A 132534-nucleotide genomic window follows, 5' to 3' on the forward strand; every position below is an offset into this window, starting at 1 on the left:
TAATGTAAAGTTTATGATGAGTTCTTTGGTCAGATTAGGTGAGTGTCCAAAATATCTCCGGACATTCTGGGGAATTGGTGCTACGTATTCACAATGTATAACCACGATTTGCAGCTCTAAATATGCACATTTCCGAACAAAACATAAATGTTTTGTATAACATGATGTTATAAGACTGTCATCTGATGAAGTTGTCCAAAGGTTAGTGATACATTTTATATCTATTGCTGGTTTTTGCGAAAGCTACCTTTGCGGTGAATAAATGCCTTTGTGTTTTTGGCTATTGTGGTAAGCTAATATAATTCTATATTGTGTTTTCGCTGTAAAACACTTAAAAAATCTGAAATATTGGCTGGATTCACAAGATGTTTATCTTTCATTTGCTGTACACCATGTATTTTTCATAAATGTGTTATGATGAGTATTTATGTATTTCACGTTGCTCTCTGTAATTATTCTGGCTGCTTTGGTGCTATTTTTGATGGTGGCTGCAATGTAAAACTATGATTTATACCTCAAATATGCACATTTTCGAACAAAACATAAATGTATTGTATAACATGTTATAAGACTGTCATCTGATGAAGTTGTTCAAGGTTAGTGATTAATTTTATCTCTATTTTGTCGGTTTTGTGAACGCTACCTATGCGGTGGAAACATGGTGAAAATATGCGGTTGTGTGTTTGGCTATTGTGGTTAGCTAATAGAAATACATATTGTGTTTTCGCTGTAAAACATTTAAAAAATCGGAAATGATGGCTGGATTCACAAGATGTTTATCTTTCATTTGCTGTATTGGACTTGTGATTTCATGAAAATTATATTATATGATATCCCTGTCCCGTTAGGCTAGGCTATGCTAGTCAGCTTTTCTGATGAGGAGGATCCCGGATGCGGGAGGGTGATGAAGTAGAGTTAATGTTATGCACATAGTTTTTAATGCACTACTGCTGAGCAATTAGTGCTTTTTGAGGTCGGTTTGGTTTCGGTTCGATTATATATATTTTTCCATACATTAAATGCGCTATGCATTATGTGGGTTGAATGCTGTAACAACACAGAACAAAACAATGAATACAAGAGCCATGATGGTGGTGACTGCCCATTACTGCTTATGACTTTTTAACTATAATTTATTCACATTACTTTCATAAAATATTTCAGCTGTTGTGTTTATTTGTTTTATTTGTTGACTTTATTATTTCATTCCAAGTCATCATCTCATCCATATAGAGCTGATGCCTATGCTGTCTGACAAAATCACTATTGTATTAGTTCTTCAAAGTAAGGCATACTTTTATGACTGCTGAATACCAAATGTCCATCACTTAGATAATGTATTTTTAGGTAGAGGTACTTCGAGAAGCAACTGCTCTCCATGTCCGTGTCTGCGTCAAACAGAAAGATAAAGCGCGCAATGGATTATGGTCATTGTAGTCAATTTCCATGTTTTCTGCACTGAATTATGTAGAATTATTGACCTTTTGGAAACTGCAACTCCATCGCATAGTTCGGGTTTGTTCTAATTGATCTCTAGAGAAACTGGCATCGAGCTCACAGAAGAAGAAAAAATTAACAAAATGGGATTCAAATAATTGAACCAATGTCAGTCATAAATATCCACAATTTCAGTTAATCGCTCAGCAGTACAATGCTCGAGTCACAAGTATTACACAAGTATATATAGTTTGGAGGTCCTCAGCAATTAATTGTGCTTAGTATGACCAGGAATCTGTAGTTTGGTGTAGTTTTCTTACTATAAGCTTACAAAAGTGACTACTTAAGTGTTCAAAGTACCCCACAAAGAACGCCTAATAGGTGTAAAACAAAGTGAACATGACATAAAGTACCTATGCGACCATTGAGTAGAGTAGAGTGTATTGTATAGTCCAAATGACACTGATTGCAACACACCTTTCCTGTTGTAAAGCGTGAGTACTGGACCGGCCAGCCAGCGCAGTGGAGGTTTGTCTGGATGGACTCCAGAGCGTTTGTTTGAGAGGAGCAACTGCACTGCACTCTGTGGTAAAGCTGTTTCTCTGTTCCTAGTTTTGGCAGGGCCTTCATATCTCTCTCTCTCTCCCAAGTGCAGTTTGTATCAGCAGCGAGTAGGCGTATTGGCATTAGGGCCCATCGTATTGGCATTAGGGCCCATCCAGCAGCATGCTACACCATGAGTGCCATTCTGTTTGAGGGAAGCCCTGTTTATAGCACTCCACAAGAGGAGCAATCACAGCCCATTGTTGACTTCAAGTTGGATTTCACCTGCTGTCCATAGAATTGACTTAATTGATTTTGCTTATTCTTAACCAAGTGACATTTGCTGCATAAAACATGCTTCAGAAATTCGTAATTGGTGAAGTATTTATTGATTGGGCTCCCGAGTGGCGCAGCGGTCTAAGGCACAGCATCTCAGTGTTAGAGCCATCACTACAGACACCCTGGTTCAAATCCAGGCTGTATCTTCAACTGGCTGTGATTGGGGGTCCCATAGGCCGTCACACAGTTGGCCCAGCATTGTCCAGGTTTGGCCGGTGTAGGCCGTCATTGCAAATAAGAATTTGTTCTTAACTGACTTGCTTAGTTAAATAAAGGTTTAAAAAGAAATTAATTAGTCAACATCGAGTTGGTCACTCTAGATTCCAAGATGGCGTAGCAGTAGGACGTCTGTTTGTCTTGTCCCATCCCGTCCCATGTATATATATTTTTCTTCGTATATATTTTGTATATATTTTGTATATATTTTGTATATATTTTTAAATCTCAATTTCCATCTACGGACTGAACATACTCTCCTGCAACCCGCCTCACCCAATGTGGTACGGATCTGCTATGTTTTACACTTTAGAACTGGAACCCCCATCAGAGGCTAGCCAGCTAACTAGTTACTAGCTAGTACTCAGTTAGCCACTGCTAGCGGTCATCACCGTTAACTCGGACATCAGCCAGCCTCAGCCCGGTCAATTTTTGCCAGTTTGCACAGCGCGATATCAACCCAGAGCATATTGGACTGGATTTTCTCTACCACATCTCCGGATTCCACCGCAAGCTCTGAACCTTTACACTGGATCATTGCAGCAAGCCTGCTGCTATCCGAGTGGCTACTCCTGGCTAACGTTTCTGTCCCGAAGCAAGCACCAGTTAGCCTGGAGCTATCCTCAAGCTATTCTCATCTCCAGGCTAGCTGAAGAGGTCCATCAGCCAATTTTTGAGCTACAATATCTATTTTGCCAATTAGCCTGGACCCTATCACTGCTGACACGGAGCCCCGCCGATCCATCACGACTGGTCTGCCGACGTAACCCTCCGAGGGGGTTTCAACTGGCTCTTCCGTTGCGACGTCCCCCGAAGGCCCATCTGCTAGCCCCGGCCCGCTAGCTGTCTGAATGGCCGTGTCTCCAGCTCGCCTAGCTACTCACTGGACCCTATGATCACTCGGTTACACATGCCTCTCCCTAATGTCAATATGCCTTGTCTATTGCTGTTTTGGTTAGTGATTATTGTCTTATTTCACTGTAGAGCATCCAGGCCTATTACTGGCCTATTCAACCTCTTTCGAATCTTCTGAGATCCCCAAAGATTGGAAAGCTGCCGCGGTCATCCCCCTCTTCAAAGGGGGAGACACTCTAGACCCACACTGTTATAGACCTATATCCATCCTGCCCTGCCTTTCTAAAATCTTCGAAAGCCAAGTTAACAAACCGACCATTTCAAATCCCACTGTACCTGCATTCTGGTTTCAGAGCTGGTCATGGGTGCACGTCAGCCACGCTCAAGGTCCTAAACGATATCATAACCGCCATCGATAAAAGACAGTACTGTGCAGCCGTCTTCAACGACCTGGCCAAGTCTTTCGACTCTGTCAATCACTGCATTCTTATCGGCAGACTCAATAGCCTTGGCTTCTCAAATGACTGCCTCGCCTGGTTCACCAACTACTTCTCAGATAAAGTTCAGTGTGTCAAATCGGAGGGCCTGTTGTCCGGACCTCTGGCAGTCTCTATGGGGGTGCCACAGGGTTCAATTCTCGGGACGACTCTTTTCTCTGTATATATCAATGATGTCGCTCTTGCTGCTGGTGATTCTCTGATCCACCTCTATGCAGACGACACCATTCTGAATACATCTGGCCCTTCTTTGGACAATGTGCTAACAAACCTTCAAACGAGCTTCAACGCCATACAACACTCCTTCCGTGGTCTCCAACTGCTTTTAAATGCTAGTAAAACTAAGTGCATGCTCTTCAACCGATTGCTGCCCGCACCCTCCTGCCTGTCTAGCATCACTACTCAGGACGGTTCTGACCTAGAATATGTGGACAACTACAAATACCTAGGTGTCTGGTTAGACTGTAAACTGTAAAGTGATTGTGTAACTTCAAACTGAAGCTGGAAAGACTGCAAACTAGCTGCACTTCGTTTTCGTTATACTTTTTTTCAACTGACATTTCTTTGTATATATCCATATATACCAGCTGATATACCAACTGATTCATGATTTCAAATGGCTGAGAAACGCTGCCTGCCTGTGTCACGTTCCTGACCTATTTTTATGTTATTTTGATTATTGTTTAGTTGGTCAGGGCGTGAGTTGGGGTGGGCATTGTATGTTGTGTGTGTTTTGGTTAGTCTATGGGTGTTGTATGTGTATAGGATAGAGTTTGTTAGGTTGTCTAGTTATGTCTATGGCTGCCTAGATTGGGTCTCAATCAGAGACAGCTGTCATTCATTTGTCTCTGATTGGGAGCCATATTTAAGGTAGCCATAGGCAGTAGGCTTTTGTGGGTAGTTGTCTTGTTTAACGTTTGTTGCTTGTCTGTGCACTTGCGTTATTTAGCTTCACGATCATTTGTTGTTTTTTGTTTGTTTGTATAGTGTTTTCGTTTCATGTTCATCTTCGTTCATTTATTAAAAGAAGATGGCTTATTTTCCTCATGCTGCGTTTTGGTCCGAATCTCTTCCACACGATCGTGACAGCCTGTCTGTTTAGTCCCAACTCCCAACACGTTCATTAGATCATAGATCGAATTTGAATATTGAAAAAAAATCTCCGCTGTTGAAAACAAAATCTTAGTCTAAAATGCATGTGAGATAATGTCTAGATGCTTATTAAAGTGGAGATCAAGTTTATAAATTGCCTGACTGGGCTGATTGTGGATTGCGCAGTCAGATGGAACAGAGTAAATTGGCATTTTAACGTCATAGATTTAGCCAGTTGTAACTTGTGGAATAGACACCGGCTGGAATACGGTTTTAACCAATCAGAATTTAGGATTTGACCCACCCGTTGTATAATTCCCTATAACGCACAGTATATCGGCACGGTAGAATTCAATGGCTATAGTTCATTCTTACATGCTTTGTTTGAGCTGCTTTTTAAAGCAAAAAGAAAACATTATTATTCGTATTGTTGATTTTGATTTTCATAATAACAAGCTTGGACGGATGATTTGGTTAGCTAAACTAGCTAGTCTGTTTGTTTGCTTACCACAACAACTACTGTAGCTAGTAAACTTGCTAGCTACTTCAGTGGATAATGAACACATTTCTACCGGCAAGTGTTAAATGTGTTAAATTATATCAATGGTATTAAAGGGATAATCAGCTTGGGGCTCTATGCATTCCCTGGAAAATAATGCAACTCCATGGAGTTGGCCAAAGATTTACCAATACTGTTTGCCAGAAGCCTGATTTTCGGCAAGGGCGTTCACAATGAACTGGCAGAGAAGTTTGAATGGCAAGGGCTTCTCTGGTGTGATGTGATCACAATTGGCTGGTGGTAACAATGCAATAAAAGGGAATACTCTGTTCTCCCCACGTCCATTGTTTATATATATTATATTAAAATGTATTACATCAGAATTCCCAATGTTAGAATGCTTCCAATCAAATTCATGAATTAACTCAAATGTTTTCCTATCAGTCTAATTTGCATAAACTTTGTGATTGGATGATAGATGTGAGGGTTATCAAATCAGGATAACATCCTTTGATCTCCTCGAGCTTATTAATGATAGAATGTTTATGAGATTGCCGAATGGCCAGCCTCGCACACTAAGAAACAAGAACGCTTCAAAATAACGCATTTTTGATTGGTTGTCAGTGTTTAATTGTCGGAGGGACAGGGAAAAAAACACTCTGAAAGTGATCCAAATGATAACTCTCGTTATCATTCTCCAATCATTTTGTAGTTATTGTTCAGTGAGTTCACTTGAACAGTTATAGTTATTGCCCTTGGTGTGGACAGTCCTTAAGACTGTGGTGTGTTTTCACAAAATCTCACTGGAAAACTGTCTCCCAGAGAACTGAAAGGAAAATATATTTGTCCTGTCATTAACCTATCCTTCAATTAATTAGATTTAGTTTTAATTATTGATAATGTGAGCCAAAGAAAGGGATGATACTGTAGGCCAACTAATGGGTTCGAACTTACAATGAGTTACACTAGCTGTTCTCCATGGGACTCATCTTTCCATTTGAATTATACTTTTGAGGTTATTATCAATATAACACCAGTTTCACATTCAAGACACCATCTCCAGGTCAAAACTATACGACACACCAACCAAGGCTTGAAGCAGGTGGTCTTTCTATTTTTTATGTATATGAGTTTTCATGATTTTACAGTTACAAGTGTACACATGAAAACCACTGACCCGTTAGAGGAGCTAGCTTTGGTCCTCTGGGTCGTGTCCAGATGCCAACCTGCCCAGGCTGCTCCTCCTGTGGGCCGACAACATGCACCACAGACCCAGCTAATGTACCCCTCATAAACCATAAGCTATATAGAGCTATAAGTGCAAGCGTGGAGAGTGATTTCATCCCATGAGCCATTCGCACGATGACCAGTGTGTCAATCAAGATGGTCTCTTAGCTGCTCCTTGACAGTGTTTTCCACTATGGCGGAAGGCAACTAGTGTGTCAGGTCAATCATCTTGGGCAATCCACTGAGCAATGCTTCTTTCCTCCCCTTCATCCCCTTACTTCAGTGAGTCACACAACTGGAATGAGAATATGTCATTAAGAAATCTAAGAAAGTTGGATAAAAGAACCTATGAATGAGTAACACATTTTCCTCATCTAACGTACTAGTGTGATCTTTCCAATAAAATACAGCTAGATACTTGACATTAAATACCTACAGTTAGGTAATATCAATGTATAAATGCTGGACATGAGGCAGATGATTGAAAAATCAACAGTGTGGAATAGTATTTGACTACATATTTTTCCAGTCGTAAAACCCATTTACAGCAGATTACTATATTTTATTCAGTGCACGATGGAAATTAATATATTTTTGATTAAAAATCTTTTCCATGCACTTAAATAAAGATTATTCTGTAAAAGCTTGAAGAAAAGGAATGCAACATTCAGAAGCAACTGTGGTGTGTGTGACCCAGTGGTGTAAAGTACTTAGGTAAAAAAAACTTGAAGGTACAACTTGAGTTGTTTTTTGGGGTATCTGTACTTTACTTTACTATTTATATTTTTGACAACTTTTACTTTTACTTCACTACATTTCTAAAAACAAATTATGTACTTTTTACTCCATACATTTTCCATACAAAAGTACTCGTTACATTTCTAATTCTTAGCAGGACAGGAACATTTCCTAATTCACGCACTTATCAAGAGAACATCCCTGGTCATCCCTACTGCCCCTGATCTGGCAGACTCACTAAGCACATGCTTTGTTTGTAAATTATTTCTGAGTGTTGGAGCATGTCCCTGGCTATCTGTAGATGAAATAAAATACAAATAAAATTATGGCATCTTGTTTGCTTTATATAAGGAATTTGAAATTATTTATTATTTTACTTTTATACATAACCTCTAACGAGTCACAAACCCGGATCCGGGATCCCCCCCATCAAAGAAGCTGACTAGCATAGCCTAGCCTAACGCCACAGGGATATCATATAACATAATTTTCATGAAATCACAAGCCCAATACAACAAATGAAAGATAAACATCTTGTGAATCCAGTCATCATTTCCGATTTTTAAAATGTTTTACAGCGAAAACACTATGTATTTTTATTAGCTAACCACAATAGCAAAAGACTCAACCGCATATTTTCACAATTTTTTTACCGCATAGGTAGCTATCACAAAACCGACCAAATAGAGATATAATTAGTCACTAACCAAGAAACAACTTCATCAGATGACAGTCTTATAACATGTTATACAATAAATCTATGTTTTGTTCGAAAATGTGCATATTTGAGGTATAAATCATAGTTTTACATTGTGAATACGTAGCCAAAATGCATAAAATTCTCCGGAGATATTTTGGACAGTCACCTAATCTAATCAAAGAACTCATCATAAACTTTACTAAAAAATACATGTTGGACAGCAAATGAAAGATACACTAGTTCTAAATGCAATCGCCGTGTTAGATTTTTTAAAATAACTTTACCATAACAAACAGCTTACGTTATAGCGAGACAGCGCCCGCAAAAAGGAAGGAAAATAGGACTAAACATTTTCCACAGAAATACGAAATAACATCATAAATGGTTCTTACTTTTGCTGAGCTCCCATCAGAATCTTGTACAAGGAGTCCTTTGTCCAGAATAAATCGTTGTTTGGTTTTAGAATGTCCTCTTCTCCTGTCGAATTAGCAACATTAGCTAGCCATGTGGTGCGAACATGCCCAAATTCTCCTGACGCAAAGAAAGGAAAATTCCAAAACTCACAATAAACGTTCAATAAACTGATACAACTCGGTTGAAAAAAACTACTTTATGATGTTTTTATCACATCTATCAAATAAAATCAGAGCCGGAGACATCCACCGTCTATACCGAACGCTTTTCAGAAGCCAATGCTGATGTCCTTCCCGCGCCTTGGTAGACAAAGGAAATTGTGGTCACGTCATTCCAAGAGCTCTTGTTCGACCTCAGATCAAGCTAGACACCCCATTCCACCTCCCACTGCCTGTTGACATCTAGTGGAAGGCGTATGAAGTGCATGTATATCCATAGATTTCATGCAATTGAATAGGAAGGCCCTGGAACAGAGCCTCGATTTCAGATTTTTCACTTCCTGTCAGGAAGTTTGCTGCAAAATGAGTTCTGTTCTACTCACAGATATAATTCAAACGGTTTTAGAAACTTGAGAGTGTTTTCTATCCAATAGTAATAATAATATGCATATTGTACGATCTAGAATAGAGTACGAGGCCGTTTAAATTGGGCACGATTTTTTCCAAAGTGGAAATAGCGCCCCCCTATTGACAAGAAGTATATTTTAGCAATTATATTTACATTTGATACTTAAGTATATTTATAACCAAACACTTTTAGACTTTTACTCAAGTAGTATTTTACTGGGTGACTTTCACTTTTACTTGAGTAATTTTCTATTAAGGTATCTTTACTTTTACTCAAGTATGACAATTGGGTACTTTTTCCACCACTGGTGTGACCCTACATCCCTACAGTTTGTGTGTGTATGTGCGCGTGTGTGTGTGTATGCTTGCATTTCTGTGTGTGTGAGAGAGAGGGGGGGTTGTTGTTGCAGGGTCTGTGTCTATCTATCAGAGCTTGCCTAGCACATTTTGTCATGAAAATAAGACAACTCAGCATACAGTACATTATGTTTTATTTTCCCAATATTTCAAATTGACAAACTGTATTGAGTAATAAGGAAGACACAATCTCCTACATCAAAATCAGGTAATTCAACAAATGTCTGATAACACAGTGACTAGAGTGCAGTGATCATTGCTAACTCTATATGACATGTTTTCACCCACCTCTTCACACTGTGAAGCAGACAATCAGCTATGGTACATGCATCATACGAAACACAAATTGTTTCAAAGCTGTTGAACAATGTAAAGCCCATGAAGCTATTAATTCATTTTCAACTCTTGCCTTTACAAAAGTCTGTTTGATTTATTTGTTTATATTCCTTATCGTTTGTTACGACTGTTTCTCATTATACAAGCAGAACAGTTGATTCATACATAGATTTATTTTGTGTGTCTATTCTTTCCAGACTGGTCTGAAAGGGAAACTGCAGACCTTTCCTGGAAAAATGGTAAACACTGCCATCTGTGATGAAGAAAGAGGAATTCAAGACAAGGAAGGTACAGAGGAGTCCATTCTGGCCATGCTTGGGATCATCGGCACCATTCTCAACATGGTAGTCATCATCTTTGTCTACATCTACACCACTCTGTGACTGTGATAAAAATCAACTATTTTGCATTGAACAGGCCTATTGGGCCTACTGGATGCAGCCATGTTGTTTGGCTGGGAGTTGAGACTGTGCCAAGATGGCACTGTGTCGTCGATCGACTTTCCCAACTATCAAAGGGATCTAAGGCTGTGTGATTACCGCATTAAATGTAACCTACAGCAGCGTCATAGAGCGGCGCTGAAACTATGTCTATGGGAGACTGGCCCGTTCTTATGGGGCCTTTGTCCGGTGGTGTCAGTATCATACCTACTCTCTGATGCTACTTTGACCTTTTAACCTGTAAATATGCATGAGGCTAGCACGAGCTACGCTCTCAAGATCCAGCTTTCTTTCACGGGTGCCAAGCCGAAGAGAAAGTAAAGAGACTGCAATCTGGTGTAAAAGGAGCTTAAAGCACTGCAGCAGTCTTTTGAAAAAGCCTGATAAACATTGTGATATTAAAAGGGATGATACAGCATACCCAGAGAATGGACAGATGACATTCTGGAGAAAAGGCATTGTTAGTGCGATCCGGAATTCTTTGTACGTCCATACCTTAAACCCTAACCCTAACCTTAACCCCTACCCTTACACTTACCTTAATCATAACCCTTACCTAACCCTAACCTTAACACTTGACCATTTTACATTTCAACTTCAACGAGGTAGGGACGTCCCAAGGATCTCAGATTGCAATGACCGAAAAGGTATTTACAGTATGACTAAACGGATCATTTAGCCAAAACTGTTTTTACACGAGTACTATCATATTGTAAAAAAAAAAGTTTTTACAGAAAAATACTTTGAACTGAGTGTGTTTAGTGGGTAGGCAGTAGCAATGTGTAAGTCAATCTGAGTTTATGCTATTTATTGTGGTGTTCTGATTTCTATTTTCAGGAAAAAATATTTTGAACCATGTTACTTTACATAATTTGTTTACTGTAAGTACAGTGATAGAAAAGGAGACAACCAGTTTTGGAAATATCTCTATTTTGGCAGTAGCAAAATGAGGAGGAAATGTTCCATTTGTAAGAGTTCTTGTTAGTGTTGTTGAGATGCATTTTTTCATGAGTATCAAGAAACCAAGTGAATTAAATTATGTTAAGTTTTGCTTTCTGGAGGTAGGTAGGTATTTGGTGAAGTACGGCATAGCATCAAATATCATCACAAACAGGTGATCTTCATAAGACATGAGAGAGTGTCAAAATTTGCATTTCAAATGGTGATATGGGAAATAATATTATTACAGTGTAATCAATCACTTTATCTAAATGTATAAAGCTTTTACTGAGCTTCTGCGCTTCGATTGAATAGACTACGTTTTGTGTTGTCCCCTCCTTCAGGACTGTGTCAAGTAAGTAATCAAAGGTAAACTTCTGCATATTGATTGTGTTTTCTTGAGATTATATGTACAGTGAATTTAAAAGCACAATTTAGAAATGACTATTCACAGTATGTATGAATGTATGGGCAAATGTGTGTAAAGTGTGTATGCTGCAGCCTACAACCTCTTGTGAATTTAAGAAAGTGCCTAAATTCAAGTTCAGTATCTCAATCCCATCGTTCAGATCTCAAAGCAGAAGAGGACAACATACAAGGGGATCTATCGGCAAGACACTACACAGAGCAAAGTCTGTGAAAGTGCTTCATGGCTGTTTAACCTGCCCTAATGGCTATCTACAGTACAACATCTCTAGAACGCTGGTAACTAATTACAGATAGTCCTTGCTCAATGTATTATGATACCCTCCATCATCTTTATATCTACTCTTGATTTCCATTAGGAGCAATTATTAAATGTTCAGAATTAGTCCCAAAGGTGACGTGTTCCTATTCCATTTACTCCAGAATTGGCAGACTTGAATGGGAACAGTGGTGGAGTAAGTACATGGACAGTGTTGAGAATGTACACCACCATTCAAAAGTTTGGGGTCAATTAGAAATGTCCTTATTTTTTAAAGAAAGGCAACTTTTTTGTACATTAAAATAACATAAAATTGATCAGAAATACGGTGTAGACATTGTTAATGTTATAAATTACTATTGAAGCTGGAAACCCCTGATTTTTAATGGAATATCTACATAGGCGTACAGAGGCCCATTATCAGCAACCATCACTCCTGTGTTCCAATGGCACGTTGTGTTAGCTAATCCAAGTTTATCATTTTAAAAGGCTAATTGATCTTTACAAAAGCTTTTTGCAATTATGTCAGCACAGTGGAAAACTGTTGTGCTGATTTAAAGAAGCAATTAAACTGGCCTTCTTTAGACTAGTTGAGTATCTGGAGCATCAGCATTTGTGAGTTCGATTACAGGCTCAAAATGGCCAGAAACAAAGAACTTTCCTCCGAAACTCGTCATTCTATTCTTGTTCTGAGAAATGATGGCTATTCCATGTGAGAAATTGCCAAAACACTGAAGATCTTGTACAACACTGTGTACTACTCCCTTCACAGAATAGCGCAAACTGTCTCTAATCAGAATAAAAAGAGGAGTGGGAGGCCCCGGTGAACAACTGAGCAAAAAGACATGTACATTAGAGTGTCTAGTTTGAGAAACGGAAGCCTCACAAGTCCTCAACTGGCAGCTTGATTAAATAGCACCCGCAAAACACCAGTCCCAACGTCAACAGTGAAGAGGTGACTCCGGGATGCTGGCCTTCTAGGCAGAGTTGCAAAGAAAAAGCCATATCTCAGACTGGCCAATAAAAATAAAAGATTAAGACGGGCAAAAGAACACAGACACTGGAGAGAGGAACTCTGCCTAGAAGGCCCGCATCCCGGAGTGGCTTCTTCATTGTTGACATTGAGACTGGTGTTTTGCGGGTACTATTTATTGAAGCTGCTCAATGTACACAGTAACGTGCGTGTTAGTCCAGGATGAGTCTCAATCTGCGTCTGGGAAACTGTCCTGCAAAGCCCATTACACATAGTTTAATGGGTAATATTGGAAGAAGTACTTTCAATACTGGAAAATTCCCAAACATTCTCAGATCTTATCTTCCTTTTTTTTCATGTCTAAGATGCAGAGTTTTTTTGCGTGCCGTTTTGTTAAACATAATTAAATAAATGACACACAGTGTTTCCTTTGATTATCTTCAAGGATCATGGCCTAAGGTATAAAAATATATTCAGTCAGACTTACATTTGGAATCTTTCATAAGTGGTACTGTATGTCTTTTTTAAAAGACTCATCTTTCTAAAGAATATCTGGAGTTTCTGACATTGTTTGAAGTTGAGAGATCGTTTAGTGATGTTTGGGAAATGATTTACAACTGAAAGTGAAAGGCACTCACAATCACTCTCAACAGAGAGCTCTGAAGAAATAACTTATTCCCTACTGACAGTCAGGCAGAGATAAATACGCTTATTTCAAGTGAGAGAGAAAATTGAATTTAGAGCTGACAGCGTTTCACACAACGAGACAGACTTCTCTGTCCAAATTCCAAATCAAACTGAAAGACAGAAAAAAAGAAAAGAACACAAAGCATGGTGGACAAAGAGACCAAAACAAATTTATTTTTTATTTTGTCTACTCATTGTATGAATCATTTAGGTCATATATGTGCCAAAATAATTTCTCCCTCTATTGGGAATACACTGGAATTCGATACAGACTGGGATAATCCTGTTCTGGAAAAAAGAAAGAAAAGAAAAACAGTTTAACACATTATTTGAATATATTGGATTTGGCAGCAAACCAAGTAAACAATGTTGTTTGAAGATGCACAGCTGCTTAAATTCAACCAAGCTTTCAGCTATGGTTTCACCTGGATACAGCAGCCAACAGCCGCAGTTCATTTCCCTTTGAAGCTGGGAGATGCTTCCTGAACAATGGGTGGAAGACTGCAACGTACAAAAGAGAGATGATTCAGATTCAGTCAAACTCATTGTCCAAGTACTGAGCATTTTTATGTTTTACTATGGATGTTTAAAGCGGCAGTGCAGCTAAAACGTGATTATGTTGTTTTTTTCACACTATGAGGTCGAAATAACACTCTGATATTGTGAAAATTATGATCATGCCCTTTTGTGTAAAAGCTGTTGACCCACATCATGATGTCACAATGTGATCTGATTATAATAGACCAATGACTGTTGATCTGGGTCAGTAAGGGTGTGGGCTCTAGACCACCTTATCAGACAATCAGGGCTGTGTATGTAAATATTTTCAGAGTTGTCTTCATAACACCCACACAACAAGACTGAGAATTTCAAGGACCAACGGAGGCTCAGGGAAATAAATGATAAAATATATATTTTGTTATTTTTCTAAAAAAACAGACAGTGATTTATTAGACATACAGTGGAGATCAATTTTTTACAAAGACTGCATAGGGGCTTTAAATGTTAGGTTGGATAATGTATTCAACAAATAAACATCACAACAAGATACAGTATGCACAACAGTTATATTTATCAAATTCTATTGCCATCTTATATTCACTAAAAGTTCAACCCAAATTTTAGAGCTGCTTCAAAAAATGGATTCTTCCAACAGTGAAAAGAGGACAAAATGTTAACACATTTGAGTTATTCTTTCCAAAATATTCCAGGAATATTGCATAGTATACACATTTGCCTTTGCCAAATTGTAAACACTACATAACACTGCAGGCATATACAAATTCAGGATCCATACTTCAACAAGAAATATTACACTATGGACAGCATCAGCGTGTACTCTGTCCCTCAAATGAAATATGGAATCATGTCGTAACCAAAAAAGTTTTCAACAAATCAAAATATATTTTATGTTTTAGATTCTTCAAAGTAGCCACCCTTTGCCTTGATGACAGCTTTGCACACTCTTGGCATTCTCTCAACCAGCTTCATGAGATAGTCAGCTGGAATGCTTTTCCAACAGTCTTGAAGGAGTTCCCAGATATGCTGAGCACTTGTTGGCTGCTTTTCCTTCACTCTGCGGTCCAACTCATCCCAAACCATCTCAATTGGGTTGAGGTCGGGTGGTTGTGGAGGTCAGGTCATCTGATGCAGCACTCCATCACTCTTCTTCTTGGTCAAATAGCCCTTACACAGCCTGGAGGTGTGTTTTGGGTCATTGTCCTGTTGAAAACGTAATGATAGTCCACTAAGCGCAAACCAGATGGGATGGCGTATCGCTGCAGAATGCTATGGTAGCCATGCTGTTTAAGTGTGCCTTGAATAAAAAATAAATCAAAGTGTCACCAGCAAAGCACCCATCACACCTCCTCCTCCATGCTTCACGGTGGGAACCACAAATGTGGAGATCATACGTTCACCAACTCTGTGTCTCACAAAGACACAGCATTTGGAACCAAAAATCTCAAAATTGGACTCATCAGACCAAAGGATTTCCACCAGTCTAATGTCCATTGCTAGTGTTTCTTAGCCAAAGCAAGTCTCTTCTTCTTATTGGTGTCCTTTAGTAGTGTTTTTTTTGCAGCAATTCGACCATGAAGGCCTGATTCACGCAGTCTCCTCTGTAGTGACTTTATTTTCATTAATCTGATGACTGTTATTTATTTAATCCACTAACTATGTTTAATTGTTACCCAAGTTAATCATGTAACAATGAACTAATTAGGATTTGGGGCACTACAGAATAAGTTATTTAGAGAGTTACCATCTCCTAAATTAAACTCTATAAGGTCTTTACCTATTTAGGTATCAGGAGCGGACCGATCACCTCTTCTTAAGGTGCAGGAAGCTGTCAATTCGGCTGAGGCGCGGGAGCATGATGACCTAGAGCGCCGGAAAGAGAGCATACGTGACAGTACACCCTCCCGGGCGCGTTCAGCTCCAGCCACAGGAGCCTACCAACGGGATGATCCCGGGGATCCGGAGCGGACTGGTCGCCTCTGCTGAGGCACAGAAACCTGACAAACCACCTGAGGCGTGAGAGCCTGATGAGCCGGCTGAGACCTCCCCGGTTACCTCGGTCGAGGCACGGGAACCTGTTCACCAGCTGAGGCATGGAAGCCTATTGAGCCAGCTGAGACATGGGAGCCTATCGATCCCGCTGAGGTATGGAAACCCGTCGATCCAGCTGAGGCAGGGGAACCCGACAAACCGGCTGAGGCCTCCCAGGTAGCTACGGTTCGGACACCCAGACCCAACATCACCTCCAACACAAAAAAAAAACAAAAAACATTTAAACACTCCCTGACTTCCCTTTGTTGAGTTGTCATTCTGTAACGATGTACGCTGAGAGTTGGAAAGCAAGTTCAGGGAGTGAATACGTTTAATAAATAAATGAACAAACCAAGAAACACGAACAGCACATCTACATGAAACAGCAACAATGACGACTGGGGAAGAAACCAAAGGGAATGACATATAAAAGGCAGGTAATCAAGGAGGTGATGGAGTCCAGGTGAGTGTCAATATGCTCCATAACGAGCAGCCTGGTGACCTAGAGGCCGGCGAGGGAGCACACGTGACAGTTACTACATGATTCCATATGTGTTATTTCATAGTTTTGATGTCTTCACTATTATTCTACAATGTAGAAAATAGTAAAAAATAAAGAAAAACCCCTGAATTGTCACGTTCCTGACCTGTTTTCTGTTAGTTTTTGTATGTGTTAGCTGGTCAGGACGTGAGTTTGGGTGGGCAGTCTATGTTTTCTGTTTCTATGTTGGTTTGGGTACCTGATATGGTTCTCAATTAGAGGCAGGTGGTTTTCATCTCCTCTGATTGAGAATCATATTAAGGTAGGTGGGGTCACATTGTTTGTTCGTGGGTGGTTGTCTCCTGTGTCTGTGTTTGTTTGCACCATACGGGACTGTTTCGTTCGTTCGTCGTTTTGTGTAGTCATTTTCCTGTTCGTGAGTTCATCGTGTTATGTAAGTTCTTATGTTCAGGTTCGTCTACTCCGTTTGTTGTTTTGTTTAGTTTCAAGTGAAGTTCGTGTTTTCGTCTTTACTTAAAATAAATCATGTCATATCAAGAGGAAGAGGAACACCGTTACATGAATGAGTAGGTGTGTCCAAACTTTTGACTGGTACTCAGGATTTTACTTTATTTTTTCTGTATATTGAAAAGTAGCCAGGGTGAATCAGTTATGATGTGACAAGGCAGGGGTGGCATACAGAAGACGGCCCTATTTGGTAAAAGAACAAGTCCATATTATGGCAAGAGCAGCTAAAATAAGCAAAGAGAAATGACAGTCCATTAGTTTAAGACAGGAAGGTTAGTCAATACGGAAAATTTCAAGAACTTTTAAAGTTTCTTCAAGTGAAGTCGCAAAAACCATCAAGCAACACCATGGGCCAGAAAAGGTTGAATACATTGGCCATGCTGTCAATCCAGCATGACTTCTGCTGCATTTAAAAAACAACTGGAAATTCGGGAAACCTCAGACTTCAGTGAGTTCAAGACAATTGGGAACTTGAAAAAAAAAAGCGCCGACTGGGAAAATACTTTCCAAGTCGGGAATTCGGGCCTCTTTCTAGAGCTCCGACCTGAAGATCACAGACGTCATGATTCAACCTTGTTTTTTCAGAGTTGCCAGTTGTCTTGAAAGAAACATAAATCCAGAGAATGCCAGACCTTTGATGACAATTTGCCCACAAGTAAGACCGCCACGCCACATCCTGTTCAAGTGAGCACAGCACAACAAGGTGAGTTCAAAAATGTCTTGTATGCTGCTGCATAAATTATGTAATATGCCAGGGAGATATGTATACCGTAGCTAAGAAAGTAATAGTACGTGTATGTTGTGTAGTAAGCTGTTAGTAGCCCATGTGCCTCACCCTAATAACTTAGTCCCTTTCCCCCTCATAATTTAGGCTACTGTTCTGACTTGGTGGTGCACATGTAGCCTATAGTCTGTTTCCGACAAATGTCATCATTGAATATTGTAAGAGCTTTAATTGTCTGCTTATATTCCCCCTTTATTTATCCTATGGCTCTGACTTGGTGTACAGGGAGAATACTGTAAGAACGCTCCATGTTCTGAATTTTGTCGCTGTAAATTTCAAACGTGCTGAACAAATAGTTATATTGACTACGTTCGTCTTAGTTCGCTCATTAATTTCTTAATCGAAATTACAGATTTCCTCTTATCTGTTCATCATTCTCTTCTGCCTTAGTTTGTACATCTCAATTGTCAGTAGAAACCACACCAGTTTAAGAAAGTCAGCCATATCAGCTATGTTAGGCAATATAAGTCTCCAGCTTCAGCAATTTTTGCAATTCGTTCCAATCATTGGCAGCAGAGAACTGGAAGGAAAGGCGGCCAAAGTATGTGTTGGCTTTGGGGATGACCAGTGAGATATACCTGCTGGAGCGTGTGCTACGGGTGGGTGTTGTTATTGTGACCAGTGAGCTGAGATTAGGCGGAGCTTTACCTAGCATAGACTTATAGATGACCTGGAGCCAGTGGGTCTGGTGATGCATATGTAGTGAGGGCCAGCCAACGAGAGCATACAGGTCGCAGTGGTGGGTGGTATAAGGGGCTTTGGTGACCAAACGGATGGCACTGTGATAGACTGCATCCAGTTTGCTGAGTAGAGTATTGGAAGCTATTTTGTGAATGACATTGCCATAGTCAAGGATCGGTAGGACAGTCAGTTTTACGAGGGTATGTTTGGCGGTGTGAGTGAAGGAGGCTTTGTTGCAAAATAGGAAGCCGATTCTAGATTTAATTTTGGATTGTAGGTGTTTAATATGAGTCTGGAAGGAGAGTTTACAGTCTAGCCAGACACCTAGCTATTTGTAGTTGTCCACATATTCTAAGTCAGAACTGTCCAGAGAAGTGATGCTAGTCAGGCGGGCAGCGAACGGTTGAAAAGCATGCATTTGGTTTTACTAGTGTTTAAGAGCAGTTGGAGGCCATGGAAGGAGTGTTGTATGGCATTGAAGCTCGTTTGGAGGTTAGTTAACACAGTGTCCAAAGAAGGGCCAGATGTATACAGAATGGTGTTGTCTGCGTAGAGGTGGATCAGGGAATCACCCGCAGCAAGAGCGACATCGTTGATATATACAGAGAAAAGAGTCGGCCCGAGAATTTAACCCTGCGGTACCCCGATAGAGACTGCCAGATGTCCGGACAACACGCCCTCTGATTTGACACACTGAACTCTGTCTGAGAAGTAGTTGGTGAACCAGGCGAGGCAGTCATTTGAGAGTCTGCCGATAAGAATACGGTTGACAGAGTCGAAAGCCTTGGCCAGGTCGATGAAGACGGCTGCACAGTACTGTCTTTTATCATGGCGGTTATGATATCGTTTAGTACCTTGAGCATGGCTGAGGTGCACCTGTGACCAGCTCGGAAACCGGATTGCACAGCGGAGAAGGTACGGTGGGATTCGAAATGGTCAGTGGTCTGATTATTAGCTTGGCTTTTGAAAACTTTCGAAAGGCAGGGCAGGATGGATATAGGTCTATAACAGTTTGGGTCTTAGAGTGTCACCCCCTTTGAAGAGGGGGATGACTGCGGCAGCTTTCCAATCTTTAGGGATCTCATACGATAAGAAAGAGAGGTTGAACAGACTGGTAATAGGGGTTGCAACAATGGCGGCGGATAATTTTAGAAAGAGAGGATCCAGATTGTCTAGCCCATCTGATTTGTAAGGGTACAGGTTTTGCAGCTCTTTCAGAACATCTGCTATCTGGATTTGTGTGAAGGAGAAGCTGGGGAGGCTTGGGCAAGTAGCTGCGGGGGGTGCGGAGCTGTTGGCCGGAGTTGGGGTAGCCAGGAGGAAAGCATGGCCAGCCGTAGAGAAATGCTTATTGAAATTCACGATTATCGTGGATTTATCGGTGGTGACAGTGTTACCTAGCCTCAGTGCAGTGGGCAGCTGGGAGAAGGTGCTCTTATTTTCCATGGACTTTACAGTGTCCCAAAACTTTTTGGAGTTAGAGCTACAGGATGCACATTTTTATAGAAGTGCTACTTGTGTATTTTGCTCTAAAATCATTACACTAATTGTAAATTGTAGAAATAGTCATTCAAATCCCTATTTTGGTATTTCAGAAGTTTAGAAGTTAAACGTATTGCTTTTCTGCATAAAAACCCGTCAGGCAAATAAAAAGCTGCCAGAAAAGGTATTTAAAAAAACATACATGCAGGTGTAAATAAAATAGGTCAGTGTTATTCCCGGATCCTTAGGACGTCCCTACCCTAAACCCTAACCCTAACTTTACCCCCTACCCTAACCATAACCACAACCATAACCCTTACCTAACCTTTACCTTAACCATTTAAAATGTAAACTTCAATGGAGCAGGGACCTCCCAAGAATTCCGGATAGCATAGACCAAATAAAATATGACTTAGAAAATTCAGATTATGACATTCAACTAAGAATACTTAACTGGCAAGATACTGTACATCAAAGTGGTGCCTACTTTTCCATTGCAGGAAGGATATGCTAAAACGAGGAGGAATGACCTTTATTAAATTACATTCTGGCTCTGCAACAAGGTTGATAGAGGGTGTTGAAAGCACTGTATGAAAACTGTTTGGATAATTTCAGGACGGCTCTTTTAACATGAGTGAGTCCTGACTGATTAATTATGCTAATATTTACTTAGGGCCTGGTGTTACAGAAGAGCATGATTAAATAGCCTTTTTGTCATCCGTCAGCCTAGTTTTGCCTTTAATCCTAGATCTTCCCAAATGCTGTGTTAGCCAACTGGAACGCTTTAAGATGGATGATTTTCACTTGGACTACATGTCGGCATGGAATCCCTCAGCTATAGCTGCTTTGGGGTGTTACAGAATTGTCCTCCATCTACATATGCTTGCAGTACACTCAGGTTTGCTTGCATCATTGTGTCCCGCCACCCGCCACCCCCCACCCGCCAACCCCTCTTTAACGCTGCTGCTACTTTCTGTTTATCATCTATGGATAGTCACTTTAACTATACCTACATGTACATATTACCTCAATTAGCCTGACAAACTGGTGCCCCCGCACATTGACTCTGTACCAGTACTGTATATAGCCTCGCTACTGTTATTTCCACTGTCATTTTACTGTTGTTTACCTAATACCTATTTTTAAATCAAAATTGCACTGTTGGTTAGGGCTTGTAAGTAAGAATTTCACTGTAAGGTCTACGCCGGTTGTATTCGACGCACGTGACAAATAAACCTTGATTTGATGTCTGCATTGCTGTATTTCAGCATATCTCTACTGTGAGTTTTTTTCTTGGATGGATCATAGTCATGTGTCTCTGGTGCATTCTTTTATTGATTTACCTGCAATTTACCTGTGAAAGATATTTTTTTAGCTTATATTCATATTCATATTCATCCTTTTTGTATTGTTTTGGAGAAGATTGGAGCCAGAAATGAAAAGGACAGATCTCAGCAACTTGTTTCTTTAATGAGGAGAGACATCTGTGCTGTGCTGTCTCAGACTGTGCCTTGATACTGCTCTGACTCTATCTGTCACTGTTGCATCTCCCTGAAGTTGTGCACACAAAACAAACACACACCAATAAATGAGGCAACTGCATTTCTGACCCAGGAACATGTTGTTAGATGTTGTTTGGCAAATGCAGTTTTGGGTTTATAAATGCATAGAGAGCCTCATCTTTCTGGTCAGGGAAAATAAGGGCTTAATTGTTAAGATACTGTATTTTACATTCAGCAAGAGTAAGCTCGAGTTGATTCCAAGACAAATCAGTGGTGGTTAACTGCATGCACAGGGCTGCAGGTTTTAAGTTTATCGTTCAATTAGCGTTTTACACTGGGAAAGGAGAGGATGATGTGACTTTCTGGCCAAATCTTTTGGAGTAGTAGACCTGAGGTAGTGTGAAAAAGGTGCAGACACTGTGGTCCTCAAAGGCTGAAACACTCCAATTAACTTAATAAATCTGCCTCTATGTTACTGAGTGCTGAGATAGCATCTTAGCCTTTGAGCTGCTGAACGTACAGTAGACAGACAGTAGAACCTTTTATTTCACTCAGTGAAGCATGTTATGGACACAGACACAACGGCTGTCTGAAGCAAAATTGTAGGGCAGTGCTGTTGTTAAAACAGGTCTAGCCATTAACAAGGTCTACTTTAGCATGCCCAGTGTCTTGTTTACAGATACGACGTCTTATCTGTATGTACAGTGAGAAGAACATAATCTCATACGAAGTATCCATTTATAAGAATATCAAAATAATAGGAGCATCATTTTTGTTAAACTACACAAAACCATGAAATCATTCTGTGTAGTCATTTTGGGTCACTCAGGGTTTGTGTGAGAGAGTAAAGGTCATTCCCCTCAGCTAGGAGGACCACTGGTCAACAGTTCACTGTCATTGGAGAGAGCAGAATTCATGCTCGGTCAGTGAGCAACATCAGTCACAAAGCTCAGAGTAAACCACAAGTCTCAATGAACCTCGTTAAGATGTTGCCACAGCGACTCCGTCTGGGCGTTTGGCTGAGGCCCATGTCATAATGGGGTTGCTGTCAACACAGTTGGATTCTGTCACGGTAGGGCTATACAATATGTACAGCTGTCAGGCCCTGTAGGCGAGAAGCATTCTGTTTGGACTGTAGCCACTCGTTTAGGGGGCTATGTGGGATGGAGTTGGAGACACTAACAGAACAGACATTGCGAGAGGAGGATGAGTGCCAAGGAACAGCGGGGATGTCTCTCTTTGAGCCGCCAGAATGATTTCACAGCCCCACAGACAAGTCTGTTTTCAAAGGGAGGATGAGCAGAACGGTCCAACTAAACACACGGATGGATAATACTTTAGAGTATGATGATCTGGTTAGCATGCTGTGTTGTGTTGCACACTGCCCTCTGCTGATGGCCGTTTGGTTTTGGAATGTGAATGTGATTGTTTTAATTTACTTAATGTATCCACATAACTTTTAAATTCTTCCTAATTCATGTGAGATTTAGAATAAAATTCAAACTTCAGAATGGTATTAGTGTACTGTAATGAGTGTGTTCACAATGGGCATTTTGTGACCTTTCACCCTGTGTGCTGTATAGGTTAAGTCTCTTCATGGCTGTAAAGCAACACACACACACACACACACACACACACACAAGAATGAGTCATTCATCTTATAGTGTTTTCAACATCATATAAAACACTACTGAATCATTGAATATTCTATTTTGTCAGTTTTTAAGCAGCTTTAACTTTCAGGTTTTGAAGTTTGCAAACATATCACATCACAGATAAATAAAGGTTAAATAAATAAAGACATTTAAAAAACACATGTGAGATCAAGCGTACCCAACCAAGCCATAACAAATTAGGGTAAGAGTGTAACTAATGAATCATTGTTACTGTATATTCACCAGTGGAGGATGCTGAGGGGAGGACGGCTCATCAACCGCAAGGCTCTCCAGAGGGTGGTGTGGTCTGTACAACGCATCACCGGGGGCAAACTACCTGCCCTCCAGGACACATACACTACCCGATGTCACAGGAAGGCCAAAAAGATCCTCAAGTACAACAACCACCCGAGTCACTGCCTCTTCACCCCGCTAACATCTAGAAGGTGAGGTCAGTACAGGTGCATCAAAGCTGGGACCGAGAGACTGAAATAGCTTCTATCTCAAGGCCATCAGACTGTTGAACAGTCATGTCTAACACAGAGAGGCTACTGCCTACATACAGACTTGATATCATTGGCCACTTTAATAAATGGATCACTAGTCACTTTAATAATGCCACTTTAATAATGTTTACATATTTTGCATTACTCATCCCATATGTATATGCCATCTATTGCATCTTGCCTATGCCGCTCGGTCATTGCTCATCCATAAATGTATATGTACAGTATATATTCTTATTGCATCCCTACTTAGATTTGTGTGTATTAGGTAGTTGTTGTGGAATTGTTAGATTACTTGTTAGATTTTGCTGCACTGTCAGAACTAGAAGCACAAGCATTTCGCTACACTCGAAAAACAACATCTGCCAACCATGTGTATGTGAGCAATACAATTTGATTTGATCATAATGGACGGAACGGAGCAAATGGAAACTATATGTTTGATGTATTTGATACCATTCCACCAATTCCGCTCCAGCCATTACCACAAGCCCGTCCTCCCCAATTAAGTTGCCACCAACCTCCTGTGATATTCACCCAACCCTATTCCTTCTCAATGAAAACCAGTCAAAAACCTGCTGTGGAAGCTCAACAAAATGTGAGATTTGCTGACCTCTAGTGAGAGACAAGGTAATAGCAGAACTTTGTAACAAAATAGAATGGATAGACCGTTATGATGACCAGTAAAAGTGAGGGAAGATTGTGCTCCTGAATTCTAATCTTGGGAGTTCTTCAGGTCATATGTATGCTCATGCCAAAGGGAAATATGGTAATACATGTCAGCCAATAAAATACCAAAATAAAAATATGAATAATATGAATAGCAATACAAAATAGATGTCAGCCTGTACACAAGGTCAGTGTACACTATCCAGTTTTGTAGATGTATCTATGTTATTTCAAATGGTGAGACTGATATTCCTCTCAGCCAAACGCTGCACACTATGTTCACTAGCAACACTATTTCACATTTCTTTCAAGTTCAGTATTGAGACTAACTATTGTGTGAGGATACATATTATATATCAATGTGGAGAAAACCCATGTTTTCCGTACCTCTTATTGTGTGCTAAGGTACTTCCATCTCTGAGACTCTCCCTGCAAGGAATTGCATCCCCAAACTAACAAGCCTGTCTGTCTGGAGTGGTTTGATTGTACTGTCAGTGTCTAGCGAGAAAATGGGTCAAAATGAGCACTTATCTCAGAGACATAGGCCGTGTACAAGATGATCAAAACCGAAATGGAACATGGGTAAATTGTGACTGACTGATCTACAAATAATAATGAGTAGTTATTTATCATGCAAGGTTCTTTGTATATGAGTCAGTCAGAAGTCGCCTGCACTACTGACTAGTTGTAGTAGCCTCACATACTGAATCCAAGATGGTGTAGCAGTCAGGTGTCTTTGTCGTCGTCTTGTCATGTCCCGTGTATATATCTTTTTATATATTTTTGATTCACATACATTTTTTATATTTGTCTTTGCCTCAACTTCAACATACTCTCCTGCAACCCGGCTCACCCAATGTGGTATGGATCTGCTAGAATGTGGTATGGATCTGCTAGAAGTCAGCTAGCCACTGCTAGCGGTCATCAGCTAATCTTTAGCCCGTACAACTCCTGCCAGTCTGCTCAGCACGATCCAACCCAGAGCATATCGGACTTCTTTTTCTCCATATCTCCGTATTTCTACCGCAAGCTCTGAACCTTTTCACCTGGATCATCGCAGCTAGCTAGCTGCTATCCGAGAGGCTACTCCTGGCTAACGTCTCCGTCCCGAAGCAAGCACCAATTAGCCTGGAGCTAGCCTATGCTAGGCCCATCTCCCGGCAAGCTGAAGAGGTCCATCAGCCACTCCTTGGGCTACAATACCTATTTTGCCAATTGGCCTGGACCCTTTTACTTCCGATACGGAGCCCCGCTGATTCATCATGACTGGACTACCGACGTAATATGCCCGAGGGTTTTTTCAACATATTCCTCGCGACGTCCCCTGAATGCCCATCTGCTAGCCTGCTAGCCGCGGCGCGGTAGCTGTCTAGAACATATCGGACTGTTAGCTGAAGAGGTCCATCAGCCAATTTCTTGGAATACTATACCTATTTTGCCAATTGGCCTGGACCCTTTAACTACACGGAACCCTGCTGATCCATCACGACTGGTCTGCTGACGTAACTGCACGAGGGGACTACAACAGACTTCTTCCATTGCAACGTCCCTCTAAGGCCCTTATGCTAGCCTGCTAGCCCCGGCCCGCTAGCTGTCTGAATCGCCGTGTCTACTCACTGGACCCTATGATCACTTGGCTACGCATGCCTTTCTCTAATGTCAATATGCATTGTCCATTGCTGTTTTGGTTAGTGATTATTGTCTTATTTCACTGTAGAGCCTCTAGCCCTGCTCAAAATGCCTTAACTAAACCTTTTGTTCCACCTCCCACACATGCGGTGACCTCACCTGGTTTAAATGATGTCTCAAGAGACAATACCTCTCTCATCGTCACTCAACGCCTAGGTTTGCCTCCACTGTATTCACTTCCTACCATACCGTTGTCTGTACAGTATGCCTTGAATCTATTCTACCGCGCCCAGAAACCTGCTCTTTTTTCTCTCTGTTCCGAACGTACTAGACAAACAGTTCTTATAGCCTTTAACTGTACCCTTATCCTACTCCTCCTCTGTTCCTCGGGTGATGTAGAGGTTAATCCAGGCCCTGCAGTGCCTAGCTCCACTCCCATTCCCCAGGAGCTCTCATTTGTTGACTTCTGTAACTGTAAAAGCCTTGGTTTCATGCATGTTAACATTAGAAGCCTCCTCCCTAAGTTTGTTTTATTCACTGCTCTAGCACACTCTGCCAACCCAGATGTCCTAGCCGTGTCTGAATCCTGGCTTAAGGCCACCAAAAACCTTGAAATTTCCATCCCTACCTATAACATTTTCCGACAAGATAGAACTGCCAAAGGGGGCGGAGTTGCAATCTACTGCAGAGATAGCCTACAGCGTTCTGTCTTACTATCCAGGTCTGTGCCCAAACAGTTTGAGCTTCTACTTTTAAAAATCCACCTTTCCAGAAACAAGTCGCTCTCCGTTGCCGCTTGCTATAGACCACCTTCTGCCCCCCCGGACACCATATGTGAATTGATTGCCCCCCATCTATTTTCAGAGCTCGTGCTGTTAGGTGACCTAAACTGGGACATGCTTAACATGGATGCAGTCTATCACAGTGCTATCTATTTTGTCACCAAAGCCCCATACACTACCCACCACTCCGACCTGTATGCTCTCGTTGGCTGGCCCTCGCTTCATATTCGTCGCCAAACCCACTGGCTCCAGGTCATCTACAAGTCTTTGCTAGGTAAAGCCCCGCCTTATCTCAGCTCACTGGTCACCATAGCAGCACCCACCCGCAGCACGTGCTCCAGCAGGTATATTTCACTGATCACCCACAAAGTCAACACCTCCTTTGGCTGCCTTTCCTTCCAGTTCTCTGCTGCCAATGACTGGAACGAATTGTAAAAATCACTGAAGCTGGAGAGTCATATCTCCCTCACTAACTTTAAGCACCAGCTGTCAGAGCAGCTCACAGATCACTGCACCTGTACATAGCCCATCTGTAAATAGCCCAACCAACTACCTCATCCCCATGCTGTTATTTTATTTTTTTGCTCCTTTGCACCCCAGTATCTCTACTTGCACATTCATCTTTTGCACATCTATCACTCCAGTGTTAAACTGCTAAATTGTAATTATTTTGATTCTATTTATTGCCTTACCTCTCTTATCTTACCTCATTTGCACACAATGTATATAGACTATTTCTATTGTGTTATTGACTGTATGTTTGTTTATTCCATGTGTAACTCTGTGTTGTTGTTTGTGTCGCACTGCTTTGCTTTATCTTGGCCAGGTCCCAGTTGTAAATGAGAACTTGTTCTCAACTAGCCTACCTGGTTGAAGGTGAAATAAAAAGACAAAAAAACTGTCGGCTGCAATGTTGAACAAGCCATAACCTTACCCACATGTCACAGCCCACAGAGAATCAGAATGTTTCACAGGAAATGAGCCATGAGATTTATATAGAGCCGTGTCTTCATGTTAATTAGGCAGTGCAGTATTATATACTACCACACAGATGTTTCCCAGTAGTTTGAGGAGCTCTGCCTCTTTTGAGGCAATTAAAGACTCCTCAATTCTAGAGATGTAGAAAATAGTATAGTGTAGCAATCAGCCAGGGGGCCCTGGACCCCTACGGTGCATCAGTAAGTTTTCAGGGATATCCACCCGAGTGGAGCAGCGGTCTAAGGAACTGCATCTCAGAGCTAGAGGCGTCACTACAAACACCCTGGTTTGAATCCAGGCTGTATCCCATAGGGCGGCGCACAATTGGCCCTGCGTCATCTGGGTTTGACCGGTTTTGGCCGTCATTGTAAATAAGAATTTGTTCTTAACTGACTTGCCTAGTTAAATAAAGTTAAAAAATACAACATTTCACCTGGAAGATCAAAATTATTGGTCACATTTAGGGCAACTACTGGGTATTTTGACCAAACAGTTAAAAATACATGAAAGTTATCTGATTTCGAGGCCTTGGATTTTTTATAGACTTTATTTTTATAGATTGGGTCTCAAAGGTCAATCTTGAGAACACCTAGAATTGTGACCGGAAGTACAGTATTTCTGCATCTCTTTAGCTCAAAAGTGATGCTCAGCAACTCAAATAATTTGCCCTGTGTCTCTTTTTAGTCCAGCAATCCACAGGCTTGAAAGCCAATGTATACACAACGGATACTTTGCTATGGTAATAAGAAGTTTGCCTTGAAGCTACGGGGTTGAAAAACATTTTAAAAAAGGAAAAACAATTTCCACAATTCATGAGCTTCAAGGTCTAATATTGTTCAGACAATAACCATGTCATCAATATTGCTTGTGTCCGCCTGACCAATTATGTAATGAGTTTGTGACTGTGCTTGCATGACTCTGTGCTATGGCTCCTCTGCATGACTCTGACTGCTGGTGCAAGACTTTAGCACCATGAAATAAGGACTCACTATAAAGAGCCTGTTGACTCTCCTGACAAAATAGAGCAGACAATATATTCCATTAGCTGGGTCTTAGACTTTGTCCCATTCCTAGGATTAAATCCTTATGTATTGTGTCTCTTTGTACACATGGATAATTCATTGTCTTTAATCACACTCATTGCATGAACTCGATACAAGGTCTCTTACCTTCCTGATTCTCTGACTCTAGCTCTGGCTTTGGTTTATTGCACAACCATCTGGGATTTGGAGAGAAAAGTAAGCGTACCTGAAAACGAAAGTTCTTAGAGGAATGACTCACTCTGAATAGAATGTGACCAGAAAAGACAAACATGATTAGTGTTGACAGGTTATATAGTCCTCCGAAATCATCACATTGCTAAATGGACCTTAGGAAGTTAACACACACCGGAAAAGCAAAGTTCCCTCTTAAGTTGCCCTTAATTAAATTCAATAGAATGCAATATACTGTATACCTGTATATCTATCGCCCACCAGGTGCCCTTGGGGAGTTCCTCAATGAGCTTGACACCTTGATATGCTAATTTCTCGACGATGGCTCACCACTCATTGTACTGGGCAACTTCAACCCCCCCCGACAAATGACTTGGACAAATTTCTTTCCACCTCTTTTTTTCCCCTCTCTTTGACTCTTTTGACCTCACCCTTTCCCAGTCCCTTCCCACTCACAAGGCAGGCAATACACTCATCTTTACTAGAGGCTGTTCACCTACTAATCTCCCTGCAACCCCCCCTACAGGTCTCTGTTCACTACTTTATTTATTTTTCTCTCCCTCTCTCATCCAACCCTTCCCAGATGGTCACAGAATCTTCACTCTCTCTCCCACTATTCTCCCCTCTTTTATCCTATCATCTCTTCTTTCTGCTAAATCATTCGCCCTCCTGTCTTCTGACTCTTCGACCCTACTCTTCTCGCTTTCCGCCTCCTTTGACTTCCACTGTCCCCTTTCCTCCTGGCTGGCTCGACCCTCCCTCCTGCTCTGTGGCTATGTGACTCACTGCATGCTCACAGAACAGGGTTGTGGGCAGCTAAGCAGAAATGGAGGAAAACTAAACTTCCAGGGGACACAGTATCATCCTTCCACTCCCTCCTCTTCTTCTGTATCTGCTGCTAAAGCCACTTTCTATCACTCTAAATTCAAAGCCTCTGCCTCCAACCCTGGGAAACTCTTTGCCAACTTCTCCTCTCTCCTTAATCCTCCACCTCCTCCCTCCTCTCACTCTGCAGACAACTTTGAAAAAGAAGTTGATGACATCCACTCCTTATTCACTCAGCCTACTGGTCCCACTCACACAGAACTACCCTATGCCTTGACCTCTTTCTCCCCTCTCTCTCCAGACGAAATCATGTGAAGTGATGTCCAGCCACCCGACAACCTGCCCCCTTCTTCCCTTCTCCAAACTATTTCTGGGGACCTTCTCCCATTCCTGACTTCCCACATCAACTCATCCTGACCACTTTAAATAAAAAGTGGTCAGGGGAGCAACTCAAAATCTCCAGAGTTGCTCCCCTCCTCAAGAAACCAACACTCAACCCCTCTGATGTCAAAAACTACAGACTGGTATCCCTTATTTATTTTCTTTCTAAAACACTTGAGCGTGCTGTCTCTGGCCAACTCTCTCGTTATCTCTCTCAGAACAATCTTCTTGACCTTAACCAGTCAGGCTTCAAGCCGGGTCACTCAACTGAGACGGCTCTCCTCTGTCACAGAGGCTCTCTGCTCTGCCAAAGCTGACTCTCTCTCTTTTGTTCTCATTCTCCTAGATCTATCCGCTGCTTTTGATACTGTGAACCATCAGATCCTCATCTGCACCCTCTCAGGGCTGGGAGTCTTAACCTAGGATTGCATCCTACCTGGCAAGTCGCTCTTACCAGGTTGCATGGAGAGAATCTGTCTGCACCACATGCTCTCACTACTGGTGTACCCCAGCGCTCGGTTCTAAGCCCTCTCCTCTTTCCTCTATACACCAAGTCACTTGTCTCCATCAAAGCCTCTCATGGGCTCTCCTATAATTGAGATTCAGATGACACTCAACTTCTTTTCTGACTACCACTTCTGACACCCAGGTGGCGACATGCATCTCTGCATGCCTGCCAGATATCTCAGCTTGGATGTTGGCCCACCACCTCGAGCTCAACCTTGACAAGACAGAGCAGCGAAGGCCTGCCCGCTTTTTGACCTCCATCACGGTTGACAACTCCACGGTGTCCCCCTCCCAGAGCACAAACAACCTTGGCGTGACCCTGGACAACACCCTGTTGTTCTCTGCAAACATCAAAGCAGTGACTTGTTCCTGCAGGTTCATGCTCTATAACATCCTTAGAGTACGACCTTTCCTCACATAGGAAGCAGCGCAGGTCCTAATACAGGCACTCCTCATATCCCGTCTGGACGACTGCAACTCTCTGTTGGCTGAGCTCCCCGCTTGTGTCATCAAACCCCAACAACTATCCAGAATGCCGATGCATGTCTGGTGTTCAACCTTCCCAAGTTCTCTCATGTCACCCCGCTCCTCCATTGCGACCCCCCCCCCCCCCCCCCCGCCCCTTCATGACAGGTCAGCTCCCACTCAGCCCAATCAAAGCTATTCTCTGTCCTGGCACCCCAATGATAGAATCAGCTTCCCCCTGATGCTAGGACAGCAGATTCCCTGGCCATCTTCCAAAAACATCTGAAACCCTACCTCTTCAAAGAGTATATTAAATAAGACATCTACAGACGGGACATTATTTGAAATGTCCGTGAATGCTTAGTAGGTTAACTGCAGTGGATGTAATTGGCCCCCATGTTTTCTCTCTCCATTACTGCGTCTCTGTGTGCATACCTTATCGGTCCTGGTCAAAAGTAGTATACTATATAGTGAATAGGGTGCCATCTGGAAGGCAGCCCCTGTCCTCATGCGTTGCTGAAGGCCTGGAGGGGCTGGTGGCCCTGACAGCCTTTTAGAGACTGCTTACCATTCATTTGGCCAACCAAATTAGGATACCCAACAATCTACACCACAAACACTAATCGAATGACTGGCTCCATCCAGCATTGGAACGATAAGCACAACACAAAATCAATATTCAACTTTTAAGAATTATACATTTCATTTTAACTAGGCAAGTCAGCTAAGAACAAATTCTTATTTACAATGACTGCCTACCCCGGACGACGCTGCGCGAATTGTGTGCCGCCCAATTACAGCCGGATGTGATTCAGTCTGGATTTGAATCAGGGACTTTAGTGTCACCTCCTCCACTGAGATGCAGTGCCTTAGACCGCTGCGCCACTCGGGAGCACTGAATCGTAGCAACAACATACCAAAGACACCAAATACTGTATATTTTTGCCGATTTCAAAGTTATAACACTTCCGCTACTTCAAATGACATTGACAGTACCTTTGGCCAGTGGACAACATGTAGCAGGGCTCTTACATGAGTTGATTTCTCCCCCTGGCGACCACAAATGTGACAGGGATTGTTTCCGAGGTGTTGTATTAGTAAATTTGCTGAGAGTGCTTGGCCACACTCAGTTGGTGACAAGTTTTATGCACCAGTGAAGCAAACACGAGAAGTGCATACCGGAAACAGCCCAATGAAGATAAAAGCAGGAGTACTAGGCAGCACGGGGCACGCAACCGCTCCTCCACTCGTCTGTGGCAAGCTCTCACCAACCTTGCCTCATGTTCATCATATTAAATATGAAGCAATTACACAGCCCTATACTCAACCACGTTGCTACTTATCCTCACATTTGAGCTAAAAAAGATCCCCATGTTGTTTCCTTGTTTTCCTCAGCTGGGAGAGAACTTCAGCACAAACTTGTCATCTTGGTGGTGAGGTGTACATTCCTGTGTGTTTCTCCAATCTCGTCTGAGAATTATGTTGATAGGAAAAGATGAGGGATAAATTCTTGAAGTTGCATTTGGATGAATAAATTAGAAGCTAAACTGGAATACATTTGCATGCAGATGAGATTAAGATCCTGACACAAGCTTATTATTGGTCTCTCTCTCCTCCCATTCCTCAGAACATCATCAGCAGGGTTTTCCCATAATTCATTCAAGGGTTGGTGTTGATGCTAAAAACAACGCTCACTGCCATGCTTATGTGATGAATCACATTAACACCCAGATGAGACTGGAATAGATGATTAGGTGGTGATTAGGTTATGCTTTAGTTGTCAAAACATTATGCTTCTGTTGTCTTGATAAACTGTTCATGTGTCCCCTGGACTCTAAAGCGGTCTTATTCACGGGCTAAACACTGTTCTCTGCCCCATTTTACCACTGGGAAATATTACTACAATTTACACATTATATAGAAAACACTATCCACATATCTTAGCGTGGATGACTCGCCTTTGGGAAGTCATTAATGTCCAGTGATAAATAAAACTGCAGTTTAGTAGCTTTCAGAGGTCGTACTGTACTTTATTTTATGCCTCTTTTTTTTAGGGGTGTCTGCCTGGTGAACATGTGGTCTACGTTCCTGCTTTTCCCATTGGGACACCATCCTCATAAGTTACAGTGAAGCTGCTAAAAACTTTACCACCAGCTCTAGCTAAGCAGGTGGGTGTCTAACCTGGATTATCTGCACTGGTTCATTGGAGGGCATGTTTTGTCTGTGGCACACAATCTAGTCTCTCCACGAATCCAATTAATTAGCTCTGCTGCAACGTAAATCTTCGTGCAGCAAAATGTAAATTAAGTCAATGTGCGTCCTGCAGCTTCCGATTTCCAACTGTCCTTTCGCTGCCGTGGAAACGAACACAGCAAGCATACAAGTGCTTCTAAAGAAGGGGAGGTAACGGACTGTCATAAGCTGCTGCCTGAACATAAATGGAATGAAAAACCAGGTGGGGGTGGGAATGAGGGGTAGGACGGGGTGTCTGTGAGAATCTAGTGAAAAATGTAGAGCGAGGCTCAGTCCCTCCATCCCCTTACCATCAGTTACCTGAGTATATCCTCCTCTCCCCCCCCAGACACACCCATGTAATCTCTGCTGTTTGAGCCAGAGGCTACATGATTGAAACCCTGATGTCCTACTGTGTGTGTGGGATTAACAGAGGCCAGAAGCTGATAACCAACTCTCACTGACAAACATGCTCTAGGTAAGACCTCCTTTTAGGATATCATCATTGCATTTTGACATCAGTTACTGCAAGCAGTAACATTTGACATTAACTTCAAAAAGTTGTGATCACACTCAAATTTACAAGCATTAGATAAAGGTTACGAGATGATTGCATCATTGTATGGGCATCTATGATTTGGCTGATCCAGGGGTATTGACAAAACACTGAAAACCTCAACAGAAGAACTACTTTCCTTTAGAAGGGAGCTTAACCTGTCATATCCACCTTCAGGATGCTCGACAGATGTCTTTTGGCATTCTGCTTTACATCTACCTCTCCATGCAAATTAATAATACAGTGAGTGTACAAAACATTAGGAACCACTTCCTAATATTGAGCTGCACCCCCTTTTGCCTTTCGAACAGCCTCAATTCTTCAGGGCATGGACTCCACAAGATGTCGAAAGCGTCCCACAGGGATGCTGGCCCATGTTGATTTCAGTGCTTCCCACAGTTGTGTCAAATTGGCTGGTAGTGGACTACTCCGAATAGCTCGTTTCATCTCATCCCACAGATGCTCAGTTGGACTGAGTTCTGGTGACTGGGCAGGCCACTGCAGTAAGCTGAATTCACTGTCATGTTCATGGAACCATTCCTGGACAATCCTAGCCTTGCGGCATGGGGCATTATCCTGCTGAAATATTCCACTGCTGCCATGAAGGGATGTACCTGATTGGCAATTATGTTCAGATATCCTTATAAGGGCACAGGGCGAGACCCAGATGCAGACACGGGAGGCAGATGGTTAGAGTCTCTGATATTTATTATAATCCAAGGGGCAGGCAAGAGAATGGTCATCGACAGGCAAAAGATCATAAACAAGGTCAGAGTCCAGGAGGTACAGAGTGGCAGGCAGGCTCGAGGTCAAGGCAGGCAAGGGTCAAAACCGGGAGGACTAGCAAAAGAGAGATAAGAAAAAGCAGGAGCAAGGAAAAACACGCTGGTTGACTTGACAAGACGAATTGTCAACAGACAAACAGGGAACATCGGAATAAATACCCAGGGACTAATGGGGAAAATGGGTGACACCTGGAGGTGGGTGGAGACAATCACAAAGACAGGTGAAACAGATCAGGGCGTGACAATCCTGTGGTATCCAAACGTTCCTCCACTTTTATCAAGGGGCCCAATGTGTGCCATGAAAACACACCCCACACCATCGCCTGCAATGTTGACACGCGGCATGATGGACGCATGTACTCATGTGGTTTTCTCCATACCCTAGTCCTTGCATCAGTGTGAAACAGCAGGAACCTGGGATTCATCAGACAAGGCAATGGCTTTCCAGTGTCCAGTGTTTTCCTTCCTTAGCCCACTACAACCACAGTTTCTTGTTTTTTGCTGAAAGAAAAGAAACTGTAAGTCGTTGTCTGCAATACCCCATTCGTGTCAAGGTCAAGGTACAACGAGTTGTGTATTCTTTTATGGGTCTTTGGGCACCAATGTTGTACTGGACTGTCAGTTGACTAACTCTGTGTGATATGCCTTTTTGCTTACAGGATAGGGCCTGTAAATAGATGACAATAAATATTTTTTAAATTGTAAAGTATATTTATACCAGCCCAAAGGCACTCAGAGGCTGTTGTCTGAGGCTGACACATTGATGATGACACAAGATGCAATATAAGTCCTGAACAAGATTAGCTATTCACTCCTAGTCCCCAACAGCGGCCTGCCTTCTGTGTCTGAAAGGTTTGGTCCCTATGACATTGGAGGACTGAGAGTAATACAAATGCTCACTCAGATGATTTCATTTTATAAAATGATCCTAAAGCTATTCAATAATTATTACAACAAACACCTATTCAACAAGTTGTACATTCAAAACTATTCTATTTGACATGCATTATTCCTTTACATCGAGGAGGAAATCAATCTTAAAAGAGGTTTCCATAAAATATTTATCCAATAAGGCAACTCAATGAACTCATTATGTTTGTGGGGTGAGAGGGGTTGGATGAGCTGACTCCATAATGTAAGTGTCAGAAACGTACTATACTTTACTTGTTCTTCAGAGTGCAAAGACAGTTAGATTTTTTTTTACATGGAAAATACACTTTCTTGTCCTGGTAGCTTACTTTGGTAAGCGTATTGTTAAACTGATTAAGAGAGTGGAAATAATCCCTTCAAGTAATTTGAGATAATAATCAACAGAGAGAGGTTAGCCCTGACCTGATAATAATTCATATTTAAATGTCTCCATATCCACACAGGGAAGAGTAAACACAATGGTAAAACATGTATATTTCAGCTAGGTCGCCAGAGTGTTATTTTCAAGGGCCAATACATGTTCTATAATACAGTACCGAGAAAACATTAGCTATTACTCACACAGATGTACACACATCCGCTATACAGAACAAACACAAACACAGTCATTATTTCTACTTTAATGTGTGTCTTAATGTAAGTGACTCAATATGTTTCCTGACAGAGTATGCTAGTGTGCTCACTGTTTAACATTCTTAAGCTGTCCTTGGACTGTACAGTAGGTGTTAAATAAATAATTCAAATAAAAGTTCCAAAGGAGTTGAGGAACACCTTGAAGAAAATGCTTGCAGTGTTTTATTCAAATGCATACATATCAATTACTGCAAAACATTTTCAGAAGATTGACTTTTCATTCCACCTAAGATGATGTACAGTGTGGTGTGCTTTCATATCCACTAAGCTTTGTTCCAGAGACAACATCAGACCTTGGAACAGGCAATATATAGCTTACAGGAATACATAACATGAGTCAAGAGAGTTTAGATATTAGGCTTCAATATCATTTCATACAGTAGACATTATGTACAGCTTTTACAACTGAAGCCAAACTGGGTTTCTGTAATGTTTTCTAGATCTGTCGACAAAACAAACAGCCAATGACTCCGTATTGCTGACTGTGGATGGTTGGAGGTGACCCTTGACCTTGGGGTGGTGTGGAGATCATTGCTCCTAGCTGTCCTGAAACTACGGAAGTCATGGTAACAAACCAAGCAGAGTGTAAAGTCAGAGCCATGCATTAGCATCATATCAATTCAAATCAACGTTTATTTATCACGTGCGCTGAATACAATAGACCTTAGACCTTACAGTGAAATGCTTACTTACAACCAACCAATAGTGCAAAAAAGGTATTAGGTGAACAATATGTAAGTAAAGAAATTAAACAACAGTAAAAAGAAAGGCTATATACAATAGCAAGGCTATAAAAGTAGCGAGGCTACATACAGACACCGGTTAGTCAGGCTGATTGAGGTAGTATGTACATGTAGATATGGTTAAAGTGACTATGCATATATGATGAACAGAGAGTAGCAGTAGCGTAAAAGAGGGGTTGGCGGGTGGTGGGACACAATGCAGATAGCCCGGTTAGCCAATGTGCGGGAGCACTGGTTGGTCGGCTCAATTGAGGTAGTATGTACATGAATGTATAGTTAAAGTGACTATGCATATATGATAAACAGAGAGCAGCAGCGTAAAAAGAGGGGTTGGGGGGGCAAACAATGCAAATAGTCCGGGTAGCCATTTGATTACCTGTTCAGGAGTCTTATGGCTTGGGGGTAAAAACTGTTGAGAAGCCTTTTTGTCCTAGACATGGCACTCCGGTACCGCTTGCCATGCAGTAGTAGAGAGAACAGTCTATGACTGGGGTGGCTGGGGTCTTTGACAATTTTTAGGGCCTTCCTCTGACACCGCCTGGTGTAGAGGTCCTGGATGGCAGGCAGCTTAGCCCCAGTGATGTACTGGGCCATACGCACTACCCTCTGTAGTGCCTTGCGGTCAGAGGCAGAGCAATTGCCGTACCAGGCAGTGATGCAACCAGTCAGGATGCTCTCGATGTTGCAGCGGTAGAACCTTTTGAGGATCTCAGGACCAATGCCAAATCTTTTTAGTAAACTGAACTGACGTGTGATGTCAGCAACGGTAAGTTGTGGGTCATCAACCACTGAGGACAGAGAGATGTAAATGGAATAAGTACATTAAGACCTTGGTCAGATTTCTCTAAGGATGAGGCTGAACGCCACTAAGTGATGGAGATGGACAAAGCGATGGAGAAATGCTTGCATGCTAGGCAATCGGCATGAGCGTCACATGTGATGTGCACTCTGGGTGAGAGAAAGGACATGGACCAACCAAGTGGTCACCAGGGACTCCATTTGCTGAAAGTCAACCGCCTGCCCGGCTTCTTTCGCACATTGACAAACGGCAACAAATGGAGTGTCCATGTGCTGTGACTTTCAGGGGAGCAAGAGAGAGATTCAGCCTCCAGGCATGATGGCTGCCACACGGAGTAGTATACTGCTGTGTTTGCCTTTTTTTCTCTCTGGTGGAGGAGGGGGAGGAAGTAGAATACAAGGGTACATGTGGCACATGTGTGTTCCAGCTTGGAACTGCAAAGCCAGCTCCCTAACAGGCACACATGAATCACTCTGATGCTTGCCATTGGCTGACGGAGGGTCTGGTAAATAAGAGCTGAAGGTTGGATGACAGGGCATAATCCTGACATCCCAACGCCCATTTTCCCTCTCCAGCTGCTCACAGATGGGTACTCCATACCAACTCCCCACCCTATCCCCATTACCCAACCCCACTACCACCACTCACCCTGGGCACTGTGTGGAGCATGGAGCCAGTGAGCCAGCTATTGCCTGTCTGGGAATAGCTATAGAGTGAACCACAATTGCATCAGTGACTGGTGCCATATTGCCTTATCCCATCTGACTAGGCAGTAACAGCTGTGCTACGGGCTCTGAGAAACACAATGTAACAACAGCCGACTACAATTTGGATTGTAATAGTGAAGAAATGCTTTAATTTAGCCGGCCCAGATGTGGTGTGCAGGTGCTGTGGGGAACCTATCACATAACCTACCGTCTTCATTTGCTGTTGCCATAGCTGCCTGATTCTGGAGCTCTGGATTCTAGTGAAACTGAAAAATGTCACTAGATTAAGATTTCACTGTGTGGTAATAAAGAGATTGAGAGCATCACAAGCTACAACAATGTAGAAATCATTCTTCTTCACATTGGAATTCTTCTGATAAATCTAAAGAGAAGAGCTACAGGCTTTCTGTGCATGATTTCCAAACCGTTTGATGTTGTCATACATTCCTGTCAGGACCAATACTTGAGCTAGCTAGCAATTTCAAGTGCACAGACAGATAAGAGGCATATGATGCTATGTGTATATTATAGCTACTCTAGTGCAATTCCTCTGCAGGATTATTAGCGTGGAAAATAGCAAAACATGCATCAACAGCTGCTAGCTATAAGGAGATGGTTAGCAATGTTTTCTGACAGAAGGTTAGGTATATGAGCACTTGAAAGAGTTCTTTTGAATACAAAATGTTATGGATGTTGTGTAGAGCTCAATCCCGCTGGGTTGCTCATGGTAAAACACATACATGAGCAACATGATGAATTGCAATATATTCAGCTAAGCATTAATAATGAATAATGTACCTCTTTGGGTATGCATCAATTGACATGAAGCAAGCAAAGACAGAGGAAGCAGATACACAGGGGCCATGTTGATGCATGTTTTTGTGCACCGCTACGTGTGTCTATGTCTGTGTCTAGGTATGTGTGTCTAGGTTTGTGTGGGTGTTGCGAGAGGACCATCAATTTTCCAATCCCTCCATCTGCTTTGACAAATACTAAGCCAAGGTGGCTGATTGTTCCCATAAAACCTAATTTCCCTCATGGTTTTGGTCCAAAAGCCCTGTCTGGTAGCTTCATATTACATTTTGATTTATTGGTCTTCAATTCCGATACTCGTAATGCTATTCATAAGGTTCCTACCCACACAGCTGCCTCAGTCAAATTAAGGAAACAACAAAAGTCCCAAAAGATTAAGGATGTTTAGGAGTGCTCAGAGAGTGTGACTGTCCACTGAGCAAGAGAGACACACATACATAACACCAATGGCTGTGCACTGGACTTCTTATCACTGCTCTGTGACAGCAACAACAGGTAGCATCCCAGCTCATTACAATGTGCAGACTGATACAACCTAGGCTGACGTATTTTGTTTGTTTGCTAAGTAGTCTAGTCTGGCATACATTGTTTTGTCATGATTTTCTTTTTTCAAAAAGGGCAAATTAACCCCCATTGTTTTCAATATTCTAGAAGATGCTGACAATAATAACTTCCAGCTTATCTATATTAACCACAGCTATAACCTTCTGTACGTCAGATACATGAACATCTTGAGTGCAGTACCGCCAGCACAAGAGTGGATTAACAAAAGTATTTATCCTCCCTACAAAAGGATGTCTGTGGCACACGGTACACCTGAAACTCCTGGTATGGTAACTTTCTAACCAAACCATACATCCAAACCAACACCTGGGACCAGAACGTATGAGTAAAAAGTCTCAAAACGTAGACATTCAACAGCTGGATCTGAGTTCTCCTGTGAGAACTGAACTGAAGCTAAATCCCTCTCACTCACTGAGGGATTGGATGTGTGCTCAGCAAAAAGTGTAGCACAGGAGTCTGAGAAACCAAACTGCTGATCCGGTATGTCTGCCTCATCTCCTCCATAGCAAAACACATTTTAAGATGAAATCAAGGCCATAAACATTCCCACACAAGTCGGTTCCCTCGCTTTCATCTCTGTCCTTTAACATCCTTTATTCTCCTCCGTTTAATTTGCTCTTTTCAAAATGTATCCCTTCCCGCCACTGAAAGTACAGTAATAGGCCAAAGAATGCTTGAGGTTTACTAAACATTTTGTATTTGTCACGCCCTGGCCTTAGTTATCTTTGTTTTCTGTAATATTTTGGTTAGGTCAGGGTGTGACAGGGGGGATGTTTGTGTATAGTTGTCTCGTCTGGGGTGGTTGTATGGTATAGGGGGTTTTGGTAGAGTGTATGGGTTTGTGTTGAGTGTAGGTGTCTAGGTAAGTCTATGGTTGCCTGAATGGTTCTCAATCAGAGACAGCTGTCATTCATTGTCTCTGATTGGGAGCCATATTTAAGGCAGCCATAGGCAGTAGGCTTTTGTGGGTAATTGTCTATGTTTAACGTTTGTAGCTTGTGTATGCACTTACGTTTGTAGCTTCACGGTTGTTTTGTTTTGTAAAAGTGTTCGTTTTTTTGTGTTTCATCTTCAAAAAATAAAATAAGATGTATTTCTCTCACGCTGCGCCTTGGTGCACTCTTCCTCAAAGTTACAACGATCGTGACAGTATTCCATCATCCATTTGCATCAAACTTACAGCGCTAAAGAGCTATATGTTTTTTAAAATGTCTCTTTCTTTCATTTTTTCTTCTCTTTCTCTACAGTCAACAACGGGGGAGAGTGGTTGGGTCATAGCTACTAGAGTAACCCTTTGGGGTCATGGCTACAGTAGGTATTACTGTTCTTTTCTGATTGTTGTTGGGCCAGCTCAAACCTGTATTTAGTGACCCCCCATACTGGAAGAAGTCATGTGAAACGTGCCTTATCAAAGCCAGTGGCGATGAGCTCAGTAATGTGTGAAAGACACTGCCGTAACGGACACCCCCGCAGCCCCCACGAGCGCTGGGGGCCCATGTGCCTGTCATCGATGTTTATTTTTTCATATAAATAATTTTGCAGGCCTCCAGTCTGGCATAGCAGTCTAAGGCACTGCATCGCAGTGGTAGAGGCTACACTACAGATCAGGGTTCAATTATGGGCTGTGACGCAGCCGTCCGCGACTGGGAGACCCATGAGGCGTGCACAATTGGCCCAGCGTCGTCCGAGTTAGGAAAGGGTTTGTCCTTGTTCCATTGTGCTCTAGCGACTCCTGTGGCAGGCCGTGCGCATGCACACTGACACGGTCACCAGTTGGACAGTGTTTCCTCTGACACATTGGTGCGGCTGGCTTCCGGGTTTAGCGAGCAGTGTGTCAAGAAAAAGTGTGGCTTGGCAGGGTCGTGTTTCGGAGGACGCATGGCTCTCGATCTTCGCCAGCACATATCAGACTGAGAGCCTAATGATTCTTAGGTAGCCTAGTTCTTTATGAGTTTTCGTTTAGAAAACAATCTCTCAGCAGAAGCAACATTTATAGGGATGGTAAAAACAGCTTGATTGCCGTAGTAACATCAGGGAAACTTCAAATACAGTAGTTCTGCAACATCTTTAATTGAGCCTCTCATTAAAGAAAGGAGAACTTCAGTAGACCAGGGGAGTCTTTCAAGTTGAATTTAATTTAATTGACCTTGAATATTGCAGCCCATTTGTGTAGACTATTAGCCAGACAAAACCCATGGACTTCAACAATAAATAGTGGCTGAATTTATCCTCAAGCAGACTTATTTTTTCCTCAATGTTAGGTTATTTGAAGTGTAATTTAATAAAAAAGTTAATAAATAGCAGCTAAATCAATTGGTAGCTGATTAGTATGCTGTTGTATCAAATTTTTTATACAATCTGTAATCTGAATTTCCAACTTTACTGAACAAGTAATGACATTATTGTCGCTAGCCCCGACCTTGCAGTGGGTCCAGAGAAACTGCATTACGCCAGTGGTGAAAGAGGAAATCTTGTGCACAAATTGTGCACACATTTGATTTGATTTGAGTATGCCTCCCAGTCAAAGGTAGTTCCATTGCTTATTTTACTCCTTGATTACCAGAGCCATGGATTTTCTGCAGGTTATCATAGGTGTCTCATTCAACCTTTCTTTAACTAGGCAAGTCAGTTAAGAACAAATTCTTATTTACAATGACGGCCTACCCCAGCCAATTGTGCACCGCACTATGGGACTCCCTATCATGGCCGGATGTGATTCAGCCTGCATTTGAACCAGGGACTGTAGTGATACCTCTTGCACTGAGATGCAGTGACTTAGACCACAGCACCACTCAGGGTGCCCATAAAAAAAAAAGAAATCTAGAATTCTGATGGATGACACTTGAAATCCATAGCAAATTATTATCCAAAACTAAGGTTTCTAGTTAATGAGTATTTGCAGATACCCATCACATTATAAATATCAACAGTGACAGTGAGTAGGCTACTGTCCAAACGTGTATTGTCTACATTTCAACGTGGTCTCAGAGCAAAATGCATTATATTTTACTAAAATCTGCACCACTCCATTCAGTATAATATGTTACTTTACATTAGTTTATATTCGGGCTCCCGAGTGGCGCAGTGGTCTAAAGCACTGCATCTCAGTGCAAGAGGCATCACCACAGTCCCTGGTTCAATTCAAAGTTGTATCACATCCAGCAGTGATTGGGTGGCACACAATTGGCCCACAATTGGCCCAATGGCTCTTAACTGAGTTGCCTAGCTAAATAAAGATTATATATAAAATATATAAACTCAGCATAAAAAGAAACATCCCTTTTTCAGGACCCTGTCATTCAACGATAATTCGTAAAAATCCAAATAACTTCACAGATCTTCATTGTAAAGGGTTAAAACATTGTTGCCCATGCTTGTTCAATGAACCATAAACATGCAACTGCAGATGTGGCCAGGGCAATAAATTGCAATATCCGTACTGTGAGACGCCTAAGACAGCGCTACAGTGAGACAGGACGGACAGCTGATCGTCCTCGCAGTGGCAGACCACGTGTAACAACACCTGCACAGGATCGGTACATCCGAACATCACACCTGCGGGACAGGTACAGGATGGCAACAACAACTGCCCGAGTTACACCAGGAACGCACAATTCCTCCATCAGTGCTCAGACTGTCCGCAAGAGGCTGGACTGAGGGCTTGTAGGCCTGTTGTAAGGCAGGTCGCCACCAGACATCACCGGCAACAACGTCGCCTATGGGCACAAACCCACCGTCCCTAGACAGGACTGGCCAAAAATGCTCTTCACTGACGAGTCGCGATTTTGTCTCACCAGGGGTGATGGTCGGATTTGCATTTATCGTCGAAGAAATTAGCGTTACACCGAGGCCTGTACTCTGGAGCGGGAATCGATTTGGAGGTGGAGGGTCTGTCATGGTCTGGGGCGGTGTGTCACAGCATCATCGGACTGAGCTTGTTGTCATTGCAGGCAATCTCAACGCTGTGCGTTACAGGGAAGACATCCTCCTCCCTCATGTGGTACCCTTCCTGCAGGCACCCTCCTGCATGACAATGCCACCAGCCATACTGCTCGTTCTGTGCGTGATTTCCTGCAAGACAGCAATGTCAGTGTTCTGCCATGGCCAGTGAAGAGTCCGGATCTCAATCCCATTGAGCACGTCTGGGCCCTGTTGGATCAGAGGGTGAGGGCTAGGGCCATTCCCCAGAAATGTCCGGGAACTTGCAGGTGCCTTGGTGGAAGAGTGGGGTAACATCTCACAGCAAGAACGGGCAAATCTGGCACAGTCCATGAGGAGGAGATGCACTGCAGTACTTAATGCATTGTAACTGACTGTTACTTTTGAATTTGACCCCCCACCCCCTTTGTTCAGGGTCACAAATTCCATTTCTGTTAGTCACATGTCTGTGGACCTTGTTCAGTTTATGTGTCAGTTGTTGAATCTTGTTATGTTCATACAAATATCTACACATGTTAAATTTGATGAAAATAAACGCAGTTGACAGTGAGAGGACGTTTCTTTTTTTGCTGAGTTTATATTACATTGGCCTACTAATGAAATAGCAGTTCTACAATATACTATGAATTGTAGGACGTATAGTATTCTACATCTTGATTGTTTAGTATGATATAATTACTTTTGGCTGCTTTTGTATGATATATTACATTAGACTGCTTTAGTATATTACATTCCATTGCTTTATGATATGATATGCTACACCAATCGTAACATATCATATTAATTTGAGTGTCCCGGATTTACGTAGGCCAATGTAAAATCAATTAACACAAAGTAACATGCCGTACTAAAAAGAATTGCACAGATTTAAGTAAAATATTATACGGTTTGCTCTGAGACCAGGCTGTACATCTGACTCAAGCAGGTAGGCAGATTATATAGACTAGGTCTTCTCTGAATCAATGAACTTCATGGGAATATTGGAGAAAAAAATCGAATTTACCTGTCGTTTTCTTTTGTAGCCTAGTCTGTGTCACTGTAAAATATCGGTCAGGACAACGACATGATGGGGCACGTGAGTTTGTGCGGTGACAGCTAACGCGAGAGGTAATCGATTCTAGCTGCGTAAAACTGTGTAAAAGTAGGAATCTAATTGAGAGAGAGAGAGCAAAAGAGACAGAGACAGAAGAGCAGTCTATAGCCGTTGATCACCCGCCTCCATCCATATAGGCTTCGAGAACTCAGTGAACAACAGCATCATTCAATGTTCTCTTCTCGTGCTGTCTCTCAAGCTCACATCCACTCTCCCGCTCTTTGCTCGCGCAGATGTCGACCTAAAGACCAGTCAACTCCATCTCTCGTCGCACAATTGCCCTTTCTATGTAATTGCTCGACGTGTATTTCACATGAAATTAGAAAGATCCTGAAAACCGCTGGGCGCAAAAAGACCAATGATCTTTTTGGGAATAAGATGAACTAGTCAACCATTTTTCCATCTCTTTTTGGGTGCGTAGTTGGTTTGACTAGAGCAACAGTATGGATCTCTCATTTATGGCTGCACAGGTAAGAATATGCGCTGTGTTTATGTGTCAGAAAGGGGTTTAGGCTGTTTGGAAACAAGTGGATGAAAAGCGAACGCCTGTCTTAACTTTTGTATTATCAAAATTGAGGGCGTGGTATATTTAATTGTTGTAATAGGTTCAAGGACATAAATCTAGTGAAATAGAAGCAATTATTGGTATAATGATGTTGCTCGATATATTTTTTTTTTATGTCCACGAATATTGACCATGAAGATCGCCATTTCCACATTCACTATAATGGGGGATCCTGTTTTCTGGAAACAATGCCTAGAGTACCGCAGTCGGCCTTCAACTTGAAATTTTAAATGCAAGGGGAGAGTAGTTCTGCCCTGATTTACACCGATCCAATGCTTTTTAACTTGTAAGAAAAATCAAGTTAGCTACCAAGCCTCGCAACTCAACTCCAATGAGATGTATATAGTGCCTTGCAAAAGTATTCAGACCCCTTGGATTTCTTCACATGTTATTGTGTTACAAAGTGATATAAAAATGTATAAAAATTTTTTTTTTAAATTGTCAACAACATGTATTTCACGTGCAATTATACAGATCCTGAAGACCGCTGTGTGCAAAAAGACCAATGATCTTTTTGGGAATAAGATAAACTATTCACCCATTTTCCATTTCTTTTTGGGTGCGTAGTTGGTTTGACTAGACTAGAGCAACAGTATGGATCTCTCATTTATGGCTGCACAGGTAAGAATATGCACTGTGTTTATGTGTCAGAAAGGGGTTTAGGCTGTTTGGGGAAAACGTGGATGAAAAGCGAACGCCTGTCTTAACTTTTGTTTTATAAAATATGAGGGCGTGGGATATACAATTTTTGTTTTTAGTGTTAGAAATTGATGACACATTTAGTTTATGTTAAGATAGGTAAAGATATACTGAACAAAATATATACACAACATGCAACAATTTCAAAGATTTTACCGGGTTACAGTTCATAGAAGGAAATCAGTCAATTGAAATAAATTAATTAGGCCCTAATCTATGGATTTCACATGAAACTCAAAATGAGTTTTTTTCCCCCACAAAAGGACTTTATTACAGACCTCAGCCCCCCCCCCCCCCCCCGGAGGTGAAGAAGCTGGATGTGTAGGTCCTGGGCTGGCGTGGTCTGCAGTTGTGAGGCCGGTTGGACGTACTACCAAATTCTCTAAAACGACGTTGGTGGCGGTTTATGAACAGAGTTCTCTAGCCACAGGCCTTTCATTGTCCCCAGCACAAGGTGCACCTGTGTAATGATCATGCTGTTTAATCAGCTTCTGCTTCTTGACATACCACACCTGTCAGGTGGATGGATTATCTTGGCAAAGGGGAAATGCTCACTAACAGGGGTGTAAACAAATTTGTGCACACATTTTGAGAGAAAGAAGCATTTTGTTGCATATACAGTGGGGCAAAAAAGTATTTAGTCAGCCACCAATTGTGCAAGTTCTCCCACTTAAAAAGATGAGAGAGGCCTGTAATTTTCATCATAGGTACACTTCAACTATGACAGACAAAATGAGGAAAAAAAATCCAGAAAATCACATTGTAGGATTTTTAATGAATTTATTTGCAAATTATGGTGGAAAATAAGTATTTGGTCACCTACAAACAAGCAAGATTTCTGGCTCTCACAGACCTGTAACTTCTTCTTTAAGAGGCTCCTCTGTCCTCCACTCATTACCTGTATTAATGGCACCTGTTTGAACTTGTTATCAGTATAAAAGACACATGTCCACAACCTCAAACAGTCACACTCCAAACTCCACTATGGCCAAGACCAAAGAGCTGTCAAAGGACACCAGAAACAAAATTGTAGACCTGCACCAGGCTGGGAAGACTGAATCTGCAATAGGTAAGCAGCTTGGTTTGAAGAAATCAACTGTGGGAGCAATTATTAGGAAATGGAAGACATACAAGACCACTGATAATCTCCCTCGATCTGGGGCTCCACGCAAGATCTCACCCCGTGGGGTCAAAATGATCACAAGAACGGTGAGCAAAAATCCCGGAACCACACGGGGGGACCTAGTGAATGACCTGCAGAGAGCTGGGACCAAAGTAACAAAGCCTACCATCAGTAACACACTACGCTGCCAGGGACTCAAATCCTGCAGTGCCAGACGTGTCCCCCTGCTTAAGCCAGTACATGTCCAGGCCCGTCTGAAGTTTGCTAGAAAGCATTTGGATGATCCAGAAGAAGATTGGGAGAATGTCATATGGTCAGATGAAACCAAAATATAACTTTTTTGGTAAAAACTCAACTCGTCGTGTTTGGAAGACAAAGAATGCTGAGTTGCATCCAAAGAACACCATACCTACTGTGAAGCATGGGGGTGGAAACATCATGCTTCGGGGCTGTTTTTCTGCAAAGGGACCAGGACGACTGATCCGTGTAAAGGAAAGAATGAATGGGGCCATGTATCGTGAGATTTTGAGTGAAAACCTCCTTCCATCAGCAAGGGCATTGAATATGAAACGTGGCTGAGTCTTTCAGCATGACAATGATCCCAAACACATCACCCGGGCAACGGAGTGGCTTCGTAAGAAGCATTTCAAGGTCCTGGAGTGGCCTAGCCAGTCTCCAGATCTCAACCCCATAGAAAATCTTTGAAGGGAGTTGAAAGTCCGTGTTGCCCAGCAACAGCCCCAAAACATCACTGCTCTAGAGGAGATCTGCATGGAGGAATGGGCCAAAATACCAGCAACAGTGTGTGAAAACCTTGTGAAGACTTACAGAAAACGTTTGACCTTTGTCATTGCCAACAAAGGGTATATAACAAAGTATTGAGAAACTTTTGTTATTGACCAAATACTTATTTTCCACCATAATTTGCAAATAAATTCATAAAAAATCCTACAATGTGATTTTCTGGATTTTTTTTCCTCATTTTGTCTGTCATAGTTGAAGTGTACCTATGATGAAAATTACAGGCCTCTCTCATCTTTTTAAGTGGGAGAACTTGCACAATTGGTGGCTGACTAAATACTTTTTTGCCCCACTGTACAACATTTCTGGGATCTTTTATTTCAGCTCATGAAACATGCGTCCAACACTTTACATGTTGCGGCCTATTTGTCACTCATTTTTAGCAATCTATACAGTATGTCCAAAATACAGATGTTTTGGGAGATTAGGCTAGTTCTTTTGACAGATAGACCCTAGAATACATGTTGGAAATCCTTGTTATTGTGTGGGGTGCCGTCTTTCGGATGGGACGTTAAACGGGTGTCCTGACTCTCTGAGGTCATTAAAGATCCCATGGCACTTATCGTAAGAGTAGGGGTGTTAACCCTGGTGTCCTGGCTAAATTCCCAATCTGGCCCTCAAACCATCATGGTCACCTAATAATCCCCAGTTTACAATTGGCTCATTTTTATTTAGTTATAGTTATATATATTTCGTTTTTATATTATTTAGTTTCAGATTTAGCTTTAGGGTTAGGTATAGAAAGCATGCCTACTGTGTTGTAAGCCTATAGTGTTTTTTGGGATGTCACTTCTTACAACTGGGGGGCAGTAATACATACGGTGATGGGTCAGCTTAGGTTTAAGTCATGAAGTCAATCTCAATGTGACTTGGATTTTAAAAGCGCAGAGACTGGTGCAAAAAATATGGTGGAAGGAAACTATCTTGCACATTTACATCACTGAAGTAGGCTATAGGAGACTACACCATAGACCAGGGATCATCAACTAGATTCAGCCGCGGGCCGGTTTGTTCTTGAGTGGATGGTCAGGGTGCCGGGAACATAATAAAAACATATTTTTAGATTTCAAATTGACCGCAAGAAGCCCAAACAAATATATTATTTGACTAAAACATAATTACTTCAAACCTTGCATACATTTGTATATGATCACATACAGTGCCTTCTGAAAATATTCATACCCCTTGACTTATTCCACATTTTGTTCTGTTGCAGCCGGAATTCAAAGTTGATCAAAATTGTATTTTTTTCCCTCACACATCTACACACAATACACCATATTAACTGAAAACATGTTTTTAGAAAATGTATTGAAAATTCAATACAGAAATATCTAATTTACATAAGTATTCACACCCCTGAGTCGATACTTTCCAAGGTATTTGTAAATGGAAATAATATTACATGACATTACATTTCCTTCAGGCCACTACTTTACTATCACTTATCTACAATACAAAATCCATGTGTACGTCTGTGTAGAGTGCGTGTCTTATCATGTGTATGTGTGGCTGTGTCTGTGTCTCTTCACAATCCCCGCTGTTCCTTTAGGTGTATTTTTATCTTATTTTTTTATATGATTCTACTGCTTGCATCAGTTACCTGATGTGGAATAGAGTTCCATGTAGCCATGGCTTTATGTAGTACTGTGCACCTCCCATAGTTTGTTCTTGACTTGGGGACTGTGAAGAGACCTTTGGTAACATGCCTTGTGGGGTATGCATGGGTGTCCGAGCTGTGTGCTAGTAGTTTAAACAGACACCTCAGTGTATTCAGCATGTCAACACTTCTTACAAAAACAAGTAATGATGAAGTTAATCTCTCTTCTACTTTGAGCCATGAGAGATTGACATGCATATTATTAATATTAGCTCTCTGTGTACATTTAAGGGCCAGCCGTGCTGCCCTGTTCTAAGCCAATTGTAATTTTCTGAGGTCCCTCTTTGTGGCACCTGACCACACAACTGAACAATAGTCCAGGTGCAACAAAATTAGGGCCTGTAGGACCTGCCTTGTTTATAGTGTTGTTAAAAATGCAGAGCAGACTTTATTATGGACAGACTTTCCCCCATCTTAGTTGCTGTTGTATCAACATGTTTTGACCGTGACAGTTTACAATCCAGGGTTACTCCAAGCATTTTAGTCATCTCAACTTGCTCGATTTCCACATTATTTATTTAGTTTAGTTGAGGTTTAGTGAATGATTTGTCCCAAATACAATGCTTTTAGTTTTTTTAATATTTAGGACTAACTTATTCCTTGCCACCCATTCTGAAACTAACTGCAGCTCTTTACTCAAAGCCAGTGGAATGTCGTTAGTAAAGATTGAAAAAAGTAAGGGGCTTAAACAGCTGCCATGGGGGAATTCCTGATTTTACCTGGATTATGTTGGAGAGGCTTTCATTAAAGAACACCCTCTGTCTTCTGTTAGACAGGTATTTCTTTATCCACAATATAGCAGGGGGTGTAAAGCCATAACACATATGTTTTTCTACCAGCAGACTATGATCGATAATGTCAAAAGCTGCACTGAAGTCTTAGGTAGCGGAATTACTTTTGCTTCCCTCCAGGCCTGAGGGAACAAAACGGCTCCCTCAGTCTTTTATCATCAATTTCTCTCAGCTAATCATCAGTAATTTGTGTAAGTGCCATGCTTGTTCAATGTCCTTCCCTATACGCGTGCTGAAAGTCTGTTGTCGATTTGTTTACAGTAAAATAGCATTGTATCTGGTCAACAACAAAAAAATTCAAAAAGTTGACTACGGGTTGGCAACAGGCTGATTGGTCGGCTATTTGAGCCAGTAAAGGGGGCTTTACTATTCTTAGGTAGCGGAATTACTTTTGCTTCCCTCCAGGCCTGAGGGCACACACTTTCTAGTAGGCTTAGATTGAAGATAGTGGCAATATCGTCTGCTATTAACCTCAGTAATTTTCCATCCAAGTTGTCAGATCCCGGTGGCTTGTCATTGTTGATAGACAACAATAATTTTTTCACCTCTTCCACACTCACTTTACAGAATCCAAAATTACAATGCTTGTCTTTCATAATTTAATCAGTTATACTTAGATGTGTAGTGGCAGCATTTGTTGCTGGTAAGTCATGCCTAAGTTTGTAGAAGCACCATTGTCAGAGATTCTAGCTGTGAGTCTTTCTGCGTGAATCTCTAAGAGCTTTTCACACCTGGATTGTGCAACATTTCCCCATTATTGTTTTCAAAATTCTTGATCATTGTTAGACAACCATTTTCAGGTCTTGCCATAGATTTTCAAACAGATTTAAGTCTAAACTGTAACTTGGCAATATTTAGTGTCTTCTTGGTAAGCAACTCCAGTGTAGATTTGACCTTGTGTATTAGGTTATTGTTCTGCTGAAAGACAAATTAATCTCCCAGTGTCTGGTGGAAAGCAGACAGAACCAGGTTTTCCTCTAGGATTTGGACTGTGCTTATGTTTACGGCTCTCGTTGGGAGAAGGAGACCAAGGCGCAGCGTGGTAGGCGTACATCGTATATTTATTGATGACACCAACAAACAGCAAAATCAAAAACGAAAGCGCACAGTACTGTCAGGAAAAAACACTTAACAGAAAACAAGATCCCACAAAACCCAAAAGGAAAATGACAACTTATATATGATCCCCAATCAGAGACAACGATAGACAGCTGCCTCTGATTGGGAACCATCAAAAACACAAAGAAATAGAAAACATAGATTTTCCCACCCGAGTCACACCCTGACATAACCAAACATAGAGAATAATAAGGATCTCTAAGGTCAGGGCGTGACAGCTTAGCTCCATTCCGTTTCTTTTTTATCCTGAAAAACTCCCCAGTAATGTGGTACTCAGTGGTGACACATTTTTTTAAGTATTACTTTAATGCCTTGTTGCAAACAGAATGGATGTTTTGGAATATTTGCATTCTGTACAGGCTTCCTTCTTTTCACCCTGTCATTTAGTAACTACAATGTTGTTAATCCATCCTCAGTTTTCTCCTATCACAGCCATTAAACTCTGTAACTATTTAAGTCACCATTGGCCTCATGGTGAAATCCCTGAGCGGTTTCCTTCCTCTCAAGCAATGGAGTTAGGAAGGACTCCTGTATCTTTGTAGTGACTGGGTGTATTGATACACCATCCAAAGTGTAATTAATAACTTCACCATGCTCATAGGAATATTTTGTTTTGACCCATCTACAGTTGAAGTCGGATGTTTACATACACTTAGATTGGAGTCATTAAAACTAGTTTTCCAACAACTCCACAAATTTCTTGTTTACAAACTATAGTTTTGGCAAGTTGGTTAGGACATCTACTTTGTGCATGACATAAGTAATTTTTCCCAACAATTGTTTACAGACAGATTATTTCACTTATATTTCACTGTATCACATTTCCAGTGGGTCAGAAGTTTACATGCACTAAGTTGACTGTGCCTTTAAACAGCTTGGAAAATTCCAGAAAATTATGTCATGGCTTTAGAAGCTTTTGATAGGCTAATTGACATCATTTGAGTCAATTGGAGGTGTACCTGTGGATGTATTTCAAGGTCTACCTTCAAACTCAGTGCCTCTTTGCTTGACATCATGGGAAAATCTAAAGAAATCAGCCAAGACATCAGAAACCTCCACAAGTCTGGTTCATCCCTGGGAGCAATTTCCAAACGCCTGAAGGTACCATGTTCATCTGTACAAACAATAGTATGCAAGTATAAACACCATGGGACCATGCAGCCGTCATACTGCTCAGGAAGGAGATGCGTTCTGTCTCCTAGAGATGAACGTACTTTGGTGCGAGAAGTGCAAATCAATCCCAGAACAACAGCAAAGGACCTTGTGAAGATGCTGGAGGAAACGGGTACAAAAGTATCTATATCCACAGTAAATCGAGTCCTAATGACAAAGCACAAAATACTAATTTACATTAGTATTCAGACCCTTCACTCTGTACTTTGTTGAAGCACCTTTGGCAGTGATTACAGCCTCAAGTCTTCTTGGGTATGACGTTAGAGGCTTGGCACACCTGTATTTGGGGAGTTTCTCCCATTCCTCTCTGCCGATACTCTCAAGCTCTGTCAGTTTAGATGGGGAGCGTCGCTGCACAGCTATTTTCAGGTCTCTCCAGAGATGTTCGATTGGGTTCAAGTCCGGGCTCTGACTGGGCCACTCAAGGACATTCAGAGACTTGTCCCGAAGCCACTCATGTGTTGTCTTGGCTGTGTGCTTAGGGTCATTGTCCTGTTGGAAGGTGAACCTTTGCCCCAATCTGAGGTCCTGAGCACTCTGGAGCAGGTTTTCATCAAGGATCTCTCTGTACTTTGCGCCGTTCATCTTTCCCTCGATCCTGATTCGTCTCCCCGACCCTGCTGCTCCAAAACATCCCCACAGCATGATGTTGCCACCACCATGCTTCAACGTAGAGATGGTGCCAGGTTTCCTCCAGACGTGACGCTTGGCATTCAGACCAAAGAGTTCAATCTTGGTTTCATCAGACGAGAGAATCTTGTTTTTTATGGTTTGAAAGTCATTAGGTGCCGTTTGACAAACTCCAAGCGAGCTGTCATGTGCCTTTTACTGAGGAGTGGCTTCTGTCTGGCCACTCCACCATAAAAGCCTGCTTGGTGGAGTGCTGCAGAGATGGTTGTCCTTCTGTAAGGTTCTCCCATCTCCACAGAGGAACTCTGGAGGCTGTCATTGTGACCATTGGGTTCTTGGTCACCCCTCTGACCAAGGCCTTTCTCCCCCGATTGCTCAGTTTGGTCGGGAAGCCAATTGGTGGTTCCAAACTTCTTCCATTTAAGAATGATGGAGGTCCCTGTGTTCTTGGGGAACTTCAATGCTGCAGAAATGTTTTGGTACTCTTCCCCAGATATGTGCCTCGACACAATCCTGTCTCGGAGCTCTACAGACAGTTCCTTAGACCTCATGGCTTGGTTTTTGCTCTGACATGCACTGTCACCTGTGGGACCTTATATTGACAGGAGTGTGCCTTACCAAATCATGTCCAATCAATTGAATTTACCACAGGTGGACTCCAATCAAGTTGTAGAAATATCTCAAGGATGGTCAATGGAAACAGGATGCACCTGAGCTCAATTTCGAGTCTCATAGCAAAGGGTCTGAATACTTATGTATACAAGGTATTTCTGTTTTAAATTTTTAATACATTTGCAAAAACATCTGAAAACCTTTTGTCACTTTTTCATTGTGGGTATTGTGTGTACAGTCATGGCCAAAAGTTTTGAGAATGACATAAATATTCATTTCCACAAAGTTTACTGCTTCAGTGTCTTTATATATATATTTTGTCAGATTTTACTATGGAATACTGAAGTATAATTACAAGCATTTCACAAGTGTCAAAGGCTTTTATTGACAATTACATGAAGTTGATGCAAAGAGTCAATATTTGCAGTGTTGACCCTTCTTTTTCAAGACCTCTAAAATTCTCCCTGGCATGCTGTCAATTAACTTCTGGGCCACATCCTGACTGATGGCAGCACATTCTTTCATAATCAATACTTGGAGTTTGTCAGAATTTGTGGGTTTTTGTTTGTCCACCCGCCTCGAGGATTGACCACAAGTTCTCAATGGGATTAAGGTCTGGGGAGTTTCCTGGCCATGGACCCAAAATATTGATGTTTTGTTCCCCGAGCCACTTAGTTATCACTTTTGCCTTATGGCAAGGTGCTCCATCATGCTGGAAAGGCATTGTTCGTCACCAAACTGTTCCTGGATGGTTGGGAGAAGTTGCTCTAGGAGGATGTGTTGGTACCATTCTTTATTCATGGCTGTGTTCTTAGGCAAAATTGTGAGTGAGCCCACTCCATTGGCTGAGAAGCAACCCCACACATGAATGGTCTCAGGATGCTTTACTGTTGGCATGACACAAGACTAATGGTAGTGCTCACCTTGTCTTTTTTCCGGATTCACCAGACAATCGGAAAGGGGATTCATCAGAGAAAATGACTTTACCCCAGTCCTCAGCAGTCCAATCCCTGTACCTTTTGCAGAATATCAGTCTGGCCCTTCTTGACACCAGGCCATCCTCCTCACTGTGCGTGCAGATGCACTCACACCTGCCTGCTGCCATTCCTGAGCAAGCTCTGTACTGGTGGTGCCCCGATCCCGCAGCTGAATCAACTTTAGGAGACGGTCCTGGCGCTTGCTGGACTTTCTTGGGCGCCCTGAAGCCTTCTTCACAACAATTGAACCGCTCTCCTTGAAGTTCTTGATGATCCGATAAATGGTTGATTTAGGTGCAGTCTTACTGGCCGCAATATCCTTGCCCTTTTTGTGCAAAGCAATGATGACGGCACGTGTTTCCTTGCAGGTAACCATGTTAGACAGAGGAAGAACAATGATTCCAAGCACCACACTCCTTTTGAAGCTTCCAGTCTGTTATTCGAACTCAATCAGCATTACAGAGTGATCTCCAGCCTTGTCCTCATCAACACTCACACCTGTGTTAAATAGAGAATCACTGACATGATGTCAGCTGGTCCTTTTGTGGCAGGGCTGAAATGCAGTGGAAATGTTTTTTGGGATTCAGTTCATTTGCATGGCAAATAGGGACTTTGCAATTAATTGCAATCCATCTGATCACTCTTCATAACATTCTGGAGTATATGCAAATTGCCATCATACAAACTGAGGCAGCAGACTTAATTAATATTTGTGTCATTCTCAAAACCTTTGGCCACGACTGTAGATTGATGAGGATTTCAAGTTATTTAATCCATTTTAGAATAAGGCTGTAACGTAACAAAATGTGGAAAAAGTAAAAGGGTCTGAATACTTTCCAAATGCACTGTATATGGGGGATTGGAACTGATGCAAACAATTACATTGATAGAGGCCACAATCTATCTGCATATATTAAAAACAACAACAAAAAAACATAATCAGAAATCGAAAGCCTCATAAAGCAGGGGAGTGATTGGTAGATGGGTAACAAAAACATATCAGACATTTAATATCTCTTTAAGCATGGTCAAGTTAATAATTATGCTGTGGATTATGTATCAAACCACCCAAACACATCAAAGATACAGTCGTCCTTCTGAACTGAGCTGCATAACAGGAATGAAACTTCTCAGGGATATTACTATTAGGCCTTTGGGGATTTTATAACAGCTACAGTTAGAGGTCGACCGATTAATCGGAAAGGCCGATTAATTAGGGCCGATTTCAAGTTTTCATAACAATCGGAAATCGGTAATTTTGGACGCCGATTTTTTTAAATATATTTTTTTATTAATTTATTTTTTACACCTTTATTTAACTAGGCAAGTCAGTTTAAGAACACATTCTTATTTTCAATGACGGCCTAGGAACGGTGGGTTAACTGCCTGGTTCAGGGGCAGAACGACAGATTTTTACCTTGTCAGCTCAGGGATTCAATCTTGCAACCTTGCGGTTAACTAGTCCAACGCTCTAACCACCTGCCTCACGAGGAGCCCGCCTGTTACGCGAATGCAGTAAGAACCAAAGGTAAGTTGCTAGCTAGCATTAAACTTATCTTATAAAAAACAATCAATCATAATCACTAGTTATAACTACACATGGTTGATGATATTACTAGTTTATCTAGCGTGTCCTGCGTTGCATATAATCGATGCAGTGCGCATTCGCGAAAAAGGACTGTCGTTGCTCCAACGTGTACCTAACCATAAACATCAATGCCTTTCTTAAAATCAAAACACAGAAATATATATTTTTAAGCCTGCATATTTAGCTAAAAGAAATCCAGGTCAGCATGCAATATTAACCAGGTGAAATTGTGTCACTTCTCTTGCGTTCATTGCACGCAGAGTCAGGGTACATGCAACAGTTTGGGCCGCCTGGCTCATTGTGAACTAATTTGCCAGAATTTTACGTAATTATGACATAACATTGAAGGTTGTGCAATGTAACAGGAATATTTAGACTGATGGATGCCACCCGTTAGATAAAATACGGAACGGTTCGGTATTTCACTGAAAGAATAAATGTTTTGTTTTCGAGATGATAGTTTCCGGATTCGACCATATTAATGACCTAAGGCTCGTATTTCTGTGTGTTATGATGTTATAATTAAGTCTATGATTTGATAGAGCAGTCTGACTGAGCGATGGTGCGCACCAGCATGCTCGTAAGCATTCATTCAAACAGCACTTTCGTGCGTTTTGCCAGCAGCTCTGCTGTTTATGACTTCAAGCCTATCAACTCCCGAGATTAGGCTGGTGTAACCGATGTGAAATGGCTAGCTAGTTAGCGGGGTGCGCGCTAATAGCGTTTCAAACGTCACTCGCTCTGAGACTTGGAGTAGTTGTTCCCCTTGCTCTGCATGGGTAACGCTGCTTTGAGGGTGGCTGTTGTCGATGTGTTCCTGGTTCGAGCCCAGGTAGCGGCGAGGAGAGGGATGGAAGCTATACTGTTACACTGGCAATACTAAAGTGCCTATAAGAACATCCAATAGTCAAAGGTATATGAAATACAAATCGTATAGAGAGAAATAGTCCTATAATTCCTATAATAACTACAACCTAAAACTTCCTACCTGGGAATATTGAAGACTCATGTTAAAAGGAACCACCAGCTTTCATATGTTCTCATGTTCTGAGCAAGGAACTTAAACGTTAGCTTTCTTACATGGCACATATTGCACTTTTACTTTCTTCTCCAACACCTTGTTTTTGCATTATTTAAACCAAATTGAACATGTTTCATTATTTTTTTGAGGTTAAATTGACTTTATTGATGTATTATATTAAGTTAAAATAAGTGTTCATTCAGTATTGTTGTAATTGTCATTATTACAAATACATTTTAAAAAACGGCCGATTAATCGGTATCGGCTTTTTGTGGTCCTCCAATAATCGGTATCGGCGTTGAAAAATCATAATCGGTCGACCTCTAGCTACAGTGTTCATTGGCTGTGATGAGAGAAAACTGAGGATGGATCAAAAACATTGTAGTCACTCTACAATAGTGACCTAAATGACAAGAGTGAAAAGAAGAATACAAAAATACAGAATAAAAATATTCAAAAACCTGCATCTTGTATGCCACAAGCCATTAAAGTAATACTGCAAAAAAACACAGCAAAGAAAACACTTTTTGGCCTAAATGCAAAGCCTTATGTTTGGGGCAGATCCAACACAACCCATCCACTTGAGTAACTGCCTCCTTATTTTCAAGCATGGAGGTGGCTGCATAACGGTATGGGTATTATCAAAGCTCAGGATAAGACCCAGATGCAGAAAACAGGAGACAAAGGGCTGCGAGACATAGGTTTAATCCTAGACACATGAAAAGTGTGATGAATACGGAGGGTACGGGGCAACAGAAGATGAACAGCAGAAGGGCTAATGATCTTGGAGATAGGGAAAGGGCCGATAAAGTGGGGGGAAAGTTTGCAGAACTCCACCCGGAGGGGCAGGTCATCAGTGGACTGCCATACCCTCTGCCCGAGACAATACCGGGGAGCCGGGTTCTGGTGGCGGTCCGCTTGTCATCGATACCTGGAGGTGGTTTTGAGAAGAGCCGACCGGGCTCTTTTCCAGGTACAACGACAGCGGCGAACAAACATCTGGGCCGAGGGTATGCCGACCTCTTCCTCTTACTCCGGGAAGAGCAGGGGGATATTCCAGGGAACACTCGAAAGGCGAGAGCCCAGAGTCAGAGCAGGGCAGGGTGTTGCGAGCGTATTCAACCCACACGAGTTGCTAGCTCCAGGTGGTGAGACAAGGCAGGGAAGAGTCGTCTCCAGGTCTCGGTTGGCTCGCTCCGACGGGCCCACTCCAGGACCGAGGAGCTGACAGCATCAGGCACAAACATCCAGTTATCTTTCCCCCCCCCCCCCCCTCCAGGGTTCGGCTGGGAATGCAGCGCCTCACGAACGTGCTTCCCTATTCCCCAGCTGAGTGCCGTCGCTAGCCACGAGGTGGGAAAATGGTCTCGGGGTCCGAGGGTGCAGTTCCTCTCCTATCCTGGTCGTTAAACCGGGTGAAAAGCAGGGCCCACCTAGCTTGCCTGGAATTGAGATGCTTGGCGGTGCTGAGATATTCCAGGGTCTTGTGGTCCTTCCACACAATGAATGGATGTTCCGCCCCCTCCAACAATTATCTCCACTCCTCCAATGCCATCTTCATTGCGAGATGCTCACGATTCCCCACATCGTAGTTCTTCTCTGTGGTATTGAGGCGATGGGAGAAGAAGGCACATGGATGTAACTTGAGGTGCAGGGCAGAGCGCTGGGATAGGACAGCGCCCCACTCCAACATCTGAAGCATCGGGCTCCATCACGAACTGGATGAACCAATATGGGAGCAGTGGTGGAGCAGTGCTTGATGTCCCGGAACACCCGGTCAGCAGCTGGGGACCATGTGAACCTTGGGTGAGGTGAGTGCAGACAGGGGGGAAGCCAGGGTGCTGTAACCCCGGGATAAAGCGGCAATAGAAGTTGGCAAATCCCAGGAAACGTTGCAGCTGCCCTCTGGACGTAGGCTGGGGGCAATCAACCACTGCTCTCACCTTCCCAGAATCCATCTGTACATTCCCTGCAGCGATGATGTAACCAAGTAAGGGGATGGTGGAGTGATGGAATTCCGCATTTCTCTGCATTTCACAAAAAGCTGGTTCTCCAGGATACGCTGGAGGAACTGTCGGATGTGGAGCACGTGTTCTTGGGCTGAGTGGGAGAAAACAAAGATGTCATTGAGGTAGACGAAAATGAACTGGTTCAACATGTCGCAGATAACGTATTTAACCAGGGCCTGGAACACAGCAGGGGGGTGTTGGTAAGTCCAAATAGCATGACCAGGTATTCGTAGTGGCCGCTGGCCATGTTGAAGGTAGTCTTCCTCTCATCCCCTTCCCGTATCCGCACCAGATGGTAGGCGTTCCGCAGGTCCAATTTGGAGAAAACGGTGGCCCCCTGGAGCGGCTCGAAGGCCGAGGCGATGAGTGGAAGCGGGTAGCAGTTCTTCACCGTGATTTCATTGAGTCAGTCCCCGGTAGTCGATGCACGGGTGCAGGGTTTTGTCCAACTTCTCCACAAAGAAGAAACCTGCACCGGCGGGGGAGGCTGAAGGACAGATACACCCTGTAGCTAGAGAGTCCTCGATATAGGTCTGCATAGCCTTGGTCTCCAGACCCGACAGAGAGTACAGTCGTCCCCAGGGCGGTGGGGTGCCAGGGAGAAGGTCGATCCCGCAGTCATAGGGTCGGTGTGGAGGAAGTGAAGTGGCCCGGGCATTACAGAAAACCTCCTGGTACTCTGCGGGAATGGCGGAGAGGTCCAGGGCAACTTCCAAGCCCACAGGAAGACGTCCCAGGGCAGACTGTGCTTACTTCAGACAATGGGCGTGGCAGAACGGGCTCCAGCCCATAAAGGCACCAGCAGTCCAGTTTATGAGGGGATTGTGTCGCTGGAGCCAAGATAATCCCAATACCACAGGAACCTGAGGACACTTAATCAGCATGAATTGGATTGCCTCGCTGTGGTTCCCTGACACTCGTAGGTTGATGGGAGTAGTATTGTGAGTGACCTGGCCTATAGAGGTTCCATCCAGCACTCTAATGTCCATGGGAATGGAGGGGGGCTGAGTGGGGAAGCTCTGCTCGTACGCCAGAGTAGCGTCCAAAAAACTCATCGGCCCAAGAGTCGATGAGTACCCGAAGGGATTTCGACTGGTTCCCCCACAGCAGGATAGCATGGAAAGGATAGCGAGTAAGGGGAGAGGAAAGGTTCACCGTATGGCTCACCAGAGTACCTGCCCCTTCTTGATGAGCCTGGGTTTTTAATGGGCAGGTAGCTACAAATGGCCCGTAGCTCCATAATAAAGACAGCTCTGGGTGTGGAGTCGGCGTAAGCGCTCAGCCGGAGTCAATCTAGCCATGCCCAGTGCATGGACTCCGAAGGAGGCGAGTCGGCAGCCCTTGGTGATTCCCGAGAGAACTCGGGTGACGTCGGGTTCACTCGGACATGTAGACTTCAGGGGTCTCTGGGATTCTTCAGAGGCGAGGTGGGAATCGAGGGCGGACGAAGGCGACAGAGCACAGATTCCCTTTCCCTCCTACGTTCTCGAAGCCGCTAATCGATCCGGATAGTCAAGGCTATGAGAGACTCAAGGTCCATGGGCAGCTCCCGGGCTGCGAGCTCATCTTTGATCACCTCCGATAATCCGTGAAGGAACATGTCGAACAATGCTTCCGGGTTCCAGGCACTCTCAGCCGCCAATGTGTGAAAATCCACTGCGTAGTTTGCCACACTACGGGAGTCTTGACGTAGCTGGAGGAGCTTACAAGCAGCCTCTCTCCCGGAAAATTAAGAATCAAACATTTTCCGAACTTCCGCCACAAACTCCTCCAGATTGAGGCAGAGAGCGAACTGTTGCTCCCACACCGCCGTATCCCAGGCAAGTGCCCTTCCGGACAACAGCGTTATGATGTATCCTATCCTCGAGCAGTCTGAGGGGAACGAAGAAGGCTGCAGCTCGAAAATGAGGGAGCACTGAGAGAGAAAAGCCAGGCAGGTTCCAGAATCTCCAGCGTAACGCTCAGGAGGAGGTGAGCTTGGTTCTCAGGACACAGGGTTAGGCTGGGAGATTACTGGTGTGAACCGTTGCCCAGTAGGGAATGTATTTAACGCCAGGTCATAGCGTTCTGCCAGGGTATGGAGTCCCTCCATAAGACATTGCAGTAAGTTCTCGTGTCTTCCAATGGTGACTCCTTGCAGGGAGACAGCATTGTGGAGCTGGTCTGAATCTGCTGGGTCGGTCATGGCAAGTTCCTACTATCAGAGCTCAGGATAAGACCCAGATGCAGACAGCTAGAGTCACAGATGTTTATTGACCCAAACAGGGGGCAGGCAAAAGACAGGTCAAAGGCAGGCAGAGGTCTGTAATCCACGGAGTCTTTAAGGTACAGAACAGCAGGCAGGCTCGGGGTCAGGACAGGCAGAGGTTCATAAACGGGGCAGAGTCAGGCTCGTACAGAACGGCAGGCAGGCTCGGGGTTAGGGCAGGCAGAATGTTGACAAAGAATGACAATTAAATACATTTTATCCCACTTTGTAACACAATAAAATGTGAAGAAATCCAAGGGGTCTGAATACTTTTGCAAGGCACTGTATACATCTCATTGGAGTTGAGTGGCGATGAGTGTTTGGCTGGGCTGGAGCTCTGACTACATCGAGTCGCTGTCAGTCGATACTTATAAAAATGTCAATTTTGTTATGCTTTCCTTGTACCTTCAGTGGGGTCCAAAATATGATGGTCAGATGACATGAAAATAGAGGTCTTTGGCCAATCACACAAATGGTTGAATGGCCTTTGAAAGAACAATGCATATGCAGAAAATACTTAATCCCTACTGTAAAATATGGTGGTGGATATTTTATGTTATGGGGCTATTTTGCATCCACTGGTCCTGGAGCCCTTGTTAACCTCTCTTGGGTACGTGAGACGTTAGCGTCCCACTTCTTCAACAGCCAGTGAAACTGCTGGGTGCCAATTTCAAATACAGAAATACTCATTATAAAAATTCAGAAAACAAAACATATTTTACATAGGTTTAAAGATTAACTTCTTGTGAATCCAACCACGGTGTCGGATTTTAAAATGCTTTACGGCGAAAGCATACCTTACGATTATTTGAGAACATTGCCCAGCAGACAAATCATTAAAAACAGTAACCAGCCAAGTAGAACAGTTACACAAGTCAGAAATAGAGATAAAATTAATCACTTACCTTTGATGATCTTCATATGGTTGCACTCAGCAGACATTAATTTACTCAATAAATGTTCCTTTTGTTCGATAAAGTCTCTTTATAGCCAAAAACCTCAGTTTTGTTCACGCGTTTTCTTCAGTAATCCACAGGCTCAAACGCAGTCAAAACAGGCAGAAAAAAATCCAAATTGTATCTGTAAAGTTCATAGAAACATGTCAAACGATGTTTATATTCAAACCTCAGGTTGTTTTTAGCCTAAATAATCAATATTATTTCAACCGGACAATAACGTCGTCAATTTAAAAGGTAAACAAGAAAGGCACTCTCTCGGACTCGCGCATGAAAAAGCTCTGACACTTTAGGGTCCACTCATTCAGACTGCTCTTACTTCCTCATTTTTCAGAATACAAGCCTGAAACAATTTCTAAAGACTGTTGACATCTAGTGGAAGGCATAGAAACTACAATTTGAGTCCTAAGTCAATGGATACTGTAATGGCATTGAATAGAAAACTACAAAACCCCCCAAAAAGCGACTTCCCAAATTGATTTTTCTCAGATTTTCGCCTGCCAAATCAGTTCTGTTATACTCACAGACACAATTTTAACAGTTTTGGAAGCTTTAGAGTGTTTTCTATCCAAATCTACCAGTTATATGCATATCATATCTTCTGGGCCCGACAAGCAGGCAGTTTAATTTGGGCATGCATTTCATCCAAAATTCCGAATGCTGCCCCTACCCTAGAGAAGTTAAGGTCAACGGCATCATGCACTTTAGCCAGTACCAGGACATTTTAGCCAAAAACCTGGTGCCCTCTGCCAAGAGGCTGAAACTTGGCCACAAGTGGATCTTCCAGCAAGACAATAACCCCAATCCACAAAGCAATGGTTAATTTACCACTAAATCAACATTTTCCGGACTAGAGCGCCATTGAAGGGCAGTCCATAAGCGCAGATTTGAAAGAAATTCTTAAACAAAATCTCTTTCTCTTTCATCATCTAATCATGGCATGGGGTTGTTCAATGACAGACTTTTATTTGTTTAAAATCTATCTATTGATGGTTTCATTTCAGAGAGACAAATAATGTTTTGTAGCAAAACGCTATATAGCCACCTCTCTCTCAGAGAAATAAGTTGTACTGCTAGGTTTTCATAGTCAAATGTGACAAATAACTGCTTAACTTTTTTTGCATACAATTAAGCTCAGTATTTGTATTGTTTATTTCATACAGTCTTTTGTGCTCAGCTTTATCAAGGGATCCAATAATGTTGGACCCCACTGTATGTTTGTCCTGTGTAAATGCAAGCTTTTATTTTGGAGCATCCCAGAGTTGCCTCCTCACTGTTGACGTTGAAACTGGTGTTTTGCGGGTACTATTTAATGAAGCTGCCAGTTGAGGACTTGTGAGGCGTCTGTTTCTCAAACTAGACACTCTAATGTACTTGTCCTCTTGCCCAGTTGTGCACCGGGGCCTCCCACTCCTCTTTCTATTCTGGTTAGAGCCAGTTTGCGCTATTCTGTGAAGGGAATAGTACACAGCGTTGTACGAGATCTTCAGTTTCTTGGCAGTTTCTCGCAAGGAATAGTCTTCATTTCTCGGAACATTTCTAAGTGAGCCCAAACTTTTGAACGGTAGTGTACATCTGTTAAAAAATGTAAGCTATAATTAGTCATGTCTCAATAGTATCATTATTACTCATTTGTCAATTAGACATAAAGGTAACTGCCAAAATAATGGAAACACTTGAGTAATATACAAAGTATATTGAAAGCAGGTGCTTCCACACAGGTGTGGTTCCTGAGTTAATTGAGCAATTAACGACCCATCTTGCTGGGAAGGCCATTATTTTGGCCCTTACTTTGGCTACCATGTACATGCCCCCATAGGATGACAATGCTGCCATCCACAGGGTTTGATGAGCATGAGAACGATGTAAACCATATGCCATATCAGTCACCAGATCTCAACCCAGTTGGTGCCTGAGGAAGCATTTTCCACCACCATCAACAAAACACCAAATAATGAAATTTCTCGTGGAAGAATGGTGTCGCATCCCTCAAATAGAGTTCCAGACACTTGTACAATCTATGCCAATGTGCATTGAAGCTGTTCTGGGTCGTAGTGGCCCAATACCCTATTAAGACACTTTATATGTGACTTGTTTCAGGAAACTTGGCGTATGTCACGGCACTACTTTACAGGAGAGCCATTTAAACGTAAACCTTTTTATCGAAATGTGTTTTTGGCGGAAATGCCTTCTGGAACATGTGAACTTTCATGTGCCTTAATAACAAACGTGTGTGCCATCTGTAAATATGAATAAAATTGTTAAATTACGAGCCTAGTTGGTTTAGCCACAGAAAAAGCCAGCAACCTTCCTAGCCATGATTGGCTGACATAATGAGTGGGTTGGACATGCCGAGAGATTAATTTAGATTTGTCTGCCATATAGCCCGCTTCTGTCTATTTGAGCCGGTCAGTATGTGTAGGTCATCCTGTCTAACGTGGCTTATTTTTAAATATATTGCATAGTAGAACTGCATAAGTGTTGCTCTCCACTTTCTGGAGGACCAAGTTTTGAAGTCAGTGGAATTACAGTATGATAGCTAAGGAGACTTGTCTCCGGGTTACATCTTCAAACTAAGGGCAACTATGGCATCCGTGACAGGGATAAGCGTCCATCCATGATGCATACGGGAAAAATAATCTAGCTAGCTACATTTTCAGATAATACATGTTTCTAATTTTAACAGAAAGTAATTTTAATTTCACGTTAAACTGTACTTTTAGCTGTCTGGCTTGCTAAAGTTACATGTATGATCTGTATCTCAGAGCCATTTGCTTTGCTAGTTATAGCCTAATTTTAGGTAGCTAACATTGAACCTGGTTTGTTAGCTATGTGCAGATTCATGCAGGGTAGTAAAGTCATGAGTTGGGATTATGGTTCATTATTTACCTAGCTAGCGACATGTCTTAAGAAAAGACTCCACCATGCAAGTAACCATTTCAATAGAATGTCACTGCGACAACTGTTGATAGACATAGCTGGTAAATTGGCTGTGGCTATCCACTCCGAAATCAGAGCACTCTCGTCTGAGTGTGCCAGAGTGCAGAATAACTGACTCATTTATAAACGTTCAACACCATTGAATAAGGCCGGTGTCAGTAAACTTTGGAAAAATAGCTTAAGTTGTTGCCAGCAACACAGTTGTAGTCACCAACCCTCTGGATAACATAAAAGCAGCCTAACCAGCTCTGCTAGGGCGAGTAAAATGGTCAGTGAGCTGTTCTCTCATTTGTGTCTGGAAGTAGCTAGTAGCCAGTTAGCTTGGGTGCTTGACTGCTGTTGTTAGGACAGAATGCTCGGATCAACGCTTAAAGATATGGGTGGTGCTAAAGCTTAAAAGGGTGTGAACAATGCTGAATGGGTGTAGACAAAGAAGAGCTCTCCAGTAAGTCCAAAAAATTCTATGGCCATTTTCTCAAAAGTGAGGTTACAAGTTTATCAACTTTCAAAGCAGAATTACTTTCCCATTGTTCCTCAAATGCAGTGTATGATATACCATTTTGTAGTTCTGTGTTTCTGCTTTTATCCAATGTAAAAAACTGAATCAAGGCGGTCGGTCACATATTGGTGTTTCCTTTATTTTGGCAGTTACCTGTAGCTAGTTGTATTCCATTTTAATTCAGCCAATTCAGAAGATAACACACAGAATTAAATTAATGAATGAAAAAGTTCCCATTGTTCTCTTAAGGGCCATTCAGTTCATAGATTGAACTGACTGAATTAAAATGCTTTCAATGGAAAGTACAGACATTGTTCTACTGTATGCATCAAATGTGAGTTAGTTAAAGCCTCATACAGTAGTGCTCTGACTCTGGAAGGTTACTGTCATTTTCACACAATTCATGCACTCTGTCCCTCAAACAGTCTGTTTTAATCCCACTAAAGCAGACTCAGCATGCTGGACTTTTATGAACGTGCTTTTCTCAGAATGGACAGGCTAATTTAATGGAGGTGAAGCTAATTCCAAGCTTTGACTGGCCCCGTAATGGCGTGCCAGAACAAATGCGAGCAGAAGTCCTTGGAGTCTTGAAGATTGACTTTGCAATGAGAACATGGGTGCTTTTTTGTCCATCCATCTCAGTATACCGGCACTGCCTGAAAACCGAGGGACCTTCTACATCCACTTCATCTCCAAAATATAATTGATGCCGTCATAAGTCTCTTTCCTACAGAGAATAGAAGTTCTAGAAAAGCTGAACTTTTCTAATGCTGGCTGCAGATTTTGCTGGGGATTTTGTCCAGCAGTAGATAGTGGCTGATGGTGGGTGGTGGGGGGAGGGGCTGGGGTCATGTTCCACAGAGATTAAATTACTCTAGTACATAATTCTATGGTGTAGTCTATCACAGGGAGTAAATAACAGAATAGCCTAAGCATGGGACATGTGAACAGAGATGACATTGTACACAATTATTTATTCATAATTGAGGAGAATCAAATCAAAGTTTATTTGTCACGTGTGCTGAATACAACAGGTATATAGACCCTACAGTGAAATGCTTACCTACAGGCTCTAACCAACAGTGCAAAAAAGGTATTATGTGAACAATAGGTAAGTAAAGAAATAAAAACAACAGTAAAAAGACAGTGAAAAATAGCAGTAGCGAGGATATATACAGTAGCGAGGCTTTAACAGTAGCGAGGCTGCATACAGGCATCGGTTAGTCGGGCTGATTGAGGTAGTATGTACATGTAGATATGGTTAAAGTGACTATTCATATATGATGAACAGAGAGTAGCAGTAGCGTAAAAGAGGGGTTGTCGGGTGGTGGGTGGCAGGACACAATGCAGATAGCCCGGTTAGCCAATGTGCGGGGGCACTGGTTGGTCGGGCCAATTGAGGTAGTTGTAACGCTCGTCCTCCTCCTCATCTGAGGATGAGCATGGATCGGACCAAAACGCAGCGTGGGTTGAATACATATTTGTTTATTTAAGAAAGACGAAGACGGAAAAACTCTTAAACAAACTACAAAACAATAAACGACGTGAACAGACCTGAACTTGTGAACATAATACATGAACGCACGAACAGGAAGGAACACACTAATTAAATAAACGAAACGAACGAAAACAGTCCCGTGTGGCACAAACACTGACACAGGAACAATCACCCACAAACAAACAGTGAGAACAGCCTACCTTAATATGGTTCTCAATCAGAGGAAACGTAAAACACCTGCCCCTGATTGAGAACCATATCAGGCTAATTGAACATGGACCCAACATAGAAACACATAACATAGAATGCCCACCCAGCTCACGTCCTGACCAACTAAACAAAGACAAAAACAAAGGAAATAAGGTCAGGAACATGACAGTAGTATGTACATGAATGTATAGTTAAAGTGACTATGCATATATGATAAACAGAGAGTAGCAGCAGCGTAAAAGAGGGGTTCGCAAATAGTCCGGGTAGCCATTTGATTACCTGTTCTGGAGTCTTATGGCTTGGGGGTAAAAACTGGTACCGCTTACCATGCGGTAGTAGGGAGAACAGTCTATGACTGGGGTGGCTGGGGTCTTTGACAATACTTTTCAGTAAAGCTTCAAGCAAATAATTAATTGTTGATTGTTCTTGGAACATGTGCTATGCATTATGCATTGCAGGGAGAGCACTTTTGATGCCCACCACACAACAAGACCTCCTCAGCCTGAAGGTCGCAGGCATAAATCAAAGGTTGTCTTCTTCCCTGTACTGTATATTTCAGTGCTCAAGTTCAGTGAGTTTAGGTAACCCAAAGTTGCCACTGTTCATTCTATTTGATGAAAGGGGTGAGCAGAATCTCATAGTAAAAATGTAAAATGTCCTTCAATAGAAGTGCTCAAACAATGCATTCTTTTGTGTTTCATAAACTATTTGCATATGGTGGCTCCACCTCAGTAATTTTAAATTAAAAGGGAATACATTAAATCAAAAGTATAGGCATCCTCAAGCATTACAGGACATGGATTAATTGGCAGCAATCATAACACCATGACTCTTGAATGCTAAGTTGAGAGCGATAACGCTGCCTGCTGTCTACAACAGACAATTATGAAATGATACATCCCATAACCTACAAACACTGCTTAAGATTATTAACACAATATAATTGAAGGAATATGCCATATAATTTTCATAATAAATATACTCTATAAGATCACTATAAATAGCCATATTGTTTGGCCATATTACAGCAGAACTTGAGCCAAAGAGATAGCATTTCATCATCGTTATTTAAGAGTAAGCTGAGGTGTCAATCACTCAGTGATGCAGGGCTAATGTTTTAAGCGTGGTTCCATGTTGGGGTGTAAGTGCTGAAGAGACCATGCTGGTCCTGTAGAGTCAGCCGGATCCATGGCCCCAGTGACTGATCTGTCACACAGAGCCATACAGACTCCATCAAGCCATAACCCTATGACTCCAGGCAGCACTCTTCAGCCCTTTGGGCATCTCCTCAGGCTCGTCTGTGCTGACAAACTGGGGAGAGACATTCTCCCCATCCCCATAGCTTTAAAAAGTTTCTACAGTCAGCATTTGGTATTAGTTTTGGGGATAGGGGTATGTTCACTTCCTTTTTCGACAAGTTTAAGTTCCTAAACCTCTTTTCATCACTTGAATGAGTCATATTTTGGATTAAATGAAGGAAAGGATATGGTAAATATACAGTTCACACAGACTCATTTGATATTGTTACCGATCATGGCTGAGGTTGGTCATGCCTTGGCAAATGCATTGGGCTGAAAGATTTTACAGAGTTTCAATTCATATAAGGAAATCAGTCAATTTAAATGAATTCATTAGGCCCTAATCTATGGATTTCACATTACTGGGAATACAGATATGCATCTGTTGGTCACAGCTACCTCACAAAAAAAAGTCAGTATCTGGTGTGACCCCAATTTGCCTCATGGAATGCACACATCTCCTTCACATAAAGTTCATCAGGATGTTGATTGTGGCCTGTAGAATGTTGTCCCACTCTCAATGGCTGTGTGGAATTGCTGGATATTGGCGGGAACTGGAAAACGATGTCGTACACGTCGATCCAGAGCATCTCAAACAAGCACAATGGGTGACATGTCTGGGGACAGACCATGGAAGAACTGGGACATTTTCCGCTTTCAGGAATTGTGTACAGATCATTGCGACATGGGGCCATGCATTATCATGCTGAAACATGAGGTGATGGGAGCGGATGAATGGCACGACAATAGGCCTCAGGATCTCGTCATGATATGCATGATATGCAAATTGCAATCAATAAAATGCAATTGTGTTCGTTGTCCGTAGCTTATGCCTGCCCATACTGTACCATCACAACGTTGATATCAGCAAACCGCTCGCCCACACGATGCCATACACGCTGTCTACCATCTGCCCGGTACAGTTGAAACCAGGATTAATCCGTGAAAAGCACACATCTCATCTCCAGAGTTCCAGTGGCCATCAAAGTTGAGGATTTGCCCACTGAAGTCAGTTACTGAAGACAGTTTGTGTAGAAATTCACAGTTTCATCAACTCTCCGGGTGGCTTGTCTCAGACGTCAGGTGAAGAAGCCGGATGTGGCAGTCCTGGGCTGGCATGGTTACACGTCGTCTGCGTTTGTGAGGCTGGATGGATGTACTGCCAAATTCTCTAAAATGACGTCGGAGGTGGCTAATGGTGACATTTTCTGGCAACAGCTCTGGTTGACAATCCTGCAGTCAGTGTGCCAATTACATCCTCCCTCAAAACTTGAGATATCTGATGCATTGTATGACAAAATTGCACATTTTACAGTGGCCTTTTATTGTTCCCAGCACATTTTTTTTTATTTAACAAGGTATGTTGACTGAGAACACATTCTCATTCACAGCAATGACCTGGGAATAGTTACAGGGGAGGGGGGATGAATGAGCCCATTGTAAAATGGGGAGGATTAGGTGACCATGATGGTATGAGAGCCAGATTAGGAATTTAGCAGTTAACAACCCTACTTTTACAATAAGAGCCAGGGGATATTTTAGTGACCACAGTGAGTCAGGACACCCGTTTAACTTACCACCCAAAAGACAGCACCCTGCCCTGTGATATTTTTTTAGACCAGAAGTAAGAGTGGCTCCTACTTGTCTTCCAACACCACTTCCAGCAGCATCTGGACTCCCATCCAGGGACTGACCAGGACCAACCCTGCATAGCTTCAGAAGCAAGCCAGCAGTGGGATGCAGGGTGGTATGCCACTGGCAATGATCATGCTGTTTAATCAGGTTATTGATATGCCACACCCGTCAGGTGAATGGATTATCTTGGCAAAGGAGAAATGCTTACTAACAGAGATGTAAACACATTTGTACACACAATTTGAGAGAAAACATTTGTTGCGTATGGAACATTTATTTCAGCTCATGAAACATGGGACCAACACTTTATATTTTGTGTTTATATTTTTGTTCAGTCATACATAATGGTAATAATTTATTTGAATGGTAAATCTTTATTGATAAACTGGGTAAGTCAAGATGTAGCCTAGGCCTATCCACAATACAGGTGAATGCATATTCAATTTTATAATTTTTTTATTTAACCTTTATTTAACCAGGTAGGCTAGTTGAGAACAAGTTCTCATTTCCAACTGCAACCTGGCCAAGATAAAGCACAGCAGTTCGACATATACAACACAGAGTTACACATGGAATAAACAAACATACAGTCAATAATACAGTAGAAAAAAATAAAAGTCTATATACAGTGAGTGCAAATGAGGTAAGATAAGGGAGGTAAGGCAATAAATAGGCCATGGTGGCGAAGTAGTTACAATATAGCAATTAAACACTGGAATGGTAGATGTGCAGAAGATGAATGTGCAAGTAGAGATACTGGGGTGCAAAGGAGCAAGATAAATAAATAAATACAGTATGGGGATGAGGTAGTTGGATGGGCTGTTTACAGATGGGCTATGTACAGGTGCAGTGATCTGTGAGCTGCTCTGACAGCTGGTGCTTAAAGCTAGTGAGGGGGATAAAGGAGGGAGAGATAAGATAGGGAGTCTCCAGCTTCAGTGATTTTTGCAGTTCGTTCCAGTCATTGGCAGCAGAGAACTGGAAGGAAAGGCGGCCAAAGGAGGAATTGGCTTTTGGGGTGACCAGTGAGATATACCTACTAGAGCGCGTGCTACGGGTGGGTGCTGCTATGGTGACCAGTGAGCTGAGATAAGGCGGGGCTTTACCTAGCAACGACTTATAGATGACCTGGAGCCAGTGGGTTTAGCGACGAATATGAAGCGAGGGCCAGCCAACGAGAGCATACAGGTCGCAGTGGTGGGTAATATATGGGGCTTTGGTGACAAAACGGATGGCACTGTGATAGACTGCATCCAATTAGTTGAGTAGAGTGTTGGAGGCTATTTTATAAATGACATCGATCAATAGGAGTGTGTGCATGCATTGAGTTATTGAGTTTGTTTTGGCTGATTTAATGGGGCTACAGATGACAAAAAAATTAGTTTCCCTTCCATTTAGGACCTATTTTATTGTACTGATCAACATTTGTGTGGAAGTAGCTTATTTCATAAAAATAATGACATAATTCATGAGGCAGTCAGTTCGCTGAGGCAATATATATCTTTGGGGGAGAGGTGTGAGAGACCTAATAAGTGAATTAATAAAGTTTTTGGTGGCAATCAGATTTGAAATCAGCATATTTTGCATTATGGTTTGCATATTATGACAAAGTACTAGGGTAGTGAATTGATGTCAGTTAAGTTGTCATCTAGCAAGGAAAGTTAGCCTACAAAGCTGGAAGATACTGGTAACTTTGTCACGTGGAGCGGAACAGGTGAACACAAGAGCAGACTCAGACGAGGAGACTGGGATGAGGTAACCAAGGTATTTATTGAAACACAGGGGGGAAGATGGGATGCAGGCCAGGGGAAGCTTGGGCGGGTTGCAGGAAACCGTGCGGAGGCTGAGGCTGGAGCGAGGGGAGTTGGGACTGGGTAAGCAGGTCCAGAGAGGAATCCAAGGACGCAGAGAAGTGGGGGGGTCCAGGACAGAGTAGCAGGACTGACGAGACGCGGGACTGGAGACGGGCCAAAGTCAGAGTGGGCAGAACTGTAGCGGAGAGGAAAACAGCGTCAAGCAAGGGAAAACAGGCATAACACGACAACAGGAACAAATGGCTAAAACCGCAGACTGACTGAGCAGAGGTTACGATCTGGCAGCGTGGAAGTGGCAGGGCTGAGTATTTTTAGAGGTCTTGATTATGGAACAGGTTGCAGCTGGTGGGGATCTGCTCTGCCTCCAGCACACCTGTCTCACCCACACAGAGAGGAAGAGGGAGAAAGACTGGGGGAGTGGCTGCAGGTTAGGGAGACACAGGATGAGAAGTAGAGGGCGTGGCAGGAGCAGATGTAACAATCTCCTTCCATTGTAAAGTGTTCTAGCCTGTATGGACATTGTTTTGTGAACAGTAATTACAATTTTCAACATTTATACATGCCGTGGTGCTTATTAAAGTGTTAACTTCTTTGCATCATGAGTGGGGAGCTAACATGATGCAGCCCAGACTCCCAGTGCAGGCTAGCAATGAGTCAGTGGAGCAGACAGGGTGCTCTATAATAAGAGGTTGGCTGTGCTGATAGACAGGCTTGATCTGTGAGACACATTTGACAGAAGTACCGAAAGTAACACAAATTCCAGTACCAAACTGTTTCTCATATTCTAGTATCGAAAAAGTACAGAAGTTTCAGTATACTGTGCAACACTAACTTCATGTGAGTGAAAATAGCTGTAGAATATCATAACTCATTGTAATATTTCTACTACTGTACATTGCATTTTAGTTACACAGTTTATGCACACCGAATATTTAAAGTGCCTTCAGAAAGTATTCATACCCCTTGACTTATTCCACATTTTGTTGTGTTACAACCAGAATTCAAAATGTATTAAATATGTTTTTTTATCACCCATCTACACACAATACCACATTATGACGAAGTGAAAACATGCTTTTGGAAATGTTTGCAAATGTATTGAAAATCAAATACAGAAATATTCTATTTACGTAAGTATTCACACCCCTGAGTCAATACTTTGTAGAAGCACCTTTGGTAGCAATTACAGCTTTGAGTCATCTTGGGTATGTCTGTATCAGCTTCCACATCTGGATTTGTGGATTTTCTCAAATTCTTCATTTTCTCAAGCGCTGTTAAGTTAGATTAGGTGCAGCGGTGAACTGCAATTTTGAAGTCTTTCCACAGATTTTCAATGGGATGTAAGTCTGGGCTTTGGCTAGGCCACTCTTTTACATTCCAGCATTGCTTTGGTTGTATGCTTGGGGTCATAGTCCTTTTGGAACGGAAATCTTCTTCCCAGTTTAAGGTTGTTTGCACTCATTTACCGGACTCATATGCATTGGTTGCGTAATCTGATTAGGGCGCCGACCCACAATTCTCAGAATGACAGAACTTTAGTTTATGGTAATTCATCTTAACAGAACATGCAACTCGGATGCAACGGCATGCGTCATTCTTACCGAATTCCGATGAGCAATTTGAAGATGTTGGAATACATAGGCGCCACATCCATAAGGCTAGGGGAAGCTAAGCTTTTCCTAAAGTAAATTGAATTAAATTGCCAAAATTATATAGCCTAATTAGCTTACTCCTGTCTATACATACATGAATAAAATCATAAAAACTAAGCTACTACACCAGAAAGCATGATTTGGCCACAGAGGATCTAAAAACTAAAACAACACATTGTTTTAAATCGCATATCCTACAGTCAGAAGGGCCCACAAAATAACAAATATTGTTAGTGAAAAGCAGAGAGACCCAGCCAGGCATATCGCAATATTTAAAACAGTTTGGAAAACAAATGGCTATTGCTGTAAAGAGAAGGCAATGAAAAGACTCCAATCTGCCTTTTAGTTATCAAAATACTCAACTTAATTGAGTGAATCAAATGGCTACCCAGACTATTTGCATTGCCCCCCCCCTGTCACGTTCCTGACCTTATTTTCCTTTGTTTTGTCTTTGTTTAGTTGGTCAGGACGTGAGCTGGGTGGGCATTCTATGTTATGTGTTTCTATGTTGGGTTCATTGTTAATTAGCCTGATATGGTTCTCAATCAGGGGCAGGTGTTTTAGGTTTCCTCTGATTGAGAACCATATTAAGGTAGGCTGTTCTCACTGTTTGTTTGTGGGTGATTGTTCCTGTGTGAGTGTTTGTGCCACACGGGGACTGTTTCGTCCGTTCGTTCGTTCGTACGTTCCTGTTCGTGCGTTCTTGTTTTATGTTCTCAAGTACAGGTCTGTTCACGTCGTTTTGTTATTTTGTCAAGTGTTCGTCTTTCTTTAAATAAATCATTATGTATTCAACCCACGCTGCATATTGGTCCGATCCTTGCTCATCCTCAGACGAGGAGGAGGACGAGCGTTACACCCCCCCCCCCCCCCCCCCTTCTACACCGCTGCTACTCTGTTATTATCTATGCATAGTCACTTTAATAACTCTACCTACATGTACATATTAGCTCAATTACCTCGACACTGGTGCCCCCACACATTGACACTGTACCGGTACCCCCTGTATATAGCCCGTCTAATGTTATTTACTGCTGCTCTTTAATTGTTTGTTATTCTTATCTCTTACTTTATTTTAGGTATTTTCTTAACTGCATTGTTGGTTAAGAGCTTGTGAGTAAGCATTTCACTGTAAGCTCTACCTGTTGTATTCGGCGCATGTGACAAATAAAATTTGATTTGAAAAGTATCTTATTGGCACCAGCAGAGAACATCGGCCATATCCCCGGTGAGTGTATATATTCACTGTCTTTATCATTGGGTCAGTGCCACATTTGTTTGTTTTTGGACAAAAATTTACTCCAGGTTAGATGGACATCATATTGTACTTGTGTCTCCCGTTTTCGTAGGCCTAATATATGTAGTCGGAAGTTTACATATGCCTTAGCCAAATACATTTCAACTCAGTTTTTCACAATTCCTGACATTTAATCCTAGTAAAAATTCCATGTCTTAGGTCAGCTAGGATCACCACTTTATTTTAAGAATGTGAAATGTCAGAATAAGAGTATAGAGAATTATTTATTTCAGCTTTTATTTCTTTCATCACATTCCCAGTGGGTCAGAAGTTTACATACACTCAATTAGTATTCGGTAGCATTGCCTTTAAATTGTTTAACTTGGGTCAAACGTTTCGGGTAGCCTTCCACAAGCTTCCCACAATAAGTTGGGTGAATTTTGGCCCATTCCTCCTGACAGAGCTGGTGTAACAGAGTCAGGTTTGTAGGCCTCCTTGCTCGCACACGCTTTTTCAGTTCTGCCCACAATTTTCTATAGGATTGAGGTCAGCGCTTTGTGATGGCCACCCCAATACCTTGACTTTGTTGTCCTTAATCCATTTTGCCACAACTTTGGAAGCATGCTTGGGGTCATTGTCCATTTGGAAGACCCATTTGCGACCAAGCTTTAACTTCCTGACTGATGTCTTGAGATGTTTCTTCAATATATCCACATAATTGTCTTGCCTCATGATGCCATCTATTTTGTGAAGTGCACCAGTCCCTCCTGCAGCAAAGCACCCCCACAACATCCTGCAGCCCCCGTTCTTCACGGTTGGGATGGTGTTCTTTGGCTTGCAAGCGTCCCCCTTTTTCCTCCAAACATAATGATGGTCATTATGGCCAAACAGTTATATTTTTGTTTCATCAGACCAGAGGACATTTTTCCAAAAAGTACGATCTTTGTCTCCATGTGCAGTTGCAAACCGTAGTCTGGCTTTTTTTATGGCGGTTTTGGAGCTGTGGCTTCTTCCTTGCTGAGCGGCCTTTCAGGTTATGTCGATATAGGACTTGTTTTACTGTGGATATAGATACTTTTGTACCTGTTTCCTCCAGCATCTTCACAAGGTCCTTTGCTGTTGTTCTGGGATTGATTTGCACTTCTCGCACCAAAATACGTTCATATCTAGGAGACAGTACGCGTCTCCTTCCTGAGCGGTATGACAGCTGCATGGTCCCATGGTGTTTATACTTGCGTACTATTGTTTGTACAGATGAACGTGGTACCTTCATGCGTTTGGAAAATGCTCCCAAGGATGAACCAGACTTGTGGAGGTCTACAATTTTTTTTCTGAGGTCTTGGCTGATTTCTTTTTATTTTCCTATGATGTCAAGCAAAGAGGCACTGAGTTTGAAGGTAGGCCTTGAAATACATCCACAGGTACACCTCCAATTGACTCAAATTATGTATATTAGCCTATCAGAAGCTTCTAAAGCCATGACATCATTTTCTGGAATTTTCCAAGCTGTTTAACTTCTCTAGGGTAGGTGAGACGCTAACGTCCCACCAGGCCAACATCCAGTGAAAGTGCAGAGAGCTAACATTTTAAATACACCATTCGTTGTATTAAACATTCTTGTAAATACATGTATCTTACATCATTTAAAAGATGAACGTCTTATTAATCCAGCCGCTGTGTCAGATTTCAAAAAGGTTTACTGCAAAAGCAAACATGCGATTTTCTGAGGACGGCGCCCCACACACACAAGTATTACTAGCATTTTCCAACCAAGCATTAGCGTCACGAAAGTCAGAAATAACAATAAAATAAATCGCTTACCATTGAAGATCTTCCTCTGGTGGCAATGCCAAGTGTCCTAACTACACAGTGAATGTTTGTTTTGTTTGATAAAATCAATTTTTACAGCCTAACACGAAACATTTGTAAACCGGTTGCCTCGGGATTTCCCTCTCATTCAACTTTGGACGAAGCGTTCGTGGTAGTTACACACACTAAACAATTCATTGCAATCCTCTGGTTGTTACTAACACAACCATACATGATGGCTCTTTTCCCGGGACGTATTGACCGAAACAAACCGATTTGAAGACACCAATCAATGACCTCATTGCGCACCAATGGTAGGACCGGTCTATCGTTGATTGACTGTATTTTGGCCCAATGACCACTGATCATCTTGAAATCTAGCTTTGAGGATAGCCAATGAGCTGAGGTAAATGGCAATATGTAATGGTTATACGTTTGAAGACCAGCCTTTGTCGGAAACTCTGGCGTAAAAGAGGTTCATTCGCCATTGCAAATCCTACTTGACGGAGCCACGAGTGTTACACATAGCAGTACATATTCAATAGCATTTTCAACAAGTTTATATATTTAAATTATGGCGAATAATTCTCGAAAAGCTAAAACAAAGTCTAGGAATACAGATTTAACCCAAATTATAGAGGAAATTGATAGAGACAGCCCCCCCATCTCACAGCTAGCCTTCAGGGAGCTACTCATCCAGGAGCTTGCTAGCTACAGCAAGTCCACTGCAGCACCTTCTGCTCCGTCAACCAGTGGTGTTCACCTGCCCAGATTCATCTCTGCAGGCATGAATGTGCCTCAGGGCAAAAAGGGCACAGTGGGGAGGAGACGTTGTGCCCTTTGTCACAGGAAATGCCCCATCACCTGCACCACCTGTTCAGTAAGCCTCTGCTTTACAGCAGAAAGAGACTGCTATGGGCCATGGCACCAGCAGCACAATATTGTGTAGAGGACTGAGGGTCTTCACAATATTTATCTATTTATTTATAAAATATACAATATTGTAAATAGAAAATGTGTAAATAGTTATTTTATTATTATTTTCATATATATATATTAATTTTTTTGGTGTGTGTTAGAATAGCATTTATGTATTTTGTATAAAGTTCTTTCCTTCAAAATGTATCACTGTACCAATTCGGCCACTTGGTGTCACACCCTGACCTTAGTTATCTTTGTTTTCTTTATTATTTTGGTTAGGTCAGGGTGTGATATGGGGGATGTATGTGTTTTGTCTTGTCTAGGGGTTTTGTATGTTTATGGGGTGTTTTCTAGTCTGGGTGTTTGTATGTCTATGGTTGCCTAGATTGGTTCTCAATTAGAGGCAGCTGTTTATCGTTGTCTCTGATTGGGAACCATATTTAGGCAGCCATATTCCGTTGGGTATTTCGTGGGTTATTGTCTATATGTAAGTTGCCTGTGTATGCACTTGTTTAATATATATCTTCACGTTCGTTTGTTGTTTTGCATAGTTTGTTTAAGTGTTCTTCGTTTCGTTAAATAAATAGAAGAATGTATTCTTATCACGCTGCGCCTTGGTCCTCCTCTCTTCATCCAAACGACGAACGTGACACTTGGGTACATTTGTGTGGGACACCTGGGTGACTTCATGTTCAATGTCATGTAGCTCGCTAATTTTTGAAGTTATCTGTCTAAAACTTTGCTCAGCTATTGTTGCCATCTTATGTTCTTCATTCAAATCATCCACAGCATCCTATCTGTATGTTTGGCTGTTCTTGGTCATTTGAAAGATGATGCAGCAACAATAAAAAACAGAAAACGTATGTTTATTTCCTTGTATTTTCTTCTACCAGATCTATTGTGTTATATTCTCCTACATTCAATTCACATTTCCACAAAATGCAGAGTGTTTCCTTTCAAATGATACCAAGAATATGCATATCCTTGCTCCTGGGCCTGAGCTACAGGCAGGTAGATTAGGGTATGTCTTTAGGCGGAAATTGAGAAGAAGCGGGGGGTACCCCAAAGAAGTTAAAGGCACAGTCAACTTAGTGTATGTAAACTTCTGACCCACTGGAATTGTAATACAGTGAATTATAAGTGAAATAATCCATCTGTAAACAATTGTTGGGAAAAATTACTTGTGTCATGCACAAAGTAGATCTCCTAACCGACTTGCCAAAACTATAGTTTGTTAACAAGAAATGTGTGGAGTGGTTGAAAAACAAGTTTTAATGACTCCAACCTAAGTGTATGTAAACTTCCGACTTCAACTGTATGTAGTAAAACGTTCAGGTTTCAAACAATTAAGTATATGTTTTCAAAAAACATACTGCCTCCAGCTCATTGCAGTGTTGTGTTACCCACTGAAGCCTGCGTAGTTGCCTATGCACTTGAATGGCAAATGCGAAGGTCGGCAGGTAGGTTAGTGGTTAGATCGTTGGGCCAGTAACCGAAAGGTTGCTGGATAGAATCCCCGAGCTGACAAGGTAAAAATATGTTGTTCTACCCCTGAGCAAGGCAGTTAACCCACTGTTTCCTGGACACTGTGGATGTTGATTCATGCAGGAAGACACATTTCAGTTGAATGCATTCAGTTGTACAACTGACTGGGTATCACCCCTTTCCCCTTCAATTACCAGTCGATTGCCTTTTTTTTACAGAAATTGCCTTTAGAATAGTTGTGCAATGATCGGGCTCATTAAATCACATATTTCACTCCATTTCATTTATAGATGTTTTGGCCAAAAGCCGTCTATTTCCGGCTAATGGAAACCCTACCATAATAGCATGATGCTGCCACCGCCATGCTTCATGATAGGGATGTGATAGCGCTTTGCATTCAGACCAAAGAGTTAAAATGTTGTCTCATCAAACCACAGAATCGTTTGCCTTATGCTCTGAGTCTTTCGCATTCATTTTTGCAAACTCCATCCATGCTGTCATGTGCCTTTTTCTCTGGAGTGACTTCCGTTTAGCCGCTCTCCCATAAAGCCCAGATTGGTGAAGTGCTGTAGAGACTCGTCCTTCTGGCAGTTCTTCCATCTCAGCCAAGGAACTCTGTAGTTCAGTCAGAGTGGCCATTCATTTCTTGGTCACTCTGACCAAGATCCTCCTCCCCCGGTTGCTCACTTTGGTAGGACGGCCATTTCAGACTGCCATCATTTCCCAATGATGGAGACCACTGTGCTCTTGGAAACTTTCCACACTCCAGAAATTGTTTTATAACCTTCCTCAGATATATGCCTCGTCACAATTCGGAGATCTACGGACAGTTCCTTGGACTTCATGGTATAGTTTCTGATCTGACATGCACTGTCAACTGTGGGATCTTATATAGACAGGTGTGTTTCTTTCTAAATCATGTCCAAATAATTGAATTGGCCACAGGTGGAATCCAATCAACATATCAATGATGATCAAAGGAAATGCACCTGAGCTCAATTTGGAGTCTCATAGCAAAGGGGTGTGAATACTTCTGTACGTGAGATATTTCTGTATTTAATCTTCCATAAATGTGCAAAAATGTCTAAAAATATGTTTTCACTCTGTCATTATGGGGTATTGTGTGTATATGGGTGGAAAATAATAAATTTCAGCAATTTAGAATTCAGGCTATAACATAACAAAATGTGGACTAAGTCAAGGGGTATGAATACTTTCTGAAGGCACTGTAGCTGCTGTACATACTATATAATTCCTAGTATATCTTGTGTAAATTAATCTGGTGTAGATACGCATAGATTGCATTTGGATTACTGTTACAGTGCTATTTGGGTTGATAATTGGATTCGTTCCAACATTTTTATTTGTTTATTGATTATTTGTGTACTGTTTGACATTATACTGCATTGTTAGGAGCTAGTAACATAAGCATTTTATTGTACCCGCTATAACATCTGCCAAACTGTGTACGCGATAGGCTTTGGCGCTATACCGTCTACCGGGTATTTGGAAAAAGCCACGGGATGGTTTTTCAATACCGTCAATACTGTAAAAACATTTTTTTTAGCGTTTTTCAATATTTGTAGCTACTTTTTAAGTCAATAGCCTGCAGTCAACTTGTGCAATGCGTTAGGAGATAAAGCATTTCACCTGTCACAGTATTTTAAATTATGAAGCTTACCTTAGTTCCCCAGAACAGTTGAGCCAGTCCCGTGTTTGTTTGTAAATAGCACAATGGGAGAAAGCAGGAGCTGGTGAGTCTATAGCGTTCTATATCTATTGGCGAGTCTTTGTTGTGCAGCGCACATGAGGTGATGAAGTTACACTTGTATGCAATTCACTACTAAATGTTTGCCATCAGATATCTTATAATGGCTTTCTGACAGAAGTCAAAAGAATTCTGGATGAGTTATCTGTACAGTTGCCATTTTGCTCTGTGTACACATGATGCTCTTCATTCAGAAAAGCATGCATCACAACTTTGTTAATTTGCACAATTTCTCTCATTCACTTTCACTAGTAAATGTCCACACTCACCGACAATGAAATTCGGTAGCTACTAGCTATGCTTGTATAACTTAGGAGCTGGATTTGCCAGTCTTTGTAACTAGTTTGTTAGTTTTCGCCCGTTAGCATTTAGCTAACAGCGTCTATGTGTTTGTGCTAATTTTGTTATCATTCTGGTAATAGAGGCCCATGTGTTTTTAGCACCCCCTTATGTGTGTGTTATGCCGGTAATACCGTAAATCTCGGGATGAGAGAAGGACGGTATGACGATATGAAAGTCTGGATACCGCTCAAGCCTAGTACGTGACCAATAAACTTGGATTTGATTTAGAAGTATTGTTGTCCGTTAGTTTACTCCAATCATGGAGGGGTGGTAGGCTCTGCAAAATGATGTTATAATAAAGAAAATGTATTTTAAATGATGCAAACAATTAAATTGATAGAACTCACAATCTGCAATATTATAACTGATACCTTCCCCCATCACAAAATAGAGAGATATTAAAAAGGGGTGTATCAAACACTTAGAAAACTCCCTCATATCTTGGTTTGCAGAACAAATCTGATAACCTGGCCAAATGTGATCAGTCTGTTGAGCAGGGTGAAGGATTTATCCTGTATTCTTCTGTACTGCCTTTGTTTGTTGTGGAGGGCAATCTGCAGTTCAGAGTGACAGTACAACTCACACCGCTCAGTGTTCTCACTTCACTATTTCATAAAGCCCTCCTCATATAGGCTACAGCAGCTCACTCAGACTTTTATGAGAGTGGAGGAGGTGGCAGCTGATGCCAGGTTATTGTTATTGAAGAAGAAGACAAAGAGAGAGCTTTGTAAGTGACAACGAGGTAGCCTAATTTGACATGTCTCCATAAATAGATGATGCTCTTTACAGCATGGCTTCCTCAGCATTTACTGGTGCTTCATGGTTCCACCTTTAGAGCTGAGTACACAGAACACATCAAAGTGGAAGCTGGGCACTGACTGAGACCCCGCCGCAACATATCCTGGGGGATCGTATCTATGTTTGGTAGTCATCGGGCCGTAGCCATTGGCAACCGCTGCAGGTTGTAAAATGTGGGAGTATCGAGCAGCCTTAGGCTTAGCCCATTTCCTGTCAAACTGAGAAATCTTTATCGTCCCCCCACGGTCTCTATCGCCCAACACAAAAGAAATTGTGTGCATCAAGCCATGGGTGATTCTTGAGGCAGGTGTCAAGAAAGCTGTCCAATTATAGTCTGAGTTGGCCGCGTTTCTTTGACTTACTTGATAACTGATACTAATAATGTTGCTCAGCTGCCATATCATATTTAGCAATAAGGCACGAGGGGGTGTGGTATATGGCAAATATACCACGGTTAAGGGCTGTTATTAAGCAATAAGTTATTTAGTCATATCTGACAGAGGAGTATGAAGTAATAATAATCCTGGTGAATTTCCAAACCACTCAGTGCATGACACATCCTGTATGACCTCCTATGTATTCTGATGCTCATTGCCATGGATGAATAATGCATTCATATGGATATTCTACTTGGCCCATTCAACTCATTAATACTTTTGGGTAATATTTTCCTGTGTAATTGAGCTTACAGAAGGTCATCCACAGCAGGCTCTGTGTTTTCTTCTTTAAAGGATATTTTTGCTTCCTTCATCTCAGCCCCCACTGACCTTCTTCAGCTGTGCCTGCTTTTCCCTGTGTGTAACGTGAGTGCACAATAAGTACTGTATATGTTATACAGTACTTTGATTTGGAGTAACAAGATGGCGCCGATAGAGATGGCAGCTTCGCTTCTAGTCCAGTATTTTGTTTTTTATGTATTATTTCTTACATTGTTAGCCCAGAAAACCTTAAGTGTTATTACATACAACCGGGAAGACTATTGGATATAAGAGAGACGTCAAGTTACCAGCACAACCACCCCACAACCAGGAATACGACTTTCCCAAAGTGGATCCTTTGTCTGCACCTCCCAGGGCATTTGAACTGATTACAGATGCCGACCCAAAACAACTCCGCTGGAGGAGAGGGTGCCGGAGCGGTCATCTAATGAGGCTTTCGGATGCGCGCAGACAACCCACCGCTTCCGAGTATATTACTCGCTAATGTCCAGTCCCTAGTTATTAACAAAGTCGACGAAATCAGGGCAAGAGTTGCTTTCCAAAGAGATATTGTCAGCGATTGTGTGCAGATATGTAGCGGAGTCAGGCGCAGGACACATGATGGCTCATACGGTATACGCCGGGACCCCCTCGATGTCAAGAGGGGGCGGAGGAACCTCCCGCACCTCAGACTGCTGGAGCGGACCAGCCACCACCGGCCTGAGGAGAGACACATGGAACGAGGGGTTAATGTGATAATCAGGGGGGAGTTGTAACCTATAACAAACCTCGTTCAGTCTCCTCAGGACTTTAAATGGCCCCACAAACCGCGGACCCAGCTTCCGGCAGGGCAGGTGAAGGGGCAGGTTTCGGGTCGAGAGCCAGACCCAATCCCCCGGTGCACCGGGGCCTCACTGCGGTGGCGGTCGTCACTCTCCTTTTGCCTCCTGATGGCCCGTTGTAGCCGCACATGGGCAGCGTTCCATGTCTCTTCTGAGTGCCGAAACCATTCATCCACCGCAGGAGCCTCAATCTTGCTCTGATGCCATGGTGCCAGGACCGGCTGATAACCCAGCACACACTGAAAAGATGATAGGTTGGTAGAGGAGTGGCGGAGGGAGTTTTGGGCCATCTCCGCCCAGGGGATGTAAACCGCCCACTCCCCCGGCCGGTCCTGGCAATAGGACCTCAGAAACCTACCCACATCCTGGTTGACTCTTTCCACCTGCCCGTTACTCTCGGGGTGGAAACCTGAGGTAAGGCTGACCGAGATCCCCAGGCGTTCCATAAACGCCCTCCAGACTCTAGACGTAAATTGGGGACCCCGATCAGAAACTATATCCTCAGGCACCCCGTAGTGCCGGAATACGTGGGTGAACAGGGCCTCCGCAGTTTGTAGAGCCGTAGGGAGACCGGGCAAAGGAAGGAGACGGCAGGACAAAGAAAACCGATCCACAACGACCAGGATCGTGGTGTTACCCCGCGACGGGGGAAGATCCGTCACGAAATCCACCGATAGGTGTGACCACGGTCGCTGTGGAACGGGAAGGGGTTGTAACTTCCCTCTAGGCAGATGTCTAGGTGCCTTGCACTGTGCGCATACCGAACAGGAGGAAACATAAACCCTCACGTCCTTAGCTAAAGTGGGCCACCAGTACTTCCCAGCAAGGCAGCGCACCGTCCGACCGATGCCAGGATGACCAGAGGAGGGTGACGTGTGAGCCCAACAGATCAAACGATCGCGGACATCAAACGGAACGTACAGACGCCCAGCTGGACAGTCAGGTGGAGTGGGCTCTGCACGTGACGCCCGTTCGATGTCCGCGTCCACCTCCCACATCACCGGTGCCACCAGGCGAGAGGCTGGAATTATGGGAGTGGGATCTGTGGACCGCTCCTCTGTATCATACAGCCGGGACAGTGCATCTGCCTTAACGTTCTGGGAACCTGGTTTGTAGGAAAGGGTGAAAACAAAACGAGTGAAAAACATGGCCCACCTTGCCTGACGAGGGTTCATTCTCCTCGCCGCCCGGATGTACTCCAGTGTGGTCGGTGGTCAGTCCAAATGAGAAAAGGGTGTCTAGCCGCCTCAAGCCAATGTCTCCACGCTTTCAGAGCCATGACAACAGCCAACAACTCCCGGTCCCCCACATCATAGTTTCGCTCCGACGGGCTGAGCTTCTTCTAAAAGAATGCACAGGGGCGGAGCTTTAGTGGCGTACCCGAGCGCTGAGACAGCACAGGCCCTATCCCTGCCTCGGACGCGTCCACCTCAACTAGGAATGCTAAGGAGGGATCAGGATGAGCCAGCACGGGAGCCGAGGTAAACAGAGCCTTCAGGTGATCAAAAGCCCTGTCCGCCCCAGCTGTCCACTGCAGTCGCACCGGTCCCCCCTTCAGCAGTGAGGTAATGGGAGCCGCTACTTGACCAAAACCCCGGATAAATCTCCGGTAGTAGTTGGCAAACCCTAAAAACCGCTGCACCTCCTTTACCGTGGTTGGAGTCGGCCAATTACGCACGGCTGAAATGCGGTCATTCTCCATCTCTACCCCTGACGCTGAAAAGCGGTACCCTAGGAAGGAGATGGTCTGTTGGAAGAACAGACATTTCTCAGCCTTGACGTACAGGTCATGCTCCAACAGTCGACCAAGCACCCTGCGCACTAGGGACACATGCTCGGCGCGTGTAGCGGAGTATATTAGAATATCATCTATATAAACCACTACACCCTGCCCGTGCAGGTCCCTGAAAATCTCATCTACAAAGGATTGGAAGAATGATGGAGCATTCATTAACCCGTACGGCATGACGAGGTACTCATAATGCCCAGAAGTGGTGCTAAATGCTGTCTTCCACTCATCTCCCGCCTTGATACGCACCAGGTTGTAAGCGCTCCTGAGGTCCAATTTTGTGAAGAAGCGCGCCCCGTGTAATGACTCGGTCATACTGGCTATGAGTGGTAGCGGGTAACTGTATTTTACCGTGATCTTATTTAAACCTCGATAATCAATACACGGGCGCAAACCTCCATCCTTCTTCTTCACAAAAAAAAAACTTGAGGAGACAGGTGAGATGGAAGGCTGAATGTATCCCTGTCCCAGAGATTCGGTGACATATGTCTCCATAGCCACCGTCTCCTCCTGTGACAGAGGATACACGTGACTCCTGGGAAGTGCAGCGTCTACCAAGAGATCTATCGCACAATCCCCCGGTTGATGGGGTGGTAATTGAGTCACCGAGTGCCAAATCGGCATATTCGGGGGGAATGTGCATGGTGGAAACCTGGTTTGGACTTTCCACCGTAGTGGCACCTAAGGAAACACCTACACACCTCCCTGAACACTGACAGGACCATCCCTTGAGCGCCCTCTGTTGCCACGAAATAATCGGATCATGAGAGGCCAACCAGGGAAGATCCAACACAACAGGAAACGCAGGAGAGTCGATCAGGAAGAGACTAATTCTCTCCTCGTGATCCCCCTGCGTTCTCATAGCAATCAGCCCCGACCCCAAAGGACGACTATCTAAGGCATGTACAGGGAAGGGAACATCAACAGGAACAATAGGGATCCCTAATCTATGTGCCAAGGAGCGGTCAATAAAGTTCCCAGCTGCGCCTGAATCTACTAGCGCCTTATGCTGGGGATGCGGGGAAAACTCAGGAAATTCTATAGGTAACCACATGTGTGCAACAGGGGGCTCTGGGTGAGTTGTGTGCCTACTCACCTGGGATGACCCACCAGTGCTCCGCCTGCTACCTCGACTTCCAGGAGAAACACCCCAGCACCGACCAGCAGTGTGCCCTCTGCGGCCACAGTTGGTGCAGGGAATGGTCCCCCCTCCGGTCCCCCTCATAGCAGCCCCTCCCAACTCCATCGGTGTTGGATCCAAGGTGCTGGGTAATGGAACGGGCGGAGGTGATGGGGTAGGATTGACCGGAAGACCTCCTCTCTCCCATCTGTCCATTGTTTGCAGCACGCGATCCATGGCTGTCCCTAGACTCTGTAACATGGTCGCGTGCTGTTGGACGCGCTCCTCTACTGGGAGAGAAGGGCTGGCTGCACCTGCTGACTCCATTTGACAGGTCCGTGATTCTGTCAGCGATTGTGTGCAGATATGTAGCGGAGTCAGGCGCAGGACAAAGGTGTTGAGCAAAACAACGGAGTTTACTCAAAATACAAGCAAAATTCCACATAGGAATAAAAACAAACACACATGCACCTACAACAACCACTAACGACACAAACAATCACAGACAGAACAGAAATGTATGCCAGAGGGTTAAATAGGGAACATGATAGGGGAATTGAAACCAGGTGTGTGTAATACAGACAAAACAAAACGAAACTGAAACATGGATCGGTGCTGACTAGAAAGCCGGTGACGTCGACCGCCGAACACCACCCGAACAAGGAGAAGGGCCGACTTCGGCGGAAGTCATGACAGATATCTGGGATCGGAAATATGGCTAGCTGGGGACATGATGTCGGAGTCCATACTGCCAACAGGGTTTTCAGTGCATCGCGCCGACAGGAATAAACATCTCTCCGGTAAGAAGTATGTTTCATGATTAACGACTCATGGTGTAATTATAACAACATACAGGAACTCAAGTCCTTTTGTTCACCTGACCTAGAATTCCTCACAACCAAATGCCCGACCGTATTATCTCCTCGGCTATCGTCACAGCCGTGTATATCCCCCCCCGCAAGCAGATACCAAGACGGCCATCAAGGAACTTCACGGGACTTTATACAAACTGGAAACCATATATCCTGAGGCTGCATTTATTGTAGCTGGGGATTTTAACAAAGCTAATTTGAGAACAAGGCTACCTAATTTCTATCAGCATATCGATTGCTGTACATGAGCAAGTAACACGCTCGACCATTGCTACTCTAACTTCCGCGATGCATACAAGGTCCTCCCCCGCCCTCCTTTTGGCAAATCTGACCATGACTCCATCTTGTTGCTTCCCTCCTATAGGCAGAAACTAAAATAGGAAGCGCCCGTGCATAGGTCTATCCAACGCTGGTCTGACCAATCGGATTCCACGCTTCAAGATTGCTTCGATCACGTGGACTGGGATATGTTCCGAGTAGCCTCAGATAATAACATTGACGTATACGATGACTCGTGAGCGAGTTTATAAGGAAGCGTATAGATGTTGTACCCACTGTGACTATTAAAACCTTCCCAACCAGAAACCATGGATTAATGGCAGCATTTGCGCAAAACTGAAAGCACGTACCACCGCATTTAATCATAGCAAAGCGACTATAAATATGGTTGAATACAAACAGTGTAGTTATTCCCTCCGTAAGGCAATCAAACAAGCAAAGTGTAAGTATAGAGAAAAAGTGGAGTCGCAATTCAACGGCTCAAACACGAGACGCATGTGGTAGGGTGTACAGACAATCATGGATTACAAAAAGAAAACCAGCCCCGCTGCGGACATCGACCTCTTGCTTCCAGACAAATTAAATAGCTTCTTTGTGCGCTTTGAGGACAATACAGTGCCACCGACATGGCTCGCTACCAAAGACTGTGGGCTCTCCTTCTCCGTGGCCGACGTGAGTAAAACATTTAAACGTGTTAACCCTCGCAAGGCTGCCAGCGCAGATGGCATCCCTAGCCTCGTCGTCAGAGCATGCGCAGATCAGCCGGCTGCTGTGTTTACGGACATATTACCATTGTTCCTGTTCCCAAGAAAGCTAAGGTAACTGAACTAAATGACTATCACCACGTAGCACTCACTTCTGTAATGAAATGCTTTGCGAGTCTAGTCAAGGATCATATCACCTCCACCCTACCTGTCACCCTAGACCCACTTCAATTTGCTTACAGCCCCAATAGGTCCACAAACGATGCAATCACCATCACACTGCGCACTGCCCTATCCAATCTGGACAAGAGGGATACCTATGTAAGAATGCTGCTCATTGACTACAGCTCAGCATTCAACACCATAGTACCCTCCAAACTCATCATTAAGCTTGAGACCCTGGGTCTCGACCCCGACCTGTGCAACTGGGTCCTGGACTTCCTGACGGGGGTAGGAAACAACATCTCCACTCCGCTGATCCTCAACACTGGAGCCCCACAAGGGTGCTTTCTCAGCCCCCTCCTGTACTCCCTGTTCACCCACGACTGTGTGGCCATGCACGCCTCCATTTCAATCATCAAGTTTGCAGACGACACTACAGTGGTAGGCTTGATTACCAACAACGACCACACAGCCGACAGGGAGGAGGGCCTCGGAGTGTGGTGTCAGGAAAATAACCTCTCACTCAATGTCAGCAAACCAAAAGAGATGATCGTGGAAACAGCAAAGGGAGCATCCCCCTATCCACATTGACGGGACAGCAGTGGAGAAGGTGGAAAGTTTGAATTTCCTCAGTGTACATATCACCGACAAACTGAAATGGTCCACGCACACAGACAGTGTGGTGAAAAAGGCGCAACAGCGCCTATTCAACCTCAGGAGGCTGAAAAAAATGTGGCTTGTCACCAAAAACCCTCACTAACTTTTACAGGTGCAGAATTGAAAGCATCCTGTCGGGCTGTATCACTGCCTGCTACGGCAACTGCACCGCACACAACCGCAAGGCTTTCCAGAGGGTGGTGCGGTCTGCACAACGCATCACCGGGGGCAAACTACCTGTCCTCCAGGACACCTACAACACCCAATGTCAAAGGAAGGCAAAAAAGATCATCAAGGACAATAACCACCCGAGCCACTGTGTCACGGCTGTTGAAAGCAGAGGACCAAGGTGCAGCGTGGTAAGCGTACATTTTATTTATTAAAACAAATTGACGCCGAACAAAACAATAAACATTACAAAAACAAACCGTGAAGCTCAAAGGCTATGTGCCCTAAACAAAGTCGGGTGGAAGTGGGCCGGGTGGAAGAGGGCATCCAGCCAGAAGGGGTGGTGCCAGCTCTGCGCTCGAGACCGCCAGTGCGCCTCCACAGTCCAGTGTATCCAGTGCCTCGGCCAAGGAAGAAGCCTCCTGTATGTCTCCCCAGCCTAGTGAGTACTGTGCCTGCTGTGTGTCTCTCCACTCCAGAGACGGCCTCCAGCCCGGAGCCTCCAGCCTCTTTTTTGCCTTCCTTTGATATCGGGTGTTGTAGGTATCATCGGGTGTTGTAGGTGGACGCTGGCACCGAACACACCGGCCTGTGAATGCTCAACCGAGACACAGTGCGCATCACCCCATAGCACGGGGCCTGACCAGTCACATGCTCGCCACGGTAAGCACGGGGAGTTGGCTCAGGTCTCCAACCTGACTCAGCCACTGCCTCTCGGGCTTCCTTGCCAGCCGTGTTCCCTCATAACGCTGCCGCTCCGCCTTAGCTGCCTCTAGTTCCTCTCTTGGACGGCGATACTGCCCAGCCTGCCTCCAGGGTCCCTTACCATCCAGGATCTCTTCCCATGTGCAGGAGTCCTCTCTACCACGCTGCTTGGTCCTTTGGTGGTGGGAAGTTCTGTCACGGCTGTTGAAAGCAGAGGACCAAGGTGCAGCGTGGTGAGCGTACATTTTATTTATTAAATCAAAATGACGCCGAACAAAACAATAAACATTACAAAAACAAACCGTGAAACTCAAAGGCTATGTGCCCTAAACAAAGTGACACACTGTCTGTTCACCCCACTTCCATCCAGAAGGTGAGGTCAGTACAGGTGCATCAAAGCTGGGACAGAGAGACTGAAAAACAGCTTCTATCTCAAGGCCATCAGATTGTTAAACAGCCACTACTAGCAACGAGAGGCGGCTGCCTACCTACAGATTTGATATCATTGGCCACTTTAATAAATGGAACACTAGTCACTTTAATAATGGCACTTTAGTAATGTTTTACATATCTCGCATTACTCATCTCATATGTATATACTGTATCCTTCACTATCTGTTGCATCTTAGCCGCTCTGTCACTGCTCATCCGTATATTTTATACATATAAATTCTTATCCTAGCCTTTACTAGATTGTGTGTATTAGGTTTTGTTGTGGAATTACCTGTTAGATAATACTACACTGTCGGATCTAGAAGTGTAAGCATTTTGCTACACTCGCAATAACATCTGCTAACCATGTATATGTGACCAATAACATTTGATTTGATACTGATCGATAAACGCTGAATTACTAAACTGACGTAGGTATTGTATGAGAGAAATCTAAAGCACAAAACCTGGCTTCTGAGCTAACTGTATTTTTTTCAATTTCAACAATAACCTTGACGATTCAACAAAACTAGCACTTCAGAATCAGTAGCATCAATGAGCAAATCTCCTGCCCCCTTCAACCATAGATTTACTGAGTGAAGAAGATCCTTGAACCTGACATTGAAGCTCATCACAGACACTTAGCCTGAAGCTGTAAAGACGAAAAGGCATGGCAGGTTTTCCCTATCAAACCCAGTTCTCTCCGCAACAAGCGAGGCGGCGAACAGAAGCTTGTTTTCCATCGGCACAGCAGACCCTCTCGAACTTCACAGAGGCCTCTCACAGCCCAGCATACTGTCAATGATTGCAGTGTGAAGTGGGAAGCCAAGGCTTTGTTCTGGTACTGTTGTTTTTACTGAAGCTCTGAAAGCAAACGCTGTGGATCATCAAACCAAATGGTACTGTTGAATAAAAGGGTTTCTGCTGGAGGTTATCCTTTTATCCTGTCTGTCAGTCCACAGATGGTTTTTAAGCATAGATAACAGCATTTACAACATAGGCCTAGCTGTCTAGTTACACAATTGATTATGTAGCTTTACATTTTTTATGGATTGTGTCTTAATAAGTATCTGGTATCCTACTTATTTTTCATTCAGTTTGACGATCGACAGGGTGTAGACTGGTCATGATTCATTTAAAACGGTAAGAAAGAACAGAATGTGGCATAATTAAGCAATAGGGCACTAGGTGTGGTATATGGCCAATATACCACGGCTAAGGGCTGTTCGTATAAACGACGCACCGTGGTGTGCCTGGATACAGCCCTTTGCCGTGGTATGTTGGACATATACCAAAAACCCCTGAGGTGCCTTATTGCTATTATAAACTAGTTACCACATAGTTAGAACAGTAAAAATAAATGTTTTGTCATACCCGTGGTATACGGTCTGATGCACCACGGCTTTCAGCCAATCAGCATTCAGGGCTCGAACCACCCAGTTTATAATCAGTATTTGGTATCTGATTGCCTGTTTATTTTCAGGTATGATAGGCCTATATACTTGTGTTGTGGCTTATTTGGTTCCTGTTGGTCTGTCATTGAGAAAAGAACACTTCCGCTTGCTGAGGCAGACTGAGCGAGCATGGTCCTTTTGATACTCTTAATGAAGGGATCTTTGGCTGTCTCGAGTATAACCCTTTTGTGGTTCGAGGACTTCCAGGTAGAAGAACCCTTTTTTATTCCAGATTGAACTGAAGAACCAAAGAGACAGCCCTTGATGAACCCTTTTTTCTAAGTGTAGTCAATAGCTCTACTTCTCTTACAGCACCTCTGTGTTGATCAACATAATAAGAGACACGTTGTTTACTCAGATTTATGGTAATGATAACTGAGACTAAGATTTTTCTACCTTCAACACAACTCACTCTAATATGCAGAAACCATCTAAATACTGTCAGTTTGACCCATTTCTTATGCAAATCATTTTGAATGCCACATACTGTGTAAATAAATATGTGAACTTATGTCCTTCACTTGAGCTGAAATATCACGTTAAATGACAGTAGTCTATTTTATTCCCACCCAAAGACTTTACAAGGATATATTAGGGACACAATTCATAGGCAAAGTTTATCTTTGTAGGCCTTAAAGTTTATCTTTGTAGGCCACTAAATTCCCAATGTTGTAGCAAAACTCCACTCGTTCACTTTCTCTGCCTGGGCCTACGTGCCTCTGCTGCTACAACTCCCTCATCTTATCGCTCTAGGTTGGATTTTATTACAAATCATATCTTTCTCATATATTGTATTGCTTCCCTCTGTTTCACTGTTCTGCCCTCCAGCTTTTTATAGGAGTAGTACTGCCAACAATACATTATCTTATGAGTTTTTCATCACGCTTTTAGGTGTTTAGGGGACTGGGCCTTGTGAAAATGTTGTTTTCATCTTTGGATGCAGCTTTCTCTGGCATCAATATGAAACCCTAAACTGTAACATACAAAATCCAAATATTGGAGTCTAATGTGTAAGATGTCCTCATAACGTTCTTTGAGCTTGTTTCATGTCCTCAAGCTTGGTTCCTATTAAGATTGGAGACATGGACAGGCCTGTTTTGCAGAGATAAGCTGCTTCCTTTCTACTAATGTATTACTACAGGCAATACAGATGCTCAGCAGCTGAACAAACACCTGTGATGGTGGTGAAATTGCTGCTGTTACTGCATAAAAGACCCATTCGTGTCTCTATGAATGACTTCTGTTGTTATTTGCACTTTGAGCAATTTCACTCCAGAAGCACTTGTTTGACATTAAGCATTTCACTGTACTTGTGCATGCAAAAAATTAAATATGAGAGAGAGAGAGAATGTTTGTCTGTATCGAACGAGTGATTCATGACTCATGGACTTATATACACACACACTAAGGGCTCTATTTTAACAAACCTAATGCAATGGTAAATCTAAGTACAGGCCGTAGAGCCATACAGTGAGGGAAAAAAGTATTTGATCCCCTGCTGATTTTGTACGTTTGCCCACTGACAAAGAAATGATCAGTCTATCATTTTAATGGTAGGTTTATTTGAACAATGAGAGACAGAATAACAACAACAAAATCCAGAAAAACGCATGTCAAAAATGTTATAAATTGATTTGCATTTTAATGAGGGAAATAAGTATTTGACCCCTCTGCAAAACATGACTTAGTACTTGGTGGCAAAACCCATGTTGGCAATCACAGAGGTCAGACGTTTCTTGTAGTTGGCCACCAGGTTTGCACACATCTCAGGAGGGATTTTGTCCCACTCCTCTTTGCAGATCTTCTCCAAGTCATTAAGGTTTCGAGGCTGACGTTTGGCAACTCGAACCTTCAGCTCCCTCCACAGATTTTCTATGGGATTAAGGTCTGGAGACTGGCTAGGCCACTCCAGGACCTTAATGTGCTTCTTCTTAAATCACTCCTTTGTTGCCATGGCCGTGTGTTTTGGGTCATTGTCATGCTGGAATACCCATCCACGACCCATTTTCAATGCCCTGGCTGAGGGAAGGTTCTCACCCAAGATATGACGGTACATGGCCCCGTCCATCGTCCCTTTGATGCGGTGAAGTTGTCCTGTCCCCTTAGCAGAAAAACACCCCCAAAGCATAATGTTTCCACCTCCATGTTTGACGGTGGGGAAGGTGTTCTTGGGGTCATAGGCAGCATTCCTCCTCCTCCAAACACGGCGAGTTGAGTTGATGCCAAAGAGCTCCATTTTGGTCTCATCTGACCACAACACTTTCACCCAGTTGTCCTCTGAATCATTCAGATGTTCATTGGCAAACTTCAGACGGGCATGTATATGTGCTTTCTTGAGCTGGGCGACCTTGCGGGCGCTGCAGGATTTCAGTCCTTCGCGGCGTAGTGTGTTACCAATTGTTTTCTTGGTGACTATGGTCCCAACTGCCTTGAGATCATTGACAAGATCCTCCCGTGTAGTTCTGGGCTGATTCCTCACCGTTCTCATGATCATTGCAACTCCACGAGGTGAGATCTTGCATGGAGCCCCAGGCCGAGGGAGATTGACAGTTCTTTTGTGTTTCTTCCATTTGCGAATAATCGCACCAACTATTGTCACCTTCTCACCAAGCTGCTTGGCGATGGCCTTGTAGCCCATTCCAGCCCTGTGTAGGTCTACAATCTTGTCCCTGACATCCTTGGAGAGCTCTTTGGTCTTGGCCATGGTGGAGAGTTTGGAATCTGATTGATTGATTGCTTCTGTGGACAGGTGTCTTTTATACAGGTAACAAGCTGAGATTAGAAGCACTCCCTTTAAGAGTGTGCTCCTAATCTCAGCTCGTTACCTGTATAAAAGACACCTGGGAGCCAGAAATCTTTCTGATTGAGAGTGGGTCAAATAGTTATTTCCCTCATTAAAATGCAAATCAATTTATAACATTTTTTACATGCGTTTTTCTGGATTTTTGTTGTTATTCTGTCTCTCACTGTTCAAATAAACCTACCATTAAAATTATAGACTGATCATTTCTTTGTCAGTGGGCAAACGTACAAAATCAGCAGGGGATCAAATACTTTTTTCCCTCACTGTAGGTACTGGCGTGTGTCAGAAATATTTTAGCTATTTTCACTATCACAATTATTGTTACACTTGTTGGCGTTGGCGAGAAAGGGCTGTGTTCAGATGAATAAACAAGGTGTGGCTGTGTCGAGGCTTGGCCCCTCACTCAGAATCCAATCAGAATGTGCTTCAAGTTGTGTATTTACGGTCTTTTGTGTATTGCCTTGGAATCAACTCCAATTCCAATGTTAGTATGTTATAATTTGTTAAATGGCTTCCAGAAACAAAATAACAAAATGTAGTCCTATCTTTGGTAAATCCGTTAACTTTAACCCATTTGCAGTCCACATAGTTCTAAGTTATTGCATAGCTTCAATAGGATTCACACTGATATAGAGGTTAGGACTACTATAAATTACATTAGAACTGAGCATGAACATGCCAAACATTGTCAACAAGCAAGATTAAATTCAGTATTGATAAGGCATAAAAAGAGAACAAATAATTCTAATCAAATTCTAAACAAAACAACCTTTCTTTAAATAGGCTATGTGTTACGTCCGTTGAAAGATGGATTGGACCAAGGTGCAGCATGGTAGGCGAACATCTTACTTTTATTTAAAATGAACACCAAAAAAAAATTCAAAACGAACGTAAAGTTTTGCAGGCTATACAGCAACTAACAAAATCAAGATCCCACAAACTAAGGTGGAAAACAGGCTGCCTAAGTATGATCCCCAATCAGAGACAACGACAGACAGCTGCCTCTGATTGGGAACCATACCCGGCCAACAAAGAAATAGAACACATAGATTGCCCACCCTAGTCACACCCTGACCTAACCAAAATAACCAAAATAGAGAATAAAAAGGATTTACAGGCACTATCATTTCTCCCTGTGGCCATATAATATAAAAACAACGCAGACTATGGAGGGTTTTACGGCACATCCAAACTTTTCACAGTAGCTTTACAAATATCCAATATAAAGAGAAAGGGAGAATGTCCACTCACCATTATACTGCTCCCAAATGGGCCTATGTTTCATGAACATAATCGGAACCATTTTACAGATCAGATCGCATTCACACATCTCCAGATGCTGCATTGCATGCGTGCCACTGACGTTGCAACCATGAAACCAGGAAGGTGAATCATACTAATGAGATTGGTTGTAATAAAACATGTTAAAAAAAAGATACAGTTGAAGTCAGAAGTTTACATACACCTTAGCAAGATACATTTAAACTCAGTTTCACAATTCCTGATATTTAATCCTAGTAAAAATTCCCTGTCTTAGGTCAGTTAGGATCACCACTTTATTTTAAGAATGTGAAATGTCAGAATAATAGTAGAGAAAATTATTTATTTCAGCGTTTATTTCTTTTATCACATTCCCAGTGGGTCAGAAGTTTACATACACTCAATTAGTATTTGGTAGCATTGCCTTTAAATTGTTTAACCTGGGTCAAACGTTTCAGGTAGCATTCCACATGATTCCCACAATAAGTTGGGTGAATTTTGGCCCATTCCTCCTGACCGAGCTGGTGTAACTGATTCAGGTTTGTAGGCCTCCTTGCTCGCACACGATTTTTCAGTTCTGCCCAAACATTTTCTATAGGATTGAGGTCAGGACTTTGTGATGGCGACTCCAAGACCTTGACTTTGTTTTCCTTAATCCATTTTGCCACAACTTTGGAAGTATGCTTGGGGTCATTGTCCATTTGGAAGACCCATTTGCGACCAAGCTTTAACTTCCTGCCTGATGTCTTGAGATGTTGCTTAAATATATCCATATAATTTTCCTACCTCATGATGCCATCTATTTTGTGTAGTGCACCAGTCCCTCCTGCAGCAAAACACCCCCACAACATGATGCTGCCACCTCCGTGCTTCACGGTTGGGATGGGTGTTCTTCGGCTTGCAAGCATCCCCCTTTTTCCTCCACACATAACGATGGTCATTATGGCCAAACAGTTCTATTTTTGTTTCATCAGACCTGAGGACATTTCTCAAAAAAGTACGATCTTTTTCCCCATGAGCAGTTGCAAACCGTAGTCTGGCTTTTTTATGGCGGTTTTGGAGCAGTGGCTTCCTTGCCGAGCGGCCTTTCAGGTTATGTCGACATAGGACTCGTTTTACTGTGGATATAGATACTTTTGTATATGTTTCCTCCAGCATCTTCACAAGGTCCTTTGCTGTTGTTCTGGGATTGATTTGCACTTTTCACACCAACGTTCATCTCTAGGAGACAACGCTTCTCCTTTCTGAGCGGTATGACGGCTGCGTGGTCCCATGGTGTTTATACTTGCGTAGTATTGTTTGTACAGATGAACATGGTACCTTCAGGCGTTTGGAAATTGCTCCCAAGGATGAACCAGACCTGTGGAGGTCTACAATTTTTTTATCTCAGGTCTTGGCTGATTTCTTTAGATTTTCCCATGATGTCAAGCAAAGAGGCACTGAGTTTGAAGGTAGGCCTTGAAATACATCCACAGGTACACCTCCAATTGACTCAAATTATGTAAATTAGCCTATCAGAAGCTTCTAAAGCCATGACATCATTTTCGGGAATTTTCCAAGCTGTTTAAAGGCACAGTCAACTTAGTGTATGTAAACTTCTGACCCACTGGAATTGTGATAGTCAATTATAAGTGAAATAATCTGTCTGTAAACAATTGTTGGAAAAATTACTTGTGTCATGCACAAAGTAACCGACTTGCCAAAACTGTAGTTTGTTAACAAGAAATTTGTGGAGTGGTTGAAAAACAAGTTTTAATGACTCCAACCTAAGTGTATGTAAACTTCCGACTTCAACTGTATATAACACCAACATCAACAAATAAATGTAAAATGTAATGATTCAGATAAGGTTCACCGGTATCCACGGAGGTTCTCATCTCTCGTTTCATGATGGGCATGGACACCCTACACTATGGAGGGGGATTTACGCACTTCCAAAAAGAGACCTGCATGGCTAAAAGAATGTGGGCTTGCCTACAATGCATAGATAAAAAGGAATGTTAGCTCACTGTTTTACTCCTCTCAAATAATAATTTATTTACAAGCAGTCTCAGGAGCCAAACCCTTTATCGACAGATTTGACTACTTCAGGATTGCTTTGGGCAGGACAAAAAAAGCCTTTTTTGAGAGGAGGAGAGGCTATGCTTGGTTTTTAACCAAATAAAACAAAATGGGACAAAACATGTATTTTTTATGTTTCTAAATACAAAATATACAGGCACCAAAAGCGCATTAGGCTACTCTTGTTCCATCCATGTCACGGCTGGATAGGATGCATTTCCACTGTCTAAATTCATGCCATAATCAACTCTGCTACTGCTAAAACCAGCAATTGGTTGGTCTTAAATATCCCTATCAGCACTGGCTGAAATTAGCACTTTGGATCATGTTTTTAAGGACACACCTCAAATATTTCCACCCCTCCCATCTGAGCGCAAGCGAGCTGATGTAAGACTGATGTAATTACCGAACCTGGCGTTAGGGCTGGAAAATGCCAGTGCGACAGTTTTTACACAACAAAATTGAAAACTAACATCGGTTTGACACTAGCACCACCTTAACGCCAGCCGAAAATAGAGCACTAAGAACTTTAGTCATGTCTGTGCAGGGACATGGCATGGCAGCTTACAGTAAAATCCTTCAAGGCATGAGTGCTCTATATCTCTAACACACACTAGGGATGTGACAAATGTAAAAATGTTCTTAACATTTAAACTGCCATTTTTTCTTGTTTAAACTTAGTTATATTACTTTTTTAATGACCTAATTTCACAATTCAAATATGGTCTGCATGACTGCTATGGAGAAATGCAGTTTAATCTACTTCAGTTCTGGCTACCTACCAGATGGCGCTCACCTTACTGCTGTCCCCACCCACTCAGCGACAATGGTATTAATGCCGTTTTAGGTTCTCTGTTTTGTGCCTCTCCTCCATGTTCTCAGCGGTCAGTACATGCGACTTTATGCCCTTCTTCTCATCAATGTGATGGCTCCGTGCAGTGATCTGTTCATAGATGTCCAACAATTTGTTGTTAACGCCACGTATTGTGTTTAAGAGCTTGCGCTTTTACTTGCAGAGAAATCATCAATTTCTCCATCAGGGTCATCACGGTTTTTCCACATTGGTATCTTGTAGTCTGGTTCTAGATATGCCATTTGGGTATTAAAGCCGACATTTACTTCTACCAGTGACAATGGCTGCATATTAACTGCAATCATTTCTGTAATCAGCGCTGTGATTTTCTCACTCTGTCCCTTTATACACTGGTGCCAGCAATGGGTGGGTCTCATGGTGCCTCCCTTTCAACATTGCACTTGTACTGCCACTGTAGCTCAATTCCACCTTCACCTTCTCATTTAACTTTTCAAAGTATTGCTATACAGGACATTCGTTGCTGTCGCTTCCCTGTCTCGCTGCCATTTTTCCAACTGTTAAAGACAATGACGTGCACTTATATCCATGGCAAATAATTAGAAAGATTCATATCTCCTACTTCCTTCATTGTTACGTTAGGTGTTTGTGTAATATTTATTTGTGCCTTTATGATGATGTTTGGGACCTGTTAGTGATATTTTTGTGATAACTGCACTGTGGTTTAATTTTGTACAAATATTAATAAAGGTTTTCGGTTAGGGATTATTTTCTAAACGTTAACCTTCACAAATGTGTTTAAACATTTAAACGTCACACCCCTAACATACACACACACACAGAGACACACACACCCTTGCTCACTATCTGTTCAGCAGATAACTAGCACCACATAACATACTATCCCATAAGCAATTCATAACTCCCTTAGTTGCACTACATGCTATATACAGTACATTCATAAATGCTGCTTAGAAAGCGCTGTACCCTGTGCTGGATTAGCGAAACAGACAAAAAGCTGGTCACAACTGCGTATATCTTTGGTCCTATCCATATACATGCGTAAAGCGCACACTGGACACAGGCCATGCAACCTCCATTGTTCACTGGAAGCAAACAGAGGAGATGAGAAGGGGAACAGCTCGAAAGCCAGGGACCTGTAAGACATAGGCATAACCTTGGCAGCAAAAGCTGCATTAGGACGTAAAATCACTTTGTAGTCGCCAGGTGCGAACTCCAAACAGGAAGGGTGTACTGATAGCTCCAAGACCATGAGCAGGATAGTCTTGTAGGAAAGGTCCACATACTCCAATGGATCAAACGGAGGCTGACACAGGGCGTCCAGGACCAAAGCCAGGTCCCAGGTCGGAGCCATAGGCTTAGACAATGGTCTGTGCAGAAGCAGAAGCACACCTTTCATGAACCACAACACCAGAGGATGAGACCTCAGGATAGAGCTGTCAATCCCTACATGACGCACTGCAATGGCTGCCATATAAACCTTCAATGTGTAAAGGAAAGCTCTTGCAAGAACATAAAAAAGTCCACCCAAAGAGCACTGAAAAGGAGAAACTCCTTTAACTTGACACAAACCCTCAATCACGTGCCACTTATATGTATACAACCCTCTCGTAGAGGGCGAATTCGCCAACTGTATAGTCGCAATCTTGTTCGAAGGTAAATCCCTAGCCATCAAATTCAACCTATCAGGGGCCAAACCCACAGATCCTATATCTGCAGTTGTGGGAGCCAAACACTCCCGTGCGGCTGGGATAGTAGATCCCGATGACACGGAACCCTCCACGGGTCCCTGCCCAACAGGTAAATGATCCCCGGGAACCACAAGAATAAACAACCGACTGTCCTGCCAGACCTTCTCCACGGTGGCCTGAATCAGGTCCACCGGAGGAAAGGCATAGAGAAGGGTCCAAGGCCACAACAAAGCATCCTTCCTAACCGAGCGCCCAGATCCCTCATTGAGAAGAACATACGACAATGTGTGTTTACTTGCAATGAGTAAAGATCTACTTTGGCCCTGCTGAACCGGTCCCGTATCTAGGCAACCAAAGAGGGGTGCAGGCTCCAGGAAAATAAGTCACCCTGAGCGACAGGAAATGCTCCCTACGAGCAGATAACAGGCCAGGTTTAGGAGAGAGAGAGAGAGAGACCGGGCCCCACCCTGCCTGTTGATGAACGCCACCACCCTCCTGTTGTCAGAACTTACCAACCCATGCTGGGCCTCCAACATCGGACGGAAACGCCTCAGTGCCAGCAAAACAGTCAGTAGCTCTAGGTAACTGATATGCAGCGCACTTTGCGCTGTTGACCAAATCCCTTTTTCCAAGAAGCACACACACAGCGCTTCACATCCCAGTAAAACTGTGTCTGTCGTGATCACCCTGCGGAACACTACCCGGCCCATGAGAACCACCTGCAACAGCAGTCGTAGGTCCCTCCCTTAGGCACAAAGGAGATACCTTGAGCAACCGATGGCAGTGGCAAGATGCATCCAGATGCATAGCAATCACCCAGTGCTGAAACAGACGCATCAACAGAAGTTCCAGAGGCACCATAGCTATCATAGAGGAACCGTGCCAGACAGAGCCGGAATGCGACCCTCCTCTGTTTGGAATAAAGCACATGATTCAGAACCGAGTCCAGAACGAGACCCAGAAACTGGCAAAGAACTTTTATTGTGATTTACTATGAACTGAGACTGAATATGGGAAACCAGCGTGGCAGTGTGAAGCTCCACCTGTTCCTCAACTCCACAACGACCAGCCAATCATCCAGGCCAATACTCTGATCCCCTGGCACTGCACTGTTGCCAAAGCTACCTCCTCCACCATAGAAAATGTGCAGGGCGATAGGGAGAGGCCGAAAGGCAGGACCAGAAACTCGTAGACCACGTCCTCGAAATTAAACCTAAGAAACTTTCTGTGGGGAGGATATATAGACACATGGAAATATGCATCCTTCAGATCTATGGACGGGAACTAATCACTGGAATGCACCGACTGCAATAGCCGGCAAAGTGTGAGCATTTTGAAATTGTAAACCTTAAGGTGCCTGTTTAAAACACGCAAGTCCAGGATTGGATGTAACGTTTCACCTCTCTTGGGAACTAAGAAGTACCCGGCTGTACCAAACAATCTGTACTTCTGACACGGGGACCACCTGAATAGCCTGCTTTTGAAAGAGATAGGAATTCTCCTCTCTCAAGACAGGCGCTAGGACCTCGGGGACCATTGACGTAATGACGCCACAAAAAGGAGGAGGATGCACAGCAAACTGCAGACCGTAACCCCTCGTCATCGTCCTCGTCAACCATGGTGAAACTGCGCATGCCCGCCACTGGGTGGAGCATGCTGCAAGTCTCCCATACATTATCTCTTGAAGGGGCAGAGCGCCACGCTGAGAACTGGGATGAGATTTTTTGGGAGCATGCTTGTTTTCATATCCAGCACTCTTGACAACCGTGTGTCTGAATATGGGAAAGGAACTGTGCTATTATGCCCACACCTGGACAATACTGCACTCTCGATACCACTGAACACAGAGGAACCATGGGTAGAAACAATGTGCTTTTGTGGTACCGCTGTTCTGATACCCGGCCCACATCGGGTTTGCAACTAGTAACTTGCCCCCATAGACTGAGCCACTTGGGAGCACTGTTTCCACTCTTGGGAGCCTCAAGAGCACGCCTCCTCACCGTCCTCCAGCTAGGGTCGCAAGGTCTGCTCCTTCCCCTGCATCGCAGAAGAATCAGCTTTCACCCCGCTCTCCTTCGACCCATCACGGTGTCTGTGCCGAGACTATGCCGCTGCCCAAATCGACCTTGAAGCCACCCCCTGTCCCGAGGCAACCCTCTTCTCGCCTGGACCCAATATGACCCGCGAAGGATCTTATTGGAAAAAAGGACCCGTAGAGCTGAATCCTGTTTTTGTTTCTCCTCGAAACTGGCCTGTAAAGACTCCATAGCTGAGCCCAACAACCTTGTTGGCGAAACTGGCTCATCCAGATACAGCCGCCTGTCCCTGTCATTAACCACACCCTCAGTCTGGTACACTTGGTCTAGCTGATCGGCCGAGAACCGGCACTGTTTATTCAGAAGAATTGTGCTAGGATTCGCTCCCTTGTTAGCCTCTGGAGCTAAGTAACTCACCAGCTTTCCATCCATCGGCGTTGTGCAAATGAGCCCCACTTCCTCCATACCCTTGACATTCAGGAACTCACCATAACCTGGTAGCACCAGCCTGGCTGAATAAGGGGAGTCCGAGGTTGCCTTTATGTAGCTCATCGACAAAATATTGAAACAGAGGTAAGCGATTCTTCACCGCAGAAGGTACAGGAAGTAAATACCTTTCCCCAAACCTGGAAGAGCTCTGCTGCTGGGAGAAGACTGCCAACCCACTCCCAGATGATCTGCCACCCTACGACACAGCTCCATCAAAGGCGCATTAACCACCAATGGTTCACTCTCCCCGGCCGAATCCATATCAAGCCCCGGACTGATATCATCCGATTCACACTCTGAACATCCTCCCGAGCCAACCAGGGATACTATGTCATCCACGGAATCTGGAAGTCCCATAGCCAGCAGCCCCAATCCTCCTGAGCGTGTTTCCACCCCGAGCTAACAGGACAGAACTCGTGATTATCTTTAATTTTCATTGTGAGACCAGATGTCCTAGGGCACGGTCGGAGGTTAAAACTCGGCTGGTTAGCCTTTTTGAACTTATTCTTATCATACTCAAGCAAGGAAGTACTGGCTACACAAGCAAAGCAGAAAGTAGTGTGTTTTTAGCAAACACAAAAACTGATACCAAGACCAAAAATCGCAACATCTAAGGGGAAGAGTACTCTTTCCCAATAACAGACACCTAAGTCGAAGCCGAATCTCGTAGTCTTCGTATGCTTGAAAAGTTTGTAAATTACGTGACACCTTCTTCCTTCAGGCAAGCTGAAGAGCAAAGAATTTAGGAAACAAATGCAAACTCCGGTATTATTGCCAGGAAGATATAATTTGCCCCTTGGGCATGATTTCAGTTTTCTTCAGGTGAATATGATTGGTCATTGACTCCCCATAGTATGTTATACTGAGTGACCGCCTGAAAGGGAACTGTGTACACACCACATTGCAATCTCAACACTATAATATTTGTCATTGGACTGTGAAAAATATGAGCTGGGACACACCTAGAGAAAATTATTTATGTAGAGGTGGTGACTAACGGCAATAAACTAAAAGCTATAAAAAATAAAGACAGTCGCACACTCTATATATAAACTCCCAGTAATTTATTGGGTAAATTGGACTATGACCATGTTGTGGCTCTTCAGTCCAACTCTCCATTGACATGAAGATCATCGCTGTCACTTGTCATATACTTATGGTTTCAGGGATGATTGCCTGATCACAATAGTAGTAGTAGAAAAATAAAGTAATTTCATCTGCACAAGTATAACCCTCACATTTTAGAAAGGGGAACTTCATGAGTAGTTGATCGTGTGAAAGGTTTAATTTATGTCTGTCATAGTACTGACCACTTTAACTATTACAGATCACAGACATGAAAATAATGTACACACACGTGAGTCACAGAGCTACACAGTAATGGCCTGAGGAGAAGCTATTTGTCATACTCTTTTTGACAATAGCAAAGGCATTTTTCAGTCCTATATTGCCAAAGCACAGCTGCCCCCTCAGAAACTAAGTTTTACTTGTGTGGAGATATCTCAATATTGCACCCTGAATGAAAGGGGATACCTAGTCAGTTGGACAACTGAATGATTTCAACCGAAATGTGTCTTTCGCACAAGATAACCGACTAGCTTGGCTGTTTTTGCGCATCGTTTCCCCCCCACACATCTTTTTGGTGTTTTCCTGCCGTAACTGCCTTTTCCCCTGTAATGGAAAGCCTTTTGTAATAGCATGCCATAACAGATATAGATGGGGGAAGATGTGGGTATCATCCTGGGTATGTGACTGACAGTCAAAGAGACGTATCTGAGGAGGATGGCAATATGATCTAATGCCCCGTAGTATCAAATCAGAGAGGAGGAAACTCTCCACTTTAGAGATTGGGCTCCTGAGTGGCGCAGCGGTCTAAGGCACTGCATCTCAGTGCTAGAGGCGTCACTACAGACACTCTGGTTTGATTCCAGGCTGTATCACAACCGGCCGTGATTGGAAGTCCCATAGGGCGGCGCACAATTGGCCCAGCATCGTCCATTGTAAATAAGAATTTGTTCTTAACTGACTTGCCTAGTTGAATAAAGGTTAAATAAAATGAAATAAAAGAGATGGGGCTGCACCTTTCTGTCAGCTGCCTGCGGTTGTCAGGAAAAGCAATTATTTGTTGCTAAGCAGATCCCCCCCCGGCAACAAGCACAAAGCTCATTGAGTCCAAGGAGAGCACTTTTACTGCCATAGTGACATCAGCGCAGAAGATGGATACAGAGCTCCCTGGCATTCAGTTTTCTAAGACGGACACTTGGTTTGCATGCACTCTGGAGTGGAATATCTGTGCCTACAGGTCCTTGGTACACTCTAATGGGCTGGTATATTATGGATTTTCACTGGTGTGAAGTTTAGTTTTCAGCAGAGGTTTTCAGACAGGAGTACACAAAGACAGGAGTACACAAAGAGTGTGGCAAAGAGGCAAACAAGGGTCAAGAGAAGGAACGAGATTCTGGTTATTTTAACTTAAATAAATGCCCTCCGTATGCACCTGAGTTTGTGTATTATGTATGCAAGAACTTGAAATGACCAAACGCTCTATCACCAAATGGTTAGATGTATAGGAAATTCTCAGTAGTGTGTTTTTACCCAGTTCATCAGGGCCGGTGAGAAGTGATTCCAGTGAGTGTATTTTAAGTTTAAAAAATCATATAAAAAATGCATGACTAACATCCACACATAGAAACATGGGAATAGTGTGCTACATTACAATTAATGCCAAGTACTGTGTGTGTGGGAGAAAAGTGCATGTGCTTTTGGGTGTAAACTATACTTTAAAACACATGCTGCACATTTAATCTGGCGCATACATAATTAAAATGTATGCTTATATACTGTAAATGATTAATGGATTGCAGTTGTAGACAGAAAAACATTTTTCTTACATTTTTGAAAGCTATCTCATAATGAAGAATGAAGCATTTAATCAGTTCTCAAACTGCATTGCTGTAATTTTAATTATTGGAATGAAAGGCTGAGGAAGCTCATTGAAAGACTGAGGATAGCTCATTTTAATGTTATTCATGAGTAAAAACAACATTCTTTCTATACAAAGAAGCTCAGGATTTGTGAAACACAGGACTTTGACACTGTGAAGAGTTAAAGGTTTCTTGTCGGAGGACAAAAGATGACATCAACATTGTAAAAACACCAGCATTACGCAATATGACTCTATACTTGCACTTAGCACTATTACTCTGGACATGTACTGTGGCCATTGTCATGGATGACCTAATCTACAGTGCCCTGTTTTTGTCTCTCAGAATATTAATATGAACCCAACAACAACACATTACAGCATGGGAAAATAGTCAGAATTGGAGCACTCAAACCAAACAGAAAAGAGTTGTCTCTTTGACATCCACCAGTTACTATTCTCTCTCAAAATACATACAGTACCAGTCAAATGTTTAGACACACCTACTCATTCAAGTTTTTTTTTAAATTTGTATTATTTTCTACATTGAATATTAGTGAAGAGATCAAAACTAGGAAATAACACATATGGAATCATGTAGTAACCAAGAGTGTTAAACAAATCAAAATATATTTATATTTTAGATTCTTCAAAGTATCCACCATTTGCCTTGATGACAGCTTTGCACACTCTTGACATTCTCTCAACCAGATTCACCTGGAATGCTTTTCCAACAGTCTTGAAGGAGTTCCCACATATGCTGAGCACTTGTTGGCTACTTTTCCTTCACTCTGTGGTCCAACTCATCCCAAACCATCTCAATTAGGTTGAGGTCGGGTTGATTGTGGAGGCCAGGTCATCTGACACAGCACTCCATCACTCTCGTTCTTGGTCAAATAGCCCTTACACAGTCTGGAGGTGTCCTGTTGAAATACAAATGATAGTCCCACTAAGCGCAAACCAGATGGGATGGCGTATCGCTGCAGAATTCTGTGGTAGCCATGCTGGTGTGCCTTGAAATCTAAATAAATCACTGACAATGTCACCAGCAAAGCACCTCCACACCATCACACCTCCTCCTCCATGCTTCACGGTGGGAACCACACATGCGGAGATCATCCGTTCACCTACTCTGCATCTCACAAAGACACAGCGTTTGGAATCAAAAATCTCAAATTTGTACTCATCAGACCAAAGGACAGATTTCCACTGGTCTAATGTCCGTTGCTTGTGTTTCTTGTCCCAAGCAAGTATCTTCTTCTTGGTGTCCTTTAGTAGTGGTTTCTTTGCAGCGATTAGACCATGAATCCCTGATTCACTCTGTATTCTGAACAGTTGATGTTGAGATGTGTCTGTTACTTGAACTGTGAAGTGTTTGCGACTGCACTTGAAGAAACTTTCAAAGTTCTTGAAATTTTCCGTATTGTCTGACCTTCATGTCTTAAAGTAATGATGGACTGTTGTTTCTCTTTGCTTATTTGAGCTGTTCTTGCCATAATATGGACTTGGTCTTTTTCCAAATAGGGCTATCTTCTGTATACCACCCCTACCTTGTCACAACACAACTGATTGGCACAACCACAATAAGAAGGAAAGAAATTCCACAAATGATCTTTTCACAAGGCACACCTGTTAATTGAAATGCATTCCAGGTGACTACCTCATGAAGATGGTTTAGAGAATGCCAAGAGTGTGCAAAGCGGTCGTCAAGAGTAAGGGTGGCTACTTTGAAGAATCTCAAATATAAAATGTATTTTGATTTGTTTAACACTTCTTTGGTTACTACATCCCATATGTGTTATTCCATATGTGTTATTTGATAGTTTTGATGTCTTCACTATTATTCTACAATATAGAAAATAGTAAAAATAAAGAAATAATTTAAAACCTTGAATGAGTAGGTATGTCCAAACTGTGGCTGGTACTGTATAAATTGGTTGACCTATTCTACAGTGCCCTGAGTTTTTTCTGAACCTAAAAACAACACGTTACAGTTTGGGAAAATCGTTACAACCAGAGCACTCAAACCAAACAAAGACAGGAGAGAAAAGGAGAGTATCCATGAAAAATAAACAGCTTTACTGTTCACTGTCAAAATACAGAGCTATCGCTATCCATAACTTGTCAGCACAATCTCATAACCTGTCCAAACCACCAACATAGCTCCAGTGAGAGGCCAAGTCAGGGCTATTCCCATTAGAACAGTTTGGAGACAGCTATCTTTTTAAATTCATGAGGCTCACTGAAAGAGAGTAAAATACCACTAGAAGTGAACTTATGAAGGACCTCCAGGCGCAGAATGCTCTGCTTATTATATATTTAAAACCCAAAGTTATGCCTCAAGGCAAACAGGCAACTATAGACAGACCTCCAGAGATGCAGTGTGAAACCAGTGTTCAGGGGATAGAAACAATTCAGAAAAATCTTTTCAAAGTTGTAGTAATGCTCAAGTATACTGCTGATGAGAATAGATCTTTGGTAGGGGGTCTTATACATTCATGACAATGAATACTTCTTCAGACGATTGAGAAAAGACACCAAAAAATAGCCAATATACACACTTTCTCCTCATCTGCCTTTCTGAGCTCCTCTAAATCCTCATTTTGAAGTGAGGGAATACTTTTTTTGGAGAGATTAAAGATGAAATTCTGACTCATGAAAAATGTTTACACTCTAAAACCTCCAATTCTCTTGTACCTCTGCCTCAGCCTGTCTTTAAAGCAGTGTCCTTCTCGGGTGTCAGAAATGTGGGTGTTAAGTTGGTTTGCCTGTTGACAGAGTGTGTGGTGCAGCTGAGGGAGTCATGGACCAGAGCACTTCAGACACAGAAACAGACACAGAGTAACACGTGTCAGGAGTTAGACACTGGAACAAGGATAACTGTCCAGATGTCACACCCGCACACACACACACACACCAAACACACTGCACCCATATAACAGTGAAGTCTTAATCAAAGATGATCTTCTGTGTGTGCTAAGAGTCAGGCATTGGCTTCCCTCTTAGCTGGCTAGAATGGGAAATCACCTTTTGTTGTTTGTGCATTTACATTTTTCATTGAGTTGATCACGCAACTGACAATTATCAATGCTCATCACCAACGAGGGACTAGTATTTTGTAAATAGAAGGTTCAACTCATCACCATCACTGGAATCCTAGTTGTGAAAGTAAATTACTTTCAACTTGATTGATGATCGGGGTTTCCTGATAACTGTGTTACGTGATTTAATATTTGTTTTATATTTGTATGTGATTTAAATGAAACATATTTCTGAAAGAAGTGAAGGGAATTTAATTCCAATCTCAACGGGCTATACAAGAAGAGTGCAGAGATAGTTTAAAATGTCACACTAAGATTAGAGGCATTGAGGGACTCAAATGCATTAAATTACACAGCCTGGCCGAAGCTTATGGGTCAAGAGAGACAATACAGTACAATACTACATAGTAAAGCATACATACCGCGGCTTTCAACGTACTGCTGTTGAGAGTTGTAATAGTAGAATGCACAAGGTGCAATTTCAAAATGTGGTAGTACATTGGCAGTCATTCACTAGAGCTATTTATAACCGGTCAGAAATTTCCAGTTGATTAACTACTGGCGATGTTAGCTAAATAGGTCAATTAGGCTAACCAGCTATCTAAATCTTGTAGTTATCATGGCCAGATTACATCCCCAGTTGCCTTGACCCTCGGGGGGCACCCATTGATTTTGTTCAGTCACTCAGGTTTCATATGAACACAGATCACATGGCAAAATTTGTAGAATTGCAGGAAATTAGCTTTAAAATGGCAAAAGTTGATCTCTGCCAACAAGAGGGGTTTGAACAATTCGGGGTTGCATGGGTTGCGAGGTGGAGGTTTGTTACTATGCCGATAAATGACAATATCCATCCGGACCTTTGCCATCTAGGAAAATTGTGTGACCGGATATTCTCAAATAGTAGTTGAGTACCCTGCAGTAAAGTGTTAGCTAACCATGTGTACGAAGCTGCAGAAACACTATATAATGACACAGGAGGTTAGTGGCACCTTAATTGGGGAGGACAGGCTTGTGGTAAAGGCTGGAGCGGAATTCGTGGAATGGTATCAAATACATCAAACACATGGTTTCCCTGATGCCATTCCATTTCCTCCATTCCGGCCATTATTATGGTATATATATATATGTATGTATATCCTCCACTCTGCAGCCTCCACTGATTGAAATGCAAGATTGACTGTGAACATGATGTAGGTGGCTGGGCTGGATCACGGTGCTACACGCATTCTATTGAGTTAAAGATTTACTATGAAATGCTGCTGGGCCGCTGAGAAAAATAACATCAATGAGACTCGAGTTGTAAATCTGGACGGCAGGACAGAACCGTGGTGGACTGAGGTAAAATTCCACCTGGTCTTAGTCAATACACAATGGAAGAGGCCAAATCTATTGTTCTGTGACATAATTTGAGGTGACATAATTTGCTCATGCTATCCATTTGTTGTCTACCTGAAGTTGATTCCAGATGACCAGGGGGGGGGGGGGGGGGGGGTCGGCCATTATAAAGAGCACTTCCTGGTGGTTATATCCTAATGGGATGCAATTACAGAACATTCTACATAACGCGTACTTTAATTGGGCCCTCATCATGGCATGATCCCAGGAACAGATGGTCTGCATTTATCAGGGTGTGATAGCAGGTGTACGGCACTGGTATGGCTTCCTATAGCGCTACACTACCTAGCTATAGACCTAGCTATAGTTTGTACTCTATAATGTATTGTAGATATTACATTGACCATGCAAAATGGGCATGTTTGGTATTATCCGATATAGCACTAATAAACTGCTCGCAATGTTAAAATAGATCCAGCTATGGCCGTTTAGCCAGCAGTTCCGTTACCGTTAAGCGAGGTCAGGCAAGTTCAGCCCAGTGTTTGGTTCCTCTGAGCCTGGCCCTGGTCAGCGACTAGAGGACTAGCTCTATTACGCAGCCACTCACCCATGCAGGTTTACTGGTATCGGTTTCCTGACATTAAATGGATTGGATATGGCCCTCATTGCCCACTTGGGGATGCCCCATACCTGGGTTTCTCTCTTTCCATTCCATTAATGCTTCCCACTCTCTGTGCTGGCCTCGTGTGCCATTAATACAGGTAACGAGTGGAGGACATAGGAGCCTCTTAAAGAAGAAGTTACAGGTCTGTGAGAGCCAGAAATCTTGCTTGTTTGTAGGTGACCAAATACTTATTTTCCACCATAATTTGCAAATAAATTGATTAAAAATCCTACAATGTGATTTTCAGGATTTTTTTCCTTCTCATTTTGTCTGTCATATTTGAAGTGTACCTATGATGAAAATTACAGGCCTCTCATCTTTTTAAGTGGGAGAACTTGCACAATTGGTGGCTGACTAAATACTTTTTTGCCCCACTCTGTATATATTCCATAAAAAATCTGCCGTTTCCAGCTACAATAGTCATTTACAACATTAACAATGTCTACACTTTATTTCTGTTCAATTTGATGTTATTTTAATGTACAAAAAATGTGCTTTTCTTTCAAATACAAGGACATTTCTAAGTGACCCCAAACTTTTGAACGGTAGTGTACATAGCATACACATCAAACAGACATATGAGTCACACATTCTGATGGGATCAAACCGCTGTAGATCAGTATTCCATCCCTCCATCAGCCAACCTCAGTATTTACTTCTGGCTGAGTGATCACTAAGTGGGGTTAGGGACTCCCAGGCTACTTCCCCCATACATGGATGTCCGCTCCCATCATGCTCATGAGGAATAACTGGCACACAATTGGATGTGTCATGTCATTATTCACTACCGAGGCCAATGGCTGGTGAGCAGCGGAATGCTTTTCAAAAAGACATTTCCCTGTGTGCGAGGAAAGACCTCAAAGGAGCGTGTGTGCGTGTGTGTGTGTGTGTTTTTGTTTCAATTAATTATTGTGTGTGTGTGTTCGTTTGAGCACCAGCGGAGAGAGAGTGAGAGTGTTTCGGTGTATATAGTGCGACTGCTCCACATCATCTCATCCAAAATGTATTTTTAGCATGGTTATTTCGACAGCCCTCCAAGGAGAGGAGGAGTCTGTTTTCTAGTTTGAGAGCTAGTGTTCTTTTGTTCTCAGGCACACCTCAGCTTCCTACACTACATACAGTACAGATACTCTCCGTCTTTCTGCCAACCAGCAGCCTTCTTAGGGCTTCTAATTGTCCCAAGCAATAAATCAGTGGGGGCAGGTAGCCTAGTGGTTAGAGTGTTGGGCCAGAAAGGTTGCTAGATCGAATCCCCGAGCTGACAAGGTAAAAATCTGTTGTTCTGCCCCTGAACAAGGCAGTTAACCCACTGTTCCTAGGCTGTCATTGTAAGTAAGAATTTGTTCTTAACTGACTTGCCTAGTTAAATAAAGGTTAAATAAAATAAAAAATCTCACTTCCCACAGATTAAATATTAATTTGATGTTAATTAAGCCCTATTTCCCAGGGTGGGAACTCGCCTGTGTGTGCTCAGGAGGGATCCACGTGAACAAGTGAGAAACCTTGTTCCCATTTGCAACAAGATGCAGTGATATCATGTTCACTATTTATTTTAATATACTGTTCTGCTTTAACTTGCTAATGTAGGGCCAAAGAACAAATCCTACTCACAGGATAAGGGACTTTACTGTAATGTTAGATCGATGTGCAGTACCTATTGGCAAAGAGCTCTACACTGCATATGAAATAAAATAACACCTTTCAATCTTCTCTAATTCTCTCTCTTTCTATCTGTCTCTATCTCTCTCCCTCGCTTCCTCCCTCTCCTCCAGATCCCAGTCATGACAGGGGCCTTCATGGACTCCTCACCCAATGACAACTACAGTGCCGACCACTCGCTCTTCAACTCCTCGGCCAGCGTCCACGCTGCCTCTGCGGCTGCCTCAGCCCAGGCCCAGCAGGATGACCAGTCTTCGTCCAGTGATGCCATCTGGCTCTGGATTGCCATCATCGCTACTATCGGCAACATTGTGGTGGTGGGAGTGGTCTACGCATTCACCTTCTGATCCATCTCTCCTTGACGCCCACCTAGCCAAAAATTAGAGAGCCTCCCCATGGGAGAACGTGATAAAAGACAAAGGACAAATATCACATACCGAATTATCAAAGGGCTCTGGGATGCGGATGCTGGCTATGGTGTGGGGGTTCTATAGTTGAAGCTTCAGCATCATTCACTTTCAATAGAAAAAAGTTTCAGGATACGAACAGTATACACAGTACGCAAGTTCAACTGGAGGCAGAAGGGTATTTTCAACTTTAGTCGCCTAATTTTCAGTGGACATCATGCTCCTGAATGTTGTTGTGTTGCATTGTGGGGCTGAAGGGGCTTACAGATACATACAGGGTGAACTGGACCATCTTAAAATGTCCCCCAGATAGAAGAGAGGCAATTAAGAGGAGTGCTGCTTAATTATTGGGATGAACAGAGACGTGACTCTTAAAACATTTATGGGACTCTGGGATTACTTCTGCATTAGCCATGTGCTCAGCTTCTTACAGCATGTTATCTGTTCTGCCAAAGGAAGGCTCAAAGTATTAGCTTTCCTTTGTAATATCGACAGAAAATGGACCAACGGACACTGGCTTTAATGAAACATTCCTGCATCATCCTTTTGGATCCGCCAACTGATATTGCTTCTCAGTTTCTTTAGCAATGCCACACCAGTTTATGGTCCAATAAAGACAATCACTCACCGTCTAATTTACTCTGATCACAACAGCAAATTCTTCGTCTGAAACATTACTTATTACACTAAACAATACATCTATCAAAGACATTTAACTTTTTTACAACAAATCTCAGTATACGACTGAGGCAGACTTGAAAGATATAAGCACAGTTTACATGAGCAGGAAAAATCCTGTACAGCTTTATTTTGTCAAAGCTTAATTGTTATTTAGCTACCTTCTTTGGAGTCTTTACGTGCTGTATGATCTAAATAAGTGGGGTAATAGAAAGGCTGGGCGTTTTTCTATCTGTTTCCTACAAGCTGGGTTCTTTACATTCAGAACTGTGCAGTGAAATAGCTTTGTGCTGCGGTATGTTCAAAGGCAGTTGTTACAATGGCGATTAATCCACGTCCCTTAATTGAGAATATTAACAGGCTCTTTTCAAGACGCGAGCGAGGCCCCTGGTGTCACCACAACACACATTCTAGTGTACATGGATGTCAGGGAGATCATTTCTTTAGGTTATCACAGTGACAGTGCTATGAGTTTGTATCAAAATGATTGGCTGATTTCTGTCTAGAACGGAACTGAAAAGAACATACAATACCCACTAAATGATGATGGAGATTGCTTGGTAAATGTGATGGTTTGATAAAAACATGCTCAATCTCAGCCTCTAAGCTTTCTGTTCCGCTGAGAAGAGCTGATACAGGAAAGAGTCGCTCCTTTCTTGATTTTCTTTTGTCTTCTTTCAAGGAGATGGTTGTTCTTGAATGTTGTCTGGCTTGCCTCATAAGCTGTAGGTGTAATTATCTAAGAGAGAGTGATAAACATCTATTTGAGCCAAGTTCTCTATTATAGCCAGTGAGTTATATCAGCCACATTATCTAATGAATTATGAATAATATTCGGATGCTGAAGTGAATAGCCATTTTCTTGTGTATACATCCCCCACTCTTGAGCTGATGCAGAATGTCAACCCACTGGGCACAGACGTCATTGAAACAAAAACAACGTTGATTCAACCAGTGTGTGCCCAGTGGGAAAATGTATTCCATCAACCTTTTTGACATCTTTTTGTAACATGATATATTATTTTAAGCTACAGGGCATCATGTAGTGTTATCGATAAACTATTTAAGGATCTTGGTAGGGGCTGTTAGTATTCAATTATATGTCTTATGTGATCTTGATAAAATAAGACTTTGTAGTAAGACTATCTACTGTAAAAGGTTGTAGAGGGTTTCTCATGTCATGGTACACACTGTACGTATTGGTATTTCTACAACATACGCTAAGAACTTACTTACATTACCCAACTATGATAGAACTTTCAACAAATTGTAATATTTAAATCCCCAAATTAGGAGGTGATAATATAATGTTGAGATAAGGTCTTCCAAAGACCGTTACTTTATTTTCTAATAAGAGGTGAATGTGTGAGTGTTTAGCAATGTTGTAATTCACATAAATTACACAATATAATTTTTTGTAAGAACATCTATTACTATTAAAGTTTCAGGGTTGCTGTATATGTCTACATAAATCCTTATTGCATGAAAAATGTCCCATTAAATCCAACAGGGAAACTCATCAACAGAAGTGTTACTTTAACACTGTACAGTGGCACTCATATGTATTGCGAGAGTGTTAAATGTAACACCTTCTGAGCAAAATGTACACTGGGGGGAAATTAATAGAGATCTCACCATAAGATTTAGGGTTCGATTCAATCCGTGACGCTGAAGTTCAGCGCTAAAGCACGATTGACATTTAAAGCAATGTTCCTGTGTTCACGGAGACCGCAATCACGGTAAACGCTGCATACGGTATATCGGCTCAATTGGAAATTACCTTAAAATGTCAAGCGCACCATAGCAGTGAACTTCTGCGATACGGATTGAATGAAACCCATACCCTATGCATAACACAATATATCACATTAGTAGAGATAGGCTTTTCAGTGTGTTTGTGAGACACAAGCCTGACAGGTGATGCATTTGTTCTGAGAGACAAGCTCCTGGCACTGCTTCCTACTGAAGGTATATGCACTGGAACTGCTCCCTACTGAAGGTATATGCACTGGCACTGCTCCCTACTGAAGGTATATGCACTGGAACTGCTCCCTACTGAAGGTATATGCACTGGCACTGCTCCCTACTGAAGGTATATGCACTGGAACTGCTCCCTACTGAAGGTATATGCACTGGCACTGCTCCCTACTGAAGGTATATGCACTGGAACTGCTCCCTACTGAAGGTATATGCACTGGCACTGCTCCCTACTGAAGGTATATGCACTGGCACTGCTCCCTACTGAAGGTATATGCACTGGCACTGCTCCCTACTGAAGGTATATGCACTGGAACTGCTCCTTACTGAAGGTATATGCACTGGCACTGCTTCCTACTGAAGGTATATGCACTGGAACTGCTCCCTACTGAAGGTATATGCACTGGCACTGCTCCCTACTGAAGGTATATGCACTGGCACTGCTTCCTACTGAAGGTATATGCACTGGAACTGCTCCCTACTGAAGGTATATGCACTGGCACTGCACCCTACTGAAGGTATATGCACTGGAACTGCTCCTTACTGAAGGTATATGCACTGGCACTGCTTCCTACTGAAGGTATATGCACTGGCACTGCTCCCTACTGAAGGTATATGCACTGGAACTGCTCCCTACTGAAGGTATATGCACTGGCACTGCTTCCTACTGAAGGTATATGCACTGGCACTGCTTCCTACTGAAGGTATATGCACTGGAACTGCTCCCTACTGAAGGTATATGCACTGGCACTGCTTCCTACTGAAGGTATATGCACTGGCACTGCTCCCTACTGAAGGTATATGCACTGGAGCTGCTCCCTACTGAAGGTATATGCACTGGCACTGCTCCCTACTGAAGGTATATGCACTGGCACTGCTCCCTACTGAAGGTATATGCACTGGCACTGCTTCCTACTGAAGGTATATGCACTGGAACTGCTCCCTACTGAAGGTATATGCACTGGAACTGCTCCCTACTGAAGGTATATGCACTGGCACTGCTCCCTACTGAAGGTATATGCACTGGCACTGCTCCCTACTGAAGGTATATGCACTGGCACTGCTTCCTACTGAAGGTATATGCACTGGCACTGCTTCCTACTGAAGGTATATGCACTGGCACTGCATCCTACTGAAGGTATATGCACTGGCACTGCTCCCTACTGAAGGTATATGCACTGGCACTGCTTCCTACTGAAGGTATATGCACTGGAACTGCTCCCTACTGAAGGTATATGCACTGGCACTGCATCCTACTGAAGGTATATGCACTGGAACTGCTCCCTACTGAAGGTATATGCACTGGAACTGCTCCCTACTGAAGGTGTATGCACTGGCACTGCATCCTACTGAAGGTATATGCACTGGCACTGCTCCCTACTGAATTTATATGCACTGGAACTGCTCCCTACTGAATTTATATGCACTGGAACTGCTCCCTGCTGAAGGTATATGCACTGGAACTGCTTCCTACTGAAGGTATATGCACTGGAACTGTTCCCTACTGAAGGTATATGCACTGGCACTGCATCCTACTGAAGGTGTATGCACTGGAACTGCTTCCTACTGAAGGTATATGCACTGGCACTGCATCCTACTGAAGGTATATGCACTGGCACTGCTCCCTACTGAAGGTATATGCACTGGAACTGCTCCCTACTGAAGGTATATGCACTGGCACTGCTTCCTACTGAAGGTATATGCACTGGCACTGCATCCTACTGAAGGTATATGCACTGGCACTGCTCCCTACTGAATCTATATGCACTGGAACTGCTCCCTACTGAAGGTATATGCACTGGCACTGCTTCCTACTGAAGGTATATGCACTGGCACTGCATCCTACTGAAGGTATATGCACTGGCACTGCTCCCTACTGAATGTATATGCACTGGAACTGCTCCCTACTGAAGGTATATGCACTGGCACTGCTTCCTACTGAAGGTATATGCACTGGCAATGCTTCCTACTGAAGGTATATGCACTGGCACTGCTCCCTACTGAAGGTATATGCACTGGAACTGCTCCCTACTGAAGGTATATGCACTGGCACTGCTTCCTACTGAAGGTATATGCACTGGCACTGCTCCCTACTGAAGGTATATGCACTGGCACTGCTTCCTACTGAAGGTATATGCACTGGCACTGCTCCCTACTGAAGGTATATGCACTGGAACTGCTCCCTACTGAAGGTATATGCACTGGCACTGCTCCCTACTGAAGGTATATGCACTGGAACTGCTCCCTACTGAAGGTATATGCACTGGCACTGCTCCCTACTGAAGGTATATGCACTGGAACTGCTCCCTACTGAAGGTATATGCACTGGCACTGCTCCCTACTGAAGGTATATGCACTGGCACTGCTCCCTACTGAAGGTATATGCACTGGCACTGCTCCCTACTGAAGGTATATGCACTGGAACTGCTCCTTACTGAAGGTATATGCACTGGCACTGCTTCCTACTGAAGGTATATGCACTGGAACTGCTCCCTACTGAAGGTATATGCACTGGCACTGCTCCCTACTGAAGGTATATGCACTGGAACTGCTCCCTACTGAAGGTATATGCACTGGCACTGCTCCCTACTGAAGGTATATGCACTGGAACTGCTCCCTACTGAAGGTATATGCACTGGCACTGCTCCCTACTGAAGGTATATGCACTGGAACTGCTCCCTACTGAAGGTATATGCACTGGCACTGCTCCCTACTGAAGGTATATGCACTGGCACTGCTCCCTACTGAAGGTATATGCACTGGCACTGCTCCCTACTGAAGGTATATGCACTGGAACTGCTCCTTACTGAAGGTATATGCACTGGCACTGCTTCCTACTGAAGGTATATGCACTGGAACTGCTCCCTACTGAAGGTATATGCACTGGCACTGCTCCCTACTGAAGGTATATGCACTGGCACTGCTTCCTACTGAAGGTATATGCACTGGAACTGCTCCCTACTGAAGGTATATGCACTGGCACTGCACCCTACTGAAGGTATATGCACTGGAACTGCTCCTTACTGAAGGTATATGCACTGGCACTGCTTCCTACTGAAGGTATATGCACTGGCACTGCTCCCTACTGAAGGTATATGCACTGGAACTGCTCCCTACTGAAGGTATATGCACTGGCACTGCTTCCTACTGAAGGTATATGCACTGGCACTGCTTCCTACTGAAGGTATATGCACTGGAACTGCTCCCTACTGAAGGTATATGCACTGGCACTGCTTCCTACTGAAGGTATATGCACTGGCACTGCTCCCTACTGAAGGTATATGCACTGGAGCTGCTCCCTACTGAAGGTATATGCACTGGCACTGCTCCCTACTGAAGGTATATGCACTGGCACTGCTCCCTACTGAAGGTATATGCACTGGCACTGCTTCCTACTGAAGGTATATGCACTGGAACTGCTCCCTACTGAAGGTATATGCACTGGAACTGCTCCCTACTGAAGGTATATGCACTGGCACTGCTCCCTACTGAAGGTATATGCACTGGCACTGCTCCCTACTGAAGGTATATGCACTGGCACTGCTTCCTACTGAAGGTATATGCACTGGCACTGCTTCCTACTGAAGGTATATGCACTGGCACTGCATCCTACTGAAGGTATATGCACTGGCACTGCTCCCTACTGAAGGTATATGCACTGGCACTGCTTCCTACTGAAGGTATATGCACTGGAACTGCTCCCTACTGAAGGTATATGCACTGGCACTGCTTCCTACTGAAGGTATATGCACTGGAACTGCTCCCTACTGAAGGTATATGCACTGGCACTGCACCCTACTGAAGGTATATGCACTGGAACTGCTCCTTACTGAAGGTATATGCACTGGCACTGCTTCCTACTGAAGGTATATGCACTGGCACTGCTCCCTACTGAAGGTATATGCACTGGAACTGCTCCCTACTGAAGGTATATGCACTGGCACTGCTTCCTACTGAAGGTATATGCACTGGCACTGCTTCCTACTGAAGGTATATGCACTGGAACTGCTCCCTACTGAAGGTATATGCACTGGCACTGCTTCCTACTGAAGGTATATGCACTGGCACTGCTCCCTACTGAAGGTATATGCACTGGAGCTGCTCCCTACTGAAGGTATATGCACTGGCACTGCTCCCTACTGAAGGTATATGCACTGGCACTGCTCCCTACTGAAGCTATATGCACTGGCACTGCTTCCTACTGAAGGTATATGCACTGGAACTGCTCCCTACTGAAGGTATATGCACTGGAACTGCTCCCTACTGAAGGTATATGCACTGGCACTGCTCCCTACTGAAGGTATATGCACTGGCACTGCTCCCTACTGAAGGTATATGCACTGGCACTGCTTCCTACGGAAGGTATATGCACTGGCACTGCTTCCTACTGAAGGTATATGCACTGGCACTGCATCCTACTGAAGGTATATGCACTGGCACTGCTCCCTACTGAAGGTATATGCACTGGCACTGCTTCCTACTGAAGGTATATGCACTGGAACTGCTCCCTACTGAAGGTATATGCACTGGCACTGCATCCTACTGAAGGTATATGCACTGGAACTGCTCCCTACTGAAGGTATATGCACTGGAACTGCTCCCTACTGAAGGTATATGCACTGGCACTGCATCCTACTGAAGGTATATGCACTGGCACTGCTCCCTACTGAATTTATATGCACTGGAACTGCTCCCTACTGAATTTATATGCACTGGAACTGCTCCCTGCTGAAGGTATATGCACTGGAACTGCTTCCTACTGAAGGTATATGCACTGGAACTGTTCCCTACTGAAGGTATATGCACTGGCACTGCATCCTACTGAAGGTGTATGCACTGGAACTGCTTCCTACTGAAGGTATATGCACTGGCACTGCATCCTACTGAAGGTATATGCACTGGCACTGCTCCCTACTGAAGGTATATGCACTGGAACTGCTCCCTACTGAAGGTATATGCACTGGCACTGCTTCCTACTGAAGGTATATGCACTGGCACTGCATCCTACTGAAGGTATATGCACTGGCACTGCTCCCTACTGAATCTATATGCACTGGAACTGCTCCCTACTGAAGGTATATGCACTGGCACTGCTTCCTACTGAAGGTATATGCACTGGCACTGCATCCTACTGAAGGTATATGCACTGGCACTGCTCCCTACTGAATGTATATGCACTGGAACTGCTCCCTACTGAAGGTATATGCACTGGCACTGCTTCCTACTGAAGGTATATGCACTGGCAATGCTTCCTACTGAAGGTATATGCACTGGCACTGCTCCCTACTGAAGGTATATGCACTGGAACTGCTCCCTACTGAAGGTATATGCACTGGCACTGCTTCCTACTGAAGGTATATGCACTGGCACTGCTCCCTACTGAAGGTATATGCACTGGCACTGCTTCCTACTGAAGGTATATGCACTGGAACTGCTTCCTACTGAAGGTATATGCACTGGAACTGCTCCCTACTGAATGTATATGCACTGGCACTGCTCCCTACTGAAGGTATATGCACTGGCACTGCTCCCTACTGAAGGTATATGCACTGGCACTGCTCCCTACTGAAGGTATATGCACTGGAACTGCTCCCTACTGAAGGTATATGCACTGGCACTGCTCCCTACTGAAGGTATATGCACTGGAACTGCTCCCTACTGAAGGTATATGCACTGGCACTGCTCCCTACTGAAGGTATATGCACTGGAACTGCTCCCTACTGAAGGTATATGCACTGGCACTGCTCCCTACTGAAGGTATATGCACTGGCACTGCTCCCTACTGAAGGTATATGCACTGGCACTGCTCCCTACTGAAGGTATATGCACTGGAACTGCTCCTTACTGAAGGTATATGCACTGGCACTGCTTCCTACTGAAGGTATATGCACTGGAACTGCTCCCTACTGAAGGTATATGCACTGGCACTGCTCCCTACTGAAGGTATATGCACTGGAACTGCTCCCTACTGAAGGTATATGCACTGGCACTGCTCCCTACTGAAGGTATATGCACTGGAACTGCTCCCTACTGAAGGTATATGCACTGGCACTGCTCCCTACTGAAGGTATATGCACTGGAACTGCTCCCTACTGAAGGTATATGCACTGGCACTGCTCCCTACTGAAGGTATATGCACTGGCACTGCTCCCTACTGAAGGTATATGCACTGGCACTGCTCCCTACTGAAGGTATATGCACTGGAACTGCTCCTTACTGAAGGTATATGCACTGGCACTGCTTCCTACTGAAGGTATATGCACTGGAACTGCTCCCTACTGAAGGTATATGCACTGGCACTGCTCCCTACTGAAGGTATATGCACTGGCACTGCTTCCTACTGAAGGTATATGCACTGGAACTGCTCCCTACTGAAGGTATATGCACTGGCACTGCACCCTACTGAAGGTATATGCACTGGAACTGCTCCTTACTGAAGGTATATGCACTGGCACTGCTTCCTACTGAAGGTATATGCACTGGCACTGCTCCCTACTGAAGGTATATGCACTGGAACTGCTCCCTACTGAAGGTATATGCACTGGCACTGCTTCCTACTGAAGGTATATGCACTGGCACTGCTTCCTACTGAAGGTATATGCACTGGAACTGCTCCCTACTGAAGGTATATGCACTGGCACTGCTTCCTACTGAAGGTATATGCACTGGCACTGCTCCCTACTGAAGGTATATGCACTGGAGCTGCTCCCTACTGAAGGTATATGCACTGGCACTGCTCCCTACTGAAGGTATATGCACTGGCACTGCTCCCTACTGAAGCTATATGCACTGGCACTGCTTCCTACTGAAGGTATATGCACTGGAACTGCTCCCTACTGAAGGTATATGCACTGGAACTGCTCCCTACTGAAGGTATATGCACTGGCACTGCTCCCTACTGAAGGTATATGCACTGGCACTGCTCCCTACTGAAGGTATATGCACTGGCACTGCTTCCTACGGAAGGTATATGCACTGGCACTGCTTCCTACTGAAGGTATATGCACTGGCACTGCATCCTACTGAAGGTATATGCACTGGCACTGCTCCCTACTGAAGGTATATGCACTGGCACTGCTTCCTACTGAAGGTATATGCACTGGAACTGCTCCCTACTGAAGGTATATGCACTGGCACTGCATCCTACTGAAGGTATATGCACTGGAACTGCTCCCTACTGAAGGTATATGCACTGGAACTGCTCCCTACTGAAGGTATATGCACTGGCACTGCATCCTACTGAAGGTATATGCACTGGCACTGCTCCCTACTGAATTTATATGCACTGGAACTGCTCCCTACTGAATTTATATGCACTGGAACTGCTCCCTGCTGAAGGTATATGCACTGGAACTGCTTCCTACTGAAGGTATATGCACTGGAACTGTTCCCTACTGAAGGTATATGCACTGGCACTGCATCCTACTGAAGGTGTATGCACTGGAACTGCTTCCTACTGAAGGTATATGCACTGGCACTGCATCCTACTGAAGGTATATGCACTGGCACTGCTCCCTACTGAAGGTATATGCACTGGAACTGCTCCCTACTGAAGGTATATGCACTGGCACTGCTTCCTACTGAAGGTATATGCACTGGCACTGCATCCTACTGAAGGTATATGCACTGGCACTGCTCCCTACTGAATCTATATGCACTGGAACTGCTCCCTACTGAAGGTATATGCACTGGCACTGCTTCCTACTGAAGGTATATGCACTGGCACTGCATCCTACTGAAGGTATATGCACTGGCACTGCTCCCTACTGAATGTATATGCACTGGAACTGCTCCCTACTGAAGGTATATGCACTGGCACTGCTTCCTACTGAAGGTATATGCACTGGCAATGCTTCCTACTGAAGGTATATGCACTGGCACTGCTCCCTACTGAAGGTATATGCACTGGAACTGCTCCCTACTGAAGGTATATGCACTGGCACTGCTTCCTACTGAAGGTATATGCACTGGCACTGCTCCCTACTGAAGGTATATGCACTGGCACTGCTTCCTACTGAAGGTATATGCACTGGAACTGCTTCCTACTGAAGGTATATGCACTGGAACTGCTCCCTACTGAATGTATATGCACTGGCACTGCTCCCTACTGAAGGTATATGCACTGGCACTGCTCCCTACTGAAGGTATATGCACTGGCACTGCTCCCTACTGAAGGTATATGCACTGGAACTGCTCCCTACTGAAGGTATATGCACTGGCACTGCTCCCTACTGAAGGTATATGCACTGGAACTGCTCCCTACTGAAGGTATATGCACTGGCACTGCTCCCTACTGAAGGTATATGCACTGGAACTGCTCCCTACTGAAGGTATATGCACTGGCACTGCTCCCTACTGAAGGTATATGCACTGGCACTGCTCCCTACTGAAGGTATATGCACTGGCACTGCTCCCTACTGAAGGTATATGCACTGGAACTGCTCCTTACTGAAGGTATATGCACTGGCACTGCTTCCTACTGAAGGTATATGCACTGGAACTGCTCCCTACTGAAGGTATATGCACTGGCACTGCTCCCTACTGAAGGTATATGCACTGGAACTGCTCCCTACTGAAGGTATATGCACTGGCACTGCTCCCTACTGAAGGTATATGCACTGGAACTGCTCCCTACTGAAGGTATATGCACTGGCACTGCTCCCTACTGAAGGTATATGCACTGGAACTGCTCCCTACTGAAGGTATATGCACTGGCACTGCTCCCTACTGAAGGTATATGCACTGGCACTGCTCCCTACTGAAGGTATATGCACTGGCACTGCTCCCTACTGAAGGTATATGCACTGGAACTGCTCCTTACTGAAGGTATATGCACTGGCACTGCTTCCTACTGAAGGTATATGCACTGGAACTGCTCCCTACTGAAGGTATATGCACTGGCACTGCTCCCTACTGAAGGTATATGCACTGGCACTGCTTCCTACTGAAGGTATATGCACTGGAACTGCTCCCTACTGAAGGTATATGCACTGGCACTGCACCCTACTGAAGGTATATGCACTGGAACTGCTCCTTACTGAAGGTATATGCACTGGCACTGCTTCCTACTGAAGGTATATGCACTGGCACTGCTCCCTACTGAAGGTATATGCACTGGAACTGCTCCCTACTGAAGGTATATGCACTGGCACTGCTTCCTACTGAAGGTATATGCACTGGCACTGCTTCCTACTGAAGGTATATGCACTGGAACTGCTCCCTACTGAAGGTATATGCACTGGCACTGCTTCCTACTGAAGGTATATGCACTGGCACTGCTCCCTACTGAAGGTATATGCACTGGAGCTGCTCCCTACTGAAGGTATATGCACTGGCACTGCTCCCTACTGAAGGTATATGCACTGGCACTGCTCCCTACTGAAGGTATATGCACTGGCACTGCTTCCTACTGAAGGTATATGCACTGGAACTGCTCCCTACTGAAGGTATATGCACTGGAACTGCTCCCTACTGAAGGTATATGCACTGGCACTGCTCCCTACTGAAGGTATATGCACTGGCACTGCTCCCTACTGAAGGTATATGCACTGGCACTGCTTCCTACTGAAGGTATATGCACTGGCACTGCTTCCTACTGAAGGTATATGCACTGGCACTGCATCCTACTGAAGGTATATGCACTGGCACTGCTCCCTACTGAAGGTATATGCACTGGCACTGCTTCCTACTGAAGGTATATGCACTGGAACTGCTCCCTACTGAAGGTATATGCACTGGCACTGCATCCTACTGAAGGTATATGCACTGGAACTGCTCCCTACTGAAGGTATATGCACTGGAACTGCTCCCTACTGAAGGTATATGCACTGGCACTGCATCCTACTGAAGGTATATGCACTGGCACTGCTCCCTACTGAATTTATATGCACTGGAACTGCTCCCTACTGAATTTATATGCACTGGAACTGCTCCCTGCTGAAGGTATATGCACTGGAACTGCTTCCTACTGAAGGTATATGCACTGGAACTGTTCCCTACTGAAGGTATATGCACTGGAACTGCTCCCTACTGAAGGTATATGCACTGGCACTGCTTCCTACTGAAGGTATATGCACTGGCACTGCATCCTACTGAAGGTATATGCACTGGCACTGCTCCCTACTGAATCTATATGCACTGGAACTGCTCCCTACTGAAGGTATATGCACTGGCACTGCTTCCTACTGAAGGTATATGCACTGGCACTGCATCCTACTGAAGGTATATGCACTGGCACTGCTCCCTACTGAATGTATATGCACTGGAACTGCTCCCTACTGAAGGTATATGCACTGGCACTGCTTCCTACTGAAGGTATATGCACTGGCAATGCTTCCTACTGAAGGTATATGCACTGGCACTGCTCCCTACTGAAGGTATATGCACTGGAACTGCTCCCTACTGAAGGTATATGCACTGGCACTGCTTCCTACTGAAGGTATATGCACTGACACTGCTCCCTACTGAAGGTATATGCACTGGCACTGCTTCCTACTGAAGGTATATGCACTGGAACTGCTTCCTACTGAAGGTATATGCACTGGAACTGCTCCCTACTGAATGTATATGCACTGGCACTGCTCCCTACTGAAGGTATATGCACTGGCACTGCTCCCTACTGAAGGTATATGCACTGGCACTGCTCCCTACTGAAGGTATATGCACTGGAACTGCTCCCTACTGAAGGTATATGCACTGGCACTGCTCCCTACTGAAGGTATATGCACTGGAACTGCTCCCTACTGAAGGTATATGCACTGGCACTGCTCCCTACTGAAGGTATATGCACTGGAACTGCTCCCTACTGAAGGTATATGCACTGGCACTGCTCCCTACTGAAGGTATATGCACTGGCACTGCTCCCTACTGAAGGTATATGCACTGGCACTGCTCCCTACTGAAGGTATATGCACTGGAACTGCTCCTTACTGAAGGTATATGCACTGGCACTGCTTCCTACTGAAGGTATATGCACTGGAACTGCTCCCTACTGAAGGTATATGCACTGGCACTGCTCCCTACTGAAGGTATATGCACTGGCACTGCTTCCTACTGAAGGTATATGCACTGGAACTGCTCCCTACTGAAGGTATATGCACTGGCACTGCACCCTACTGAAGGTATATGCACTGGAACTGCTCCTTACTGAAGGTATATGCACTGGCACTGCTCCCTACTGAAGGTATATGCACTGGAACTGCTCCCTACTGAAGGTATATGCACTGGCACTGCTCCCTACTGAAGGTATATGCACTGGAACTGCTCCCTACTGAAGGTATATGCACTGGCACTGCTCCCTACTGAAGGTATATGCACTGGCACTGCTCCCTACTGAAGGTATATGCACTGGCACTGCTCCCTACTGAAGGTATATGCACTGGAACTGCTCCTTACTGAAGGTATATGCACTGGCACTGCTTCCTACTGAAGGTATATGCACTGGAACTGCTCCCTACTGAAGGTATATGCACTGGCACTGCTCCCTACTGAAGGTATATGCACTGGCACTGCTTCCTACTGAAGGTATATGCACTGGAACTGCTCCCTACTGAAGGTATATGCACTGGCACTGCACCCTACTGAAGGTATATGCACTGGAACTGCTCCTTACTGAAGGTATATGCACTGGCACTGCTTCCTACTGAAGGTATATGCACTGGCACTGCTCCCTACTGAAGGTATATGCACTGGAACTGCTCCCTACTGAAGGTATATGCACTGGCACTGCTTCCTACTGAAGGTATATGCACTGGCACTGCTTCCTACTGAAGGTATATGCACTGGAACTGCTCCCTACTGAAGGTATATGCACTGGCACTGCTTCCTACTGAAGGTATATGCACTGGCACTGCTCCCTACTGAAGGTATATGCACTGGAGCTGCTCCCTACTGAAGGTATATGCACTGGCACTGCTCCCTACTGAAGGTATATGCACTGGCACTGCTCCCTACTGAAGGTATATGCACTGGCACTGCTTCCTACTGAAGGTATATGCACTGGAACTGCTCCCTACTGAAGGTATATGCACTGGCACTGCTTCCTACTGAAGGTATATGCACTGGCACTGCTCCCTACTGAAGGTATATGCACTGGCACTGCTTCCTACTGAAGGTATATGCACTGGAACTGCTCCCTACTGAAGGTATATGCACTGGCACTGCATCCTACTGAAGGTATATGCACTGGAACTGCTCCCTACTGAATTTATATGCACTGGAACTGCTCCCTACTGAAGGTATATGCACTGGCACTGCATCCTACTGAAGGTATATGCACTGGCACTGCTCCCTACTGAATTTATATGCACTGGAACTGCTCCCTACTGAATTTATATGCACTGGAACTGCTCCCTACTGAAGGTATATGCACTGGAACTGCTTCCTACTGAAGGTATATGCACTGGAACTGTTCCCTACTGAAGGTATATGCACTGGCACTGCATCCTACTGAAGGTGTATGCACTGGAACTGCTTCCTACTGAAGGTATATGCACTGGCACTGCATCCTACTGAAGGTATATGCACTGGCACTGCTCCCTACTGAAGGTATATGCACTGGAACTGCTCCCTACTGAAGGTATATGCACTGGCACTGCTTCCTACTGAAGGTATATGCACTGGCACTGCATCCTACTGAAGGTATATGCACTGGCACTGCTCCCTACTGAATCTATATGCACTGGAACTGCTCCCTACTGAAGGTATATGCACTGGCACTGCTTCCTACTGAAGGTATATGCACTGGCACTGCATCCTACTGAAGGTATATGCACTGGCACTGCTCCCTACTGAATGTATATGCACTGGAACTGCTCCCTACTGAAGGTATATGCACTGGCACTGCTTCCTACTGAAGGTATATGCACTGGCACTGCTTCCTACTGAAGGTATATGCACTGGCACTGCTCCCTACTGAAGGTATATGCACTGGAACTGCTCCCTACTGAAGGTATATGCACTGGAACTGCATCCTACTGAAGGTATATGCACTGGCACTGCTCCCTACTGAAGGTATATGCACTGGCACTGCTCCCTACTGAAGGTATATGCACTGGCACTGCTTCCTACTGAAGGTATATGCACTGGAACTGCTTCCTACTGAAGGTATATGCACTGGAACTGCTCCCTACTGAATGTATATGCACTGGCACTGCTCCCTACTGAAGGTATATGCACTGGCACTGCTCCCTACTGAAGGTATATGCACTGGAACTGCTCCCTACTGAAGGTATATGCACTGGAACTGCATCCTACTGAAGGTATATGCACTGGCACTGCTCCCTACTGAAGGTATATGCACTGGCACTGCTCCCTACTGAAGGTATATGCACTGGCACTGCTTCCTACTGAAGGTATATGCACTGGAACTGCTTCCTACTGAAGGTATATGCACTGGCACTGCTTCCTACTGAAGGTATATGCACTGGAACTGCTCCCTACTGAAGGTATATGCACTGGAACTGCTTCCTACTGAAGGTATATGCACTGGCACTGCTTCCTACTGAAGGTATATGCACTGGCACTGCTTCCTACTGAAGGTATATGCACTGGAACTGATTACTACTGAAGGTATATGCACTGGCACTGCTTTCTACTGAAGGTATATGCACTGGAACTGATTACTAGTGGATGCTGGGCCCCCAGGTGAGATTGATGTAAGACAAGCATTGTACCATCACTCACTCTTACACAGGCACAGGTTGTATATATCTCTGTCTAGATGAGAGTCACTGTCATTCCTTCACTGAAAATTGGAGAAGTTGCCTCGTTTTACTTTGTTGTAATAGATGTCTCTATAGTAGACTCTGGATATTGGCTAGGCTGAGTAGTAGTCATTCATATAATTAGGAATAGGAACATAATTGTAAAGTGTGTTTACATGACAATGTTTACAGCTATGCAATAATAACATTGTCATATATCATTAATTACCCTTTAACTCAGATACGTTAACAGCACATCTGAAACAATAGATTTGCCATTCAAGTACATACAACTCAAGTACATTACATATTGTTATAAGGCTGTACGATTCGAGTCCCTCTGACTCGGGTAGAGAGACCTTTATGCTCAAGGTGCTGTAGCAAATCCATTTGATGCCAGGTCAGAAATTAGCACAGAGGAAGAGCATTAAGAGATCACCCCCCACAATGCCCTGCAACTGCATTCCTAAGACCCCTCCATGCCTGGGTAATCTGAATGTCCTCCCCCGACCGCTACAGTCAGTCAGTAGTCTACTTAATATCTGAATCTGCTTTAGCCGCAATACAGCCACGGGCTTTACAAAATCCACATCATAAGGAAAGGAAGTGGAGGAGTAAAGTCAGCTGTGGATGATCTCGGGCACCCTTTTCGTTTTAAACAGTTGCTGGTCCTCACACTGCACTGTATAAATCTACCCACACAGTGTGGAGAAACACCTAGAAGGCTAGCCATACTCGCCAGTTCCATTCCCTCAAAAGCCCCTTTAGAACCATTCAGATGAAGACGATAACCATTGACCTGGCGAATGCTAATCTATGTTAATAGATGATAATGATGGTGTTTGCAGGTGTACGTGCATGGCATTCAGCTTTGTCTACTCTACTTCATCCACCACAGTGGGTTTGTTGCTGATGAGGCTGCTCACCACAGTGCTCCCATAGTGAATTAATAGTAGATAATAATGTGGGCTAATTTGATCCTTGGGTTAGATGAATCTGTCTGAAGGTATAGTAGGTCTGAGTGCATGCTGCCAGGAAACCCCCCTTGTTGTCCCAGGGTGCACCACTCCAGCTCTCTCCTGTCCAATCCCGGCTGACAGCTCAGCAGTGAGGTGTTGAATATGCTAATGTATGCCAAATGCCTCGGACACATCTTGTCAAACTGTGTCAGCTCAGAGATAGGGGCAGAAGCACAGGGGTCTTTTCCCTTTCCTCCCCACAGCAGCACTGCTGAAGCTACAAGTGATGTAACATAATCATATATTAACATGTGTATGCTATGTTACATACATATGCCCTACCATACAACTCTGCTCCCAGGAAGAAGTGATTCATGTATTTTCAGATCATTATCATCAATGTGTTTCCTGTTGCTGAGGTTGTGAGTGGGTTGTTACGTGGGCATGAGGAGGCTTACAGGATTATTTAGCTCCCATCATTGCGAGGCGTTACTCACCCTTGTTGTCTCTGGATCCCATTTCCAGGCCTCCTTCTCAAACCCAGTTTCCCTCTGTCAGGGAAACTGGGGAAAAAACCACGGACACACCGCAAATCAATCTCAGTCTCCACATACTTTTTTCACGGCATAGTCAATACACTCCCTCTATTCTAGATCTCAAATGTAGAGACAGTACTGTATAGTACACAGATGATGCATTCTCTATTGCACTCCACACTGCCCTTTCCCACCTGGACAAAAGGAACACTTATGTGAGAATGCTATTCATTGACTACAGCTCAGCGTTCAACACCATAGTACCCTCAAAGCTCATCACTAAGCTAAGGATCCTGGGACTAAACACCTCCCTCTGCAACTGGATCCTGGACTTCCTGATGGGCCGCCCCCAGGTGGTGAAGGTAGGTAGCAACACATCTGAGCCTCAACACTGGAGCTCCCCAAGGGTGTGTGCTCAGTCCCCTCCTGTACTCCCTGTTCACCCACGACTGCATGGCCAGGCACGACTCCAACACCATCATTAAGTTTGCAGACGACACAACAGTGGTAGGCCTGATCACCGACAACAACGAGACAGCCTATAGGGAGGAGGTCAGAGACTTGGCCGGGTGGTGCCAGAATAACAAACTATCCCTCAACGTAACCAAGACTAAGGAGATGATTGTGGACTACAGGAAATGGAGGACCGAGCACGCCCCCATTCTCATCGACGGGTCTGTAGTGGAGCAGGTTGAGAGCTTCAAGTTCCTTGGTGTCCACATCAACAACAAACTAGAATGTTCCAAACAAACCAAGACAGTCAT

At 43.4% G+C, this 132534-nt stretch overlaps 2 protein-coding genes across 3 annotated transcripts in view; both read left to right on the forward strand.

Annotated features, from left to right (window-relative positions):
- The window catches only part of LOC139563680 (protein TUNAR-like), a 22176-nt gene extending 8884 nt beyond the window's left edge, over positions 1–13292 (forward strand). The window contains exon 2 of the mRNA XM_071382535.1: positions 10014–13292. Coding sequence (XP_071238636.1) covers positions 10014–10199 — 186 coding nt within the window. The 3' untranslated portion in view covers positions 10200–13292. The remainder of the gene's footprint in view (positions 1–10013) is intronic.
- A 31606-nt stretch (positions 13293–44898) lies between these two features.
- Positions 44899–116053, forward strand: LOC139563652 (uncharacterized protein C14orf132-like). 2 transcript variants are annotated; one of them, XM_071382496.1, is made up of 2 exons: positions 44899–45423; positions 113624–116053. In XM_071382496.1, the coding sequence occupies exons 1-2, from the start codon at positions 45397–45399 to the stop codon at positions 113855–113857; spliced, it is 261 nt and encodes an 86-aa protein (XP_071238597.1). In that variant the 5' UTR covers positions 44899–45396; the 3' UTR covers positions 113858–116053. The 2 variants fall into 2 exon arrangements, with proteins under 2 accessions (XP_071238597.1, XP_071238598.1); XM_071382497.1 differs by lacking the exon at positions 44899–45423 and adding an exon at positions 46070–46139.
- The last annotated feature ends 16481 nt before the right edge of the window (positions 116054–132534 follow it).

This window comes from Salvelinus alpinus, chromosome 34 (assembly GCF_045679555.1).
Source record: "Salvelinus alpinus chromosome 34, SLU_Salpinus.1, whole genome shotgun sequence".
NCBI lineage: Eukaryota > Metazoa > Chordata > Actinopteri > Salmoniformes > Salmonidae > Salvelinus > Salvelinus alpinus.

Bases quoted from the DNA above. Each gene is read 5' to 3' on its own strand.
- LOC139563652 (XM_071382496.1), top strand. From the start codon at position 45,397: ATGGATCTCTCATTTATGGCTGCACAG. The intron at 45,424-113,623 runs GTAAGAATATGC...CCTCTCCTCCAG, and splicing joins TCTCATTTATGGCTGCACAG to ATCCCAGTCATGACAGGGGC.